We start from the raw sequence: 144,179 nt of genomic DNA, 5'->3' as shown, positions 1-144,179 counted from the left end.
AGTAACATGGAACAACCTAATGTCACACATTCTTCTATGGACTTCAGTTCCCATAATGCTAAAAGTAATGGGACGATGAAGAAGAGCTCAGAGGCAATCAGGACTCAGAATGGTGAATATATACAGGTGCAGTATAGTTGCTGCTTCTCAAAGCACCTGAGCGGTTATATTTAAATCCCTAGCTGAGGCATAGCTGGGGAATGAAGGTGAAGCAGAGGAAGAAGGCCAAGGAGCATTGTGAAATAAAGTATAATCCTGGAGGCAGCAGGCAAGATTAGTAAACTCAGTTATTATAGTTACAGATGCAATCAGGTGGCATCAACTACAAGTACATTAGGATTAGGAACTAGGACATGGAGAAGAGCTGACGGGATCCCACCACCCAGGCTACATACTTCCAATTGCCTTGGGTGGATCATTGAGTCAAGTACAAACATTCCATACAAACATTCCACACACTACAAACATTCCTCGATGACCTCACATCACTCAGACTGGGGAGGACAAGACACAACACACCTCCTTTCCTTGCACATACAACACAGAACCATACACCAAGATGCAACACATCACATGTCCTTGCCCTTGCAGCAAAGAGCATACACACCAGTAACCATCACACACTTCAACACTCAAATTGAGCCCCACACACACAGAACTAACCACCACCACACACCATCAAGTACCGCCATACCTGCAAGATCAAATAATCTGGTTGTCCCACTAAGGCACACCTAATATCCAACCAATAGGCTGTGCCACATCTCACCATCCGAAGCCATTATAACATACGCGCGACCTCCTACCCACTGATGCCACCAGTGAGCCTTAAGCTTGCCACGCTTGAGCACATACCTGCCCTTCCTTGGGCAATAAGCTACTTCCATCAACCATCAACAAAACCATTCACCTTCCGTCCACCACTTTCACCGGCGAACCTCAAGCCTGCCACACTTCAGTGCAAAACAGGCCCCTCCTTTGACTGGAATGTGGACTTGCTGGTCCTTTAAGATACCTACTAACATTCATACCTAATACACCACAAAGGGATCCGCGACCTGAAACAAAACCATGCCTACAAGACGCAAGCTACAATACATAACTCACAAAGTCAGACAGATACAACACTGACACACACATTCCAACACACTGACATGGATGTCAACACAGCCAGCAAGAACACCCTTTCAAGAACGCAACCCTCACAATCATCAAACCCCAAATTGCTATCCAGGAAAAGTAGAAACCAACTAAATACCCAGCACAAACTACTGAATATGATTGCCACTGACTGCGGTAAAGGTAATGTCGCCAACTTGACCAACCTTAGATGGACACTTGAGCTACCGAAGTGAAAAAGTGCATAGGTTGGTGTTTTCTCGCTGTGCTTCCTTGAGTGCTTGTAGCAAGGGCCTAGTGTATGATGCATAGTCCAATATCCATGCATGGCAGTAATTACACATGCCGAGGAACTTCTGCATCTCTTTTACTGTATTGGGTTCTTTCACTGCTCTTATTGCTACTGCTCTGTCTGGTATGATTTTCTACCATCTTTGGAAATCAACTGTCCTAGATACAGTACTTCTGTTAAGCAGTATTGTAGCTTCTGTCTGTCTACCTTGTACCCTTTCTGTACAAGATTTGTTAGCAGGGTGATAGAATCTTCTCTGCACTCGTTTTCACTTTTCCCGCAGACCAGTAAATCGTCTACGTACTGAATTATGGGGCTTGTTGTATGTATATTTCCGAGGTCTTCATGCAATATTCTGTTGAAAATGCTGGGGCTTTCGCAGTACCCTTGGGGCAATCTACAATGTTCATACCTTTCCCCCCTCGTGTGATTGCTGTTAGGTACCAAGAAGCTCGATCGAGTGGGATCGAAAATAACGCATTTTTCCGGTCCACCACCGTGAAGAGAGTGGCTTCCGTTTGGATGCTATATAGTATTGAGGCAGGATTTGGGACAAGAGGGAAGTCCTTCTGTACTACGTCATTAAGTGGGTGTAAGTCCTGGATCATCCTCCATGCCCCTCTCTTTGCTTTCTTGATTGGGTAAATGTACGTTTTGCAGGGGGAATTAGATGTAACTATTATGCCCTGTACCATTAATGCACATATTGTGTCTTTTATTCCTTCCTCAGCTTCCCTCGATATGGGGTATTGCTTCACCAATGGCAGAATGGCTCCTGGTTTGAGCATGATCATTACTGGTGTCACCTCATGTAGTAGGCCTATGTCGTGTGGGCCTGTGGTCCACAGCTGCTGTGGCACTTGGGACATGTCTTCCTCAAAGTATGCTGGTGGAGCTTTGATCATCGCTATGAGAGGTAGCTGCACCTCTCTCCTTTGGATCATAACGTCACAGGGGATTGCAATTTCCATTACTATTTCCCCATCATCCTCTGCATCACAAAAAAGTTCCTCATCTGTCAAGTCTTGTAGGGCCTTATTGGCGTCGATGCACAGCCCTGTTCTCCACTGCAATCCCAGCATATCCGTTGCTATTACTGTTATTCTCTGAGCTGACACCTGTACTGCGTGTATGTCCAGGGGCATGTCCCACACGCATGCTCGCACTTTGTTGAACGAGGCCCCATCATGGCAGTCACAATCTAATGTTATTGCTGGGAACCCCCGCCTTTGGCCAGACCCTGTTAGCCAGGTCCCCCACTGCTGATACAAGCAGACTTTTAACATCCCCCACCGCCAAGGGCACTCCTGCCGTGTGTTTCTCGAATGCATATATCCACTTGCTGGCACAACCTGATAGTGGGGGTAGCTGCTTAGGTAAGTTAGCCTTGTCCATTTGAGCCCATGGTATGTAGTTTGGCCTTCCCGCCCCAATGTATTAATGGCAGCGGAAAATGTGTTCCCCCCTTCTTAGTACTCACCTTCTTCCCTTTCTTCCCGATCACAGCCATTCGCCCTGTTCTGTTTCTTAACCTCCCCCTCCATTCTTACATGGGAGACAACCCTTCTCCAATCAAGGCCCCATCAGTGGCTATTCCCAGCCTTCTCCCCTCCTCCTCCTGCTCTTCTATGTCGCTCCAATATTCTTCCTCTCGATCTGACACTACCCCACCTTCTTCTTTCTCCCGCTCACTATCAGCTGTATTGATTTCTATGATTCGCGTAGGTGTGTCATTTATCTGAAATAGTATCTTTCCCTTCCTCTGCCCTTACTCTAGGCTGGGGTGTCTCATCACGTTCTGCTCGGGGGGTAAGCAACCCCCCTTGCTAACCCATAGCTATTAAACGAGATAACTAAGCTGGAGCCATCGTCAGCCGTGAATCTAGATCCTGTGTAAGTTTTTTCATATCGATTGTGGGGGTACTTACCTGTCTGATACGAGAGCCAGGGGTGGCGTTGTGCTGGATGGCTTAATTGTGGGGGGCACTGTGGGCTGTGCTACATATTCAGGATCACTATGTCCTTCTGCAGGCACTGGCTGTGATAATAGGGGATAAACATGTGTGACCTCTACTGCTTTCTCCTCTTGTGTGGGCAACCCTGTACTGACAGCTGTTGCCACGGGAGATGCATTGTGTTCGCTGTTTTTCCCTGGGAGCACCTCCTCAAATAGGTGCCACAGGTCCACTATCTCTCTCCTATTCTGTAACTGCTTCCCCTTATATTTAAAAGACAAGCAGGTGGCAAAAATGTCTAACACCGCTTTATCAAAGGACCCTCCCTCAGGCCAAACTTGGGGTAATCCTTCTCCCTTCAGCTCCACGACCCACTGGTCGTTGTACTTATTGATCTTCTCCGCATACCCTGGCAAAGTTTTACAGATATGGGCAAGGGGCATTTCTGCACCCATTGTACTTTCACTGTCAATACGCCTTATCTGACGCTTCTATTTTATACCTGTTTACTTTTCATGTAACCAGTTTAACGCACTTTACAATCCTTTTCAACCAAGACGGAATGTTCACTTACGTTTCAATGTCTTAAAACCACATCAACATGCATGCAACCCTTTTCATATGATTTCAAATTCATCCATTAATGTTTATGTACGAAAAAGACTCTTCACAAAAAAAACGGACACACAACAGTTCATATGGAAAACAGAAAACATAGACAACACAGATTATATTTCACCGTCCCTAACACCCCTTTCACTCTTGCCCAGCTCCCCGTTCTTTTCTGAATTTGTTCTCTCCTACTTTACTATAGTTCACCCACTTGAGAGAGAAGCGGACAGGATAGATAAGATAAAGTTGGAAAAAGCGTTTCTAAATACTACTCCGGGTCTCCCCTTTTGATCCCTGCGTTATCTTCTTTTACCTCAATTCCTCATACCCATATATCCTGTACTAGTTGACATAGCACTATGCGGCGCCCCCTTCCACCCTCCCAACGGAGATAGGATCCCTGTGAACCTCTTTTCACCTTGTACTTTGTCACTGTCCTAATGGCCATATGCGATAGAATGAGAATAGTACGGAATATAGAAAAGACCCAGACTCCCGGAACCCCTTTTACCTCCTCTTGCTACAACCCTCCACACCTTTTCGTTTACCAAAATTATGCCGTTTATCCTAAGACCTCCTAATCTGACTCCCACCCGTGTATTTAATATCACCTGCACTTGATACTCATGTGTCCGTCTTGATCCGAGACCCTCTGGAACCGATCGGTCAGTGCGCTGCTCCTCACTCAAATACCACGCCCGGCTCTGGTGAGTGGTATGTTTGGGTTTTGTTAAAAGGGATCCCGTACCCACTTGCCTTACTGCGTGCGCACGTCTAGGTGTACCAGTTGCCGTTGCCGTTAGCTCTTGAGGGAGCGCCCTGTGGGTCAAAGCAGTGGGGCGTCTCGTGCCAGAAGGACGGGAAAGAACGCTATCGCGTCAGGGTCACCAATGAAAGTGAGAGACCCCCAATACTGCTGGCAAATCACCCAACAGAGTCAATAAAAGTACATCCCAGAAGGGAATGAGACCAAGACCAAGTGAGAGTACGATTAAAGGCTTTTATCTAAAATTACGGCAAGAAGAATCACTCTGCTCACGCCGAGAGCGCTCTGCAGAAAACATGTTACACTTTTCTTTTATGTACAAAAAATCATCATCACTGTGGGAAGGGCTAGAGGGCACAAGAGAGGTTGGGATTGGATACTAAGAGTAGGCACCCAAAGGTGCTATAAGGTCAACGATGGCCGATTGGTCCATGGGCACGTGATGAGATGACATGGTGTTCGGGGTCGAACGTTCAGCTGGGCTCATCAGCCTGGTATTTCATGTTGATTCTTTGTGTAGTCTTTTGACATCCTATCTTCACAACATTTGCCCTTGTGGCCACACATTCTCATCCATTCAGAACTCTGACCAGCTCGTCTGGTGGCAAGGCCTGTATCTTAACACTTGTGAAAACAGGGCTCTAAGGAAGGTTTATTTATTGCAAGTCAGGAAGTAACCATTTCACATCAAAGGTACTACTCCCTTTGTTCAACCTTATCAGGAATATATTGGTTAGGGGGTAAAGCTCAAGGGGTCAGTGTATGGTCGGGGGTGTCCATTTGGTACCAACTCAGGGGATCAGAATATATGCCTGAAATGACTAGGTCAAGAAAGGTACATATCACGATAAGCATACACTTTATTGTGGGGGTTCAGTGATCGAATGTCCAAACATCACTAACTCTTGTTGACACCCAAATGGACTGGGGCAGATCGAGGCCCCTGTTGCATTCTGGTTTCATGTTATACAATAGCTCAGGGTCCTTCAGAACACAACTTAACATTCTGCTCTTCGCACGTGGCTGGTTGCTTAATACTAAAATCACATAGGCTTAACACATGCTTTTGTCTTCATTCCACTAGGCATTTGTACTATAAAAGAAAGACAGAGAATTTGTTCATGAATAACTATGTATCAAAACATTTCTTTGACTCGAGATTTACTTGTTCATAAACGTGCAGGTCGCAGATAAGGGTCTATGGGAGTGTCTTTCATTGGGGGCATGTCCAGCTAGGAGCGATTGACTTCTGTAATATACTTATATGACGTTATACATGTATTTACATTCAGCCTGTTCAAAAACGAGGTAGCATGTGCTAGTACATACAGATCCATATTTGGTTAGACATTGTAATGTCTGTCATCTGTCATGAGCATTTTAGAATCATAGGTTGACATACACCGTGCTTTCACTTAACAAGTCAGCATAGGAACTTTCAGTTACACATGTATATGTATTTATAATGTATTTACATTGTTTACTCATAGGCATTCTTATTCTATCATCAGGTTCGTATGTGCTTTCGTTTATCTGGGTTAAGGGAGAAGAAGGCTCACGGGTTTAAGGGTCTTTTCCAACTGTTGACCTTGACCTAGAGGGCACCGTGATTATGTTTTTACGGCCAGGGTCTGGGGGTGCGGGGCACGTTTATAGAGACGGAGAGCTCTTGCTCTGGCCCTTGCTCTGGGTTGCATCTGAGTCAGTGAAGGGAGTCGGAAGGCAGATGATAGAGTGTGGATTTTGTTGCATTCTCGCAGCCAGCCTTCTCATGGGAACCAAGCAGTTGTGGAGCCGGCAGAGGGGAGGAGGTGGGGGGAGGAACTTGTTCGCTGTGCTCACTTAACGGGGAGGACTGCAGTCTGGAGTCAAACCTTAATAGCCATTTAACATTGCAAAATGGAGTCAGTGATTTACAAAATGGAGTCTTATTCACCCCTGGTTTTGTTATAAAGGGGTGTGTACAAGGATATTGCAGCACCTAAGGATATTCCCGTATTAATGGGTTCACGGTTCCTAAAGGTGTTCCCACATGAGTGCTCTGGGGCCGGGGCCCTGGACCCAAAGCAGCCGTGGCTGGGCCTACCCAGGAAGCGCAGGGAAAAGGGAGGGGGGGTCTCAAGTGCCCCCTCCTTCCACTCTAGTCAACACCAAATACCAGCCTAAAGTTTCCCTCCATGTAGACAGGGGAAGGCAGCCGCTACCTGACCTAAACCTGGGGGTAGTATCAGGGGGAAGTATCACATGAGAAGGTTATCAAGTGAAAGTGGTGACTCTGCTAGGAGAGACATGGTATTCATCTTCTTCTGAGGATGAAAGTAAAATCATTCCAAGATACCTAATGGAATACTTTCAATGTACCAGTGCCTCCAATATCAAGGCCCAAAGAACTGTCATAATAAGTCATTTAAAAAGAACCATGTTGGTGTCTCAAAAGGTCAGGAATGAAAGATGAAAACTTTGAATTGTCATAATGTTGCCTTAATAAGAAATTATCACTCTAATGTGAAATTACAAACTCATTCCACAACCTCCCCTTATTCTAATAACTCAGTCTGACCTAATTAAAAGTAACATGGAACAACCTAATGTCACACATTCTTCTATGGACTTCAGTTCCCATAATGCTAAAAGTAATGGGACGATGAAGAAGAGCTCAGAGGCAATCAGGACTCAGAATGGTGAATATATACAGGTGCAGTATAGTTGCTGCTTCTCAAAGCACCTGAGCGGTTATATTTAAATCCCTAGCTGAGGCATAGCTGGGGAATGAAGGTGAAGCAGAGGAAGAAGGCCAAGGAGCATTGTGAAATAAAGTATAATCCTGGAGGCAGCAGGCAAGATTAGTAAACTCAGTTATTATAGTTACAGATGCAATCAGGTGGCATCAACTACAAGTACATTAGGATTAGGAACTAGGACATGGAGAAGAGCTGACGGGATCCCACCACCCAGGCTACATACTTCCAATTGCCTTGGGTGGATCATTGAGTCAAGTACAAACATTCCATACAAACATTCCACACACTACAAACATTCCTCGATGACCTCACATCACTCAGACTGGGGAGGACAAGACACAACACACCTCCTTTCCTTGCACATACAACACAGAACCATACACCAAGATGCAACACATCTCATGTCCTTGCCCTTGCAGCAAAGAGCATACACACCAGTAACCATCACACACTTCAACACTCAAATTGAGCCCCACACACACAGAACTAACCACCACCACACACCATCAAGTACCGCCATACCAGCAAGATCAAATAATCTGGTTGTCCCACTAAGGCACACCTAATATCCAACCAATAGGCTGTGCCACATCTCACCATCCGAAGCCATTATAACCTACGCGCGACCTCCTACCCACTGATGCCACCAGTGAGCCTTAAGCTTGCCACGCTTGAGCACATACCTGCCCTTCCTTGGGCAATAAGATACTTCCATCAACCATCAACAAAACCATACACCTTCCGTCCACCACTTTCACCGGTGAACCTCAAGCCTGCCACACTTCAGTGCAAAACAGGCCCCACCTTTGACTGGAATGTGGACTTGCTGGTCCTTTAAGATACCTACTAACATTCATACCTAATACACCACAAAGGGAACCGCGACCTGAAACAAAACCATGCCTACAAGACGCAAGCTACAATACATAACTCACAAAGTCAGACAAATACAACACTGACACACACATTCCAACACACTGACATGGAAGTCAACACAGCCAGCAAGAACACCCTTTCAAGAACGCAACCCTCACAACCATCAAACCCCAAATTGCTAGCCAGGAAAAGTAGAAACCAACTAAATACCCAGCACAAACTACTGAATATGATTGCCACTGACTGCGATAAAGGTAATGTCGCCAACTTGACCAACCTAAGATGGACACTTGAGCTACCGAAGTGAAAAAGTGGGAAGTTAGTGGGAAGCTTAGAAGGCGATCAAACACAAATCTGAGAAGGTGATCAAACACAAATAATAAGGCTAGGTCACTGACAAGGCTTGATAAACACATCACCTAACCGTGCACCACAAACATACATAATTGACATATGTCTGAGCCCCATCACACCAAACCAGTGACAAAAGTATGGTGAAAAGAGTGTGCCTCCAAAAGGCCTTCGTGCACATCAAAAACTCCTTCCATAGTGATATGCCAAGAAACCTCCATGATATTCGTACTACAGCTGAAATCGGGCATCCCCAACCAGGCCTGTTGCTAGGTCTGGAAAATATCCTTGGCTGCGCTAATTTTGGGACTGTGGGGACTGGGGGCTAGCTAGCCTTTTTGGTGTAACCCCTCAGCTTCTATCCGGGGCTACAACCAAAAGACCCAGGCTATAGCCCCCTCTGCCCCCCCCAGCAATGCCTCTGTCCCCAACCAACAGCTATTCTCCAACTCCAGATCCACCTAAATGTGCTGAATGAAACTTTACAATGACCAGTAATTTTTCCTTTAACATACTATGAACTGAAAAAGATTCTAAGTTTGAATAAGGAACAATGACCGTAAAACCCGCACTCCTTTGACAGCGTTTTACTCATTCACTCTGATCAACACTGACCGAGAAATAACAGCTCCTCTATTAGTGTCTCACATCTTATTCACTTTGTTGCATGCTATTGCTAGAGAAACAAACTTGACTACTTCTCAAATAGAAAACACTTCTAACGTTTATAAAACAAACATGCAAATAAAGCTAAACCTCATTAATGCATACTTGCAGCTATATCCTGAAAAGCCTGCAAAAATGGTTAACTATTTTTTTTATTTTTTTTTTATTACTTGTGTATAATCAAAGGAAATTATTTTTACAAGGATGAGTCAACGCAGAGCTCACCACGTATACTGCTACTATCTTGCAAGTAAGGTAGTTTGTGCAATCATTAACAGAGTGTTCGAAGTTGATTGCGTTTAAGTTGTACTGTTGAGGTCCACAGGGTCTAGGTGTGTGACTTGTCATCTTTAGCCAACCTGGTGCGTTACATCTCGGATATGGTTAACTATAGAAAACCATTAGCACTTACACACACACTTTGAATATTTCAGTGGAAGAAACATGCCAACAGTCTATGCTGCTCAAAAGCAGCATAACCTGCAAGGTCGCAAAATGTTAGTGCTGACATTAAAACGAATGAGCTTCAAAAGAAGCAAAAACAATCAACATTTCATCATGCACCCTCTGCACACATTCCTTTGGCACTTTAAAATATGCAACTCCAAAATCTCCTAAAAGTCCAATTGCTTTGAGGCAATTTAAAGCTGAAAATCCTTAAAAATGGTTAATACTATGAAGTTGGAGAATGGGACAACACCCTCCCCCCAATCCCATCCAGACCATGGCCAAGAGGATCACGACCCAGACACCCCCCACGAGACGAGTTAGTCTATTTACCAGATGACAAAATACCCTGGTTCAGAAACTTACACATAAGATGAGTATGCCCACCCGCACCAGCCCGCCCGGATCAAGCTGTCGCCTGCGACATGGATGAGCTCGACTAAGAACAACAGCCATGAGTATCCACATCGTTGGAGATGCATTAACGACATAGCCAACTGCCAAGAACACACGTGCCACCATGCACACTGGTTACTCACACACCAACCTACACAAAGAACATACACAGTGCTATGACGTAGGTGAATGACACACCCACTGACGTGCATCGTTGTTATTTTTCACATAGGCCTTTTCACAATACCGCAGAAACGCAAGACGCCTGAAGAGCTTGTGTATATGCTTGCTGATGCTTCTCCCGCCACCCACCCATATGATGACACCATCATGTATATCTAATACTGCTTGTGACGCCCTGTCAACCCGAGACCCCCATACCATGGATTATGTACTGCCACCCATGTAATAGGCCCGGGTAGTCCGCAAGCAAGAGTCACCCAGGCAAGAGCCTCGCCATGAAAATCCTCTCAGAACAAGAGTACAAGTGCTGACCATGCAGAACGAGCCCCCAGCAAGAGCTCACAGCCAAGGCCATGATGTTGCAACTGGCATGCCGCGAGCCCAGCGCCAAGGTTATACCTGTAAAATGCCAAACCCTGCCGTTGTTATAATAAACAGCAGAATCACCTTGCTCCTTGTGTGTCTCTCATACTCCTTTTGGGGACACGGGAGGAGTTGGGGCCTCGCAGCCCGGAGGTCCGCGGATGGCTCTGCCGGCCCCGGGAAAATCACCCCAACAAGTTGGAGGCACTGCTGAGATCTTGTTTAGGTCTATCTCCTCGAAACTTCATTCCAAAGCCCTTGCAGCGAGGTGACCCGGCAGCACAGCCCCCTCTGCCGCTGCCCCCTTTTGAGGACTACAGGACCATCGCGGAACTGCGAGAAGACCGGACAGCACAATCCAGATATTGGCCCTCGGGAGCTGGTTGAGAAGTATCCTGCCTGCGGTTGGCGAGTGTCCATACGTGATCCAGACGAGGGGAGGTGGCGAGCCGCTTGGAGGGGTGCACGCAGTCGAGCGGCCCCGCATCAAGGGAACTTGGTGAGTATGGCACACCCAACAAGCAATGTGACATTGTGAGGGAAGGGGGAGGAATTGTAATAAGGGCGGCGGGAGGTTTTATTACAGTGTGTTGCAAAGATTTGATTAATAAGTGTTGACAGACGGGTGAGCGGTAGCGGGACAGGCACGAGGGCCATCGTCTACCACGTCACAGAAGCAGGGTGGGTGGAGCCAGAAGGCACCAAGTGTGGTTCTTCATAGGCACGGATTGGTCTAGATCGTGGGCACCTGTAGAGGGGGTGTGTGGCTTTCCTATGAATTGGCGTTTTTGCTCAATGAATAGATGAAGATTCCTATTGATCGAGTGTTAAAGGTCGATAGATAGATGATGTTTTCCCATAGGAGGTAGCTAGATTGTTGGCGAGTGCGGAAGATAATTGGCTGGTTAAGCTCCCCTGGCGAGGGGCGTAACACACGTGAGGTGACGCAGCGTGCATAGTCTGATTATAAGAGTTTATTGTTAGTTACCTTGTTCCGGACATAACAAGAGGACAGCTGTGGGGTTGACGGGGACAAGGAGTTAAAACATATCGCGCGCTATTTTAATGTTATAAAAGTCTTACCGGTAATAGTTTGAAGAAGTTAGTGACGTCACCCGTAGGGCCTCCATAGGACACCTCGACCACATCGCATTATTCGAGGGGTGGTAGGGGAGTAGGGTAAGGGCGGCATAACAGAGGTGGGGAGGCCGCGCACGGAGAACACCGGCTTCCCCAAAATACGGGGAGGGCAAAAAGGGGGAAGTGACTGCACATGGAGAACGCCTGTTACGCTGAGGAAGGTGGGTGGAAAAGAGGGGAGTGGAGAAGCTGGGGCGGCTGTATAAGCACATCACACGGGGCACGCAGCCGCAGGGGGCTTCGTGTGCCACGGTCGCAGGGGGCTATAGTAATGGGAGCAAAGGAGGAAAAATAAACAGAGGAACAGGACTGTATGTTTGTAACTACATTACCTTTCAGCGGACGGTCGGAAGTCCCCAATCTACGGGGCCAGATAAAGAAGGTTGTTGCTGAGGAGAGTTAACAGTATAGTATAGCAATGTCATACGGGTCGGGGTCTGGAGGATGGGGGAACACTCTAACTACCCCCTTCCAACATATTTGCAAGACGCTATCACCTCACGCGGAGAAACTCATCAAATATAGTATAGAATGGACACAAGGGACAGACAGCAAAATGGCGACACCATGGCCGCCTAACGGCAGTTTTGAACCATACGTCCAACACTCGCTGCTGGCACACATACACAACACGTACAAGGGAAGAAATTAGCTCATCACGTGGAGGTATTTAACTTGTGGAGGATGTTCCAGGGATCCCAGCCAGGAGCAACAGGAATGTTTACCATGGAAGGGACGACAGAAGAGAAGGGGAACAAGGAAACAAAGGAGGGCAAGGAGATTAAGGAAGAAGAAGGGAACATGGGTGCGGCAACTAGTAACGCACCATGCACTGAGAAGGACAAAAGGGAGGACGAAAGGTCTGGTAACGCGCATGAAGTAGAAGTAAAGAAAGAAGGGACAGAAGATATGCCCTTAGCGAAAGTAGTGAAGAAGGAGGAAGGTGGGTTGTATCCAGTGACGGAGTTACGAAAAGCAGTGAGGCAACAATTGACGGCAGCTGAGGGGTACTCAAACCCCACATACAGCCCTCCACCATATACCACTACAGGTAGCTACCAGAGGGGGGATGAGGTGATGAGCATGGTGGGTTCAAGTTGCATGCAGGCGCGCGCAAGGGAAGAGAAGAGAGGTGAGGAGCACATCGCGACAACAGGACAAGATGAGTGGATAGCAGCGCAGGTGCTCTTAAAGCTGCGAGGGACCTTAACAGGAGAAGAAGAGGATGTGGTGAGGAGAGTACCTAAGGACGATAAAGGTAGCACTCAGACAGGGGGTGAGGTGAGTAACACAAGAGAAGGGGAACTGTAACAGGAAGAGGAGGAGATGTTGGAGGAAAGATTGGCTGAATTGAGGGATGCGCGGAGTGCACTGATTAGACAGTTCGAGCAAGAGACACGAGGAAGGAGGAAGGAAAGGAAGGAGAGTAGGGATGAGCAGGAAAGGATGAAGGAGCGTACAGAAGAGAGGAAGAGGGAAGCAGAGAGGATGAAAGCAACAGCGGATAGGGTGTCCCGAGCAGAGCAACGTGACATGAAGAAGAGGGAGGAAGAGAAGGAAAAGGAAATGGAACAATGGAAGAAGAAAATACTCTCTGAAAGCACCAGGAAATATAAAGAGGGTAAAGTAATAGAAAGTATATTAAAAAGGGAAAAAGAGAAATGGGAGCGGAAGAAAGGATAATAGCAAGGGTAAGTAGTGAGGTGATGGAGGAACTGAAAAAGAAGTGAGAGGAAATAGGCGGCGAGATAATGGCGAGGAAGGAAGAGGAGAGTGGAGGTAGGAGAGTGGAGCACGGAGTAAGAACATACGCACGCCAGGACGGGGAAGTGGCCACAACATCAACGCAGGGGGCAGCAAATAGTGGAGGTGAACAGAGAGGAACGGATTTGATAGACTTAAAAACCGTAACAGTGGGGGGAAAAAGAACAGAATGGGGGTTGTCGCTCCTGGACAGATTCTGCAGTGAAAAAGAAGAGGGTCTGGGGAAAAGAGGAAGGAGTGGCAGTAGGGAGAGTTTAGATAAATTGTACCTCACAAGCTCTAACAGTGAATCACCATGGACATGCAGGAAGAAGGAAGAAGAGAGAACAGGTAAAGTACAGGTAAGCGAGGTGGCCGGAGGAACAACGCACACAGTAACATCCACGCTATCACACCCACCACGCCCACTCACACCTACACCTGAACACACACCCAATACGTTGGTAGGCTCAGAGATCTCCCAGGACACAGGCAGGAGGAACGGCCACACACGCTTGCGGTGAAACAAGAGGGTAATAGGAGAGGGAGGAGGAACGAAGGAGAAGATATGACAAACAACGGTAATATAAATATGACAACAGAGTTACCCGACACCGAGGAAGAAGATGAGTACACTGACATTACCCCACGGTCACGGGGAACCGAGGGGTTACAATTTAATGCCACTTCTGGAAAGGGGAGGGGCCAGAACGCAATACGTCCCCTGGAAGCATGCTGATAAGGAGAATATAAAATGTAGGCTCCCATCCCTAAGCGGAGGAGCAGGGAAGTGGATATACGAGATGGAGAAACACACTGCGGGACAGAAACTAGCAGTAGGGGATGTGAAGGAACTATTAATATCAATATTGGGGGATGCGGCAGATGACATTTGGAAAAGGGCAGGCTTCCCCGAGATTACAATAACAGACACGTCACATGACGGGGCGCCATTTGCCAACTGCAGGCATGCACTATGGCAGGCCCTGAGGGTCCATTACCCAGACACATCAGACATAGTAGCTATTATGTCACGTAAGATGCGTGAGAATGAAGATCCTGTTGATTACATCCAGGAGATTCAGGAGTTGTGGTGCTTGGAAACTAGGGATCAATGGGATACAACACCAGCCATTTTTTACCACATACAGGTACAAGGGCTCCCATAGACAATATAAAGACAGCTAAATAAAATAGTGGGAATGGAAGCGAAAGCCTGGCTGGAAATACAACTAACAATAATACATCACTGTGGAATGTGGCAAGAAAAGATGAAACAAAAGGAAGAAGATAGGAAGAAAGAAGAGGCAAAATTAGTGCAGAAAAAACTAACTAAATATACCATGGAAGGAGCACTGATAACTACACCAGTTGTAATGGCACCCACCCCCACACAAGTGGTGGCTGCACGAGACACCACACAGCAACAAGTAACACCATTACCACAGCCAGCACAACTTATAATAACACAGCAAATGCCACCACCTCCACCATACACGGCTCCCGCAGGGGGAGGGTACATGTCATCAGGAAATTGACATTATAACAACTTCCGTGGGAGGGGCGGCATGATGAGAGGGAGAGGGTATGGCCAACACGCACAGCAGCAAGGGGGAGGGTTCCGAAGTTAATACCCTAATGGGCAGCAAGGGTACCAAGACAATACAGGGAATTTCCCATGGCAGGCCAGGGAACCACCAGTATGTTGGATTTGTGGATTGGTGGGACACATGTCGCGCACATGTAGAATGAGGCCCACCCCACCGGCCTGGGGGCAACAGGGGCCACAAGGACATATGGGAGAGCAACAGGTTTACCAGCAACAGCAAGGAATGCAACAGAACAACCCACAGCAACACACGTCACCACAACAACCACAGCAACAGGTACAATACTATGCTGCACCACAACAACAGGTACAGACATACACATCACCACAGCAACAGGTGACAGTAACACAACAACACCAAGTACAACCAGCACAGCAGCTCACCCAAATACAGGACAATAAAGTGTCAACCACTGATACACCACTACCACAAACACAGTTAGGGAGGGTGACCACATTGGGGCACAACCCTTACACTGGAGGCCGTCAGTCACTGTACCCACAATAGGATAGCCCATAGACGTCTTTGATGTGTCCCATCCTGTCGATAACACCTAACAGTGTGGAGGAACCACGCATACAGGCAACGATAGGCGACAAAAAAATGCCCTTCCTTGTTGACACCGGGGCCACTAGGTCTTGCATTAGGGAGGGTACATTTAAAATGTAGGTGAGGCCATGCACACTGAAGAATTCTCTGGGGCTCGAGGGTTGGTTTCCTTTACTGATAACATCTCCTTATCTATAGGAGATAATGATATGTCTGTCCCGCTCGCCAGTAAACATACTTGGGAGGGACATAATGAGCAGATTGAATATGGCAATCTCCTTCATGGAGAACGGCATAATTTGCTCCACATCAGGAATAAATATGCTCACCACACGACAAATACTGCAAGCCTACTGTGGTCAAACAGTAGCATGGGCGGAGCCAGTAGATGGAGAAATGTTCCAATATGGAACAGATATGGCATTTGCATGGATGCCAGGAATAGAGGGCAAGATTTGGAGGAGGCCAGCAGCATATTTGTTCAGGCCAGAGACACCAGCAAATGAACCAGAGGGGAAGATGATTTCAGTGAGCATCAAGAGCATCATGTCAACTGCAGATTACATCGCAGTACATGCCCAAGACAGGGAGGGGAGGGCCTGGAGAGCAGTAATAGCACTGGCTGAGGGGTGCAGGCTCAGACAGGTGTCTGACGAGGAGCTCCTCTCAGAAAACAAAGGAGAAGGAGAGATGGTGTTTATGATGAGTGTTGACATCTGGTTGAGAGTGACATACAAGCAAGTGGCACTAAAAATGGCAGTGGCACTAGAGGCACCTGCATCTACCCCAGTACCATTTTATGAGGAAGATATGGCTAAAGTTCCAGCATCACTGTGGACCACCAGTCCCTATGACGTGGGCTGCGTAAAGAGCATTGGAGGAGTAAAAATAAAGTTGAAAAAGAGAGCAATATTACCTAGGGTGAAGCAGTACCCACTATCAAAAGAGGCAGATGAGGGCATATACGAAACTATAACCCAGATTCACAAGATTTGACAAGCTTCACAAACAGGAATACAAAATGGAAACATACCAGGTTACCACAAGGGTACTGCGAGTCACCCTCAATTTTAAACAGGGTAATACAGATGGATTTGGGAAACATTGACATGGAGAGCATGGTGCTGCAATATGTTGATGACATAATAATATGCAGCACCACTGAAGAGAGGTGCAGGGAAGACTCAGTAAAAATGCTGACACTGTTGGCTGAGAAGGGGTACAAGGTGGACAAGGAAAAGTTACAGTACTGTCAGTTACAGTAACTTATTTCCCAGGATGGAAGAAACATTGCACCACAAAGAGCACAAGCCATAACCAACACACCACAACCACAAACTGTGCGGGAACTGCAGCAGTTCCTGGGCCTATGCAACTACTGCAGGGCATGGGTTTTTGATTACAGTTCATACATAGGACCCATGCTCGAAGCACTGAGAGAAGCACAAAAAGGGGACAAAAGTTTGGGGTGGACAAGGGAAATGAAAGAGGCATTTGATGAGTTAAAACACGCCATATTTACAGTACCCGTACTCGCCACTGCAAATTATGAGCATCAATTTTTCATTTTTTCACATTGCGACTCAGTAGTAATGAAGGCAGTACTAACTCAGAAAACAAGCATGGGACACAAGCCAATAGCTTTCTACAGCGGTCACTTGGACCCTGTAATGTTAGGTAATTTCCCTTGCCAACAGGGCCTCGCCGCCGCAGCATTTGCGGTGGAAAAATCATCATCAATCACAATGGGGTGCCCCACCACATTATTCCACATTATTTGTGGAACATGCACTGTTTGCAATTTTAAACAAGCCCAAGTCCACACTGACCACACAGAGGGCATCAGGTTATGAGATCATCTTATCCAGACCTGAATTGACTATTGTCAGATGCAGTAATGTAAACCCAGCCAGGTTCATAGCAGAAGTTGTTGAGGAAGGTGATTATGCCCACGATTGCACACAGACTATTGAAATGTACTCCAGTACAAGGAAGGTCGAGGAGGATGCCCTTAAGGGGGGTGAAATAATGTACATTGATGGGTCATCAACTATTGATCAGAGCAATGGGGTAAGGAGGACAGGGGCAACAGTAGTTAGAATGACGGAAGATTTGATGTATATCCCAGTGAAATGTGTCCAAGTACCACAGCATTATTTGGGTCAAGCAGCAGAATTGGTTGCACTGATTTTGGCACTAAAAGAAAGTTTTGACAAAAGAGTGACCATATACTCTGACAGTGCATATGTAACATCAACGGTGCACTCAGGGTTAATAAAGTGGTAGAGAAGGGGATTTAGAAGAGCTGATGGCACCCCGTTGCAACATGCCCTCTTACTAGCCAAATTGATTGAAGTAATTAGCGATCCCCAAGAAATAGCTTTGGTTAAATGTCAGGCCCACACTAATGGAGATGATCCTATCTCGAAAGGTAATGAAACAGCAGATGCACATGCAAACATGCTGCATATTTTTGCGAAATGTGGACTCCCCCAGAATCAGAGAGAGTCAGAGGGAGGTCGATGGCAAGACAGATGTTGATGAAGGATGGGTAAACCCATCTCCCTACAACCCAGATAATGGAATTGCAGGCAACTGCACCAATGGCAGAAAAGGAGCTATGGGTGAGAAGAGGGTGTACAATGTCCCTCACAGACACACTGTGGTGCCAGAATAATACTGGAAAGGTGGTTATGCCGCTGGCACTGTTGAACACAGCCGTGGCTCAGCTTCACCATCCGGCACATACAGGAAAGGAAGTGATTGCAGCACAAATTAAGGAAGCGTGGTTCTGTCCCGAGTTAAATTCTCATGTTGAAAATTTCATCAGCAAATGCCTCACATGCCAACAGTTTATGGCCGGTCACACGCTGCAAGTGATAAAGGTTACTATACCCCGACCAGAAGGACCCTTCCTACACCTTCATATTGACTACGTTGATATGATCAATGTATGTCAAGGACATAGGTACATGATTGTGGTTGTATGTCCATTTTCCAGATGGATTGAGGCTAGACCTTGCTCACACGCGGATGCATTCAGGGCAGCTAAATGTTTAGTGAGAGAGGTCTTCCCCAGGTGGGGTGTTTGCGAAGTGCTGCGGTCGGACAATGGCCCACACTTTGCAAACAAAATGTGTGAGCACATCACAGGGCTCTGGGCATCAAACACAAGTTTGCATATGCATATCATCCACAGGCTAATGGCGTCTGCGAACGCCTGAATGGCCTGTTAAAGGAGGAGATAACCAAAATCCAGCAGACAACTAAGAAGAGTTGGTTGTACTGCCTTCCCCTGGCTCTATTTGAGCTGAGGAACAGGCCAGGTTCTGATCACCACCTCACTCCCCACGAGGTGGTGACTGGATGTCAGATGCGCCTTCCATTAACGCCAACATCAAGAGCCTTCACTGACTACGAAAATACTGCAAATGTTTTTGGTGATGAAATGTATCAATATGTCTCTTCCTTGATTACTAGTGTCACCTTTATCTCTCAACTGCTCGAACGCACTCGGGGCGGGTCGAAGAGCACCCAACAAGAAGACTCAAACGAAGAACAAGCACAGCATAAACCGTGCACTGTCACGGAAGGAGATCACGTACTACTCTGCAATTTCAATAGAAAGTGGAACGGCCCACGTTTCACTGGGCCCCACTTGATAGAAGCAGTGGCTCCTAGAGCAGTTAAACTACACGATAAACGTGCCTGGAATCACCCCCACCACATAAAGCCCTACAACCATCAGACCCGCCCTTGCGTTCACGACAGGGCCATTGCAAAACCAGCAACATCAGCAACATCAATGACAGATAAAGACACAGCAACTCCTACAAAGGACAATTGTGACACTGCCCCTGACCCCTCCCCAGCCACAAACACCGCCATAGACTTTGGACAATCACCCATAGCTCACCCCATGGTCACGAGATCACAAAGCAAACAAACCTCTGCCCAGCCCAACCCCTCCCAGGCCACCACCGAATAAAGGACGTTATATAACAAACTTGAATGTTACGCGCACACATATAAAACACTTGTATGTTGTTCTTTTCCTTTTGTCTCGCACATGCAGGTACCGCATATTATTGTATTGTTTAGAAAGTAAAGTAACTAACCTTGTGCTCTGCCCTGGAGTAAATGCTGCCACAGATGATAACACCCCCGAGGTCCTGTCACACCAATTTGTGTACCTGTAAATTTGTTCTTTGTTCTGTTCTGTAAATAAATCTGTAAAATGCCAAACCACAGAAGCAAAATACAAATCTAATGCTCATAATTCTGCTCCAGCCATGGTCTCTCCACACGTGACCAAGCCGAACAGACAAGGTGCCAGATTCACGAGGCAGGAAGCTGCCTGAGTCCCACGTCTGGGACACAGGCTGCAACAACGAAGCGGCAAGATGGACACCTACAATGATGGGAACGACCCGCTCACAAGCCTATGAGCAGACATGTCCATTGCCTGCACAAACACATAGTTGCACATTGTTGCTAATGACAGGTACACTGCAATCTGGGAAAGACGATGGTCCCAGACTTCGGGGCTCATGGGAGAACCAATCAGAACACAGGGGGGCTCATCACTGACGCCATTAGTGTTAGCCAATCACCAGGGGTCCCCTTGTAACGGTTCTAAAATAACAACTATTAGGGACAACCCAAGTGTACCACCTGACTCATCCTTACCCACTAATATCCTTCTCCATATGCTACCTATACTAACCCTACCACTCGGGGGAACCAATCCAGAGTGGCAATAGGTTTTTTGCTAACTTTCCCAGGTGACGCGGATAGCATGCCATACTGCTGTAAAAAGGGCCTGCGAGCCCCACTAAGAGTGAGCGTCTGATCGGACGCTTACGATCCGAGACCCATCCCTGCCGTTGTTTTAATAAACAGCAGAACCACCTTGCTCCTTGTGTGTGTCTCATACTCCTTTTGGGGACACGGGAGGAGTTGGTGCCTCTCAGCCCGGAGGCCCGCGGACGGCTCTGCCGGCCCCAGGAAAATCACCCCGACAACTACCATATACATCTGCACTCCACTAAAGTCCATGTCATGCGTTTACCACTCACACAACACTAAACCTACTAAGCTAAATAAATTAAACAGTTAATTAACCTGACATGTCAGCAACAATTATAATGCCACCTGGTGATGACTACATCAACAATACTAATAATGTAACACATATGAGACAATACAAGATAGGGACAGCCTATCAGTAACAAACAATCTTGTACTCGGGGAAGGAATGCCTTGCTCCCTCCAAGATAGGAAACTGGCAGCCCAGTATGCCACCCTGCAAGGAGGTAAATGGCTCATGTTCCAAATTAGAAATAAACAGAGAGAATTTCATTTCATTCTCAGCTATCGGTGAAACTCGGTGAAGGGAGTCAGAGGGTGTTACAACACACATCCAGGGCAGACATGATGGGCCTCATTCCAACCCTGGTGGTCCGGGAACCACGGCACCGGTAAGCATGCCGGTACCGTAGTACCCAGACCTCCATACTACGAGCTATGTTCGGGGGACTTGTCAGCTTGTCAGTCTGAATGGTGCCGGTGCATTCGATGTCCCATTCCCATTCAGCCCTATGGGGCCGAATGGGGATGGGGAGTACCTTATGCCGGCACCCGCAAATGGGCAATTACCGGGTCCGCCGGACACGGCATGACCCGAATCTTGCCCATTTGCGGGTGCTGGTAAAAATGCCTGCACGGCTACCGCTGGAGTTGTAATGAGGCTCGATGTATCTCATTCAGCCAAAAACCTGTGTCGCAGTCATAGTCCACTCTACGGGCTGTGGGAAGTCATTAATCAAAAGAGAAGGATATAATTAAGGTTTTATTGATATAAAGAGGAACTGAGGGGGAGAGAGACTGAGGCTAAGGCAGACAGGGCATCCAGTTAGCAACTGTCATTTAAACAATGTTCCATGACTCACACAGGCCATGAGGGAAAAAAAGGGAGACCTGGGTAACTAAGGATACAACACATCTTCCTATTTTTCATTAACAGCAACATTGGTACAGAACTTACTAGTACTTTACATAATCTTTAAATTTCACAGGCGGACCCCTCAATAGGGATCTTGATCTTCCTCTGGTTTGTGTTCCATGTTCATCACTCCCTTCATCATGCAAACCCTCACGGCTGTTCCCTTGTATTCGATCTTCCTCCACAACAGGAGTATCCTCCTGCTCTTTCTCTCGATGATCTTGAACCAACTCCTACCATGAACCACTCATTCGTTCTTCCCATGCACTTCTTCAATCCTGCCTAGATATTATCCTACTCATGTTCCATCTTTCACCATTTTCCAGAAGAACACATGATCCACTACACTCAATCCTCTTTTAGGACTAAAAAATCTCGACAATCCCTTAACCGTTTTGGAGTAGTATGGTAAGACACAAGGAATTAAGTCAACTCTTTCTTGAAGTTCCAGTTATTCTACACACACATCTGGACCAACTCATTTAATCTCCTGTTAAATCATTCAATCATACCATTAGATTGGGGGTTATCAAGAATGTACACACATGTTCCATATTATGTTCATGCAAGAATTCCACCATCTCTCACAATTTAAACTATACTCTGTTGTCAGACACAAATTTTCTCTGGTGCACCTTCATTCAAAATAGTTTCTCTAAAAGGGTCATGATATTTACAGTATTCACCTCTCTCATGGGTTGAACAACAGGCCACTTTGAGTAGTAATCCATCATGCACACCAAATATTTGCAATCTTCCTACAATACTTGGAAAGGAAATTATATATCTATAGCTATTTATTTCCATGGTACTGCAGGCAAATCCACAGGAATCATCGGAGTCACTCTTGTAGTAAGGCCCTTGTCACTATTTTGACATGGAATACATAATCTCACAACTTTTTCTGTCTCTGAGTCCATACTCGGCCACCAAAATTCTGCCCTTATTCTTGTCTTGGTAGCCGAAAAACCCAAATGGCCTTCATTCGTACCCCTGATTATCCTCGCTCTCAAAGGGGAATCAACAACTCATCCCTCAAAACACAATCAACTTGAACACCAATTTCATCAGAAATGTTCCTCATTGAGCTTAAGTAACCTCTCAAAGCTCTCTCTGATGGCCAATCCTTGACACAATACTCCTTGGCTTGCCTTAATACCTTTTCTTTTCTTCCTTCTTTATGCCACTCATCTCTTGAAATCGCCTTTTCACCAAGCCATCCCACTTCTGTGTTTATCTGCTCTTCATCCACTATCCATGCCACTTCACAATTATTTTCACTAATACCTTCAGATACATCCATTGGTAATCTCGACAGACAAACGACATGCACATTATCCCTACCATGAATGTATTCTATTTTAAATGTATAACCTTGAAGTTTGAATACTAATCTCTGCAGTGTAGCTGGTGCCAAAACATCTAACAACAGTTTATGATTAGTTTTGATCGCAAATTGAGACCCCCACAAAAACATCCCAAAATGTTCCACGGCCCAGGCACAGGCTAGGGTCTTCTTTTCAATAACTGAAAACTTCTGTTCACTCTCAGTTAATGTTCTAGATGCGTGTGCGACCACCCGTAACCTTGCATTATCCTTCTGTGATGGAGTAGCATCCAAGCCGTAACTGCTCGCATTCACACCTGACACACATCTTTTCCCACTCTCAAAGTTTTTGAGTGGTAAAGCCATTTTAATTTCTTCTTTAATTTCTTGGAAACATTTTTCCTCCACTTCAGTCCACTCAAATACTGTAGCTTTCCTAAGTCATTTCTTCAAAGGTTCTGTTTTGTCTGCAAACAGTTCCACAAATCTTGAGTAAAATTATCCCAGAAATGACATCAACTGTTCTACATTCACCAGAGCTGATGATCCTTGTATTGCATCAATGTGATTTGGTGTGATTTGATGCCGTCCCCTGAAATGCAGTGTCCAAAATACTGTACTTCCTTCACATCAAACATTCATTTTTCACCTTTGAGGTTCATGCTGCTGCCTTCCAATATTGTTAAAACCTCCTTCAGAATACTGTTGTGCCCCTCCTCATTCTTATCATAGGACAAAACATCCTCCTGAAATGCCACCACACCACGTAACCCCTTGTGCATAATTCTCTGGAATGCAGAAGAGGTTCTCACCAAACCAAACTGCATCCTCTTAAATTAATAGAGGCCATTAGGTGTTATGAAAGCTGTCAATAGTTTTGAGTTTTTATGGAACTTCACCTGATGTTTTATTATGTTATGTTTATTCATTTGATTAACACCAAAGCCCTAGGGCATCCAGGTGCTGAAGGGAGAAAAAGGTTAAGAGAGAAAAGAGCAGCTCAACTCTCAGAGAATGTATACAAACAGTCTGGGTTTCAGGACAGGGAAAGAGCGACCATTACCCTGGGTTCTTTTCATACGGTCCACTTTAAGGAGACAAGCCTTAGCTGATCTGAGAGCCCTATTAGGGTGGTAAATGGTTAGTCTCTCTTTCAGATACCGCGGAGCAGTTCCAAAGATGCATTTATGACCTAGTGTCAGCATCTTAAACAGAATCCTGGCTGCTACTGGCAGCCAATGCAGCTCCTTCTGGGCTGTGGATGTAGGTTCATTAGGTGTCATGCAATAGACAATTTGTACCACTGTATTTTGGACTTTCTGAAGTCTGTGTATGTCCTTTTTGCTAACCCCACCCCAAAAGGAATTACAATAGTCCAGGCAGGGGAGTACAGCAGCCCTAACTAGCTTTGACCAGTTGTCTTAAGAGATCATAGGGGCAACCAGTCTTAAGACTCTTAGATAGTAGTTAGTATTTTTATGATGGCATCCACATGGGCGCCTGCATTCAAGGTGGCTTCCATGTAGGTGCCAAGGGTCTTCACTTTGGTTACCACTGCTATCTGGCTGCCCTCGATCAGAAATCTGGCGAATACCGGATCAAGACTTTCCCTGGCTTGTTTAGACACAAAGACCATTAGCTCGGTTTTCCCAGCTTTCAAACATAGCCAGTTAGCCGACATCCAGTTGTATATGATCCAATAGACATCATTTAACTTTGCCTGGTCCTCTGCATAATTCCCACTGATCTCCATGGACAATTGGAAATTATCTGCACAGTTCAGGAAAAAGTGTCCTAGTTTTTCTAGCTCCATGCACAGGGGTATGATGTATATATAATAAAGAGTAGAGGGGGCAAACATGCCCTCTGAGGCACTCCACTGACCATGATTTCTGCCTCAGGATCTTGTGATCTAGTAAATCGAAGACTGCCAATAGATCCAATAACACCAGCAGCCCCAATCTACTTTTTTCCAACATGGACGCCATCTGTGTCTGTAGATTAATTAAGGTACTTTCTGTGCCATGAAAGCACAGGAAATCTGACTGTTTTTAATGCAGAGTGCCAATAGCTTCCATATAGACTTGGAGCTGTGTGGTGGCCACTTTGTCAACCAGTTTCAGAAATAAACGTGTATTGGTAATGATTTGCAGATTGATCACATCATTGGGGTCCAGGCCTACTTTTTTCAGGTGGGGGATTGCCGCCACATCTTTGATCGATTGTGGGATAGTGCAGTGTTTGAAGAAAGAGAAAATGTCCTGATGTTTCAGGATTATCTTGAATGGCAGGAGATCCGCACGGCAGCTTGTCGGGTGCATGGCTTTAAGGATATTTTTAATTGCTATAATGGATAGCGAAGAGAAGCTAAAACCACTATGGATTGTTCCCTGATTTTGATCCCCAAGATTAGGCGTCAGACTGTACAGGATTGATAATGGCTGTGATAGGTTGTAGACCGTCTAACTCTTCCCTGATCTTATATTGAGCGTGATGGAGTTTGTCAGAGAAGTCCCTTTGGACTCTCATACAAATGTACTTGGTAGGGTTAATGGTCTGATTAAGAACTCTGGGCTTTTCCCATAATCTAAAAAGTTTTAAAAGTTCCTTGGTTTGATTCCCAGCCTTATTTATCTGTTCATTGTAATAACCGTGTTTTGTTAAAATGATGTTATCTTTATACTCTTGTTCTTTGTGTTTCCATGTTGCATTATTTATTGCACTTTTGTCTTCAGGCCATGCATGCTCTGCATGTCTTTTGCTGGCTTTTAACTGTGCTAGTTTGGGGGAGAACCATTTTTGGTGATTTGGCATATCTCTTGTATTTCTTGATTTTATAGGGGCAAGTCTATCTTGCATTATAGTCATGTGTTTATTGTAGTTTTCAAACAGAGTGTCCGGATAATCCAAATCATTTGATTTAAACATCAAGGCCTCTATACATTCTGACAGGTTGGTAGCGGTAATTGCCTGATAATTCCTACTTAAGACCTCACAAGGGGGTTCATGGTGTGGCCTAGGTGAAGAAGTGAGTTGTATCCGGCATGAGATAGAAGTGTGATCCGACCGCACACAAGGTGTGGTTATAACCCCTGTCAGTTTGATATTGCCAATAGCCACCCACTCAAGGGTTTTCCCTTTGATATGTGTGGGCTTGAAATTATACGAACAATAATGTTGTCATTTTTGAGAAGTTTCTCTAACTCTGATGATATGCACTCGTCCTATCCAAGGTGCTGAAAACTTTTGCTTGCCCAATAATGTCAGCATCTCTTGCAGATTAAGTAGAGGATGACAATCAACAACCACAAACTCACTCACATTCCTCAAATCCATGCATAACCTTATCACTTCCCTCAGATTTCCTTGTCATAACCACTGGAGAAACCCATTCTGCACACTCAATGGGTTCTATTATATCATCTTTTTCCATTTCCTCCAATAGTACATCCAAATCTCTCCTCACTGTAATTGGTACCTTGCTCACCTTGCTTCTCACAGGCACAGCCTCCTCCTTCAACCTTATCTCATGCACAAATGTGCTCAAAAAGCCCAACTCTTCCTTAAATAATGTTGGATAAGCATTAAGTATAACTTTTGTCTTTCCCACACCTATACACAAAACGTGTTTGTCTTCCCCAGGATTCTACTTCATCTGTAACTCTGCTTACTGAATTCATCCTAGAATAGCTGCTCCAGATTCTGCCATATATACTTTAGCTCTCGTTTTCCTGCCATGGTATTCAATGTCACAAAGCACATACCCTAAAATGTCAATGTTACTATCACCATATCCTCCTGGATTTATATCAGGTTTGAACTTTTTACATTCCCCAAAAACATCCTTAAAGCCTTCCAACCCCAAAATAGTGTACCTTGAATATAGGTACTCCATTACTCTCTTTTTGTATTCATCAAAAGAGACCCAGCACCAAATGCTTTCGCAATTTCCATGATCAAGACCTCCATTTAACATTAAGACATAATCAATTGTGCCGTCCTCACTACTGATGACATTCCCTTCAATGTAATGCACCTTGTTCTTAGGCCTCACATAACACATCATTGATAAATGACCTTTGCAACCCCAATTCGAACAGTGTTTCTCCAAGACTGGACAGTTCTTGTTATTAGCGTGATGATACTCCATCCCTCACCTCAAGCAATGTCTTCGGTCGCCTCTCAGTTGGTGCACATATGAACTTTGCACATCCCATCTTCCTCTTTGTAAAACCTTCTTGACTGACCAATTGGCGTTTAAATCATCTTTTTTCTCTCCTTAGCTATCTAGATTGTGGAATGTAAATCAGGATTGGCTCCTGTCCAAAGTCTCTCTCTCTAATTTTCTTGTTCAAGGCATTCATCAATACCTGATCCCGTAACACTTGAAATGGAGTTATTTTCTCAAATTCACACTTTGCCGCCAAACCTCTTATTGCTCCCACAGAGTCGTCAATATCTTCTCCGGGCATCGGTTTTCTTGAATTAAAAATGGAACCGTTAAAGAACTATATTGGTTTTCTCTGCAAACCGTTCTTCTAGCCTCAACATCCATATGCTAAATAGATCTTTATCTTCCTCCTCCCGACCCGGAGGTACGTGTTTTATGAGACTCACTGCTTCCACTCTGATCACAGTTTCTAAAAATTACAGTTTTTTTGAAGCTCTTAACTTCAGTGTTCTGGGCATCTAAGTAAGCCTCAAACTGTTCTCTCCACAATTCCCATTTCATGCTAGGATTCCCTGGAGACGGTAACGCTATAGGCCATTTTACAGACATATTAATATTCCTCCTCACTTACGCTCTGTCCTCCTCCATATTATTTGAGGTACAGTCTTATTCTCTTTATACTATTTCCTTTATTTCTCCTATAAATGTCGCTAACTTCTCCTACACCTCCTTCAATTACGCAGTGCCACCTAATAAATGGCAGTAGGTGCTATTCTTTATTTCCAATTATCTTCCTTTTTTCCCTTTAATATACCTCTCCTTCATTTCCTTCTTCTTATTATGACATACTTTAAAATGTCCACCACTGATGTGCATTCACTTCCCTGATCCTCGTCGCCACTCATGGGAAGTCATTAATCATAAGAGGAGGTTCTAATTATGGTTTTATTGACATAAAAAGGAGCGGAGGGAGAGGGAGACGGAGTCACCAACTGTCATCTCAACAACTTTCCATGGCTCGCGCAGGTCACATGGGAAAAAAAGGAGACCTGTGCGAGCCAGGGATATAACACAGGCACGTATTAAAAAAACCTCCTGCACAGAACGCTCACCTTGACACCACATGCCCACTGCAGACGCAGCACCAGCATAACAAAACCTTTACTCCATGAAGCACCTGCTTCTTCTTCTAGAATTAGAATCTGATGATGCCAGATTGTGTCAATGAGTGCTTGTCAGTGCGAACACTGAACCCCTAGGAACATTCAGGATTCGCCATCACTGATACCTGCAGCAGTGATGTCATCATTGGCACTCAGAGTGGAGAGCCAATACAGCTCCCAGACAGCATGACAGCTAGATCACACACCACCCAGATGGAAGACAATCAAATACAGCAAGCGCAGTGCCTGCCATTCTCCACCTCTTGAAATCCAAAACAGCACCGGCAGACTTCATACCAGGTGAAAGTTTTTCCGAAACAGGTATCCTAAACTGTTGGTATGCAGCCTCAAACAGGGCTTGTTATGGCTGGAAGACATGGCTGCTAGCCTCTCCCTTCAGGCACGCCGCTGCACACAGCACATGGTAAAGATGACCCTTCTTTGAGTCCACGCTGCAAATAGCTCCATAGGATAGCTGTCAGTTTCAAAGGCCGTTCTCCTTCAAGCGCCGTTCCAAGAGCCATTTCTCTGCTTCGGGGATTTACCACTCAGGGCACCCTTCAAGACACTCTGTAATGCCTAGATGCTTGAGAGAAGCTTCAGACAGGCAACACCCTGGTCTGGCTTGACAGGATGCTCTCCTTCCTTCAGCCTGTGTTTGACCTCACCTTGAGTGCTTTCCTTCTCCACTACTCTGCCTTGAGTAACCTATGATCTCCTTCTGTCTCCCATCTCGAGAGCTTCAAGGAGCTTCAGGGAGCTTGCCCGCAGCGTTCCTCCTCTCCTCCTCTCCTCTCCTCCTCTCCTTCTTCTAACTATCTTATTTTTTTTACCCTGGGTGTTGGGTTATCCCCTTGGGAGTTGTAGGTCTCCCTCTACTTATTCTTTTATGTTGCTCCTGTAGTCTGCACCCCCTGCAACAGTTGTGTCTCTCCTTGCCTCTTGCCTCTTGACAGATACCTGCTCATCCTCTTCTTCTCTGGGTCCAGAGCGAGCTCATCATCAGTGAAATATAATAGAATCCTGGAGGCAGCAGGTAAGATTATTAAACTACTTTATTATAGTTATAGATGCAATCTGGTGGCATCAAGTACATGTCAATTAGGATTAGGAGCCAGGACAGGAAGAAGAGCCCACTGGATCCCACCAGCCAACTGAGTGGGTGGAACATTGAGTCAAGTACAAACATTCCATACAAATGTTCCGCACAATACAAACATTCTACTAAGACCTCACATCAATAAGACTGGGGAAGACCAAATACAGCACAATGGAAGGCCGTGTTGGAGGCGTAGCAGAGGAAGATGAGGCAGGCAGAGGTGTGAGAGCAGCCACGGAGAGAAGCCCACCAGCAGAAGTCACCATGAAGGGTCAAATTGAGCAGAAGCAAAATTGCAGAGTACATACAGCGGGAAGTGGCGTATTAAGTAGAAGCCCAGCTGCAGAGGAGACATGTTCCCAGAGCAGCACATGTTAGGCCTGTGAAGTCGCATAAGATCAATGGAGCTGTCATCACCCACGGAATGGCTTCCACAGATTTAATACAGTGTGGGGACAGGGGCGGAGCGTTTGCCGGGGAAGCCACAAGATAAATGGTGTAGTAGGAGTTACAACTGGAGATGGTACCCCAGTGGCAAGTTTTAGTATGCAGGCAAGGCAGGCTATAAGGGACAAGGCAGGCAGAGGCAGGCAAGGCAGACAGAGGCAGGCAATGCAGGCCAGGGGAGCAGGAGCAAGACAAGAAGCAAGAGCCAAGGGGAAATCTGAGGACCAAGCATGCTGGAGGTCAAGGAAGGCAAGGCGTAAAAGAGCTGGCAAGGGAAAAATACAGGCAGAGAACAGAGTAGCTAAAATGCTATTCACAACGAACTGCAGAGTGAATTCAGATGCATGCATATGCAGTGTAACTAGCGTTTAAATACACTGTGCTGTAAGCGGCATTGCCATGGTGCCGCAAGATGCTGCATTCACTGTGCATCGGGTCCTCGTGCATGCCCGCTAGAGGCAACATGGCCACACCCTGCTTCAAGATGGCAAGGGAATGCCGAGCACCATTCCAGACCAAAGACTCTGTGCCCGGCCAACGGCATATCTCCCTGTCCCTCCATGACCCAAGCGCCACCGGGGATAACAGCGCCAGGTGAGAGACAGCGGGCTGCAGTGGTGACAGACTCAAGGCCTGACACCTTGTCCCCCAGGAGACCCAGGTTTCCAAGGACAAAGACAAAAAAAAATACAATTTGGTGAATACGATGGAGGAACGTAGAGATTGCTTAAAATATACTTTAACCCTCTTCATCAATTCCCGACGTTCTGCGAGCTGGTGGTGTACACGGAGGACATGGTGAATTAATCCCTGTAATTATTCAGGTTCCGGAGCATGGATCAATTCATCCTTATAGTCCTTGCATAAACCTCTTCAGAAAAGGGTACGTCGTGTGACTTCTGGCCATTGAGAAGCCGCTGGAAGTTGGTGGAAATGACTCAAATAGGAGATTAAGTCCATATGTCCTTGTTTGAGGTCCAGGAGTTGGTTCTGGGTGGTTGAGGCCTGGTTGGGCGACTGAAAGATGGCCAAGAAAGCTTTCTCGAATTCACTTAAGTCTTCTAGGATAGGACTGTTGGTTTATATGTATGTGGCTGCCCATGCCAAAGCACTACCGGTGAGGTTCGCTCAATATAAAACCGATCTTAGCCTTGTCCTGTTGAAAATGCTGTGGCCAGAAGCGGAATTGTATCTTTTCTTTGTAAATAAAACATTTTATTAAATAGTTATAACATGAACAAAACAACCAAAAACAAAAGAAAAAAGGCAGCTAGAGCAATTGAGGCCGACTCGACCAGTCATACAGTAGTATTAGATCTTGTATCACCATTCACGTAGATCCCGACTGTGACCCATTTTGCATGTGTACAGAGTTACATCACCAGTGTCCGTATACATCAGGGTCATCCCTCCTCCCCCACCCCATATTTTAGAAGCTTTGGTGGGACAGCCTCTTGCGTTGCATATCCGTCGTTCGATCATAGCACATGTGTCCATGTCCAGTGCCCATTGCTCCAGCATAGGAGGCTCCGGGACGCCCCATTTTCTGTGCGATATTGCGCTTCATCAGGGTGGCTGCCGTGTGCGGTAACAGTTCTTCCCATTTGTTGAAATCTCTATCTCCTGGTGCACCCAGGATTAGGACCTTCGGGTCCAGTTCTATTGTGCTAGAGAGTACCCTGGCCAGTTCCCGGCAGCAGGCATCCCAGAAGATTCGAATGCAGTATGTGAAAGAAGGTTCCCTCCTCCTCCCAACATCTAAGACAGTTCGGGTTTGTTGCCCTTTTCCAACCAAAGAGTGCAGTTCTAGGGTAGTACACTCTATGCAATATTTTGAGTTGCACCAGTCTGAGTCTAGAGGAGATGGCCACCTCCCGTGGGTGCATTAATACCTGGATCCAGTCCTCTGGGTCGATATCCCCTACATCCCTTTCCCATTTGGCCTTTAAACTGGTCAGTTCAGGAGTAGCAAAGGATGTGATGGCGTTATAGAGGATAGATGTGCATTTGGTGGGGATATATTCAGGCAATATGTTGCGTTCTATAGGTGTGTAATCCGGGATATTGTCATCTGTCACTATGTGGATTCTCAGGGCATGGGACATTTGCATGTGGTGGTACCTCTCGGTGTCTGGTAGTTGAAATTTGCGCTGCAGGTCCTTAAACGGGGCCAGATTCCCGTCGTTTAAGACATCCCCCACTTTCAGAATCTCGGCCCTCACCCAGCATGGCCATGGCTCAAATTTCACAATTTCCCTCAGGTTGGCGTTTTGCCATAGGGGTTGCGCTGCCGTTATTTTGTTCCTCCACCCCACAAACGTGTGTACGTTTCTCCAAATGGTGGTGACATGCGCCTTTGATGTTGGCGGGGAGGGTCTCGGGGGGGGATTGATACAATAAGTGTAGTGGATCAGTGTCATGCAAGGCCCCCATGTCGGCTCTAAAATGGGGTAGTTCCCTGTCCCCATGCAGTAGGTCATTGACCACCACAAGTTGTGAGGCCCAGTAATAGGTCTGAAGGCGGGGCACTCCTATCCCACCCTCCCAGACCGACCTCTGAAGTGTAGTGAGGGCAATACGTGGTTGACCTCCACCCCATAGAAGCTCCCTGAGAAGGGTCTCACCCGGTATAATTCATATTTCGGGATCTGCAATGGGGCGTTCTGAAGGACGTAGAGGAATCGCGGAAGGGCCATCATTTTAAAAAGTGCGGCTCTGCCCATGAGGGTCAGGGGGAGAAGCTTCCAGTGGTGGATGTCATTGGAGAACCGGTCAATGATTGGTTGGAGATTGTGCGTGGTATAGCTGGTAAGATTTGTTGTTATCCAGATCCCAAGGTATCGGAAGCCAAGCTGCTCCATACGGTATGGGCATTCCTGTGGGTTAATCTGTCCTCCTCCCTTCACCGGGAAGAAAACAGATTTCTTCCAGTTGATCCTTAGGCCACTAAATTCCCCGTACTGGACGAGCATCTGAGTCACTATGGGGCAAGTCCGGGTGGGTTCTCCCAGATATACCAGGAGGTCATCCGCATGTAGGGAAATTCGATCTTCGTGTCCCTCTGGCCATCTAAATCCCATCCAGGATGTACTCTGGCAGAGTCATATGGCCAGCGGCTCAATTACGAGAGCGAAGAGAAGGGGGGAGAGGGGGCACCCATGTCGCGTGCCCCTGCCCAAGTGGAAGGATCGAGAGGTCCACCCGTTCACCTTGACCTCCACCTGAATGTTTGTATACAGCAGCTTCACCCATCCCAGGAACCCTTCACCAAACCCCATACGTTCCATAATCTCCCAAAGGCTATCCCATCGGACCGAGTCGAAGGCCTTCTCAAAGTCGATTGTCAGAAGGGCAAGCGGGCTGTCAATGATAGGAGCCCGTTCTAGTGCCAAGTGGAGCCGATGCAGATTCATTTGGGTTGACTTGTGTGGCATAAAGCCACACTGGTCCGGGTGTATCAGAGTGTCAGCAACCGGTTGTAGCCTGTTGGCTAGGAGCTTAGCGAGGACCTTGGCTTTACCATTGATTAATGAGATTGGTGTGTACGAGGCACATTTTTCCTGGGGCTTGTCAGGTTTAGGGATAACCACGATGGTAGCCTTACACAGGTCCAGCGGGAGGGTGCCTTGTTCCCGGGCGCTCAGTAACATTTTATGGAGGGAGGGCGTTATGGTGTCCCCGCCCAGCTTCTGCCAGGTTTCGACTGGGAATCCGTTGGGGCCGGGCGTTTTCCCGGTCTTCAATTGTGCTAATGCTTCGGCTACCTCGGCCTCCGGAAGATCAAAGTCCAGACTTGCCCTCTGCTGTTTTGACAGAGTTGGGAGTAGTATGTCATTTAGGAGGGTTGGGTCCAGCGTCGAGGTTGGGGCCTGGTATAGTGCCTCATAGAATTGGGCAAAGGCCTCTGCTATCTCTGCGTATGACTGGCACCTATCGCCCTGTGGGGTGATAATCTCCCGGACACAGCGTTGTCCCTCATCTCTTCTTTCCAACCAAGCTAGCATTCTGCTGGCCTTATCCCCATGCTCATAAATTATAGCTCTGGAGTCCCAGTGGGCTTGTTTAGCATTGTCTAGTAATAGGTTTCGGAGGCGCTCGGTGGATCGTTTGAGGGACAGTTGAGTCTGAGAGGATGGGGCAAGGATGTGTTCGTTCTCCCTTTAGGTCAGTTCTCCCTCCGTCTTCGCTATGTCTAGGAGTCTCTCCTTCTGTTTGTTCGCCACCCAGGAGATTAGTGCGCCTCGCAAACCACTACAGGGTCCTGTTCTCCATTGTCATTAAGCTCGAAGTACTCGGTGGAGACTTCAGCAAGGTGGTCCACAAGCTCGGGGAAACCCAGGTAGTAATTGTTTAGTCTCCATGTTCTAGGGGGAGGCGCGCCCTGTATGCGGATTTCTACAAGTAGGGGTGAGTGGTCCGAGACGCCCTGGGGGAGTAGGTCAGCTGACAGTGCTCTGTAAAGATCTGTGTGTGGGAGAAAGAGATAGTCGATCCTAGACAGGGAGCCGTGGGCTCCGGAATTGAAGGAGTACCCCTAGTATCCGGGTGGAACTCTGGCCACACGTCACAAAGACCCAAGGCGGACGCAAAGTTAAACAGCCTCATGTGAGTATCCGGGTTGCGCTGTCTGAGATGGGTACGGTCAGTGGCGTTGCACATGACATCATTAAAATCACCCCCCAGAAACCACTTATCCGGTTGGTGTTTGCCTATGAGGGCAGTCAGTTCATCCAACAGCTCCTGCCCCAGTCTGGACAGGGAGTATATAGAGACAAAAGCGACTCTCTCGTTCCACAGCATTCCCAGGATTAGCACGTAGCGACCCCTGGGGTCCTGTTCCAAGCCTTGGAGGGCAAAAGCGATGCATTTATGTATGAGAATGAGAGTACACCTAGATCCCATTGTGTATACCGCATGGAAGGCAGCCCTATAATTGGTGTGTTGGAAGAGGGAGCAGTTTGATGGTGGGTTTCAGATAGCAGGGCCACGTCGGGGGAGTGTCTACTGAGTACTTGCTTGATCAGGCGCCTTTTAATCGCAGAGCCCATCCCGTTTACGTTCCATGTGAGCACCTTGAGGGATTTGAGGCGTTCAGTCGGAGTCGACTGGGATTGTATGGGTGCCATCTAGTAATTTAGTTAGAAAGTTGGGCGGGTGTCTTGCGGGGAAGCGGTCCCCGTTTATGGTGGTGTATTGTAGTGCATGCCTTAAGTGATTGTTTTGCTGTCTGGACAAACTGCGGCCTCGTCTTGCCATGAACAATAACAAACCCTGGAGCTTGCAAGGGAGCGCGGCTCCCGGGGTAACAAAAAACTCTTTACAACTTTTCCTTCCCCCCCCCATACTCCACCCAACACGAAGTACCTGTAGCCCCAACATCGCTGACACTCAAAAGAGTTAGGGTGTCAACTTAACAGACCCTTGATCAAATTAAACTAAAGAAATTGGGGGGGGGGCCGTAACTTTTCTCCAAGTGCGATGGTGGTACGCCTCCGCTAGCCGCATTATAAAAGGTGTAAACGCCTTACGAAAGTCTCTGTGGCATAGCTCGGTACATTCCACAGTTTCAGTTCTGCACCTGCCCGTGGGATCTGGTTCTTCGTTGGGGAACCAACCGAGGTCAGTCCCGTCCGGCCGGTTCGGTGAGGGTGGCTGATCCAGCATCGGATGCTGGTCCGCTGGTGATCTGGGGTTTCTGCTCCTGTTGGTTCGAGGTGTTGGCCAGTCCCCCTCAATGTGCTGCACCGCCCATCGCCCAGCTTCCTTAGGATAGTTAAAATGGACCGTTGTGCCTTCATGCTAAATTTTCAATTGAGCAGGAAAGAGCAAGCCATATTTGACTCCTAGCGCTTGAAGTTGTCTTTTAAGCTTTTCAAAGGATTGCCTCGCCTTCTGCACCTCCCTCGTGTAGTCTGGAAAGAAGGCTATCTTACAGTTATTGAAGGTGATTGTGCCTTTGGTTCGTGCAAGGTGCAACAGCGCGTCGCGGTCCCGATAGTTTAGCAGCTTTTCTATCACTGTTCGTGGGGGAGCGCCAGGCACGGATTTCTGCCTATGGGCATTCTGTGTGCCCTTTCTATAGAAAAGAATTTAGAAAAGGATTTCTGGTCGAACAGGTCCATCAGCCACTGTTCCAGGAAGAGCTCCATACAAGGGCCTTCGGCTTTCTCGGGAATGCCAAGGATTTGAATGTTATTGCGCCTGGATCTACCCTCTCCCTCTTCGACTCTAGCCTCCAGGATCTTGAGTTTGGCTGAGACTCCTTGGAGTTGTTGTTGCACAGCGTGTAGCCCGTCTCCGTGTTGGAGATTTGCTGTTCCGCCTCTCCAGTTTGTGCTGATAGCTTCTGCAAGTCATGTCGCAGGAGGGATACATCCAAGCTTATTTCGTCCATCTTGTGCTCCATGCTATCGCTGCCATGACGTCTCTCAGGGAGAGCACGGGCGCCGGGTCCACCTCTTCAGAAGGTGATGGTTGAGGTTCGAGGGATTGTGATGGGGGATCGTAAACTGGTCAATCCTGTTTTGCACAGTGGGTCTCTTAGTTTTGTCCTTCCCCATGCTTGCCGCTAGGCCCTGCGGGCGTGCTTTTGTATCCAGAGCCTTGTCCGGTTGCTCGAGAGGTTGTCTGCCCAGGCTTATTGCCCAGTTCGGTATGCAGTTGGTGGCACTACGGCAGGGTTAGGAAGCCGCCTCGTTCCGTGGCGGAGGGGGGGAAGAGATCTAACAAAGTACTGCTTCCTTTATTGCAGGGCAGCGAGCGATGGTCGGCCCTAGGCCCTGGTGCCAGATTCGTGTTTGCGGCTGTGGTGGTCTGTCCGCTCTGCAGGCCCTGATGGGTCGAACAGGGAGGTTTCACGCACCCAACCGGGTTGTGTGCCTTGAATTCCCACTCTGCTTCCCTTTTGGAAGCCCAGTGTCCACTTGAGTGAGGCAGGGGGTTTGTAGAGAGTTCTGCCCCCAGTGATTCACCCCGCAGAGCAGTGGGTCACCCCACCATCTGCTGCTTGGTTCAGTGGCGGTAGTTCCAACTGGAGGGAGACGGCCCTTCCGTGGGTTGTTTGCACCGTTGTGTCCTTGCTCGCCCATAGTTTTCAGTGGCCTCCCAGTAATGTTGAGGTTGCCTTAGGTTGGGGTCAGGGGGGCCCTGATATTACTGTAACCTCCAGTACCAGCGATGCACACAGGCGGCTGGGAGCTCCTGATGGCTCCTGTTGGTTCCCCTGGGGGTCGATGTGCCTATGGGTGGGCCGTGCCTCCAGCGCACGTGGGCCCGGTAGCTGGGGGCTGGGATCAGGTTGGGCGTTCAAGTCCTCCTTTCGTTGTTGTGTGCCCTGGAGCAGGGAAGCCCAGCCCCACATGCAATGTCCGCGCGGGGAACTCTGGTGCTGGCACTCACAGGTGGGGGCAGACTCCGCCGCTCATGGGACGCCGCTGTGGTGCTTGGCCAGGTCTCTCCTGTCTCCGTGCGCCCGGATGGACGGCCCGGGACTCCGACTCCGCCGGTCCGGGTTACTGCTGGTCTCCGCCTCCGCTCCCCTCCTCTGCAACTCCTTCGGCGTGGCAATCCCCTTTCCTGGGTCCTCGCCCGCCTCTGGTGCCTTGGCTCCGCTCGATGGAGTCAGGCTGCTGGTGTTGGAGCCAGTCCGATGTCCTTTCAAATCGGGCCCATGACTCCGGCGGCCATCTTGGGTGCCTGGTGCGTTGTTTCTGCGCCACCGTCACTCAATCCTGGTTTTTCAGCTCGGGTGCATTACGGGCTGATTTTGGACACAAGTGTGCCCCAGGACGTACTGCACCGGTGGGTGTATTATGGGGTCGCCAGGTGCTGGTAAGCAGGTGTTCGGGTCAGGATATTAGCCACGGCAGCGGGAGCTCTTCAGGTGCAGGTCAACCACGTCTCGCAGTTGGCCACGCCCCCCCGGAATTGTATCTTGCAGTGGTTGCAGAATTCAAATGGTTTTCTGGGATCCCTATCATATTTGAGAGCAGAGGTATGTGCTACTGCACTCTCAGCCAACACTGGTACAGGGTCTAGGCTCAAGGCCCCATGTAGCACCATGTTTTCTTGTTTTAGTATAGCCGCTTCTAGTCTCAGAGCTTGCAGTTCCTCTTGGAGCTCCCGAATGACTTCCATATCGTCAGAGGATTGCTGGCATCTGAATCTATCAAATACCTGGTATCATTGTTGGTGGGATTGTGTTGTCTCCTCTTCAGTCCTGGTCCTTGTTGATTTGTCCAGGCTGTGCGATGATATGATGGTGCTGTGTGGAAAAGTCTCCCAACTCACCACTCGCAAAAAAGCAAGGGGAAAAGCTTAGAAAAAAACTCCCCACACCCCAGCATGGCTTCCCCACGATTAACGAGGTGAGAGGAAAGCGCCAGTGCCACTGGATAACTGGTGTAGCAGCAGGTGGTTATCAGAAACATGATTCCTGGTAGGAGTTACATCTGCAGATGGTACCACAGTGGCAAGGTGTAGTATGGAGGTAAGGCAGGCTAGAAGGGACAATGCAGGCAGAGTAAGGCAAGGCAGGCAGAGGCAGGCAAGGCAGGCCAGGGGAGCAGGAGCAGGACAAGAAGCAATAGCCAGGGGGAGCCTGAGGAACAAACAGGCTGGAGGCCAATTAAGGCAAGGCATCAGAGAGCTGGCAAGGCAAAAGCATAGGCAGAGAACAGAGTAGGTAGTCACAACAGACTATGGAGCGCATTCAGACGCATCCGTATGCAGTGTAACCAGCGTTTAAATACACCACGCTGTAAGCGTTGATGCCATGGTGCCGCCTGATTCTGCCTTCACTGCACATGCGTGAGTGACCAGCATCAGGTCCTTGCGCATGCCTGCTAGAGGCTTAGTGCCAGGCCAACTGCATATCTCCCCGTCCCTACATGACCCAAGCACCACCAGGAATAACGGCACCAGCTAAGAGACTGCTAGCCACGGCAGTGACATGTTCGCAGCCTGACAACAACCAAGAGGCCACAAGAAAAATGTATTAAGAAAATCACTGGGAAAAAAACATAACCAGCATTACCATCAGCCAAGACATTATGAGAAAAACCTAATAAAGCAACCAAGACATAAATCCCCTTAAAAGAGATATACTTTTAGGAAAACTTATATCTCACATTGCCAACAGCCAAGAAACTGTGAAACTATTCTAATGTGACAAGGACACAGCTCTTCCTTTTTTGTAACCCAAACTGCTATCATCAAGAGGTTGTCTAGATGTTATTGAGAGGCACTTTTAGAATAATTCTTCTATATTTCATTCTCAGTTTAGGAAAAACTGGAACACAAGATGTCAAAAGTCAAGACACTATAAGAAAAGGCAGTTATTTTTCAACCCTTCTTCCAGGAGAAATTGGTGTGGAGAATCTTGGAATCAATATTGCCTTCCTGTTTGAAAGTAGTTGTAGGAGGTTTTCTTCCTGGCAGGCAAATATACCAGGCAAGGGCTTTTAGTGGTTAGTCCCAGGAGGTGAGTGGACCAGGAAAGTAGATGGCGATTTGAACACATATCTTTGTGGTAAAAGATGTGTTGAAAGAACCTTTGTTGAATTAAGAAACACCATTTAATTTATCATATGTTTGAAAAGCTGTGGTATCACTAAAGACAATTTGATTTTTGCTATCCTGACAAAAGTGTTTTTCAAGAAGTATTGAGAAAGAGTGAAGTGCTATCTTGACAAGAAGTAGTACCTTTGAGGAAGGTGTTACATGGCAACAGAATAATTACATTGATTTGAACTTGTGTTGAAGGAAAGTTCATCATCCTTTCAAGAGGGATATTGTGAAAAATATTGAATTGTTTTGAAGTATCAACCAAACTTTGTGGAAAATACATTTGTTGTGTTCCGGAGAAAGATACAGTGATTGACAAAGACTTTACTATTACTTTGAACAAAAATGTGTTGATTTAGAACTGTAATCTAAGTGATCCTGAATTGATCCAGGGGAAGGGTGTCCAACCCTGGTCGCAAGGATTGCTTTCAAGAACAATTAAGTTTGAATTACAAAATCGTTTTGTTGAACTAAATTTAGCCATATTTTCTTTGGATAATTTTGTAGTATTTATTAGGCGGAGTCAAGCAGAGTCTGTGGAGTGAGGAGTGAGCTGCAGTATTTTTTTTGCTTTTCACCATTTTGGGCGGCGACTCATTTAAAAACTGACTCGTGCCGCAGAGCGGCCGCTGAGTCAGTAGAGTCTGTGGAGTGAGCTGCAGTATTTTTTTGCTTTACACCATTTTGGGGGCCGACTCATTTAAAAACTGACTCGCACCGCGGAGCGGCCGCAGAGTCAAGCAGAGTATGCGGAGTGAGGAGTGAGCTGCCGTATTTTTTTGCTTTTAACCACTTTGGGTGCCCACTCATTTAAAAACTGACATGCGCTGCGGAGCGGCCGCAGAGTCAAACAGGGTCAGTGGAGTCCGTGGAGGGAGAGGAGGAGAGGAGCCTAAATTTTCACCCGCATGCCTGCTTTAACTGCAGTCCAATTTCGAGCGAAATCGCCCATGGGTTGTTGACGATCGTGAGGACACGAGCGCAGCGGAAGCATGAGACGCCTTCAGTCACTGGCGCTGAAACAGAGGATGTTCGGTCCAGACAACAACGACCGCAAGTAAGTCTATACATGTCATGTTCCAGTAGAGGGCAAAGTGAACCTGATAGATTACAGGGTGTAAGTGACATTGCACGAACAATAAACCCCTGTAAATTACCAACCTGTAATCTCGCAAATGCAGCAACTATGGCCGATTTTAACTGCGTACAGCTTATTTGGCCAAGCACGCTTGGCCTTCCTGCACCTGAACAGAAAAATTGAGCATTTAGCCGAACACACGGTACTGCCCACAAAACCTCCACAACTGTGAGTGCTAGCGTGGCATGTACACAACTCCCACAATGCACTAAATGCACTAAAAGAGGTCACAAAATCAACAAAAATAAGGAACATGATGAAAGCTGATAGTCTTGAACGTGAGAGAAAAATCAGAGAAGTGGGCCAGAAAGAGTCTCCCCAAGCGCTGCAATTACTCAGTGTAGATGTGATAACTGTGGAAGCAGAAACAGAAGACTGGCAAAAGGCTGCCTTTACTCCAGCATGCACTACAGAGCCAGTTGAGAATTCTAATATTGTACCGGGTGAAGGTGTTTGCCAAGGTAATCTGAATAAATCACATGTTGCAGAGGAGGAATACGAGGAAGTGTTCTGCTCCCCTAAGGTGTGCATACCTGATCCCTCAGGCAGGTTCGCTGCTCACATCGGGAACTGTAGCGAATTAGAAGAACTCACAGAATCTTCTGAATCCACCCACCCATTTAAATTGTTACTAACACAAAGTAATGAGAACGACGAAGAAAATAGACGCAAGTCCTTGGAAGTTGTAAATAAACTATTACACGATTTAACACAGTTAAATCGAACCCGAATGTCGCAAACTCATCCGAAAGTGCAACTGGAAAACCATAGACATGATATCACACAATCAGGATGTGAAAAGACGACCCATCAAATAAATTAATTTAAAGGACAATGGACAAGAGGGGCACGGAAGCGAAGAAGAATTGACATTAGTTTATCACAAAAACTTAACTGTTCCCAGTCAACAAATAATACTAATAATACAGGGATATTGCCCCAGACTCTGAATGTGACACACTGACGTGGAAACATAAGGAGGACTCATCTAGAGAGGAAAGTGAGGACTCACTCAACCTCAAGGTGAAAAGGCGAAAGGCTCTTCAACAGGAAGTCCCTCAATACAGGAACTGCACACTCTAATTATGGCCTCCATGTCGATTTCCATCGCACCATTTATCAAAATGTACGAGACAATAAATGACAAAACTAAGGATTTGACCACGCTGGTAGCACTTATGAATTCAACATTACTAAAAATTGGAGATGAGAGCCATGCAGGTAAAGGTGCTCAAAACGAATTCAACAAAAAAATTGAAGTCTCATTAAATACTCTGATCGAACAAAAGAAGAATGATAATATGGAAGAGATATTGTTTGCAGAAGTGGCTCGTGAAGGTTTGGCCCTGTTTAACAATGAGTCCAGGACAGAACGCAGAAGAAAGACCAGCAGAATGATGGGCCAAACTAAAAATACGGAGCAGTATACACCCGTAATTTCAGACAATTCTCTGGAACAAACCAAAAATAATAACACTGGCAAAACCTTAACAGAAAATATTGGCTGCCTCGAAGAGTCAGGAAAAGGAGTGATCCCTGACCGAGCCAAGACAAACGATCACAAAGAGGTGAATGTGCAAAAGGAACACAGAGTGTCAGTAGAAGCACTCAATCACAGTGTGACAACGACCTTGGGTAATTTTGATGACAGAAGCACCCAAGTTAACACCGTAACTACTCCAAGTAAGAAAGATGAAAAAACTAGTCAACAGCCAATTACAGCAAATTTTCTGAAGGGTCAAGAAAGTGATGGATCCTTTAGTACGGCACTTAAACAAAGCTTAGGAAAAGATAATCTTGTGCTCCAAGACATTCAAATATCATCTACTTCAAACGTTAACAAGTTATCTGGAGGTCAATCAAACAAAGAGTTAGAGGAGGTGATTGATATTATGAAGAATGAAGTTGATATTTTCCAAATTTTTAAGGGGAAAAAAGTAACCTCTGAAAATAACAACGAAGCAAAATCAAACTCCCAATGTACAACCAGGAAGCCGAAAAACCTACCTGCAAAAAACATGAGGCGAGAAAATGGAGCAAGGAAATTCCTCTGAAACATAAAATCACTACATGTAAAAGTCAACGTTGAAGTTAATAACACCCAAAGGACTAACACAAAAAGTCAGAAAGTTGGCAGCAAAACAAAAGTATCCAAAGAGGATCTCTTTGGAGAAAACTGCTGCACAAGAGACTGGGGCGAAACTAGTAAGTCCAGCCGAAATATCAGAAAAAACTCCTGAATATGAAGACAATGATAATGTGGAAACACCTCCTGTAAATCAAATACCATCACCGGAGAGAATCATAAACATACACTCGAAGAAGTACCCCAAAATGAAGAAAGCAATGACAGTACCTGTCCTGAGCAAAGACAGAAATTGATAAAACATTCAAGAACATGTACCATTGTCTGTCCTTCTGTGACACCTACCCCGGATCTGGAAAAAGCAAGCAGCCAGATTTTCATTACTTTAAATGATAAATGGAAGCAGCTGGCACAAATGAAACCAAAGGACAATAACACCACTCATGAAAGCAAAGACAAACATGTCTCTATTCAGAAAGAGGTTTGCGGCGAAAAGAGCATGAAAGACAAAAAGCACATGTTGGATAGAAACCCGCAATTGCGACAACCTAGTATGTTAGCTACTGGCACTAAAAATATGAAAAGTCTGAGAAACACTGGAAGAAAGAAGGAGACCAATGAGGACGTCCAAATGAATCTGCACAAAACAATCATCAAACATGTAGACAACAATGACAACATAATTCTAAATCGAAACAATGTCATGAAGTTATTTCATTTAGTGCCAAGTCTCAAATTAATAACATAGAATGATCTGAAAATTGTGGAATTCTTACATGAAAAAAGAAATGACAAAGTGGTACTACACCTGCAGTCCAAAATAATCAGTGATACGATCATGGAAGCGGAGTTCGTACTCATGTCACTGGGGTTTGAAATTTACAGATACACTGAGAATTCAACACTGCTCACTAAGGAAACATGCAACCGACCTACTGATCCAAAGTCCGTAAGTAACATCCGGAAGGCAGAGTACGTTGAGAGCTTAGAGAATGGCAAAGAAGGAACGGAAAACACTCGTATTCTCATACCTAAGACAAAAGAAGATACGACATTGCACAAAGTTCTGCATCCTAAATCAGAGATTGCGCAAGTCCCTTTGAAAGAAACTAGAGAGGAACGTAACTCACCTACCATTGAAAGAAACCAGATTAAAATTACCATTGCCGGAGCCACACGTGTAGACGGGTGTACCTGTGATGCTGAAAGAATAGCAGAAATCTCAAACACCATGGATAAATGGAATTGGATAGCTGCTACTTTAAACTTAAAACAGAAAAATTAATGCCAAGAAATGGAGGACCAAATTGATTACTCGATTGGATCCTGGAACACAGGAGGACATCTGCGCCTATTTCAATCAAATTGGTTGTTTGGGTTAGATCTGGCCTGTTTACAGGAAGTATGGATGTGCGAACGCCCTAACATTGAGGGATATGAAGTCGCACTAAATCCTGCTATAAAAAAGCAGAAGGGACGACCAATGGCGGGCTTGCTAACCATTATAAAAAAGGACACAGGATTCTGACTTGTCGATACCAAGAACTCTACCCCATTTATTCAAATCACCACCCTCAATAAGCCAAGAAAGAAATCAGGAAATTCCATCTCATTGAAGATAATTAATCTGTACTGGAACCACCAAGACGCTGGCACCAGCATGTTCATAGATCACATCATCTCACTAATTGACGAGATCTATGAAATGTCTTTAAATGTAGCAAAGAAAGCTCTCTATGTTGAACGGAAACATCTCCGGAGACATCCCATCAGAGGCAACGTGGAGAAGAGGTGACCAAAACTCCATTATAGACTATATATTTTGTCAGAAAGTCTGCATATGCGAACTAAATCGATGCAGGTGGTCCCAATGACAGATAGTGACCACAAAATGCTCATAATTAGAATGGCACTGTATGATGATCTGTTGTCGATCTAGAAAAATAGACACCCCTCGATCAGAAGGCTATGTATTATGTTGGCCGAAGACCAACCGTCTCATGCATTTAGAATTAGAAATATATAGCCAAAAGCTTGACTAAGGTGCGGCCATTTAAAGCGACTGAAATCGGCATCTTGTTTACTCTAACGTTGCCTTTTTGCCTCATGTAAAACTGCTTCGCTGAAATATTATTCTGCTTCACTGGTGCACAATGCAAGGCCGCGAGTGGCATGTTGAAACATAACGCAGTAACCCAGACAGAAATGCCCGTCCCCTCCCTCGCATATCCTTGGAGAGTGAGCAGCAATGCATTCTAATCAGTACAGAAGGTGCCAGCTAGTCTCGGTAAGCACAGTAGAAATGCTAGAGCGAACATTAAAAGTATTGAATTATGCTGTTCTTTGCGGCCCCCCTTCCATGAGCCCGATAGAATCCTGGAGAGCAAGTTGACCCCCCCGGCACACGAATAGAAACTAGGAGATAGCAAGGCCTGGAATGTGTCTCTCCCTACGCACAGCTTTCTTGCAACAACAGAAACATTGTGTTCTTTAAAACACAGACTTATGCTTGTGGGCTTACAAAATTGCAAACTGTTACAAAATGAATGTTTGAAGGTGTCAAACTCGTCACCATTGTTAATCATCGTGCCTAGCTCAAAGGAAATGCAATAGGGGCGGTATAAGTTGTGACACTACTGATTACTAGATAATTGTTTTGTACGAATTTCTCTCTCTTGCATCCCCCGAGGTCTGGTAGACACACGCCGCAGGGCTTGGGACCAGTTGGCCAACTGAGACTATTTGCTTTACAATAAACCCTAGATTTTGGGAATACAACCTCGTGTCTGGCGTATCAGTTCGTGTGTGGTGATTGTGCCTTGTTTCCATACGCGAGGGTCCCTCAGGGGCCCCTTCAAGATGACGCCCAAATAGGGACCCTCCCCCACTTGTTCCATCATGTATGTTGAAAAATAAGGAAGGCGGAGAGAATGGCGAGCATGGGACGATCGAGCCGGGATCAAGAGGTGTTCGGGGTGCCCCTGCGAAAGCGATGAGAGATTCCTTTGCAGATCTGCACACAACTGATCCCTGATCGATGTGCCTGGCCAGAGAACAAGGGGGCAAGGGTTCTGAAACGACGCAGAGTGAGCCAAGATACGCAGACACGACGTCATTGGTTGCGTCAGTATACGGACGAATTGTGTCTTGAAAAGGCAACTTGATTGATCAGGTGAGTCGTACCCCAATTCAAAAGTGATCCTGATATTGGTTGAGAGTTGATTTCGCAAAATCAAACACCCAGTGTAAGTTTGATTAGCCAAGGGTAAGGTTAAAACATGCCTGGGGAATTGTCCACCCTAGTAGGATTTTTCCGCTGCGGCGGACAATCTTTGGAAACTGGCCAGGTCGCGTCACCCGAGGGGTCGCCGGCATATGAGATGTATGCGAAGTATGGTGTGGGAGCGATAATGTTTTGTGAGATTTGGCATAAGCAAACCAGAAAGCAGGAAGATCTTCAATGGCCGAATCATGGGAGTTTTGAAATGACGAGAATAGATAATTTGGAGAAGGTGTTGATGAAAAAGAAAACACGCCCTGCAGTATTTGATATCCTTAGGGACTGGAGAAGGGAAGCAATGCTTCGTTGGAAAAGTAGGGAGAAACATGCGTGCAGGCATAAGTCGAAAGCAGAGAGAGCAAAGAAAAAGCAAGAGGACGAGTGGAATGATAGTTTGAGAAAGTCAAATACAGGCCAGCAATTGAGCATAGAAAAGATATACCCACAACGGGAGTTGCATTTATCAGATGAATTAATAGATAAAATATTGACAGATACAAAGCAAGGTCCAAGAAGAGAGACTAAAACGATCACGTCAGTAGCAACTGCTCAGCCCCATCCTGTTGCTCAACCCCTCCCAATTGACCTAATCCCAGCCCAGCTACACACTGCACAACCAGAGCCTCCCATTAGCCAGTCAGCGCCGCAACAGTCACCTCCCGGTCCTGCTGTCCCATCCACACCTCCCTCTCAAGAGATCGGTTCTGTCCCATCTGCCCTTTCCGTGGTTGAACTTGAACTTGTTGAAAAAGAAGAAGTGGCCGAACAAAGGGGATGTACGAGAGTAACTCGAAGTGCAATTAGCAAGGAGTGAAAGCGAGAGTTGCAAGAACAGGCCAAATTGTATATAGATGGGAATGATGAAAGGTCAGTGATGGCTTCAATAATCGACTTCAGGAGGAGCAACGATAGACAGGTAGTGTTGGAATGCATGGGGGAATATTTAGTGGAGAGATGGAAACAGTTAAATGGGAAGCTGCCTCCGCAACGACTGTTGGATTTGAATGCATTGGCATGTTGTAGAGGGAGGGATGAAGAGATGAGGGAACATGTAGACTGACTCTTTGAACTTAAGAACGAACTTGACAATGAATATGCTGAAATTTTTGCCACACCTGGGTAGAGATATTAGGAGAGATAAAAATGAAGCGGTAGAGCCCTATATACAGCGGCGATATTTGTCGTAGTCAAGACAGACAGGTGACCGACTAAGAGTGTGTATACGAGAGGCGTTGAAATGGATTTCAGATCCTAGTATTCCCACAATGGAGATACATGAGATAGGGAATGAATACCCCTTGCCAATGAGGATTGAAGCGTTACGAACAATAGTTGAGGTGCTACTCCAGCAGGTAGCGGGACACAATAGAGGTAGAGGAAACGCCCAGGGCAGAGGTAATTTGAACATGCATGGAGGGCCCCTGGGACTGAATCAATGCGCGTATTATAGAGAGGAAGGTCACTAGTGAGCACAATGTCCACACTTGCAAAATAGAAATGGGTATGGCCAGAGAAGACAGCATAGGGGGCATCCAGGAGCAAACGGGCATAATAGAAATCACATGCAGCAGCACCAAAATAGTCAAGGGAATAGTACCCAAAATCAAAACCAAGCTCAGAATCAAACTTCTAAACAGAATCAGAGCCAGCAGAATATGCAAAATGGTGATAGAGGAAGGGGCGGGAACATTTTCGATACTCATGCGAATGCATACTATAATAACAGCAGCGATTACACATCAGATGATGTGTTGTTTCCCCAATAGGATAGCCCAATACAGGGGTTGGAGCCAGTCTCTATTCCCGTGAATCAGAAAGGACCCTACGTAGAAATGAAAGTCGGGAATAGTGAGCACAGATTCCTCGTGGATACAGGGGCACAAAAGTGTTCGATAGACCATCACTTGGTTCCAGAAATACCACTGTCAGGGCAAATAAATATTTCAGTAGGGACCGCAGGCACCCCAGTGATAAATCCAGTGTCCCAATCAGAAGCAGTGACATTAGACCCATTCACGGAATACTGTCCATTCCTTTTAACAGAGAACTGTGGGGAGAATCTTTGGGATTAAATTTATTGAAGAAATTGAGTGCAGTAATCCACTGTACACCAGCTGGAGTATTTTTGACCATTTCACCACAGAATGTACCAATATCTGAATTTGTGTCTAAACATTTGCTAGGCGAATTGAGTGAGGTGCCAACTTGAATTTGGGCTATAAATGATAATGATATTGGATGTTTGAAGATAGAACCAGTGAAAATTGCTTTGAAAGGAGGAGTAACGTTACTGTGTATTCCGCAATATAAAATCTCAGTAGAAGGAGAGAAAGGATTGAAAAGTATTGTTTCTGATTTGGTAAAATTGGGAGTGATTGAAGAGATTACAGGCAGCACGTGTAACAGTCCCATTCTCCCGGTGTATAAGAAAGGAGGTAATGAGGTACCGTACCATTTCATAATTGATCTGCGTAAAGTAAACAAGGTGGTAGATTCTCAATTCCCGTTAGTCCCAGATGTTACCACGATTTTGACCATGATTCCTGCCTCAGCTGAGTATTTAAGTGTTATTGACTTACTTGAAGAATGCGTTCTTTAGCATTCCAGTGCACAAGGAAAGCAGATATCTGTACGCCTTCACGTTAGGAGGACGATTGTTTACATTCACGCGCATTCCACACGGATACACAGAAAGTCTGAGTATTTACAGCAGAGCATTGAAAGAACAACTAGACATGCTAGAGTTACCAGCAGGTTTTGCATTGTTACAATATATAGATGATTTGTTGATCGCTGCAGATACAGAAGTGATTTGTAAAGAGAGTACTGTTTTACTATTAACACACTTGGCAGTACATGGCCACAAAGGGAGTTTAAAGAAGTTTCAATATTCTCGAAAAGAGGTGACTTATTTGGGTTACCCACTTTCGAAAGAAGGGAGAAGACTGACACCAGAGAGAATAGAGAGCATTTCTGGTATGGCTATTCCAAAAACGTAGAAAGGAGTCAGAGCTATAATAGGCTGGCTTCCTATTGTCGGCAGTGGATCGTGAATTTTGCTCTAATTGTGAAGCCAATGGTGGAGTTGACAGAGAAGGATGTTGTGATGCCTTTGCAGTGGAAAGAAGAATGGCAGAGAGCATTTGAGATGCTCAAAACTGCGCTGTGTTCTGCTCCAGTTTTGGGCGCACCAAATTATGAAAAGAAATTGAGATTGTTTGTACACGAGAGTGAAGGCTGTGCATTGGCTGTTTTGACACAGGAACAAGGTGGAAGAAATAGGCCATGCGGCTATTTTTCTTCTGTGCTGGACCCTGTAGCGCGCACACTACCACGATGTTTGCGAGCTGTTGCAGCGGCTGCTGCGTCAGTGAAACAAATGGAAGGGATGGTATTGGGGCACACCTTAATTTTGATGGTGCCACATACGTTCTACTCAATAGAACGCAGGCGCAACACCTCACCTCTGCTAGATTGACTGGATATGAAATTGCCCTCTTTGTGCCACACATCCAAATTATGAGGTCTAGCGCTTTGAATCCTGCTGAATTAATGCCACTACCCATGGAAAAACTTGTTGGAAATGAATCACCTCCCCATGGTTGCTTAATGGTTACTGAGGAAGAAACAAAGGGGAGAATTGATTTAACAGATACCCCACAAAAAGAGCCAGATGGAGAGTTGTTTTGTGACGGCTCTTGTTTTAACTTGCCGGATGGCACATCAACTGCTGCCTATGCTATCACCACATTAAAAAGTATTGTGGAAAGTAAAAGAATCCCCTGCAACTCTGCACAAGCAGCGGATATAATAGCCTTGACCAGAGCTTGTGAGATTTCTGAAAATCTGAGTGTAAACATATATACTGACAGTCAATACGCCTTTGGTGTGGTTCATAACTTTGGCTGACTTTGGGCTGAGAGAGGTTTTTTAACATCACATGGGGCTAGAATACAACATGGCCCTTTGATTGTACGATTGTTGTCTGCACTTACATGTCCAAAGCACCTGGCAATAGTAAAATGCGAGGTCGCATAAAAAAGTAACATACAAAGTGGGAGAGGGAAACGCATTTGCAGACAGGATTGCGAAACAAACTGCCACTGAACTAAATACCAAAATGTTAACAGTACAGTCAGATGAAGTGCCCTGCATGATAGAGAATGGAATTGCCACTGTCAAAGAGATGCAGGCAGAAGCCACTGCAGATGAAATAAAAGGATGGGCTGAGGGCTCTGCTGAATTAGATCTGGAGGGTTGCTGGGTAGACAAGAACAGTAGGAACTGGATGCTGCCCAATTCCTATGTAACTGCAATGGTCACAATGGCCCACAGCCCTACTCATATTTGTGCCAAAAAGATAGTCAAACATTTAGCCACAGTGTGGGAGAATGCACACATAAAGAAAAATGCAGAGAGGTTGGTTTAAAATTGTATCACATGTTTACAACACAATGTGGGGAAGGGAATGGTGACTCCAACAGGCAGTTTTGGCCCTCTCTCTATGCCTTTTGAGGTAATCCATTTTGATTTCATAGAGATGGAGGGATGCCAAAACTTGAAGTATGTTCTGGTGGTCATATGTGTATTTAGCAAATGGGTGGAAGCATATCCATTGAAGGACTGCACTGCCATGAGCATGGTGAAAGTAATGTTAAAGGAATACTTCTCCCGTTTTGGCCTACCCTGTGTCATATGGTCAGACAACGGTCCACATTTTGTGGGCGCAGTAATATTACAGATTTGTACAGGTCTCCAGATCGATAAGCTATTCCATTGTTCTAGACACCCCATGTCAGCCAGTCTTATTGAACACCACAACGGTATCTTGAAATCTAAGATAAGCAAGATTTGCGCAGGAAACAAGTTCAGCTGGGTAGATGCATTACCGCTAGCGTTACGGTGCATGCGCACATCTGTGCAGGCAAGAACTGGGCTCTCCCCGTATGAAATCGTTATGGGGAGGCCAGTGAATGTTTGGTGTACACCTCAGCTGAAAAGGCTAAAGGAACAAGAATACCCTGTGCTCAGTATTTATTGTAATCTTTTAATTCAAAAATTGTGTTTGATTCATCAGCAGGTGCAGGAGGCATTGTCAGTAAAATACACTGGTCCGGGATACGCACTGGAGCCAGGAGACTGGGTGCTAATCAAGAATTTTGAGCAAAAGACATCGTTAGCACCCAGATGGCGTGGACCCTATCTGATCCTCCTGACTACGCAAACGGCAATTTGGGTGGATGGGAGGAAGGCGAGGATACATGCAACACACGCCAAGAAGGTCCCACAACCGTATGAAAAACTGACTGATCGAGACGACAAGAAAGAGACAACGGTCCAATAAACGAAAGACAAGGTTGCCAGTTCTTTGCCACAAAATCTGCCTGATCCTGAAAGAAAGCCTGAAAAGATTGCTGTGAAAGAGGAAGGGCAAGGGGTGCCCCAACGTTGCGCAGCAGAATCTGCATCACTGCTGGCAAACTAAGAACGTGTACCTCTGTGGCGCCCACCCTCTTTCGTTGTGCCGCAGCCTGAAACGAAAGCTGCATCATCACTAAGGCGCCCACCATCATCTGCTATTGCGCCACAGGCTGACTCCAAGCTGGAGTCTGGAAGTGCATCCGCACTATTCATTGATCACACGATACCAGGAGCAAGGCGATACAATTTGCGGGCTAGAAAGAAGGAGTGATCAAACCTGCATTTCTGTTGATCTTTTTGTTGCCTCTGTTTCCTATTCTGTTTCCTATTCTCGGATGAAGTAGGAACCGGAGGCCTAGAGGAGAGCGGCGTGAGGGTTGTGCAAATCGGACAGCCCGATAAACGAGCCTCCTCGGTGCTAACAATAAAATCCATGTGTACTGAACCCGTACGAACAAACGGGGTGCACATGGTACGAAAGCAATTGATAACTGCTCTGGAGTTCTTTTGAGCAATGTGCGGACGCACAGAGATCTTGCCCAACGTGTAGCAATCCAGGCTACTAAGAACTGGCAGAACAGACTGTTGACATTTATCAAACTTATTGACATTCCAACGAGTGCAACGACGAGAGACATTCACGACAAACACTGCAGAAAAAGAAGGACCGTTAGAGAAAAATGGCGGATCCAGCTTTTGCCTCCGCCTGCACCACTGCTGATAATGAATTAAACATAGCGTATAGAAGGTCACAGAAAGGAAATGGTCGGAAAAATCGTATGCTGAGCTTAACGATAATAATGTGTATAATGAGTATATTGGCCCCAATAATGACAGTATTGGTATTATGGTATTTAGAAGAAATGCACCCATTAGAAATGTTCTTGCCCATGAGAAACATCTCCACCGCTGAAAGCCCTGTTCATGTAATTACTTACACTCTGTCCCCAATGAAAGAAAAACATTGGGAAGGTTATGGAAACAACACGTTACTGCAAATAATGAATATGACACATTCAATTTTGAAAAAGAAAATAACTGTTGGGTATGTTCTCATTTGCCACAGCATGGTGGCAAAGGAATAGGTTGGTACGTACGGCCACTGACATTGAGTTCTGCATGCAGTGCATCCCTGAGTACATTATATTATGGGAAAAGGAATAAAAGTGAAACGGGTCAATTAGATAGCACAAACATGAATTAATTTGAGGAGATAATTATGAGACCCATAGGTTGCTCCATATTTCATAGAGCACGAATGATAATGCCAAAAGCTACGCCCAAACCAATGCCACAGAATAGATTGCTCGTGCTGGAAAAGTCATCTGTAATCATATTTCATATGAGATCAGAAGGAAGTAAAGATGCAGTGCCTCCCTCCTATACGGTAAACTACAGCCCACGTTCTGTTCCTTTTTGCTTAAAGAAGAAGGGCTTGGATTCAGTACGGACATTTACTAGATATATGAATACAGCGATTCTTAATAAGGAAGTAGAACCAGTGTATGTAGGTGACCCTGTATATTTTATATGTGGAGAAAAAGGGTATCCCTGGTTGCCTAGAAACTGGGGAGGTACTTGTTATTTGGGACGTTTGTTTCCAGGAGTATTTCTTTTATAAACAACAGACATAGCCATACTATCTAGATCTAGGCCACGGAGGAGTAAGGAAGACGGATTAATAGTAGAGAACGTAGCAAAATCATTTATACCATTTTTGGCCCAAGCAAGAAACTCCTATAATATACGACAACTATCCAGAATCTTTGAAAAAACAATAAATGGAACAACAGATATATTATACAACATGACATTAGAGGAGAAAGGGATTAGGTTAATGACACTACAAAATAGAATGGCGCTTGATGTAATCCGGGTTGATCATGGCAGTGTTTGCAAAATTGTGGGATCAGCGTGCTGTGTATTTGTAAACGACTCCTCTCCTACGATTTTTTGAAGCGATAAGAAAGCTACATGTCTTGAGCTCTGAACTCCATACACAAGAAGGGGGGTGGGATATAGGCTCCTTGTTCCTCCGAGTTATTATATTCGTGGGGATGGAAACTATTTGCGATCCTAGTAGCAGTACAAGGAATATTCATGACATGTTGTTGTTGCATACACTGCCTACCTGTAATTTGCACCGAAATTAGTGAAGGGTGTGTACAGATGATAGAGAAAAAAAGCACTATTAAATCAAATACTCAATTAATTTCCATCAATATAGATGATGATGAAGAGGAAACTAAAAATGCACAAGATTCAGAATCAGAATCCGAATCAGATACTTGGTCGGAAGACGATGCAATGTACGGATGAGACGTTTGGCATACGGCCAAAAGGAGTGTTTGTCGATCTAGAAAAATAGACACCCCTCGATCAGAAGGCTATGTATTATGTTAGCCGAAGACCAACCGTCTCATGCATTTAGTATTAGAAATATATAGCCAAAAGCTTGACTAAGGTGCGGCCATTTTAAAGCGACTAAAATCGCCATCTTGTTTTCTCTAACCTTGCCTTTTTACCAACTGCTTCGCTGAAATATTATTCTGCTTCACTGGTGCACAATGCAAGGCCGCGAGTGGCATGTTGAAACATAACGCAGTAACCCAGACCGAAATGCCCGGTCCCCTCCCTCGCATATCCTTGGAGAGTGAGTAGCAAGGCATTCTAATCAGTACAGCAGGTGCCAGCTAGTCTCGGTAAGCACAGTAGAAATGCTAGAGCGAACATTAAAAGTATTGAATTATTCTCTTCTTTGCAGCCCCCCTTCCCTGAGCCCGGTAGAATCCTGGAGAGAAAGTTGACCCCCTGGCACACAAATAGAAACTAGGAGATGGCAAGGCCTGGAATGTGTCTCTCCCTACGCACAGCTTGCTTGCAACAACAGAAGCATTGTGTTCTTTAAAACACAGACTTATGTCTGTGGGCTTACAAAATTGCAAACTGTTACAAAATGAATGTTTGAAGGTGTCAAACTCGTCACCATTGTCAATCATCGTGCCTAGTTCAAAGGAAATGCAGGGGCGGTATAAGTTGTGACACTACTGATTACTAGATGCTTGTTTTGTATATATGTAACTGTTGTATGAATTTCTCTCTCTTGCATCCCCGAGGTCTGGTAGACACACGTCGTGGGGCGTGGGACCAGTTGGCCAACTGAGACGATTTGCTTTGCAATAAACCCTAGATTTTGGGAATACAACCTCGAGTCTGGCGTGTGGTGATTGTGTCTTGTTTCCATACGTGAGGGTCCCTCAGGGGCCCCTTCACTGTGTGTCTCCAAATGGAAACAAACGGTGTAAGTTGAACCTTCTAGAGGTAGATTACGATTAAACACACAGGCTGTCACTTCAATTGCAACGTACTATTGCAAAAAAGGCATGCCATTGGAATATCGACATCTACTGTCTAAGTTCGAGGTGAAAAATCCCCGTCTAAAACATAAGGGCTTTACCCCTAGACAAGCTTTTGATTTAGAAGTTCTGAAGAAAAAAAGACTGATGCGTGCAGAGATTCGATCCTGCCAACATTCTAACAACATTGAATCTAAAGAAATAAAAAGAGTAGCCAAACAAAAGTACACAAATTGGCTTAAGGCGCATAAGCACCTGATGGTGCAAAAAGATGCAGAATTAATGTTCAGTAAATTGAAAAATAAAAATCCGGCAGAATTCTGGCGCATTATCAAAAGTGAACAATCCTCTCAATCAGCCATTCAAACCAACTCAGTAATCGAGGCAGCTTGGATTTCACATTTCTCAGAAGTATACAGCTTGAAAGGCGAAATAGATAATGCGAACTTGCAAGCGTTATCACGATGGGAACTTGACTTCCCTGAAGACGACATCTTAAACTTGATTAACTTTACAAGCTCCTGGGCCGGATGGCTTCTCAAACCACATAATTAAGCAAAACCCGTAATTATGGTCTATCATCTGCTATACGCTTTATAAAAGAATTGCTGAACAAAGCCAGACCCCAAAGTCTTGGAAAAGTGCGATAATCGTACCTGTTTTCAACAAAGGAAACCAAGCAAACCCAAAAGATTATCGCCCAATCGCTCTTTTAGACACTGTAGGGAAGATCTATGCAACTCTTTTACAAAGAAAGCTGCGTCACTGGATAAGGCAATCCAATCACAAAGACATGAGGCAAGCTGGGTTTGTGAAAGGTGCTGGTTGCTCACTTAACCTACTGATACAGTTTATATTCTAAAAATGGAGGCATTAAGAACAAAGACGAAGGTACATCTGGCTCTTATCGACTTTTCCTATGCCTTTGATAGTATTAACCGCCAGAAATTGTGGAATAAACTGAGTAAATGGAATTGTCCCCCAAGTTTACCAGCTGCAATCCAAGATCTGCACACGAATACGAACATCAAGATTCGATCAGACCAAAGTGGAACTCTTTCTGCCGGAATAGACACATTTAGGGGTGTTAAGCAGGGATGTCCCCTAGCAGCTATCATCTTTGCATTATTTCTGTCCGACATTGGAGAGTCAATCAACGGCACACATTCCTTTCCCCCGAAACTTAATAACACGCACGTTAGTTGGTTATTGTACACCGATGATTTGATTTTGATAGACACAGCACCAATTGGCCTCCAGAGGAAAATAGCTGCAGTTGAAGACTATGTAAAAAGAAATGACCTACAAATAAATAACAAAAAATGTGAAATTCTGATCCTAGAAGATGTAAGATCCACAGGTAAAATCAAGGGTAAATAATTCAAGTGGCTCTTGGGCAGGGAAGCCCTAAATATAGCAATAAGTGCAAAATACTTGGGACTACAACTCAGTGCAAGCCTAAACGATAGTCCTTGGGTCGAAAATTTAAAATTTTCCTTAAGGCCTGTACTTAATTTCTATCAGCAAAAGGTAGTTCCAGCCTTCATCTACAGTGCAGAGAACGCATTTGGATGCTCTAATGATTTGTGGGCAACCTTGGAAAACTCATTTTGGTCATAAGTACTGCAACTATCAAGGGGCATGTCAGCAGCATGCCTATGATATGAATTATTGCTAATATCCATCAATTCCTGTATAAACTGCAACTTGGTATCGTTGTTTCTCAAGACCAAACGAAAGGCAAATATTCCGCAATTTGAAATTTTTAATGACCACAAAGTCATTAATTCCAATTCTGTTTTAGCAAGCTGGAACATTCGCTGCGAAGAGATTTTAAAGGAATATAACATCGATGTAGACACGCTACATGAAAACCCAAATTCGGCAAAAAAGAAAATGTGGCAACAGGACTAGTACTCTATTGAAGAGCAGCAGCGTCAAATTAGTAGTATGAAAGACGTTCCATGCGAAGCAAACAATTATGGAAGAGTACAATCGTATGTTACACTTTTTCCAGACCCAAGATTAAGAGCCTTGTACCTATGCTTTAGATTGAATGCCTTTCAGACAAAAGATAGACTAAAGAGATGGGTGAAATATGCTAATCTCAATCTAATGTGCATATTTTGCTCGCAGGATGAAGAGACCTTGAAATATCTTGTCCTATTTTGTGGAGAACTGCGTTCAATAAGAACAAGACACTTAGGAGATTTCTTCTCAAAACAATCAACATTATGTGCAAACGATTGGTGGCAAAAGATGTTTGATGGAGTTGATAAGAAGCTAATTTATGCCCTCACAAATTTGATAAGTGACATTAAAACAAAGCTGGCTTCAGAACATCTAGACAATGGAAAGGAGTAACGAAAGGGGCATATGATCTTGGAAAGTGGAAACACACTAAATATGATTGTTTGATTTTGGTTTCTGTCTCCTCTCTTATTCTTTCATTTCTTTTGTGATGGGATTTGTTGAAATTTTGATTCTGACTCCTGAACTCTCATTTTTTGCCTGTTATGGTTAGATGGATTTTTTTCTTTCTCAATCTTTTGTCTGATGTTAAGGATGAATAAGTCTTTTTGGAAGTAGGTCTTATATTCATTTCTCTTTTTTTCTCTTTTTGTTGTTATTGTTTTACTTTTTCTTTTAAAGGTTTGCATAAACCAATAAAAATGTTTTTTAAAGTATGTATTAGTGTGAGGCACAGAGATATTTTGGACAGACATTGGGTTAGTTTTCTTTAGTTTTTGTTTTGCAGGCATGGACCTTGCTGTTAGGTTAGGGAAATGTAGGCATTTAGCAAAAACCCTTTTATTTTGAATAAATGGCAAACCTTGAGAACACTTTACTTTTGTGTCCGTCTTGCATTTCTGACGCTGCAAAGAATACAGTATAGAAATCAATCTTTGTTGAAAGAACACATATGGTCTCATTACAGGTCGGGCGGTCTGGAAATAACAGTGGTGGTAAACCCGCTGCCACTGTTAATTCCGGACTGATCCCGAGTCCTGCAGGCAGGAGGTGGCATTCCTGCCAGGTCTGACCTGGCGGGTTTACCGCGCCTGCCTGCAGGCGGACGAGGAAACACCGGCACCATCACGAGATGGTGCCGGTGTTTCCATGATCCCCATTCCCATTGAGTCCGATAGGACTCAATGGGAATGGGGTTTTACACCATTCCGCCTCGGTTACCGCCGGACTCGTAATGAGGCCCATACTATTTAAAGGTAGAAAGATGCAGCACTTTAGGTAATTAAACACGGATGAAAGGTAATCACTAACCACAATGTCTGCAAAAGGATATGTTCTGGTGTGAGAAAGTGATTTATGGTGACCTAACCATTTTCTATGGCCCAAAGATGGACATGGGAGGCATGTAGGAGTTAATTGTACCTTTTTGGCATTTGGCAGTTTGGAGACATTGAAATAGGCTTCCTGGTACTGTGCAAGCAGTTCTAAGCAGGCTTGAATGCAGCAGTTTCAGCTTTCAGGTGGAGAGCAGTGTCCAGTCGGTGTAGAACTAAAATACGCTGTGGTCTGAAGTGGTCTGAAGTGAGGCTGACAATGTTTTAACAGTGGAGATGCTGATGACTGGATGCACGGTTTGTGATGGTCTAGATCGATACAGCATTTGAAGATCGTGGTTTGATTGGGCCACCAATATTGGTTTGACCTTATATGTAGATTGGTGATGAAGACGCAGGCAGTTAAAAAGGTGGTTTGAATGAGGTGGTTGCAGTGATGAGCTTCTTATTTGAGGCAATGCAACAATGTACTCAGCTGGTACATTGCGTGGGTGAATTGGTTTGAGAGTGCAGCACGATGGCTCGAAGATCAGGAAAGTGCTAGAATTAGCCCTTGAAGGTCCTGGTAGTTTGAATATAGAGAACAGTGTTTGAGACATGTCTCAAAGTGGTTCAACAGTGAAATCACTGTGCTCCTGTATATATCGGCTCTCAGAGTGCTGTATATTTAATGCTGGGGACTTTTGGACAGTTAAAGACCTTGTTCTAGTTCTCATAAACATTGGGGAACTGCAGGAGTACTGCAGCTCCAGTGAGGTCCTGGGTAGCAGTGTAGCTGGCATACAGGCAAGTCTTCCTCTAGCAGAAGTTCATCCCTAATGAACCCTGGGCCTTGGCTCGCCTGTCTTCACCTCACTGGTGGGGGACATTGGAAAGGACTACTCTCCCAACAGAGTTAAAATTATTTTTCTTGAATGGGTGAAGTCCAGAGATGAATCAAATAAGCAATGGGAAGCTCCCTCTTCTTTAGTTAGAAGTCCACCAGTTATTGGACAAAGGCAAGACTGTTTAAGGGGTCCAATCTTTGTCCTTTTCCTGAGTGGTCATGCATCATACTCAAAGTGATTTATGCTAAGAACCAAAGTGAAGGCAAAGAAGAGGTACAGAAAGAAACAAGATATGGGACACTTCCACACTTGTGCTTAGCTTTCCTTGACTTCACTAACTTTGTCCCTTTCTCAGACCCATAGCATGAAATGCCTGCCCTGCCAGTCTCCTTCTCCGTCATTTGACTGATGAAGTGAGTGTCATGACCACTGTGAGGGGCACAAGTTGTGCCACAAGCAGGCCCCACCAGAACCCTGAGGGCCATAAAACCACTGCAAAAGGGCTCCTGGAGCCAGTACTGGTGCCTTTGGCAAAAGGCTCATATGTAGGAAGGAAGGGCTGTTCAAACTAGGTCCCATTTATGTACATGGGCCTTTAAATCCAACATGGAAGCACCCACACAGTCTAGTTCTAAGATCCAAGCCATGCGGTCTAGTGTTTTGGGTGTGGCAGGCCTGGAACTACTTTTCCTGGTACTACTTTACCTGGCTATATAAACCACACCCTGACTGCAGAACACGCTTTGTGTTATTCTGCAACCAGCAGTGTGATGCTCACTGTGTCCATCTCCTGGTCTTCAGCATTTTCCTGTAATCCTGCAAGAACAAGAACAAGATTATTCTGTTTGACCTGAGAAAACACCATCCAGCACTCAGGATCTCAACTGGGCTGCAATCTGTGGAAACTGAGAGAAGAAGAAACATCACTAACCTGTGAGTACTAGCTTAAAGGATAGTTCCGGGACTTTTTTTTTATTGTTACTATGGTTCGGCCATGTGTTTTTAAGCATAAATCGGTAGATCGTAGAAAACTTTCCTATGGACCTTACCCGACTTTTCGTCCATTAACGCACTCGAAAACATCCGCCATTTTATGATAATCCTATCATTTCCCCCCATCGCCCTGGCTCACCTGCTTTTGCGGCACTAAATCAAATCCCCCGCCCCTGAGCCTGACATCAGCAGACGCGTACCGCCCATTTCCCGTTTCGTGTCAACAATCGCTGCGCCTCAGCTAATGAAGTGTCGCCATGGAAATGGCAGGACGCCTCTTTCCTCAATAAGTATAAACAGACCGTTTCACAACACACAGCAGCAGATTTTCGAATCCATTCCTCTCTCTGTGTTACTTTGAGTATTCTGTGACTCGTTTCTGTGCTCTGGTCAGCTACCTTCGTTGATTGTAGCCCGTGTGAACAGATACCAGTACCACCGCTATAAATTATTTTACTTTCTTTACCACATAAGGGCTACAATAATGCCGTATATGTACGAGCCCGAGTACACCGAGGAAGAACTACTGGAAAGGCAAGCACGCGAAAACGATGGGGATTCGGACGGCAGTTGGGAGGACCAGTCAACGGATGAAGAGCCTGGACCATGTCGCATGGACGGCGTCTCCACCTGGTGCACGTGCAATCGGTGCGAGCTAATGCCAACTGAGGAGGAGAACTGCTGCTGCCGAGAAAACTCGGGATGCCTGGCCTACATTTCGGAAGGCGAGCAAAGTCTGCAGGAAGGCGAGCAAAGTCCGCAATGCATCACCGAGCTGCCAGAGTTCAGGGAAGCCTGCCTCTCACGGACCGTGTTGAGGATGATGATGGTGCTTATGCACGAACTTCGCGGCACTGTTCGTCCGCGTAATCCGAGTAACGAGTAAGTATACTCTGGTTGTGATGTCAGTGATGCCACTACTATGTCATGGTCGTCTCCCACATATAAAATTACATCTACATATCATTCGAATGCATGTAAATTGGTTCCATATTGTGCATTTTCTAGATAGAATTTTTTTCAAAGCAGAATGACATTTTTTACCTGAATCGACAGTGATAAGAAAGTTTTGTCATTTTAATACAGTTTGCATCTTTCATTTTCACAGGTGGTACAGGCTGGTGGCCTATCGTTGCTTCACTTGGTGGCTTCACGGGAGGCTCGGACACCGCGTTCGGAGAGTAATACCTGCCTGTGCGGTACTTGCCATTAGACAACATTTCCCCAGCGACAGTGGACAATACCGCGGATTTTCCCTGGATGTGCTGCAACCGCAAATTTACAATGTGTAATGTTTATTATTTATGTTCAATTGAAATTAAGATCCAAAATAAAACCCATTATATATTTTAACAATGGTTGTTTTGATTTGTTCAAGCGTTGGCAATAAAAGGAAGGCCGTTGTATTTTATTGATACAAAACATGGTTATAGGTAAATATGGTTGATCATAATAAATCATCCTTTTGGTCACCGGGTACAGAGATGACCACCTCTGGCCCGTGCCGCCTTGCCACCACAGGCCAGCCTGCTGCTGACTAACTGCCTAGGCATCCAGGGTCTCCAGGGTGAACTGCACCCATATATTCTCCTGGGAGGGTGAGGTATTTATAAACTCACCCCCCTGCCTTCCATGTACTAGATCCTGCAGCCAGCCTCTTACATGCAGTTAGATGGCCTCTCCTTGGTGAGGCCCTGCGGCAAACGAGTCTTGTCTGCATGACCACCGCCCCAATCCACCCCCCGCCCTATCAAAGGCAGTTCGCACCGGGGTACTTGTGCTGGCAACTGGAGCAGTCAGGGAGCGATAAAGGCCAAGAGGTGCCAAAGACCATGTACACTTCAAAGTGGTCTACAGAGCATGGGTTGTTGTTCCCATGTCTACCTCCAGACCCCGTGTCTCCTGCCAAGCATCCCCCCTCACGCTGGACGGCCCCCTGCAATCCACATAAGTGTGTCTCCATTCACAAGTCTTCCTGTGTCTTGTCTGCACGACCTCTGCCCCAATCCACCCCCCGCCCTATCAAAGGCAGTTCGCACCGGGGTACTTGTGCTGGCAACTGGAGCAGTCAGGGAGCGATAAAGGCCAAGAGGTGCCAAAGACCATGTACACTTCAAAGTGGTCTACAGAGCATGGGTTGTTGTTCCCATGTCTACCTCCAGACCCCGTGTCTCCTGCCAAGCATCCCCCCTCACGCTGGACGGCCCCCTGCAATCCACATAATGCCACGACATATACACGTCATTCATTCACAAACACACCCCTGTTTCGAATTCTTTATAACCCACTTCATATTTCTAATGAGCACTTCTTTGCGCTTTGCTAGTCAACCCGTGAAGGTGCTGGTTATCTGCTCTTCGTCTCTGTGAACTTCCGTGACCACTTTGAGGAAACTCGTCAGTTTGCAACCTGTGAACTGCTCCCTGTTCTACGACAAGAAACTACTCTGATCCCTGCATCTAACTGTTTGTTCGTCAAGGTAAGGCCATGTACCATAATCATTTTGCGTCCGATTTCTTTTCGTTCAAGACAGTACATGCAAGGAACTAGTCACATGTTCTGAGTTTACATTGGTATTCATAGAGAATTGTTGATCTTTACTTTTCAGAACTTTCCACAATGCCTGCCTGTTCCATTGGCGGTTGCCCTTCGAAGACCCATAATAAATCTGAAGGTACTATAATGCATGTTTTCCCTAAGACAATAGATCAGATAAGAGAATGGGTCCGATATTGCGGATATCCACCGTCTGAGCTTGAAAGTAGAGTCCTAGAGGTCTTTGCGGACAAGAGGGGTGATCGATACCGCATCTGCAGCAGGCACTTTACCTCTGACATGTACTCCACATCATTGCTAATAAAGAAGAACACACCGCGAGCGAGGCGAAAATTGCTCTCAACCGCTATTCCCACTCTATTCGTCCACATCCCTCCACTGGTGAGTCAAGTTTACGTATTTATCTCTTGGCCTTGCGGTAGTGTGTAGCATTAGCTAACAATAATTTCCCCATTTATGTATCCACTCAATATGAAGGCGGAAGATTCTCCATCCGTGTCGTTATTGCAGTCATCAGCCACTTCAAGCGCCTATCGGGTAATCTTACTTGGCTATTCTGCCACTGACTTGTTTTAGGCATGTAAATCAATAGTTTTAATTTATCGTGTAATTATGTTACCTAATGGTACACCCTTGTACTTGTCCTCTAGTCTTTGTTTTCAGTTATAATTATTGTTATCCAAAATAACGCAAGTACTGTCTTTCAGGGAGATGCTGAGGAGTCCAACGTATTGACGAATACCGTTGATGTCACTCAGATGCTCGAGGTACGTTTCAGGACAGTTCCGTCACCCTCCTATGTGTCTTCTTTTTTCAATTTTGTGTTCATTACTAATGAAAGTCCTATGTTTCAGGGAGTCGATGGAGCATTAGTCCAAGAAGAAGGGGGAGCATGCAGTTACGGGTCGGCGCAACAGCTTGCAGAAGTGTGCACCGCAGTTACATCGTCCCTTGATGTTCTTATGCATTTCGAGGTATGGATACTGACAGTTCGATCAAGCGAAATCATATGACGTGATTACATCCGCTATACTTCCTTCTTTATTAACGCAAGTACTATGTTTCAGGGAGATGACGGAGCTTCTTCTACAAGAACATCACCCCTAGTAGTTGATGCAGATCTCTGGGTGGTGACACTTCCAACGATCAAGCAAATCGAATCATATTTACATATCCATTATTTATTTTAGACAACTGATCATTTGTGCAGGTCTATTTAGATGAGCCGTTCACGCCTGCACAAAGTTTCTGTTCTTTTTATCAAAATAGAAAACCATACTAATGCAATTACTGTGTTTCAGGGAGTCACTGAAGCATCATCTTCAATAATATCATCAATGGAAGTCTATGAGGAGCCCGAGGTATGGATCTTGACAGTTCCATCTAACTAGATCAACAATGCGTGAATAATTGTCGTTTGAATGTTCTACACAAAGCGTTCATTCGTGTTTTGCTATTGAGATGTACGTGGGTATTGGTCCCCAAGTACATTTTGTGTTTTCGATATTATTATACATACTAATGAAAGTTCTATGTTTCAGGGAGTCGATGGAGCGTCAGTGCGTGATGGATGTGCTTATCATGAAAATGTAGTCGTTGCAGCGCAAGAGGAAGTGGAGACATGCACACACGAGTCGGAGCAACAGCGTCCTGATGTTGAAGTTCGAGGCAAGAAAGTTTCAAAGAAAAGAAAGCAAAAGAAGGTTAGTGTCCTGTTCACTATATTATGTTGTTTTTCACTGTTAATAGTTCAATACTGTAAGTTGTGTTTAAACTGAACATCCCTTTTCCAATCTGTCCTCTAGTTGCGAGTTGGTGTACGAACTCGATCTACACAGACAGTGAAGCGAACGAGAGATGTTGCTTGTCAAACCTTTTGGCAGGGACTTGAGACTGGAGATGCATCGTGCCAATGGGAAGAATATGAAGTGATTGACAACGGAGCTATACCACCACCAGCCATTGATAGTGAATGTCCTCCTGGTAGTTCGGATGCAGTTGGAGATAAATTCACAGAATCCACACCCGCAAAAACTAAGACCGCGAGAAAGTTGAAGAAATTGTCCTATTCACCCATTGCCGGAGAAGGAACAGATGTTGCAATGGAAGAGAATGAAGTGGACTACAATGAAACACCTTCAATATCACTGAACATAGCGGAAGACGATATCAGAGATTCTACCTTTCATGTGAGTGACATGTCCTCAACGTTACAGGCCGAACCAGCTGGGATGCAGAGTGACACTATAAGGAAAGAGGCCAAATTCATTGTATTCGATAGTTGTTTGATTGATATTATTATTCGGTTGAAATGTGGGCATTCGGTAGGTGGGGAAGTATGTGGGGAGCCATTGATTAATGTGACTCGTGCAATTCGAGGCACTAACCTTAAAATACATGCCACCTGTACAAAATATCATCCTTTATCATGGTCTGCACAACCCATGCTGGGACAACTGCCAGCAGGCAATCTACTTTGTGCAGCGGCTGCACTTTTTAGTGGTTCAAGTTTTAAAAAATTAGAGTCTTTCTTTCAGTTTGTGGGAATCCGTTTCATTGCGAAAACTCAGTTCTACAAATACCAAACCGATTATCTATTTCCAGCCATTAGCGAAGCTTGGAGAATGGAAAAAATGTCTATTGATAGTACATTCGCGGGCAAACGGTTCAGGCTAGCCGGTGATGGACAGTGCGACAGCCCAGGATTTTCAGCCAAGTACTGCACCTACCACTTTCAGGACATGGAAAGTAAGAAAGTTGTGAGTTCGGTGGTTGTGCAGGTGTCACAAAGTACATCCTCAGTGGCCATGGAGAAAGTTGGCTTTGTAGCATCATTGCAAGAACTACAATCGCGGGGAATGGTGATCGACCTGATAGCCACGGACAGACACGTTTCAATTGCCAAGACAATGAGAGAAGAGTACAAAAATATAAATCACCAATTTGACGTTTGGCATCTTGCAAAAACAATCAATAAAAAATTGTCGGCTGCAGGTAAAAAAAAAGATATGCAAGGTATTTCACAGTGGTCCAAGTCAATCAGCAACCATCTTTGGTGGAGCTCAAAAACATGTGGAGGGTCGTTGGAAATTCTACTGGAAAAATGGCGGTCAGTACTGCTACACTGTACAAACGTGCACAGCTGGAACACGAACCAACATTTCCAGAATTGTGAACATGGCCATTTGTCCACAGAGGAGGCACGGAAGAAGAAGTGGTTGATTCCTTCATCACCCACTCACAAAGCCATTGAAAAGATTGTATTTGATAAAACTATAACAAGAGATTTGAGGGGACTCACGGAATTCTGCCACACAGGAGATTTGGAGGTGTTCCACAATATGTGCCTAAAGTACAGGCCAAAACGATTGCATTTTGGCATGGAGGGCATGATAAATCGGACTCTTTTAGCAGTCTTGGCACATAACCATAATGTCGGCCGTCAACAAAGTAGGACGACCGGAACTTTAGGGACGCTTCGCTACAATAAGGCCTTCACTAAAAGAAGTAAACAATGGGTGATCAAACCAGTGTTTGAGGATATGCAATATGAGTTTATTGAGAGACTTATTGTTGACGTCCTAGATAGGCACATAAATGGAGTTGTGAACGAACCTGTGCAGGTGACAACTGCATTGCCACCCAACATTGCCTCTGTTTCATGTCCACCTAAAGAAGAGCTCATTGAGAAATACACATCACGGTTTAAATGATTGTAATTTGATTGTCTGTTCTCTCGAGTCTCCTCATGTCGCAGGCCCATTGAATATGTTTATATATCCAACCTTGTTCATTTGCGCATTAAATTAAACCAAACAGTAATATAAATGATTTTTCCAAAAATATAGAATGTCTCCGTATTTATGGTTCTGTGGGGCAGCAAAGCACGCAGACAAAATGCAAAGATGGAGTGTAAATTTCAAGTCCTGTAAGACGGCCTTACACTGAATGTAGCTAACTAGGAATGTGTGTTCGTTCAAAGTGAAGGTCAGCTGCTTTCATTTTTTCTCGGGTGCCAGAATGGCCCACGACTCAGTATAAGGTTCTATTGTTATTTGACCTTGACAGGCCGGGACCACGTAAGAAACGATAATGAATATAATTTCAGAAACGAAAGCCATTTCATGTTCGTTCATTAGAAGAAATAAAACGTCGGCATAGAAGGAGTGGTATTTCGGGGCTGCCCTACGCACAGACACAATGGAAAATGCAAATATAATGTAAGTAACTCTTTAGATGAGTTTATACCGCAATTTAATTACTATACAGTAGCTTTAAAGACGGGTTAAGTTGTACTTGTTTTGTACCGCGCACTATCTTGGGGAGAACCGTCTCCTTTTACGGAAGCACCTCCAAACCTTCCTCTTTGCTTCTGCTTTCTCTCTCCCTCTCCCCTGCTACAACTTGTCCACTGTCTGCGACCTCGGTCCTGGGCCCTTCCACTCTCCACCTGCACTCCCTGTCAACCCCTGCACTGGGGGACTGTCTCAGTATCCTACAGCCCCCCTTGACGTATAAAACCCAGTTGCACTGTCCTAGCTATGAAATAATTTCCAGACCTAATATATAAAATGAATAATTTTAATAAAGATCTGATGGTGAGACTAATTTCCTTTTTTTATGTTTTTCAAATAGATATATCGTCCATTATTGTCTGTGTCACGAGTACCAGACACCGGCGGATGGCTTCTATAATCGCCAATTGCTTCTCCGCGTGAACAACGTTAGCACCCTGACCATTTTGTGGGACGATCGCCAAGTACAAGTATGCCCTTACGCGGTACTAACGGCTAGATGCAACATACATACCGTTGTGGTACCCTAGTGCCTCGTTGTTGGAATAGCCATGCGATTATCAGTGCGACCGAAGAGCTTATTTTATCGTAAACCAACACCATGTCTACTGCACACGAACATCGCTTGCCTCAAGACGAAATATTTTGGATCGAGAGCAAATAAAAATTCATTTATCTAAGACCCTGTGTACAGCAAAGGAACATCGTGTGCCTCGAAACAAACTTTTCGGAACGTGAGCAAATAAAAATGCAAATCGCTGAATATTCTCAAAACATTTGATGTCAAATAAATGTACTTTGCCAAATGTACAATCTTGCCGTTTGCTTTTAAACCACTGTTTCATATTCCGAATTGTGGCGCTGTATTGTGAGATGATCTAAGACCCTGTGTACAGCAAAGGAACATTGTGTGCCTCGAAACGAACTTTTCGGAACGTGAGCAAATAAAAATGCAAATCGCTGAATATTCTCAAAACATTTTATGTCAAATAAATGTACTTTACCAAATTTACATTCTTGCGGTTTAATTTAAAAGTACAGTTTCATATTCCCAATTGTGGCGCGCTGTGTTGTTTGAGCTCATCTGTGTTGATTTCCTGGTTCTGTGTGGAGTCGCGTAGAAGACGCCTGGGCGCGTTTGCCTACGCAGCTCAGCCACGTCACGGATAGAGGCGGGGAATATGAATGTTTTGATCAAGTCTGTTTCAGGGGCGGGGGATTTGATTTAGTGCCGCAAAAGCAGGTGAGCCAGGGCGATGCGGCAAGTGAGAGGATTATCATAAAATGGCGGATGTTTTCGAGTGCGTTAATGGACGAAAAGTCGGGTAAGGTCCATAGGAAAGTTTTCTACGATCTACCGATTTATGCTTAAAAACACATGGCCGAACCATAGGAACAATAAAAAAAAAGTCCCGGAACTATCCTTTAAGGACATCCGGCGAACCGCTACCACAGCTGTTGTTCGAACATTGCGACCTGCAATAACGAGAAACAATATTAGAATGCGCGCTTCCAAAACATCGAATTCCATCAGTCTAACCTGAATTCCATCGCGCTACGCCACGCTTCCATCTGGAGCACCACAGCAACATCTGCAAAGGAAAAGAGACATATTCAGGTTTGCTTTCAATATTAAACAACTGCACAGCGCTATACTTACAATAACCGATTCCAGGCCTGTTTTTCATCGCGCTCTCATCCACTCGCAGCACCACAGCAGCCTGTGAGGAGAAGAAGTAAACACAGGTTAGATTTAAAAGACAATGGGCCTCATTACGACCCGGGCGGTAAGGGATTACCGGTACTGGTAAGTGCACTGGTGCCGGTAATCCCTTACCGCCCAATTCCGAGGTCCCTTTGCGGGTCCTCCCTCAACAGCTGGTTTTACCAGCCATTAAGGACGGGACCCGCAAAGGGACCTTGGAGATAATCACAGTACCGCAATTTGCGGTACCGTAATTACCGCCTTCCCCATTTCCATTGAGCCCTATGGGGGCAAAAAAAGGAATGGGGAAGGGCCAATGGTGAATGGGGAATTACCGCCCCATCAACCTTAGAATGGGGCGGTAATTCCGCCATTCACCATGGTGGAATCGGTAAGGTACCGGCGTCAACCATGGCGCTAATAGCGTCATGGTAAACGCCTGGGTTGTAATGAGGCCCAATAAAGTTGCTGCGCTTCGTGCTTTCTCTTACCTAGAAACGTGCCTCCCCATCCGGCACGCCAGCATCAAGACCTTTGCACCCGAAAAGAAGGAGATAAAGACATTAACGAACTCCCACCATAAACAGAACAAAGACTTACAATTAACAAACCTACCTGCCTACCAGCAGATTCGGGATCACAACAGGCCTGGGCCCAAGGAAGGCATACTGTACCAGTGAAGCAACTCGGGCAGCTCGCCAACAAACGTCAAGATCCCCTGCACAACAAACTCAGGACGGATTGCTCACCGAACAAATAACTAAGGTGAGGAAATAACCTAGTGGGAAGGGAATCGGTCAGAGGGAGGTGGGAGATTCACCCATTAGAGACAGTTATCACAAATCCTCCCTTCTGTAATTGCAGATTCATTATTCAGCACTGGGCAACTACGCATCCAGGGTTCCAGATCTGAGAGCCTTCCAGATGCCCCCGGGATAGTAGGTGAGCGTAACAGTGAGTGCCAGTTGCTGCTTTCCTTTCATTTTAATTCCCCCTCCCACTCCTGCCACAGACTCACTGACACTGACTCTGCCCTTGCTACTTTTCACCTCTCTATCACCAACATCCTGGACATTGTTGACCCTCTCATGTGGATCTGCAGGAAGCCTGCCTCCAAGTGCAACACTTGGTATGACTCTGACCTAGCCTCTCTGAAATGCAAGTGCAGAGTTGCTGAGTCGAAGTGGCAGGCATTAGGTGCATCCTCTGACGCCTGCTCCAAAGGCAATACAGACTCTATCTGCTCGAAGAAGAGGGCCCATATCCAAGCCCCCATCTCTGGTGGCCACTAACAACATGAGAAAACTGTTTAAAATCTGCAAGGAACCCGCTAATCCTACTGCAGTCTCCACTTCTCCCCTGCCCTTCCTGGCTCTCAGAACTTCACTGACCTCACACTTCTTACTAAAACTCAGGACATACTGTCCTCACTCTCCTCTACTCCCCTCCCTTCTGCTTCCCACCTCTCATACCTCCCTCAGCCGCCATCCCCACCCTTCTCTCCTGCTCAACTATTTCTCACCCATAGCACAGGATGAGGTCTCTAGACATGTCCCCTCTATGAAAGTGTCCTCCAAACAGGTGCTCCCCTGTCCTCCAGAACTATCAAGGACAATGTTGCCTCCATTGCGCCAGCCTTGGCCGATTTCTGCAATCACTCATTTGCCACTGGCTACTTCCCCCTACCCCTCAAGCACTTCCTTGGGCATCCATTCGTCACAAAAGCCCTCTGCCGACCCCTCCTGCCCGGCTAACTACTGCCCTATATCCACTACCCCCTTCCTGGGCAAACTCCTGGAGAAGCTGGTCATCTCCCAACTGATCCAACACACTGAACCTGTTGGTTGTCTTCACAACCACCAGTCTGGCTTCAGAGCAGCCAGAGATACAGAAACTACTCTACTGAACACCCATAAAGACTTGCTCTCAAATCTTGATTCAAACTCTCCATACATTCTTATCCTTCTGCGGCATCCCTCAAGGTTCTGTCCAGTCACTGTAGCTCTTCAACATCTACCTTGTCCCTCTGTCCCACCTTATCTCCTTGTTCTCTCCTCACTTCCAGTGTTATGCAGATGACACACAGCTTTCTTTCTAGCTTCCCGCTACTGCCTCTTCTTCCTCCTCTCTCATCCTTGACTTTCTGACTGCCATTCAGGCATGTTGTGATGACAATGATCTGCACCTTACTGGCAGTAAGACTGAGATCCTTCTCATTGGGACCCCAGCTCCCACCTTCCATCCTACTTGCTGGCCATCCTCTATGGGCCCCCACCCCTTATCCCCCTGTGAGGCAAAAAAACTTGGTGTCATTTTTAACTCTCTCTCTCCTTCTCTCCTCACATTGCGGACCTTACTAAGAAGGTCCATTATCAGGTGGACCTCCTCAGTGGCATTCTCCCTTTCCTCACCTTAGCCCTGAAACTCAATGGCCCTCATTAGGAGTATGGCGGTAAGGCAACAACGGTGCTGGTATTGTTACCGGCACCATTGCTACCGTACCGCCATAGTAGGACTTCTGCTCGCGGGTGCCCTTGCAGCCACCTGGTCTGTGAGTAGAACATTATGGTAGCAATGGTACCGTTATGAACTTTACCGCTGCTACCATCCTCCCCATTCCCATTGAGCCCTATTAGGGCTCAAATGGGAATGGGGACATACTGGCTCCGGCACCCACGCAAGGGGAATTACTGGGTCTGCCGAGGTCGGAATAGCCCGGTGATTCCCCTTTCGCGTTAGCTGGAGCCAGATGCAAGTTTGGGGGTAGCCATGCCGGTAAAACTGGCAAGGCTACCTCCATCCTTGTAATGAAGCCCATGTCTCCATAGCTCTGGTCCTCTCTAGGTTGGATTACTGCAACAACCCTTCCTCAATCTTCCTTTATCCTCCCTTCACTCTCTTCAACTAATCCTGAATAGAACTGCAAGACTTATCCTTGGCCTCAAGCCCAGGGACCGTATCTCTTCAGCCTTAAAATCCATCCACTGGCCCCCAGTTGCTGCTAGGATCAAGATCAAGATCCTATGCATCATCCACAAGGCTTTCTGGGGCCTGGGACCCCGCTACATCTAGCTCCCTCTCCCTAAATACCTCCCTGCTAAAGCCCTTCAGTTTTCTAGCTCCAACTCTCTGCAGATCAGATACGTCTAAGCAGACAGTGGGGATAAATCTCTCTCCACCGTAGGAGCCTCCCTCTGGAATGGTCTCCCTGCCTCTCTCAGGCTTGAGCAGGATCTCCTTAATTTCCAGAAGCTCCTCAAGACCCTAATGTTCTCTTCTTCCTTCCCTCTCCCCCTCCACTGCTAACACCCCAGTCTGCTGCAGTGACTGCCTGGTTCCCTCTGAGTTGTACTGGGCACCAGGCCCGCTATCCAGTCCACCCGACTCCTTGCAATTAGCATGTACTCCCTCACCCCCTGCAGCCCATGCATTCCCGGACACTTGCCTTGGCCTCCCCTTAGCACTCGCCTAGCCCATATGGCCCTCTCCCACCCCCCTCCTTCACTGCCTTTCACTTACACTCTCTACTCTTTACTCTGCATTTCCATTCCCACCCTAGCACTTCGCATTTCATGCAGACCGGCACTCGCCCCACTCCCTCACACTTCTTGCTACTGCACTTGCATGATCCGAATGTCACAAGGCCTAGTAGGACCATTATTATTATGTTTCTCCCTTGTCCCCCCATTTGTTTATCTTGTTCTCTCTTTTTTTTCCAATTTGTTGTATAGGCGCCTTACAAATATCCAATAAATAAAATGAATAGAAATGTGGAGGTTCTGAGTGGTTCCATGTAAAGACTGAAGATTACAGGCAACATGATAGATCCTTGAGGAACTCCACAGGTGATCGGTAGAGTTGGTGATCTGGAAGAATCCATTTGTATGAACTTTTGGTGATTTGCAAATAGGATATGAACCAGCTGAGGATGATCTCGCTGATCCCCAGGTGGTGATGTAGGTCGTGAGTGCCTGGTGGTCTACTGTGTTAAATATTGCTGAGAGGTCAAGGAGAACCAGGTGGCAAGAATGGCCACATCAAGGATTTTAAGGGCGATTTCGATGACCTTGATTATAGCCATTTCAGTGCTGCATCTTGGTCTGAAGCCAGATTGGTAGGACTGAAGGAGGTTATTGGCTTTATTGTGTTGGAGGAGTGGTGTGTCTACTGATATCTCAAAGATCTTACCTAGAAGGGAACATGTGTAATGGGGTTGTAGTTTCTGAAATTGTCATGGTCCAGTGTTCGTTTCTTAAGAAGCAGGTGGATTTGTCCAGTCTTGAAGTTCGAGGGGAAGGTGCCTTGTGATAGAGAGCTGTTGATGATTCTCAGGTAAATGAGGAGTGCTTCTGTCGGAAGGGTCTTGAGTACAGAGGCATGGAGGATGTCATTGTAAAGACTGGTAGGGGGTGTCTGTACTTCCGCTCTCTATATGGTAGAGGAGAGGCACAGAGGACCCCAGTCAAGATTCTCTATTGTGGTAGCAATGGACGAGCAATCAAGGCCTAGCTTCTCAGGAGGTGATACGGGCTGGTTCTTAAGTACAGTGTAGTCCCCGAACCCCCACAAAGGAATTTCCACACACTGTATTACTGAAAACACAGTCTTTATATAATTATTATTCAAAGGTATGTACACGATCACAATAACGCACTTTGTACTCGGAAGTCAATAATGATAAATATATACAATTCTAAAGTGGTACCACTAGTGTTATCGAATCTCATTAAAATGCATCAACTGTACGGTTAAAATGTCACACAGATTAATAACGAGGAAACCAGCAATAGAGATAGGCAGGAATGTAAGATGGTTGAAACGATAGGCAGAATGATGGCCCCGTTATCTAGACATAGTTCTGTGTGGAGATCCTCCCACCTGGGCAACCTGTAAAATAAGGATATATCACACAAGCCCAGTCCATATATTCAATAGTCTCACTTCTTCCTATTAAGGTTTTACCCCTCCAATGTACCTGGTGGAGTAGAGTTCTCCGACGATGTGTCGACCGATCCTTCTTGAGTGCCTCCCTTTCAGGCGGGAGCCACGGATTGTCGAGAGGTGTCAGGGAACTTGGCGTTCGGTGTCGGGGAATTGACGGCCCTTCTTGAGTGCCCTACCTTTAAGGCAGGAGTCACAGGTCGTCGATTGTCCGACGGTGAACAGGGTGAACTACGGCAGGGAAGTGGCAGCTTCGTTCCTAGCGGTGCTTGTCGACGACAGAGCATTGGCATCCTGCAAGGAAGAGGCGTGCGGGGCACCTCGGTGACGATAGTTCTGGACCGCAAAGAGATGATGAAGAACTGTGGCCCAGCAAGTGTCGCCGGCGTCTCTGTGGTCCTTAGGGGGCGGGAAACCCACCGGTGGATGCTCCTCAGCGCGTCGACGGTCAGGCCTTCTCCAGCGGGAGACAAGCGGGTGACGATGCAGACGAGAGCGTCCGATGATCAATTGAAGTTCTTAGGCAAAACGGGAGCACGGCGGCTCCAGTCGGCGACGGCAGTCGTCGACAGTGGCGGACAACAGTCCAAGTGCTTCTCCTTGGAGTTCTGCAGCAGTCCCCGTATTGGGTCGGCAGCCTGTCGAAGGTCTGTCTACCAGGGAGAGTTGGAAAAGATCAGCTGTGCACGATGGTCCCTCGTAGGTCAAGTGTCAGTTACTCTAGTTACTCGTTGTAGTGGACTTCAGCTTCTGAACACGATTCCTAGCAGTGAGAGGACCCCAGATATACTGTTGATCTCCCATTCATTCCGCTGGGTCATACTCAAGCATCCAATCACGACTATGGGCATTCGTGCAGGCAGGCAGCCAATCAGGCACACGAGGTATTCAGGCCATTCACTTCTCTCCAGACACTCACAACAAGTTATATGTATTGGGACAAGTACCGAGCCATTGAACACTCCAAGCTGCATTCATACCGATTTCGGGCAGGGTTGTCTCAGTCATTGTGTCAACCACCAGATACTAGACACCCACAACACAGAATGCATATTCGTCACACACTCTATTCACCCAGGTCCCACCCACAGGAGGTACCCACAACATACATCACCGGGAAGGCTCCAGCCAGTCTGCCCGGGCCTTCACAACAACACCATCTATGGCACTTCCACCCAACAGCCAGTCAGGGGGAAGGGACAGAGTCAGGGCTTCCCAGGACTTTGGGAAAACAAGGTAATGGGGAATAGAAAGCAAGAGGCCACAGGGGCCATCTTGTTTTCCATCAGGAATCAACGGATCCCAATGGCAGGGCTGGGGTATCCCAAAATGGAGGATACTCTGCGCACCTGTCAATTTCAGCATGGAGCTGCCACCAGCCCATACCCTGCTCTGCGGGCCACCCACAGGTGCCCAAACACATACACTAGGGGCACAGGGTTGTACCCCCGCCCATGGGTGCCATAAGGGTATCCCACGGGTCCGTTCACCAAACCAAAAGAGAGAGAGCTGCACCGCCAGGAGTCCCACATGAACTCCTGTGCGGAAAACACGACAGAACACATGATAAAAAGCAGTAAAGGACAAGGATACGGAGGCCCTGTCCCTCCAATGCATTTCCAGCATCACAGTCATCCACATATAATGTTACCTTGAGGGACTCTAAAGTGGCAGTGAGGTCTTCCGTTGTTGGTGTCTTGAAAGTTGTCCAGGTAGTTGTGGTTTTGTGGGATGGTATTTGTAGTGTGCTGCCAGTTGTGTCTCTGGTGTCTATGGGCCTCATTACGACCCAGGCGGACTTCGCGGTGCTAAATGCACCGCGAAGCATGGCGGAAAGCCGCCGATAGCGCCATGGGGGTTGGCGGATTTACCGCCCCATTCCGACCTCGGCGGAGCGGTAAATCCCCAATCCCCATTCTGCCCTTCCCCATTCCCATTTTCGCCCCATAGGGTATAATGGGAGTGGGGAAGGAGTTAATTACGCCACCGTAAAATACGGTGGCGTAATTAACAACGAGGTCCCGTAGCGCCATGGTTTTCTCCGGCTGGTAAAACCAGGCGGAGAAAACCTCCATGGCGCTACGGGAACTCGTAGTATGGCGGAGAGGTACGCCATGCACTACGCTGGCGTAACACCCTCTCCGCCAGGGTCCTAATGAGGCCCTATGTGTTGGTGGATCATGTTGATCTTGTTGACGAAGAAAGAGTGGGTGGTAGTAGATTTTTTGATGGAGTGTGCTATGTGTACGTTGGGCAGAGGGTTGATTCAGTGCTTGATACCTTTACACAGTGCTCTGCTTTCATTGTTTGCATTGGCTATGGTGTTTTGGCAGTAGTGTGCCTTGGCAGTATTGATCAATTGCCTGCATGTAGCATGGAATTCCTTGTGCATGGTGAGGCTGGGTGGGCTGCAGGGATTTTGCCAGTTATTTCATTGTTTTCTGATGGTTCATTTGTTGAGGTTAAATTCTTGAGTGTAACAGGGTGCTGAAGGTATAGGCATGAGGGTGCGCCATTTCACTGAGGCATGGTGGTTGATATTGTTTGTGAGGGTGGTAGTGGGTTCTTGGAGAAGAGAGTTGCAGTCCTGGTTCATCAGAGGTACATCAGCCCATGTAAGGTGGTGTTGGGTGAGGTCTTCTGTGAGAGCCTTCACTGGGACGATCCTGAAGGATCTGAAGACTTGATTACTTGGTTTGTAGTGTGTTTGCTTGAGAGGTATGGTGTTACTAATATTAAAGGGATTGCCAGATGGTCTGACCAGTTGAGCAGAAAAGGAGAGCTCTGATGGAGGGTGTGCAGTGTGGTGATGATGAGGTTGAGGATATTGCCTTTCCTATGAGTTGGTTCTTTTGTGTGCTGTGTGAGGTTCAGTGTGTCAAGTAGGCAGTGGAGATCTTCCATCATTGACTGGCTGCTGGGTTCCCAGGGATGTTGAAGTCTCCAAGGAAGATGCTGTTGGCATGCATGAGAGACATGTATTTGACCAAGTCTGTGAAGTGTTCGATGAAGTAGGTGTTGGCCTTAGATAGTCTATAGATGAGATGAAAAGTGACTGTATCCATTGGGGAGAGCGGGAAGTGGAAGGTTAGGTTTTTGAGAGAGCCAATGGTGGAGACGTCCAACTTGGTGCATGGCCATGACACCTTGTGAATGATAGCGAGTCCTCCGCCGGTGTTATTTGAATGGTCTTGATGTCAAATTCTTGGTGATGTCACCTGCATGGTTGATTGCTGAGCGGATATTGGCGAGCATCATTTTTCATGTAATAGTGGATGATGGAGTAGTGATGGGTTGTATGGTGATATGGGTGAGGTTGCTGCATTGCAGTGTACATGATGTTGCTGGTGAGCGGTGTGGTTGGCGATGAGTGGTGATGGTATGAATGGGCTGGGGGGAGAGAGGGGTGAAACACATATTGACGGGAGCTTACCTGATGTTAAGAGGGGCAGGGGTTATGGGTCCTCCTGGTCTGGACAGGTCCAAACAGGAGTTTCCCTTTTCTTCATCTGCCCTTTACTTCAGATACCTGAGAGAGAGATGTCCTTGATCTAAGAGTTAAGAACAGAAAGGAAGAGGTAGGGCTAAAAAGGTGGGTGGAGGTTAGGTCAGGTGACTTAGATCCATTTGCACCTGCTCACCAACAGCAAAGAGCAAAGGAAAAGAGACTGGAGGGATGCTGAAGTATGGAAAACGGGCCAAGAAAAAGAAGGCACCAAAACAATTAGCAGTGATTGCCAGGTGGGTAGGGCTTAGGCCACGTGACCTAGATCCACATGCACCTGCTCACCAGCTGCACACAGGGTCTCTGTGTTTGATTCACAGGGATCCAGAATTAATAATAAATCACTAATATGCTATAATCCTTCAGACAATCCAGTATGTGGGGGATGTAGAACCATATGGCTCTAACAAGTGCACTTTGTAATTCTGCACATTACAATGAAAAACATGGGGCCTCATTCCGACCCTGGCGTTAACCAAGGCGCTATTAGCGCCTTGGTTGACGCCATTATCACTCCGACTCCGCCATGGTGAATGGCGGAATTACCGCCCCATTCCAAGGTTGGCGGGGGCGGTAATTCCCCATTCACCATGGGCCCTTCCCCATTCACATTTTTGCCCCATAGGGCTCAATGGGAATGGGGAAGGTGCTAATTACGGCACCGTAAATTACGGTGCCGTAATTAGCTCCAAGGTCCCTTTGCGGGTTGGTTTTTTAACGCCTGCAAAAAGCAGGTGTTAAGTTCCAACCCGCAAAGGGAACTCGGAATAGGGCGGTAAGGGTTTAACGGCACCGGTCTCGTTACCGGTGACCGTTAACCCTTACCGCCCGACTCGGAATGAGGCCCAAGATCTTAAAACAAGATTAGAGAATTATACTGATTTCGGTGCAAACTTGCACGTTACATTCAAATGGAAAACATAAACAGAAGTCATTGCCGGCCAGTAGCAGAGTAGAAAAGTGCAGAACCGGGACTACATATTACCATGGCTCTAGACCAACAGTTGCCAATTTTGGGTTCTGTATTTATGCCGTGGCCATACTCACTCATGGTGCCTCCTTTTTCCACTATGATCAATAATATATTGTAAAAATGTGTATATCAATTTCTCTATGAGAAATGTGCTGCAGGGTTGGCTCCAGTGTAAATTCTGATCCTACCAATCGTTGAAGCGTGAGGGCTATTCCTGGTGGTATGCAAGGAAGATAAAGAAGCACCCACAGACAAATTCTGCATTTGATGGCTGAGGTGATTTCACAAACTTGAATATTACTGTGCTACTGTCTTTGGATAGGCAACTCCTCCCTACTTGCATAATCTGCACTTAGGAAGTAAGGTGCGGCCTCAGGAGTGGCTGCTATATTCCAAAGGGCATTGCTGATTTACAAAGAATTGGTTTCTGTAACTTTGCAGTCACTTCCTCTGTTTTCTCTATGCTTTGTCATCCCTGCCACAGTCCAGAAGTAAGTGGAAGCACAACCCAGACCTGCATCTCTACAGATAGGAACTGCACATCAGAGCTGCTTTTACAAAAGCTTGTGTAAAGCTTTAACTTTTCTATTAATTATTTAAAATTTCCAGCCCTCAAACAGGATAAAAAGTAAAAGTGATGTTTGCATAGGTGGGTCATATACCACCTACAATTCAAATGTGTGCCCTACACTCACATGGATGGGGACTGACTCTAGCCATACATCCAGGTGAGTATTGGAGCCATTGCATATGCAAGTGTCTGGAATGAGCTTGACATGCACAGGTGCATCGAAGGCCTGACTGCAGGTCTTTTCTGTCTGCAGCCAATTCCTCCTCGCACATGCAAGTCTTTGAAGAGTGGTGGCTGGTGAATTTTTAAATTTGATTGCTGTAATTATTTGCCACAAATATGTGTGAGCAACTGAGTGTAGCAAGGAAGTCAAAACCAAGTTGAGGTTGGGGGGTTCTCCCCCCCCCCCGAGAATTTCTTTTTTTAATTATGGGTTAAAATGGTGCATTATACACCAGATGTTTTGTTAAAAACTGGGTAAAAAGCCAGACAGTTGGCAATAACTGAAAATCAACAGTGCACTGTGGCATTTCCCAATGCATTTTCATGATGCCTTACTCCACGATACATGCAGGTATAAAAAAAAAAAAACACATTTTCACTCTGGCTGTGCCCATACATTTCCATGCTGGTTGCATCTATACATACCAGTATTCCCCATATAAAACCATAATCATACTTGTCCTGCGCATGATGCCAGGAATGATACAATAAGACAACATGTCCAAGATGGATCTGCCAATATAGGCCTGTACTATCATGTAATAACACATTCCTGTAGTCTTTGCCTTTCAAATTGGCATGCCACTATGAGAAAACATGTCCAGCACGGAAAAAAGAGTTATCATAGACGCCCATTAAAAAGGCCATGACAAAGTAAGAAATGGCTAGACTGGCTGCACCAAAATGCCTGTCTAGCCATGTAATATCACTTAGCATGCTTGCTATATCATACATGCCCAGTCAAACATTTCATTCCACAATAAGCAATGGCTATATTGGAAGCACCAAAATGTCAGTATTGCCACCTAATAGCACTTATCTTGCGTGCTACATGATAGATGGGCAGTAAAAGAAGTCATACCATAGTAAGAAATGGCTAGACTGGCTACACTAAAATGCCAGTATAGCCACACAATAACATTATCATTCTTGCTTTATCACAGATCATCTGTGATATCGCAAGCATCATTAAACATGTTATTACGTGGCTAATCTGGCAATACGGTGTAGCCACTCTAGCCATTTCTTACTATGGTTTGACATTTTTCAGTTAACAGATGCCTAGTAAGAAAATGTCATGCCACAGTAACAAAAAGGGTAGACTGGTGGAAACAAAATGCTAGTCTACCCACGTAATAACACGCTTCAAGAATGCATTATCATTAATCCGTGTATAAATGCCAGATAATATTATATGAGACAAAAGGTGCACAGTGAATCATTTCCACAGTGTTGCTTCGTGGTTCTGAATGATGCTGTCACAGAGGGATGTTTTCCATATGCCCCACCCCGATACAGGCAATTTTTATTTGCAATTTCTATTTGCAATATGTAAATGGCTGATAATATAGTAGTATCTATTATGTCACATTACCATGACTTAATATAGAACACCAGATTATGTGCAGGCTTTTTAGATCTGACGGCCATTACAATTCAGACATATTTGCCTCTTGATTTGTTACAGGCATCCCATATTTAACTAGAACTACATCGCTCCAGGAGAAACTGCCAGAGTGAAGTTATGGAACAAGGATTCATTGAATATATTAAACATTTTTGTCCCCAGGATCTGAGCTATTGCCAGGTCAGTCATTTTCTCTCTCATTTTTTTCTCTCATTTTCTCTCTTTGAGTTATCTTTAAAAATATGGATATACAAGCCAACCGTACCAACTGACACTTAAATATGTTATTAAATGTTTTATGACGTATTTTCTATATAGATTAAACATACAAGAAAGGGTTAGAATACTGATTTAGATTGTGCAATCAACTTTTCTTCCGTCTTGATGAAGGCCCACTAGAACATCTCATGATATGGCCGCTTGGATGTGCGAACCAGTATTAAAAGAGCTGAAACACTATGTTTTGTTTCAACTGTTAAAACAACATCTGATTAACAAATCGAGGAGTGGTTACTGTGTATACTTGTGTGCAGCCACTGGATATTCTGAGCGTTGCTGAACAACTATTACCAAAAAACATATATGGTGATCTAGTCATGGGAAATTGTTGTGACATGTAATCCGACTAGACCAACATATAATGGTTATCAGCGCACACCCGGAAAAACATTGTATACATTCTATGAAGATATTTTGACTGCATTGAGAGCATTTCGAATACTAACCCCACAATAGAGGCAGATTACAGAATAAGCTGATCCTTTTATTGCATTAGAAAAATGTTGTTAAATGTTTTATGTTGGTCATGATAGGTATGCGTTTTTTAATATTATGATAAATATGGATTGTGCACAACAAGTAGAAATAAATGATCATGTATGCATGAAGAAAATACATAGGTGCTGTGCATTTCTAATGATACATTTGCACTGTCACTTTGCTTCTGTAATACATGCATTTCCCCCACGTATAAGTGAAAGCCCCTGTGAACAAAAAACCCAAGGGCCAACCCTTTCTTTGTTTAGAAACACACACACAGACACCCACCCACACACACACAGTACTGTGACATGAGCTTTTAGGAAGACAATGAAAAGGAAAAGGCCAGTTGATGTGCTTTTACTAATTCCAGCTTTGGTATAGTTTCTGTATCTTTCTACAGACTGAACATTGAATTTTATGGTGGTAGGACTTCTATTAAAACAGCCGAGGATAATTGTGAAAACCACATTTATTTTTAACCTGTCATTAGTATTGTATTTGACAAAGGCAGACAAGAGATCATGTCATTAAAAGTTCACAGTGTAGTTATCAGTTGCAGTAGTTTCATGCTGTCCTTCAAGTATTGATAACACTACTGTGAGTAGAAGTTAACTGTTTTGTCTAGACACACAGAGTTGCTTGTTGTACCAACAACCTCCTTTTGTTTCTTCATTTTTGTCTGTCTTGTTTCCCATGGCCTTTTCCTCAGCCAAATTGCGCATTTGCAAGGCAGGCTTGATATTTCCCTTGTTGGTGTCTTGTCAATGGGGAGTACCCCCTACATGTCAAGCACTCATCCCATGTAACTGACTCTGCACCTCGCTCTCCCTCTCCATTCAACCCTTTGGTCCTACCCACTCAGCTGGACACACTCTTGATGCTTTATCTTCACAGATTTTCAATTCTCTGCCGCACTCACCACCCCACTATCCTGGTCAGACCGTTCCCTCCTGTCCTCCCACTTGGGCCCTCTGACCGCTCCTACCCCAGCTCTGCCAATCTCATTCATGGACATCCCATAGATGAATTGAGTGTCAATTTCTGCCTTAGCATTCACCTTCACCCCACCCTCTCCTCCCACTGCAGACTTTACCTCTGACTCTGCTCTCAACAACCTCCATCTCGCCATCTCTAACACTCTCAACATTCTTGCCCCAGTCATGAGGATCTGCCTGAAACATGCCACAAAGGATAATACTTGGTACGACTCTGATCTAGCAGACGTGGCGTGTAAATGCAGAGCTGCAGGATGGAAGTCGCAGACCACAGGCTCATCCTCTGACAAACTAGCCTGTCCCCTTCTCCAAAGAAAATATCGTCTCACCATTCATTATAAGAAGAAGGCCCACATCCAGACCTGTGTCTCTGGATATCCAACAATATGGGTGAACTCTTTAAAATGTGCAAGGAACTAACAAATCCTTCTGCAGTCTCCAAATCACCTCATCCCTCTCAGGCCCTCTGCACTGCACTGGCCACCCATTCCACTGCAGAAACTCAGGATATCCTGAACACTCTTTCTACCTCGCATTCTCCCCCCCTCCTACCATCCCCTGGCCTGCGAACCTCCCTCAGCCTTGTTCTCCTCCTTATTTCCTTTCACTTCAGACAACGTCACTAGGGTTGTCCGCTCTATGAAGGTCTCCTCCAAACAGGTCTCCCGCTGTTCTTCCAGAACTATTAAGGACACAATTGGCTCCCTTCCCTCTGCACTTGCTGATTTCTGCAATAACTCTCTTGCTACTGGCTCTTTCCCCTCTTCCCTCAAGCACTCTCTTGTGTGCCCCCTCCTGAAAAAGCCTTCCAGCATCCCCTTGTGTCCAGCTAACTACTGTCCCATCTCTATCACTCCCTTCCATGGGAAACTCCTGGAAATGCTGGTCCTTCCCCAACTTGCCAGGCATACTGAGCTCGTTGTTTGCCTACTCAAACATTAATCTGGATTCTGAGCATCCAGAGGCATGGAAACTGTACTTCTGAACACCCATGAAGAATTGCTTGCATCTCTTGAAACTAACTCTCCTGCTCTCCCCATTCTACTTGATCTTTCCTCTACATTTGATACGGTCAACCACTCCCTCCTCATAAAACGGGTCCATGATACCCTTGTTATCTTGGAGCGGGCACTGGACTGGCTGAACTCCTTCCTCACTGACGGTCCCTCCCAGGTAACCCTGGGCTCTTTCTCTTCTCCTACCTCAATATCCACATGGTGTTCCCAAGGTCTCTAACCTCTCACCATGACTCTTTAACATCTACCACACTCTGCTTGCTCACCTTATCTCCACTTTCACCCCTCACTTCCAATGTTATGCAAATAACACCCAACTGTTCTTCAAACTTCCCTCTGATGCACTTCTACCATTCCTGACTGTCTATCTGCTATCCACTCCTGGTGTGCCTCCAAATATCTCTGCCTCAATGCCAGTAACACTAAGATCCTTCTTATTGGGACTCCCACTCCATCTTTCCTCCCTTCACTCTGGCCACCCTCTATGGGCTCTCCCCCTTCTCCTGCATCTGAAGCCAGAAACCTTGGAGTGATCTTCGACTCCTCTCTCTCCTTCCTCACTCACATCTTGGGCCTTGCCAAGAAGATTTTCAACTCCACCTCCTCAGAGTTATCCGTCCTTTCCTCACCTTTCCCCAGAAGCTCAATGTCTCTAGAGCTCTGGTATTCTCTAGGCTGGACTACTACAACAGCCTCTTCCTTAATCTACCTTCTTCCTCTCTCTGCCCCTCCAGCTTCTCCAGAATAGGGCTGCAAGACTTATCCTGGGCCTCAAGCCCAGGGACAGTATCTCTCCAGCCCAACAATCGCTTCACTGGCTCCTAGTTGCTGCAAGGATACAATTAAAATCCCTCTGCATCATCCACAGGGGTGGCTGGGGCCATGGGACAATCTATCTACAACTTGCTTTCACCAAATACTCTCCTTCCAGATCTTTACGCTCCTGCAGCTCTAATTCTCTGCGCTGTCAGGTGTTTTCCTAAGCAGCAAGCTGATGTCAGATCTCTCTCCTCGGCCGGCTCCTTCCTCTGGAACAGCCTCCCCCTGCCTCTTCATCTTGAGCCAGATCTCCTTAAATTCCAAAAGCTCCTCAAGACTCTCCTCTTCACCTCTTCCTTCCCCCTCTCTCTCCCGTGCTAAGACCCCACAGACAGTGAGATTGGTGGTCTGGGACCTTATGTGTCTTTCCGGGTCTCTGCCTTCCGCCAAATCATCCTCAACCTTCCGCCACATCCCAGCACTTGCCTTCGGGCACCACTTGCTTTGTTCTCACAGGCCTGCATTTATTATTGGCAGGTGATCGCTCTATATACCATGCAATCTCTGCCAGACACTTACTGTTACACACAACTTACTCCTTGGCACTTCCCTCTGTGTAACTTCCAGCACTTACCACTTCCCTGTCCCTTCCCTCTCTGCCTGCACTTGCACGTTCAGAATGCTCACAAGACCTAGTAGGAACTCCCCCTTCCTGTTAATTTGTTTGTTCTATTTGCCTTTGTTCCCATGTCCCCTCTCCTTTGCCCTGTGGGCGCTTTGAAACATGATTTCTTGATGTATAAGCGCCTTACAAATGCAAAATAAATAAATAAACCCCAACTTCTTCCTTGAATATCTTGTACCCCTCTTCCATTCTCTCAACCCCTGCTTTGACTCTTACAGCTCCCTCTGCCTTCCATAAACCCCACTGGCTGCTTAATTTAAACTATCTGCCTGCACTCACCATTTATCCACTTACAACGGTATCCAGTGATGTTACCGAAAATGAAACAACGAATAACATTCTTACATAAATTAAAATACCGAAAAAATACTGAATTTATATGAAATATATATTCACTAAAAAGAATGTTGTTAAGGGGACGTTATGGTTAAGTTGCGCTACTAAAAACCTGTGAAATTCACACAAAAAAAAACGTTATAAACGTGACATTATGGTTGAAAGTAAAACCGAAAAACCCCTGAAATTCGCCGGTTATGGTAGGCTAGGCAACCATAACTGCCGCTCCACTGTGCACTGCTAACACTAACACCGAGGATATCAAAGATGACATCACAAATGTCATTGATGACATGATGACATCACATGTCTGGCTCACTCTTTTTTTCCTTCACTGATATATCTGGGGCAGTAACAGGCAGGAACTAAAAAGTCACTATACTATATTACAAAGTACTATGGTGACAGCACAGATGACATTACATGTCTAGCTCCTTTTTTTGTTCACTGACATATGCAACCCAGGTGGCTTTCTTCACTGTCAGTCAGGAGTTTAAGAAGGTAGTCCTTATCCTTCTCATTTGTTCTAACAATACTTTCTTTAGGGTAAGGTTACATCATATCATACATAGGCATAGAAGAAGAAGGAATTCACAAACACAAGAATCTTTTCTGTGCATGAAGTTAAGTAGTTCAGGTATGACCATTTTCTATTCAAACTGCACTTTTTGGTGCATGATTTACATTCCCTGTATATACTTATATTTGTATGCATAGTGCTCTCTATATGTTATTGTGAGCAATAGTGCAATTATGCAGTAAAGGAAGCATACATAGATACTTATGTTTTACAGTATGTAAACATTTGTAAAGGTAGCATTTATCAATGTGGTATGCAACATGGGAAGATTGCAAATATTGCACCTCTGTAGTGCATGCTGCATAAAATGCCTACATGTCTTCATGAGTTTGTTCATGTACTGCAAGAACTGAGTAATGGAATTGTTTTTTTTCAGCAATGCGTTCCTTAATGATCTATGTGGCATATCTTAGTTCTTCAATCATCTCTGATATTTTTCTGCCAATGATATAATTACAATTCCATGTGGAGCCTCTGCATGAAAACTAAATGTACATGTGATGTCATCAGTGATGTCATCAATGACATTTGAGATGTCATCTTTGATGTCCTGGGTGTTAGTGTTAGCAGTGCACAGTGGTGCGGCCAGTTATGGTTGCTTAGCCTACCATAACTGGCGAATTTCAGGGGTTTTTCAGTTTTACTTTCAACCATAATGTCACGTTTCTAAAGGATTTTTGTGTGAATTTCACAGGTTTTTAGTAGGGCAACTTAACCATAACATCCCTTTAACAAAGTTTTTTTTCTCAATTTCACAGGTTTTCAGTACAGCAACTTAACCATATCGTCCCTTTTGCAAAGATTTTTGCTAAAGATGATCGGTTTATAGTAGTGGCACATAACCATAATGTAAAGTAACTTCTGACTTATTTACACACCTTGCGGAGAATACCACATGACAATATGCTGGTGTACAGCACAGTAACATGTCCCAGAATCCATAAACACTTAACAGTAAGATGTTTGCCTCTTGGACAGTGTGGAAACAGATTTTATATTAATGTAGGAACGTCCACCTGCAACATTTGCCTTGCACAGCGCTAACACGTTTTGGTAGTTAGCCATCAACAAGTTAGTACACATTACATACTTTTAGCAAATGTTCTAGTTATCTGAAAAGGCCATCCCTCCTCCCCAAAAAACAGAAGCACTGATTTAATGAAGGAGCATGACAAACACTGCCCCACCTTAGAAATAACAAATGAAGAATATTTTTGCACCATCCGCCCACCCCCCCCGTATCACTGTTTGATGCCTCTTTCCTCATTTCCGTTCGCAAATGGCCTTATTAGCTGTCCTACCAAAAAAGAAAGCCATCCGTTAGCAAAGTAAATGTTGCATTAAGAACCACTTTTCACGGTGTAAATATATATTTTTTTAAAAATTGCATACACTCCATGTATTTTATATTTCTCAGTAAAGGACATGACGCAATAAGATTTTTCAGTAATAGTATAGATGTGCAAAGCATTAACGTGTGCTATTGAAAAATAGGATTTCTGGCGGGCCGGATTACAAAACAAAATCCTTTGTCAAGATGGCCACCATCGAAAGGAAAGGTGGTTGTTCCATACATGGCCCCTCTTCGCTTTCCATGGCAGCCAGCAAAAAGCAAAAGTACGTGCCGAGATGCAGAACCTGTACATAAAGATACAGCGATTACAAAACAAAATCCTTTTTCAAGATGGCCGCCATAGAAAGGGAAGGTGGTTGTTCATACATTGCCCCTCTTCTCTTTCCATGACAGCCTCCAAAAAACAAAAGTACTTGCCGTGACGCAGAGCCTGTAAATAAACATACAGCGACGTACAACGTGGTACCTTACATTTTGAAATGATACACTGGATTTTAAAAGAAAACGTTGGCATTTTAGAATTTGTAAAGTAGTTTTATTTAACAAACAACTGTCAGAGACCATCGGACTAATCCCATATTCAATTAAATTGTAACAATGGTTCTAAGCGCGACATCGGAAATGTTCATGTGAGACACGCAGTTATTTTCGCACACATAAAGTATGCATTTCTGTTAAAGCACCCGCTTTGTTTGCGCAGGCATTTCCAATACGGCGCCATGATCGTTGCCTTATACCACCATAAATGATGTCATGTTACTCCTAATGGCTAGTTCAGCGTAGGGACAGAGGGGCCTGGTCGGTCATCCCATAACATTATAATGGACAGGCAGCCGGTCACGAGCAGTTGCATCTGGCGTTGAAAGAAGTCGTCACTCAGCATCTGGAAACCATGGCACGCACAGTACGGCAAGAAGTAGCTAGGCGGAAAACGTAAGGGAAAATCTGTGTCAATACCCAACCTTTAGGAAAACATTCCAAAAAAGACACAAAGATTGTGGAAAGTAGTACACAAATGGAAGTGGACAAACATGACATGTTAAGGAAATATTAGCGTTGACCATGGGTAAATATAGTGACAGCCTACAAACGCAGAGAATCAGCACTCGCCGTAAGGGTTAAAAAAAGGGCAACTACACAGTGAGATGGTTATTCATTTATGAAGCCAACATGAATGGACATGCAAGAAAAAATTACATGTCTTAATGTTACACAAGACCAAAAGAACATGCAAACTGATACACAAAGCTATATGGGCAAGCATAACATTTCAAAGAAGAAGAAATAACGGTCAACAAGGGTGACTCTAGTCATAGCCTGCAAACACGGACAATGTTCACTCACTGTTATTGGAGGATAATTACAACTGCGCAAAAAGATAATACTTCAGTTACATTGTCACAATTAGTGTTTCGTAATATAAAATTAAAACACGGGTCGGTGTAGAGTCCTCAAAATTAAACTTACATGATCTTGACAGCCTCCATTGTTTTTGGCAAAGTCAGACAGCAATGTGTTTGCATCAAAGAATCTTTGTGAACTGATATTTCATGTTCCTTACAAACGTTTTTAAAACATAACCTTATCCATTGGTATTTTTTTCCAAGCTTTCATTCCTTGCATAGCTTTTGAAGATTCCCTTTCGCTCAAGGTCAAAAAACAATAGCCCCTTATGGATTGACTTGGATGCATGGGCCTACTGAGCTCGCAACCAAAAAAGCAAATCAACTGACCTTCACTCAGAAGGCAAATACATTCTCATTTTGCAACAACATATGAGAATCCAATCATGAGAACCGCTACTCCCATATGCCTCCAGAAACACTGTTTCCATCAAACACTCCAGAAGGCGGCCTCAGATTTCAAAATGTAGGACGCCAGTCCGACTTCAATATTAATCTGAAAACATTGTAACACAGATGCAGGCATTGGTCGCAGTACATTGAGCACCAACTTCCACTTTACCGTATGAATTTGGTGGCAAGAAAACACCACTTTTTCAGTTTGCACTGCAACATTCCATCCCGACCTAATTAAAGCTCACCTTCGGAAACAGTATTTCATGAGTATAACAAGTGCATTGGTGTGTTGTTTTGTATGTGTAACCGGCGATGTCCGTGTACACCAAAACAAGAACAAAAGATGGCGGAGGCAGCGCAGAAATCTGACACACTTCACGCTGTTCCTCAACCAATCAGTGAAAGCGCCACATGTCCTCGGACATGACGCTACGGATTAGACAATCGATTACTTGTCCGCGGAGCGAACAGGGAAGTGTGACCGCGGAGCGGACATAGATATCACTAATTTTTTCAGACCTACGTTTTGGTAGTTTTAAAGGAAACTACTGGACGGATTGTCACCAAATTTACAAAAGCACGCTTTCGGACCAAGCCACTGCCCCTGCCGCAAATTTGGTGAAAATCCGTCCAGCGGTTTGGCCTGTAGGCGTGCGCAAAGTTTTTCCCCCATTCAGTCTATGCAAGATAATTCAGAGTAGCCCATATACTTTTTTTGCAAAGTTTGGTGAGGAATTGTCCAGGGGAAGCGAAGTTATAAGCCGCCCAAAAAGTGCTCTTCCTATGGAAACAGCAACTTAACTATATCTACACGGCCACTACTGTGGCCGTGTAATATGGGGGTGGAGTAAGGGATTCAAAAAGGGTGGGTAGCGGGTTGGGGAGGGGTTATAATCATTGTAAATCCAGGAGCTTGGGGTGGACCCCTCAAATTAAAAAAACATTTTAAATGTTTATTTTTTCAGTAATAGTGTCAGTAAAAATGTGTTTGTTAAAACAATTTGCGTTAAGAACACATGGAACCCTTAGAACCCGCCTGTCTGGTGCATGCAATCTGGCCACGACAAAATGGTGGTTGAAGAATGCATGCAACACCTCAACAGGGTCACTGAAGTTCCGAGCCAAACATAACACTAACAGAAGTACCCAATTGTTTAAATGATCCTGTAGGTTACAGTTCGTTGTAGTGCATTTCCTCAAGTTTTGCTTCTCGTGTCGGGACGGTTTGAGAAACAACATGCTTTGTTACCCTTCCCGGTGAACATGGTTTACAGCTTTGTTGGCAGGCGCCATCTCGCAAAAAATCTTCGGGAAAAGCAATTTCATCCGGTGCGGCAAACATTTGAAAACATCTGGAATGCTACCTGCCTTCACCTTCTCCTCTCAGGTCCATTCGCCTCTCATACCTTTTTTGTTTCCTTTCCCGGTGAGCATGGTTTACGGCTTCATCGGCAGGCCACAAACCCACAAACAAATTTGAACTTTTGCTCAAATCCAGGGAAAGTGGTGGGGTGTCGATGTGTCATGTAGCCAGTATTGTCCGGAGGGTCCTAACAGGTAACTAAGCAAAATTTGGTGCATATTAGTGAAATGGTGTGGAATTGTATAAGGAACAACGCTTCGCTAAGTAACAGACCCACAAATCCTGCCACAAATCCAAAGACAAATTGTGACTTTTAAATATATAGATATGCAGCTGAACATACTTCCATTCATTTCCCAGATAAAATGGGCCTCATTACGAGGTGGGGGGTAAGGGATTACCGGCACCGGCTAGGGCACCGGGGCCGGTAATCCCTTACCACCCTACTACGAGTTCCCTTTGCAGGTCCTTCCTTAAAGCCTGGTCTTACCAGGCGTTAAGGACGGGACCTGCAAAGGATACCGGGTCAATAACAGTACCGCAATTTGCGGTACTGTTATTGCCGCCTTCCCCCTTCCCATTGAGCCCTATGGGGGCTCAAATGGGAATGGGGAATGGCTCTGGTGAATGGGGAATTACCGGTCCCGCCGACCTCGGAATGGACCGGTAATTGCTCCATCCACCAGACCGGAGTCGGAATGATTTTGGAGGCAGCCATGGCGCTAATAGCGCCATGGCTGCCTCCAACCTTGTAATGAGCGGACACTCTTCAGAGCAGGAAAATGGGGGCCACTTCATAAAGAAGTTAAAAGTTAATGTACATCCCTTTAATTTACCCCTGCAGAGTGCTATGCAATTCACAAAAGAAGTTGTACTGAGTAACTCTGATTTAGATCTGAAATGCAAGTAAGTCAGGAGTAGGTCAGAGTTACTCAGTATATCATTAATAAATAGCACAGCCCTCTCTATGGGTAAGTCAAGGGTGAGCCAAGTAACTGAGTGTAACTTTTTTGTGAATGGCACATCCCTCTGCAGGGGGAAGTCAAAGGTATGTCAGAGTTACACAGTTTATAATTTTGTGTGAATTGCACAACTCTCTCCAAGGAGAAGTCATGTGCAAGTCAGTTACTCACTGTGACTTCTTTTTTTAATTGCATAATTCTCTCCAGGGGGAGGTCAAAGATAGGTCAGAGTTACTCAGTGTAACTTATTTTGTGAATAGCATAGCCCTCTCCCTGGATGATTCAAGAGTAAGTCACAGTTGCTCAGTGTTCCTTCTTTTGTGAGTTGGCCCCATAGATTCCAAATGCAAAGAACTACTGATCACAGGCCCCATAGGTTTAAAAGTGAACGTTCTCCTCCTGGAATAAATATCTTCTTATCTACAAGTCCTTCTCTGATGGCAGTAGACCTCCAGTGTGCCAGTGCAGTGCCAGCATGTACACCCAATGGATGCCTACTATTATTCAGGCGAAGGACTTAGCGAAACTGGGCATGGGTTGCAAACTGCAGGTGAGTGCATGCAAAGAGACAGAACAGAACCAGGGAGGCATTGCACCAATCCCTCCTCTTCCCTCTTAAAAGGCACTGGCACATTATTACCAAATGAATTGGAAATAGATGTACTGCATTTTAGTAGAGTCTCCAACCTATGTTGTCTCTTTTGAACCAAATACCAAAACACTTTCCAAGAAGGTCTGTATCTGACACAGCGCTCAGAGATCCACCCATGCAGATGCTATTAGGATGTATTCAAAAGTCTAGGTTTTAAGTATAGTGGCATCTTGTCCTGAGAACATTTCATTTTCAGATGACTAGGCTCCTACGACTGGCAACCACATGCCCAAATACTAAACTGTACGTATGCGGCCTCTTCCCCCACTTAATGGAAGTTGGGAGCAGCAATCGCTGTATTATGCATCCCGATCTGGAATGTGCTAATAGCGTGCATTCATATCTAAAAGCTTTTCGAATAAGAGCGCTCCATGCATTGGTCCTGTTCATGCATGTTAAATGTTTCATGGTAGCGCTTATTTACTGTCAAGACAATATTTCCAGTGGAGGCAATGCGCCTAATGGAAGGTAAGAGGCACGCAGCGGAACTCGGCCTTTGTTGCTGGACAGGGCCCCCCCTCCCCTCTCCACATCCCCCCCCGGATTCTTCCACACACAGGACACATTGTTGCTGGAGCCATTAGAGGGCCCTTCTGCCTGGCCAAGCTCCACGTGACTCAAGGGAAATAGCTATAGATTGCAGCAAAAAAGTCCATCAGACAAATCACACACGACCCCACAGTTCCCAGGGAAAGAATGCGCCCGAAGACCTGCGCTGAATGGAGAGATTTCCCAAATCTGTTCAATCATTTTTTTGAAAGAAAAGACAATATAAAAAAAATCGATTAATTCTACCGGCATCAAGCAACGCGATGGCTAGTTTTCTGACAGGCGGCCCTTTTCCTATTGATAGGGGGCTTCAAGCGAAGAGAAACGAAATAACAATTAAGCATCATGTGAAGAAAAACGCGCGTATAAAAAAAAAGATGGACATGTTTTACTACAATCGCTTGGAGGCATTTCACTTTTGGATACAAAGAGGATGCGGCGAATCGTCTTTTCTTTTTTTTTTTTTTTAAAAACCCTCTTCAAATGGTAACTGCATCCTGGCCTTGTGGACATATTACTTATGACATCCCAGTTTTCATCCGTTCAGGGTTTTGCATTAGAGTTAAATCTCTGCAGCTCGAGTCTCACGGCTGGTTTGGCGCGAGCCCATCAAATATTGAAACCTCCCGAGCCGCGCGGCCGCCAGGTTGCGCGAAGTTCAGGCCCAACGCTGAGCCGCCGAATCAGAGACATCCCGACTCGAGTGTAGTACACGAGGAGGCGCTGATGAAATTTTCATCAACATGAGGGAGGGATAGGGCTCGCGTGCTTCCCAGCATCTGTGTGAAATCTTAATCTGAGCTAATGGAAAGGATACCCGGCCCTTTTTTCAATTCAAACACATTTAGTGCATAATTCATACATGATTTTCAGGCACGGGTTATTTTTTGTTGGTATTTGTTACTTTTTGGATGGCGGCAAGTATAGGAAATCGTCAGCGGTTTTTGACATTTGCTGCTTTATATTTTACAGTGCAGCGGGCAATCAGCCCATGAAAGCTGGCCATTCCTCCGAAGGCTAAGGAAAGTGCCAGAATGTTCTGACTCACCGCAAGTGAATATTAATGCGCTCCTTGCGCACCAACCACTCAGAGGAAGGTGCTCAGAAACATAAAACTGCACATCATTACAGCGACACGAATGAAACATCCATGTTTTCTGTGACAGCCACAAAAAGGTTTGTTATGTAAGTAAGAGAAAATGGGCAACACTATACTAAGCTTCATTTCCGGCCTACTACCTGCGGCCAACAGTTGCTTTTCGAATTGTACAATTAAGCGCCTGCAATATCCGTGTAGCAAATCCAGTGTGACAGATTATCTGTTCCGTATATCTGGATTACTTATAAAAGGTAGAGTGTACAATAGCAAATCATTTAGCATAAAATGGCGGTTAAATATTTTAACATTAGGAGCGGCTGCTCTTCGGCAATGATACAATATTCAGCTGTTAGAGGCAATCCTGACTAAATATTTCTTAAATATCTGAATGTTCTCGCTCATTTTCTGTACATGGATATTCTCACAAGTCAATCATTTGTGCGGTGGAATCTATTGGATTTTGATCGTAAAGCTTCGAGGAGGCTAAACCGAGGCTGTATGGTCGAAGTGAGCGGGAGCGGCTGGAAGCGGTGCTCCTCTACTTTTTTAAATTGCGTTTTACAGCTCCTATATTTTTATTTTAAAAAGAAACCGTTCCGGAGCGGTTTCGTTTTAAAATAACAGTTTAGGAAGAAGTTGAGACTTGCACTTTCAGTGCACTGCACAGAACATTCCCTTAAACAACAGGTGCATGTGTTAGGGGGTTTGTATTCTGTGAGGGAGGCAGTGTGATGATGGGGTTTGTGGGGAGTGGGCGCAGGCTGGCAGGGAACATAGCTCCACTACTTCTTTTCGTGCACTTCGACCACTGTAGATTAAAATAATGTGTGCCCAAGAGGGTACAGTCCTTGCCCTAATTAAAAGAGAATTGACCTGCAGAAAGTCTACAAGTCTGGCTAAATTTCAAGGTAGTAATACATGTGTTTTTTAATCAATTGCTTGGGTACCTAACTGGTTAGAGAATGTAGGTGTTTTGCTGCGCAGTCATGAAATACCTTCTCTACAATGTGTTTTCCTTTTATAAAGCTGCCGCGTTACATATTTCAGTTTCCCTCCTTGGCCTTAAGAACAACGTGTATGTTAATTAGATTAAATACACTGAAAGCCGTAGATAATACTGGCACTTGGAGGGTTTACCCAGAGAAAAACGGGTTTGTAGGGTGTGTAACATAGGTGGCCACCGCTCGCCATGTCTTAACATCATGCAGTGTTATGTGGCCTACTTATCTGATGTGCTGTAAAATCCATGTCATTGATTTGCACGACATCTTAGATGAGGTGTTTTGTCTGAGGTGCGTTTCTGGGCAGAGTTTGTCACTGACACTGGCAGTAAAACAACTTTGGAAAGTTGGAGAGGCCAAACGAATGGCCAATTAAAGGTGGACTATGGACACGTGTTTAATTTTTAACTTTAGTATTTTAGTTTTTAATTTGGGATTTCTAGTGCGGAAATATTAGATATGTATTATTGTTGATTTGTGATAAATGAATGTTAATGTGTGTAAAGTTGCATTTGTAACAATAACAAACTGGATTAAAATTGTTGCAACCTGACCCTGAGCTCTGCTCACACTCATTTCATTGGTGTTTGTAGCTGATACAAGTTTAAACGTGTTTATAGATTATGCAGGATTAACTTCACAGTTTTACACATCCCTCCTTGACAGTCGTGGTGCAATTTACTGGTTAGTATTTATGTGGTGCTCCAGATGCTATGGACTTTAACTCTATCCAGCAGAGTCAGGGGTGAAGGATCATGGCTGTTGTAGTACAAACCATCTAGAGGAGCCAAATGAGTAACCATCTGACATTCTGTTATATCAGGAAATAGGACAATGTGCTGTAGAATGTGTCAATGATCTTTAAGCCCGTGGCTGGGATAGGAATGTTGCTTTACATGAGTGTATTGGCAGTCCATGGTTCAAAAAAATGGCTGCAATGAAAACATTGCTCACAAGATTCTCTCTTCTCTCTCCTCTCTTTCTACACTGCTTCACGCTCCCTTTGTTCAACTGATCACTACCTTCTCACCGTCACTCTTCCCCCATGTCCCTCCTCCCGCTCCTTTGATATGATATGATATGGCATTTGTAACGCGCCTATACACAAGTGTTTCATGGCGCGACGAGGCAGGGGAGGGGGACAAGGGGAGACAGACAATGACCCTACTAGGCCAGGTGTCATTCAGATCGCGCAAGGGCAAGGTAGAGGGGACTGGGAAAAGTGCAAGGGGAAGGGGAGAGGGGGGAAACGTGCTGTACATGGTTAGTAGAATACAAGATAAATAATAGGGCCAGCTGGTGGCAAGTGCAAGGAAAGTGTAGTACATGGTTAGTAGAATACAAGATAAATAATAGGACCAGCTGGTGGCAAGTGCAAGGTAAGTGCCGGGAGAAGGGGCTGTAGGATACAGAGACAGTCCCGTAGTGCAGGTAGGCAGTGCAGGGAAGAGTGGCTGGGCCAAGGACTGAGATCGGTGAGTGGCCCAGTAGCAGATTCAGTGCAGGTTCAGTGATTTTAGCAGGGGAGAGAGGGAGAGAAAGCGGAGGCAAAGAGGAAGGTTTTGAGGTGCTTCCAGAACCGGATATGGTTCTCCTCAAGTTTCAGGGAGGCAGGAAGGCTGTTCCAGACGGAGGCCCCTGCTGCGGAGAGAGATCTACCCCCAGCTCGTTGCTTGGAGAAGCGGCTGACCCTGAGGTAGTTGGAGGTGGATGAGTGAAGAGCATGAGAAGGAAGATATTTCGGAAGAGAGAGTTGAAGGTATTTTGGCCCAAGGCCCAAGAAGGCCTTGTGGACAATGCAGAGGGTTTTGAACTTAATCCTCGCAGTCACTGGGAGCCAGTGTAGTGATTTCAGTCCTGGAGAGATACGGTCCCTGGACTTGAGGCCAAGGACAAGTCTCGCAGTCCTGTTCTGGATGAGTTGCAAAGGGCGGAGAGTAGAGGCAGGAAGATTTAGATAGAGGCTGTTGCAGTAGTCCAGCTTCGAGATAACCAGGGCTCTGGAGACAGTGAGCTTCTGGGGGAAGGAGAGGAAAGGAAGGATACCTCTGAAGAGGTGTAGCTGGTAGTGTGACTTCTTAGAGACATCAGATATGTGATGAGAGAAAGAGAGTGTGTAGTCGAAGATGACCCCAAGGTTTTTTGCCTTGCAGGTAGGCGCAGGAAGAGGGCCAAGGGAGGCCGGCCAGAGAGCTGCAGGGAAGGAGGGAGTGGGTGTGCCGATAAGTAGAATCTCAGTCTTACTGGCATTAAGGCAGAGGTTGTTGGCGGCACACCATTCCTGGATAGCAGAGAGACAGTCAGAGATGAGGGAAGGGGAAGAGGAGGCTGAGGGTAGCCTGAAAATGAGCTGGGTATCATCCGCGTAGCACTGAAAGTTGGGACAGAGAGTGGCGATGTGGTGAGCAAGAAGAGCCAGATACTGGTTGAACAGCCAGGGGGAGAGGTTAGATCCCTGGGGGACACCACAGGTAGAGAAAAAGATGTCAGAGAGGAAGGAACTCAGTTGGACCTGAGAGGGTCGATTGGAAAGGAAGGAGGTCAGCCACGCCAGAGCCTGACCAGTGATACCCAGGTTATCACGGATACGGTTGAGCATGATGGTGTGGTTGAAAGTGTCAAAGGCAGAAGAGAGGTCGAGCAAAATGAGAACACAAGGGGTGTTAGAGTCAAGGTTAGAGAGCAGGTCCTCGCGGATGCTCAGGAGAGCAGTTTCTGTGCTTCTGGCAGCTCTGAAGCCAGACTGATGGTCATAAAGACTACCAACAGATTCAGCATGGAGATTAAGCTGGGAGATGGCCAGTTTCTCCAGGAGCTTGCCCAGGAAGGGAGTGATAGAGATTGGGCGATAGTTAGCTGGGCAGGAGGGGTCGGAAGAGGGTTTCTTAAGAAGTGGGTGCACAAGGGAGTGCTTGAGGGGGGATGGGAAGACTCCAGAGGCGAAGGAGTGATTGCACAAGTCAGCCAGCGCAGGGGCCAGGGAGTCAAGGTGGTCCTTGATAGTTTTGGAGGAACAGGGGTGGACCTGTTTTGACAAGACTTTCATAGATCGGACTTGTCTCGAAACCTCGTCAGCAGAAAAAAGGGGAAAGGCAGAGAAGGAGGGAGGAGGGGTGGCTGCAGAAGGGCCAGAGGGAGAGCAGGGAATAGAGGGGGGGAGGTGATAGGTGGAGAGTGAGGACAGGATGTCCTGAGTTTTTGAAATGAAGTGAGAGGCCAGTGCCGTGCAGAGGGCCTGGGAGGGGGCAGGAGAGGTGGAGACTGCAGCAGGGTTGGCCAGCTCCTTGCAGATTTTAAAGAGTTCGGCCGAATTGTTAGATGCCGCAGAGATGCGGGCTTGGATAAGGGCTCTCTTCTTAGCGAGAACGGAGAGCCGGTATTGCCTTTGGAGCAGGAGGCCAGCCAGTTTGTCAGAAGATGAACAAGAAGCACGCCATTTCCTCTCTGCCACCCTGCACTTGCGTTTCAGGGTGACGAGATCTGAGTCATACCAGGAGTTACATTTGGCTTTGGGCTTCAGGCGGATCCTCATGGCAGGGGCAAGGATATCAAGGGTATCAGATATAGCAGAGTGGAGAGTGGAGAGGGCTGTGTCAAGGTGGGAGTCAGCCGAAGGGGGAGGAGGGGGCGAGAAGGTTGTAGCGAAATCCTCAACTGACACGCGCTTCATGGGTCGGATGACCGCGAAGGTGGGTGGCAGTGATGAGGGTGCCACCTCATCACTGGCTCCTTGCCCCCCTGCACCGGAACTCCTTAACTTTCTCAATCCACCCTATTATTTTATTTATTTTATTTTTTTACATTTGTAGAGCGCACTGCAGCCCATAGACATCGAGGCGCTATTACATGAAGGTGTACGCAGGCAATATTATGTATACATAGAAAACAAAAGTACTTAGTTACAGAGAGAGAAAACGGAGCGTGGTTACATAGGACGTTCGTCTGCCTGCAGAGATCATGGTAGGAAGGTTAGACAAACAGCCTGGTTTTAAGGCTTTGTGGAAGGCTAAGTGAGAGTCAATACCCCTGAGGTGCGTGGGTAGGGCGTTCCAGTGTGAGGCTGCTAGAGCTGGGAAGCTCGAACCGTCCGCACGTACTCTGCAGGTCTTGGGTGTAGAGATCAGGTTGGTGTAGGCAGATCTAGAGGGCCTGGCAGAAGTGGGTCGTGAAGGTGGGTCTATACCTACCTTTACCTCCTTCCGCACTTCCCTGAAATCTCTCCTTCTCCATTCCCCTCCATGAATCCTTCCTCACCTCACATTCTCTCTCCTTCCCTCAAATCTTCCCTATGATCCTCTCTACCCTCCCTCTTCCTCTTTTCCTCCCTCTTATACTCCTTCCGCTTCCCTCCTCCTTCCCTTCCTCACCCCTTCCTTATTCTCCCACAGATTAATTGCTCTACCTACTGTTTTATTGGTTCGATTCATGATTGTTTATTGCTTTTACTGTTATAATGTTCTATGTATTCTGTTGTTATAATGTTAAGCGCTTTGGATGAAAGCGCTATATAAACAAATAAATACATATACAAATACAAATACAAATAACATGATCATATTGGGTTAGGTGGTGAAACAGGATTCCATTTCCTCTGGACATTTCAGGTTGCTGGGAGTACCGAACCAGGGGCACCAGGACAAGGTAACTACTCATGATGCTCCCACTCTGAGAGCTTGTTTGGCACCTAAATGGGTTCCTCCACCTTAAACAACAGGGTTCTGATCTCAGTGCAACCCTGCTGAGTCATTGGTCTAACAGCAATCATTGACACTGTTTCCAAGGGATGGTTAGGGGACAAAGCTTTCCTCTACTTTGAATGCCTTCTGTTTTCCCTTCCCTGGCAGAGGGCATTGGAATGAACTGCTCCACCAACAGAGATCCAATCATTAATTCTTCTTGTTCTTCTTAGAGTACATACAGAAATCAAAATTGAGGGTGTAGTCCACTCCCAAAATGCTGCAGGGGCTTGTTCCAAATCAATCCTGCTGAAAGGGATCTAAACCCTGTTGGTCTAGCAAGTGCCCTTTGCCTCATTATGTCACACCCAGAGTTCCTTGCTTGCAGGAAATATAGGGGACAGAAAGGGATGAGAGCCCTACAATAAAGCAAGATGGTGGAGTCCCTCTCCATGCCTAACTTCCCTCTCTGGATACTCTAACTCTTCCCTCTTTCCATGCCTTCTAGCTTGAAAGGCAGTCCAGTGATCAGCACCCTGGTGTGAGGCTGGCTCTGTTGTTCAATGCTGCCTTTGGAGCGCCACTCTCAAGATCCTTTCTGTGGGAGGTTCCTATGACCTGCAGCAAAGTGTGGCCCTTCCTGATGGAGAATCAAAAGAGGCAGCATCCTGGCTATTGCTCCATCGAGCATCTGTGGAGACAGTCAGCGTAGATACCAATCTACATCCATCCTGTCAAGGTTAAGCCCTGCTCAAAGAGCTATCACTGGTGTGATATATAATTTTGCACCCATAGCAAACAAAATATCACAACCCCAGCATTGCCTAATTTTAAAGCTTCACCTGCCACAAGATTGAACTCAGAGTTGTTCAACTCTAAGCCTAGAGGGCTGGGATCCTGACCGGTTCTCAGGATATCCCTCATTAATATTCATGAGGAAAAATGTGCTTACAATTACAACAATTATATGCAAATGTATCTCATGAATATTAAGGTGGAGCATCCAAAAAACTTGACATGGATCCGGCCATTGAGGTATGGAGTTGGACAACCCTGATTCAATGATGGGAATTAAGTGCAAAAGTGCAGACAATTTAAATGCTACCTCTGCCTGAATGAGTTTGGTTCCCAGCAGCTGTCATTGATTCATAGGTGACAAACGTGCTTTGCACCACTGCAGAGCTGACCCTGTAGATGACTGTAGACTGGTTACAGCAGGGCATGTGTGTATAACTTTTGCATGTAGCATTTTGGAAGAGGAGTCTGATTAGCAGACCACCCATTCAGAAACAGAATTACCCACATCATTTCATGTTAATAAAAATGAAAAAAACTCAGGCTATTCTACCTTCATCAAATGGCATTCTGTCACATGGACTTATGTGACTGGATGCATTAAAAAGGGATGAACCTCCAATTACCTCAACGCTATATGTGCAGCATCAGTGTTCCTGGTGGAGTGGCATTGGTGAGAAAATACAAAAGGGAGACACACATAAGCATCCACAAAAAGTAGGTAACATATTCATGCCTTACCCCTATTCCAAACCGACACAATGCACATTCAGATCATGGTCAAATCCACCTAGACGATATCCATTTTCAGTTTGGTCTATTAGGTGTCTCTTGTGACACCTATAAGCCCAAACTATTGCATTAAAGTTCAACTAGGGAGAAACAGCATATGAGGAGGGACAAACAGCCTGTATGTGTTGTTTGGGTATGTGCCCACCGATTGACTGCGCATGCCATTCTAATCCGTATGACCATTATCACTCAGTTCTTGCCCTTCCCGCCCAAAACACCTACTCATGGGAACTCTTTAAGTTTGCTTTAATCAAGCCTTACCATACACTTTGCACTTGAAGTGCCTGCTCCTTGTTTTTCAAAGCAGTCTTCTGAGAGTTCATGACTTGGAGTTGTACACCCGCTACTGGTGTAATGAAAATGTCTTACCAGGTCTGCCTTCAGCCACTTGATTTATATGTACTCTGCATGCCCTCCACTGAATCCCCATGGAAAACAAGCATTTGCAAAGCCAACAGTTTGGCTTGTGTCTTAGTATAAGGCATTTGCCTGGTGCTGCTATTAGATGCCCAGGTACCTGCACCAATTTGCACCTGCTTGCATCAATCATCAGTCAATACCACTATGGTTGTGTCTGGAAAGTGCCCTTACTATGCCAACATAAAAGCCTGACCTGTTGGTGTTGCCAAAGCTTGTTTATAATACTATTTCCCTTGTATCCCTTTCCCCACAGCTTGTCATCTCTTTTACCATGGGACTTGCAATTGTATTTTCTCATTTCACTTTACTATTAGAAAGTTCCCCACCATAGACTTGCACTTTTGAAAGGTGCTCCTTCTTTGTATATAACAATGCTCTCATAAGTGCAATTTGTTCAGTGAGTGCATGGTATGTTTTCAATCACCATGCATGCAGAGTTGGCAGGCATGTGCACTTTGTGGCAGCAGCGCTTTATTCCTGAAACATGTCTTAATGAATCAGGTCCATATTGTAATTCGTTCTCTGGTGTTGACAGCATAGGACAACCCCAATCTTGAATAAGGTGTCCTAGCACTAGCATATATGGGATAAAGTAGGCCTAAAATATCATATAATTAAATGGTAAGTCAGTATTTTGTGACAAAATAGAGCAACAAGGCTGAATGTTGAATTCTTTTGTAAGGTTACAGAACTCCACATTGACTTCAAACATCTGTTTTACGAATTTCTGGAGTATTTTTAACCTTAGGATACATGGCTGCACTGTCCTCCCTTTCACTAGCTCTTCTCTTGCTTACTCCAATGCAATAAATGTGCCAACCTTTGGCACACATAATAAATGTAGAATTGGTTCTTGTGAACAAAACACAAGCATGATGCTCGTAAAATGTTGCAAAGAATGTATGTAAACATTACATTTGCATGCATTTTAAAACCATGTTGTGGTTTAAGATAAATGTGAAAATGTTCGTTTTTTGCTCACCTTTATTAAAATCCATCAGTTCACAAAAGAAGCATGGTACAATAAACAGCTTCTTATCAATTGTGTTCAGTGAAGTGTTACAGAAAGCTATTTTGTAAGAAAGGAAAAGTCAGTCACAGCTTTAATTAAATGCACGAGCGAGAGCTGAAATTCTGCAGTGTGCAGGCTCAAGCAGCAGGCATTTTGATGTTGTAAATTATAGTTACAATAGTGAGGGAATTTCCTTACAAGAAGTGAGCAGTGATGTCAATACTATACTGTAATGAGTAATCCATTTTCAGGTTTTATAAGGGTATTGTGAACTGCCATGTATTATATATGGGATAATGTAGTCGCAACTTAACATTGCAGGGATATTGCAGATCACAGTGACTTCTGTGACCATTTAAATACACACAGCTGCAAGCTGAGTGCCTTAATGAGGTCACGGAAATCCTAGGTAAAAAGCAATATCTATTCTATGCACATCGCAGAATATTTAATTTCTTGTAATATATGGTAACCCGAACTCCGTTTCTTTCAGTGGTCGAAGTGTATGAAAAGAAGTAGTGGAACTATGTTCCCTGCTGGCCTGCCCCCTCTCCCCACAAACCCCATTGCGACACCCCCTCCCACGCTCCATACAAACCCTCAAACACATGCACCTGCTGTTTAAGGGAACGTTCAGTGCAGTGCACTGAAAGTGCAAGTTTCAACTGCTTCCTATACTTTTAATTTAAAACGAAACCATTCCGGTTTCTTTTTTAAAATAGAAGTATAGGAACTATAAAGCTTAATTAAAAAAAGTAGAGGAGCACCACTCCCAACCGTTCCCGCCCCTTTCTACCACTGTTTTATTTTAATACTTGGTCACTTGTAATCACTGTTTCAAGACTATGGCCCCGATTAATGTAATATTTGCCCGGTTTAAAGTGAATTTGCACTGCTGAAAAGTGACTTTGCACTGCCAACACAATTGGAATTGTGCAAAGTGTATTTTAGCAGTGCAAAGTCCGGGCAAAGTCAGCGCATAGTCATTTTTGCAGTACAAAATGACTTTTCATGGAATTTTCACAGCAAAAATACACTTGCACAGTTCCATGAATATGGGGTTGTGTTGGCAGCGCAAAGTCACTTTTCAGCAGGGCAAATTCACTTTGAACCGTGGAAATTTTCCACGAATCGGGCCCTATAAGGCATCTCCAAAATAAGAGTATGTAGAATACATGTAGAATCTGTACTGTAGGACTAAGCACAACGATTGGTAGCTTGACATTCTCAGTTCTTTTTAACAGTTAAACTAAACTCATTGAAAAGAAGGCTTTGCCATTAGAATTCCCTCTTCTGTAGTTAAGTGACTTTGCACTGCCACCAAGCATCCTGATTCACAGAGTGGTGCAAAGTGTATTTTTGCAGTGCAAAGAGACTTTTCATCAGTGCAAAGTCAGTGCAAAGTCACTTTGCGCTGCAAAAATACACATTTCACCGCTCTGTGAATCAGCGTGTTTGTTGGCAGTGCAAAGTGACTTTGCACTGCACTAACAATGCCGTGAATCAGGCCCATATACCTCCCTTTCACACTCTGCATGGCCCTGGCATCAGCCATGGTGATGCATTTCGGCTTGCACAGTAAAAATACACTTTCCCAGGTTTCTATATAATATTGCCTATTTCTAGTAATTACATTTGGGAAAGAGTTACCCCATTGGTAGATTGCAAGTCAACAAGGTATTCTGGCACTTGCCATGTCCCTACTATGAACAGTTGCGGATTCTTTATTCCCTTTAAACCATGGGTGGCACTGTCCACTTTTAAAACACGGTGACTTAATTCATTCTCTTCAGCTTTTCTCTCCTTTTATACTTTCTTCTGTAATCTTCTTTTTTTGTTGTGTGTCTTAACCGCCTTATCTTTCTTTTTCTTTTGATCTCTTCTCACAGTGTTTTAACCCACTTTTGTCTATCCTTAAGCTTGTTTTCCAGATGTATTTCTTCTCCTTTCTACCACTCGCTATATTTCCCTTTTAATGTTTTCTTTTGGGTTTTCTTGTGTGGGTACTTCTGTTTATTTCTTTCCCATCCATTTTCTGTCTCACCTTTCTATTCCTGTTCTTGTTCCAGCATAATTTTCTTTCACCCCACCCCCCCTCATTTCGTTTTGTTTCTGTGTTGCTTTTTTTCTGTAAGCCTGCATTGCTTCAGAAATATACTCCTCCTGTTCAAACAAACATCCAAGCACCAATAACAATAAAAGGTAGATGTGAGTTGCTGGAGTTGTTAAGGGGGCATTTTAATGTCACCTGTTTACTGTAATACGTTTTGAAAGCTGCCTATTTAACAGCTTGTGTTATTACAAAATGCATGTGACATCACAACTTGTCTGTAATAATAAAATAAAGAGCAGCCTTAGGTGATCAAAGGGGAATTACAGACTCCCATGGAATTTGAGATAATTAAAGCTGGCTGATAAGTATGTGGATGTATGATCTATAACTAAGCATGGTGAAGGCTCCTCTTTGGGATGAGCAATATTTGTATTTCTCCTAGTAAACATCAATCGCAGCATAATCTATGACTGGTACAATTATATACATTAACTTCAGTTTAAATGTGACTCTATGTAGAACAAGCTGGCTAGTGGGAGCATAGGAAAGGTGCCCAGTCATAATTTCGAAAAAATCATTTCGAAAGTCAAAAAAGTTGAATCAAAAATGTCGAAAAAAAAAATGTCGAATTGTTTTTTTTTTCGATATTTTTTTTGGGCTCTAGTTTCTGTGAAAAAAATAGGTAAAAATAAAAAAAAGGGGGGTTGGGGGGAACTCCCCCATTTCGAAAAAAAAACGTCATTAAAAAAAAATTTGAAATTTTTTTTTTCGAGGTTTTTTTTCCGACTTTTTGACTTTCGAATATTTTGTATTCGAAATTATGTCTATGAACCCATAGGAAATAGTGTTTCCTCGATGATGGTCTTTCCAGGCGATATCATGATTGAATAATGAGGATGGATACTCACATGTACCTTCTAATGCCCTACTGTATATTTGATTGGAGTGCATTATTCCATCTAAAACCAAAGGGAACAATGGCATTCTACTCCTGAAGTAATTAATAGTTGCCTTTAATGTATGGAAGATGTCATGAAGGACTGATGTTCTGAGTATAGTTGTATGCAAGATATGCACTCAGTTGTTCTTTCTCAGTTTAACAAACGGGATTTTGTGGGCAGGGGCTCCCCTTACTGTGGCTTTGTGTCCACTGGGATGTTCAGGGGCATCCATACATAGGTTTGCATCACTACTCCCTCTTAGATTCCGAGTTGTAGGATCACTCATGCAACGTGACCTCAATGAAGGAAATGCAGCTTCTAATCTTGCACGCAGTTCTGCCTGGAAAGTTAACCTCCATTCTTTTAGCAATCCGGACCCCACCCCTTATCTGCTGACAAGAACATCCCACACACTGAAGCAACGCACGTTTGCATACCCACTTCCCTACATATAGACACTGTAACAAACGCCCAGCCCCCTAACAGTTCCTGCAGCCAAAAATAGTAGGCTAGGCTACAACACTGGTAAGCAGCCCACCATGCCTACCCCCCACCAATGATATCCGTAATGCCCACCTATGCATCAGATCGCATCCATCATACAAGGTCACCACAGCTAATATTTTAGACCTTGCGCAGTAGTGCTCAACTGCTCCTTAAGACCCTTGGCAAAGCCCCTCAAAGTATTCACTCCCCCTGGGAGGTGAACAGCATTCCCAATCTTGATTCACATCAACCTATTGACTCCACCCTTAACCCTCCCATACAGGGCCAAGCTCATGGGTTGCAATCCAATAAAAATGCTAACCTGCTACAATTAGCCCTTGTGAACCACCCTGTGCCACCCATCAGATAGCAGATCCCCCTTCACTCTTAAAGCAGCCCTAATCAATGCTAGATCCATCCCTACCCATGCCCTTGATATCAATGAGTTGATCACTGTACAACATTTGGATCTACTTGCTATAACGGAAACATGACTACATCAAGCCCCTGGCCCAGCCCTGGCACTAGCAATCCCTGAAGGTTTCACTATCCTGACAGGTGAGAGGTCTGACACCAGAGGAGGAGGCAGTGCCCTTATCTTCAGAGATACTATTCCTATAAGAACCATCACAACGCCCAAGATAGATAACTATGAGCTGCTGCCAGTGAAAGTCACCTTCTCTCCAACCGACTCCATGAATGTCCATATTATCTACCACCCACCTGGCCCCCTTGGTACCTTTGAAGAAGACCGCCTACTCTCTATAGGAAGTAGCATTAAACCCACCTCCAGATCAATCATATTAGGGGACTTCAACCTCGGACTGAATGACCCCACCAACCACCATGCCTCGTCCATCGCCAACACATTTACTGACCTAGGCTTCAGACATTGTGTTAGGGCCCCTATTCACAACAAAGCAGAAATCTGCAATGGATAGCTGATCTTAATATGAAAGTGCACATCTCCGCCAACAGTCCATGCTCTTGGTCTGACCACCACATCCTCTCATTCATCTTCCCACCATCCAAGACTTTCCAACCCCTACCCAGCCCCTCCCACCTATGTGGACATGCAGTTCCTGAAGGATTACTAGTGATAAAATCTCCCCCCACCTCAGCTCCCTCTGCTGGGTACCCACACCCTGCGCAGACCCCAATGTATTAGCAGACCTCTATTCCATCACCCTGACAAAAACAATAAATGCCATAGACCCACTGACCTTTCATAAAGCTAAACCTATCACACATATCAATGCATGGTTCTCCCTAAACCACCAGACCCTACACTCTAACAAACAACAAGCAGAAGTAGTTTGGACAAAAGCACCAGATCAAATCAATAAACTGGCCTTCTACAAGACTGCTAAATAATACAAACTTGCCATTATTGCAGCTAAATTATCAGTTTACAACACCAGAATAGGGAACGCCACTTCCAATGCACAAGACATATTCCATATTTTCAGAGAACTGGAAACCCCATTTGCCCCACCATCCACTATCATGAAAGATGAGCTGTGGTGCACTAGCATCCAATCGGCGATGAAAGCTAAAGTACATCTACTACAGGACAAAATCACATTGAAACAAAATCTAATCAAGGCCAAGACACCTACCACTGGCATCCCCTTACCTCTGATCATTAGTTTCCCCGCCACATCATTCCATTTCAGAGGGATCTCGATCGAAGAGACTGCTAACATTACCTGCAAGCTGAAACCACCAAAATGCAAAGGGGACATTTGCCCAGCACCTAATATCAAAGACTGCGTATATATCTTAGCCCCATTCATCACCAGTGTTATCAATGCCTCCTTTTTGGCGAATTGTGTTCCTTCTAGCCTGAAAGAATCTTGGGTCCTCCCACTTCTCAAAAAACCCAACTGAGACTCTGCAGCCCTGAACAACTATCGGCCAATCATAACGGTATATTGGCTGCTAAAGATCTTGGACAAGGCAGCGTACAACCAAATAAAACCTTTCCCCAAATCAAACCAAATCCTAGGAAAATGTCAATCTGGATTCTGACCTGGACATGAAACCGAATCAACAATACTAGACTTGAAAAATCAATTAGATCATTTCAGAGATGAAGGCAAGACAGCCCTTCCCCATCTCCTTTACTATTCGCAGCATTTGACCTGGTTGATCACAAATTTTTGTGTCACCACCTCACAACAGCAGCTAATTTCTCAGAGGAAGCCATGACCTGTGTTGCATCATTTCTTGAAGGTAGTTCCACCAGAGTCTTCTTGGACCTGGCAAATGCCCCACCTGAACCCATACACTGTGGTGTTCCACATGGTTCTTGTGTCTCCCCCACCCTTTACAACATTTTCACCAAACTCCTCTTCAACCTACTGGATAACTTCGGCATAGTCTACATCAACTATGCCGATGACACACAAATCCTTCTTCCCCTGTTAGGGTGACATGAGAAAGACTCTACAATGATCAATGAAATATACCTCACCATCCAGAGTTGGATGGCCATGAACAATCTTTGCCTAAACGATTACAAGATGGAAATACTGGTAGTAGGATCCCCCTTCGAATTCATCATTCCTGATTGACGGCATCAAAATCCCTGTCTCACCCTCTGTGAAAACCCTGGGCTGTGAGTGTACCTCAATGCCACCCTCTCACTAACTAAACAAGTTAATGCTATTGCCTCATCGGCAGCATATACCGCCAAACTACTAAATGCAGCGAGGCAATCCCTCACACCTGCTAGTTGTCTGACGATTACAAGATCGATAAATGAAGCCAGACTTCACTATTGCAATGCCGTTTTCACGGTTACCTCTAAGAAAAGTATATGCAAAATGCAGGTAATCCAGAACAATGCATTATGCTCTGCACTCAACATATCCAAAGGAGACCATATCACTGCAGCAAGCAAAAGTGCACACTGACTCCAGGAAAGGATTAACTTCAAAATACTCACCATCACTCACAAATGCCTTCTAAACACAGCACCAGAATACCTTGCTCAGAAAATCATTAAAGCTAACCTGACCAGACCGGTTAGAAGCCCCCCAACCACCAAATCTTCCCACCTCTATATAAGCATGTTAGAGGAGGAGGGGTGAACTTCCCCTCCATAATGGCATCCCAATGGAACTCCCTTCTGCCTTTGATACAAACTGAAATTCTCACTGGGCTTTCCGGAAAACTTGGCTCTTTGCCTAACTTTGTCATGACAGACTTCTGAATTCGGAAGTGACAAGCCCCTCCTCTTGTCTCACTCTGACCAACATTTAAATGTGCAATGTTTTAAAATTATGTAAATACTCAATGTGCTAAGTATATGTACCATGTAACGGGTTGGCAACAGCCCCTTGATGCCCCCGGGCTTAGGCACTTTACAAATGCAAATAAATAAAAAATAACGGTTTGGTGAAAAGCGTATAACCTTGGCTCCACTCAATGAAACAGTTTGAAATTATGTGATATTATTTTTGACATGGCCTTGAATGGTTTCACAGAGTATGTTGCTGTTTCGCCAAGAGGGGACAAAATTAGAGGGGGGATCCCAAAATATTTCAAAGGTTTATTAATTTGTGCCGTTTCACAAATCTGTACAAATGTTTGCAAAAAGATTTAAGACCCTGATTCAAATGTTTTTGCAAAGTGGGATTTTGAGAAGAGGGGGCAAAATAAGAGGAGGGTTTTAATATTTTAGATGGGTTACAACTTTGTTGCTGTTTGACGAATGTGCACAAAGGATTTTAGAAAGATTATAGAGCCAACCTTGAATTTATCTGCAACGGGCTAAATGGATTTTGTCAATTGGGAGCTAAGTTATATGACTATTTTATATACGTACATTTTTCCACTTTTCAAAAAATAAAACATTGATGGATTTGCAGGAAAGTTGTGCTAGGAGCATTAGCAAGGACTTGAAAGTATGGTTTTGCCAATGTGTTTGTGTCTTATTTTTTAAAAGTGTGATAATTGTGGTACAAAAAATAGTGATATACCATTGGTGACTGAGGTATAGCCGGTGGCTATGGGCAGTGCCCAGATTGTCTGAGTCATGGCCTGCGGCCATGGGCAGTGTCCAGATTGGCCATGACTCAGATAATCTGACTACTGGCTATGACCACGATAGACTGGCAATGGGGTTAAAGTGGACATAGCCACCAGGGACTGGCTATGTGGTGAAGTTATAAAAACCGGGATAGGTTTGAATGGGAAAATAAATTCTTCCTGTGGCTAAAATACTGTCTGTGGCTACAGATCGAAGTGCTGCACAGGATTGGATCAACAGATTGCCGTTACTATCGCTGCATAGACTGAGACAATGCTAATAAGCAGATAATTACCAAGCACTTCGAACCAGGTGCCCACGTGGTCACTAGGCCACGCCTTGAAATGAATACCCACCCTTATTTGCAACTATAGTGGGACAAGATATTGGTATTGGATGCTGGACTCATTTCCACAACTTCACAGCAATGACTGGCCCACAGTCCATATGCCTTAAGAAAGCCTGTAGAGAGTCGAATTATCTGTCGGCTGAGTTCTAACAATAAATATAGCATCAAGAATGGTTTTAAAGATTTATTCATTATGACGAGTTACTTATTGAATAACTAACTCAGTGCTGAGTCGAACAAGGCTCACTCTATTCGAAAGCTAACACATGAAGAAGGAAGGACACCTTCACAAAAGAACCCCATCACCAGCAGTAGGTTAATCTGTTTAAAGTACTAGATAAAGCGCAGTGATCTACTCATTCTACCGCCCTTCAATTACTTGATAATTGTGTACTCTGATTTGATTATTGGGGGATGCCACGTGGCAGGACCCTAGATTTGAATGGGAAGAAATATGTTGGTTGCGTCTACAGACTGAAGTGCTGTACTGAATGACAACAAACATGCGCGAGGAGCACCAGCAAGGACCGGAAAGCAGGTTGTGCAAATCTGTTTTGTGTTTTATTTTTCTAGAATGTCCAAATGTAAGCACAAACAATAGTGGGCAATGGGCCTGGCACTTGGCAAAGACGAATGCCTACTCTGAGTTACATATTGCGGCATGCTGCATGGCTGAAGCTCTAGGTTGAAATGGGAAATCACATTCCGATAGCAGCTGCAGTATGGAGTGCTGAACGGGATTGTAACAAATTTGCACGAGGAGCATCAACAAGGACCTAAAAGGATGCTTTTGAAAATGTGTCCCATGTTATTTTTTTTAATGTGTGGAAACGCAAGTACACACATGGTATGCAAGTAGCACAGAAAATAGTGATATAAATTTGGTGCATGGACAATGGGCCTGGCCCTCGACGAGGACGAATGCCTACATTGATTTACTTATTGGGACATGTGGTATGGCCAGACCTGTAGGCTTAAATGAGAGAAAGAAAATCGGCTTGCGACTGCAGTCCAGAGTGCTGGATGAGATTGCAGTAAAGTTGTGAGCATGCGGCATGGCCGAAGCTGTAGGTTTAAATTAGGAAAAAGAAATCTGCTTGCGGCTGCTGCCTGGAGTGCTGGACGGGATTGCATTAAAGTTGTGTAAGGAGCATCAACAAGGACCTGAAAGGATGCTTTTGGAAATCTGTGTTTTACTTTTTTGAAATTGTCAAAACATAAGTACAAAACATAGTGATATAAATGTTCTGCCATGGGCAGAGGGCCTAGCCTTTGGCAAGGACAAATGTCTATTCTGATTTGCCTATTGGGGTATCCTCTGCTGATGACTCACATAAGTATGTGCTGGAAAAATATTAATTGTTAAAGGAGGTTTATGGTTCTTTCATATATGTTAAAAGAGGAATTATTAATGACTTATATAGATTGATGTAACATTATGAAACATTTTCACTTAAAAAAACCGATTCAATTGACAGAAAATACTTGGTTAAATGGACGTTATGGTTAAGATGTATCCCACCCGTGAGATTCCTCTGTCCCAGCAGTTAGCTAGCAGCCTCATATTTTGGGATCCTTTGGAACTTCCCTCCTGGGCTCCCATGAGCACTTGTCTATCTGTACTGCCTCTTTTAGTTATGCACATCCATCACTGAACAATTGACATATGCATTTATAGGAGCACTATGTACAATTTTGTTGGTATATGTATGGGAAATGTAGAGGCAAAAGACTTATAGAACATTGTTCAGTGGCAGTTGGTGGGTGGAAGTTTAATATGTTGATGGGCTATATGTAGAGTTTATTTAATTGATTGGTGGATATACATGTACATTGTTTCAAGCAGGTAATGAGGGAGTGTTACAAACATAACAGTAAAAAGAGTAGAAGGGTTGTTTTGGGTAATGGTGTGCATGTGTTAATCCGGGTTTTCTAATAAGGCATGGGCTAGACAGGGGAATGCAGAGACTATGGATAGTTATCAACGGCAGTGGATTGTGGTGTTTATTATATAATAGAGAGAAACATTTCGGACAGAAATGTGTTTCTGTGCTTTTTTCTTTTTCTCTAGAATACAATTGTCCATTATTTCCATTACCATAGTACACAATGCTAATGGGAATGTTGCAGAATCTTATAGAGTCTAACTACTTTACTGAAAAATGTAAAGCAGATGCTTACTTTTTTAGTTCTATTTTTTTTAACTGAGCAGAGAAGTGAGTCCACGGACTAAACCCAGATATTACTATTTTCTTTTTACCTTTTTTGTGGCTGTTTAAAAAAAACTGACTGGACGGATTTACACCAAATTTCCAAAAGCACTCTTTCGGGACCAATCTGCTGCTCCTTGCGCAAATTTGACAAAAATCCATCCAGCTGTTTGGGCTGTGGGTATGAGCAAATTATTCTGTCACATCTCCGGGAAAATCCACACATTTTGGGATCCCCCCTATAACTTTGCCCCCCTGTACAAAACCTCACCAAACTTCGCAGAATCATTCTGACAGGGCCATATACTTTTTTGGAAAATATTTGTGAGGATTTGTTCAGGAGGTGCAAAGTTATAATCCACCAAAGAATTGCTCTTCCTATTGGTTGAGCAACTTAACCATAACTATACGACCGCTACCGCAGGCTGTGTAATATATATATATAGATACCACAAATCCTTTAAGAAAACATGAGGATAATCACATTTGCAAAAAAAAAAAAAAAAACATTCACAGCACACCACTGGTCAGTGTACAGTTTCTTTAATCAAATTTTCTTCATGTTAAAAAAACTCACAGAAACATGGTGGATGACAATAATTTGCCAAGTGTTCTACCCCAACTGGGGCTTCGTCAGGCTAGTATTACACATCCATGTCTAGCCGTCCAATTTAAAACAACGTGAAAGTCACCTGCATGCTGATGATCAACCACTTAGCAAACGGTGTTAACATGTCATTATTGATTACATTTCCTTGCTCGAACCGAGCGCCATATTGAAGTGATACTGCACATGAGAATACAACTCACATATATGCAAAAGAACGACTTTTATTCATACAGGCATTTGATTTAACACATGCAGATGGAACACATTCATAATATCACATATAATAACGCTATAATGTGCAAACATAATGCATAACATATATATATATATATATATATATATATATATATATATATATATATATATATATATATATATATATATGTATATATATACACTCAAACTGCCTCGTAAAATACAAATGTGTTTAGAATCTGTCCAGGCAACAGCTGCAAAGAATACAGTCTTGATGGTCATAAAATGACTAGTAATCACAAAATATAAATAAATAAATAAATATGCACATCAAGGAGACTTATAAAGAATGTTCCTAAGAATAGCATTATACGACACACAAGGTTCGTATGTCAGATAAACAACCGGTATCTCACAGCTGTTAAACTCAAGCACTAGTTCTCAGCCTGTCAACCAACGTACTAAGGAAGGAGACATGTGTTTCGGGTGTCCCCATATTTCAAGCCGCACTACATCTGAATCAAAGCTTTTTACATATAGGTTATGTTAGTGAGTGGATTCTGCAGACTGCCCCTTCCATCATGTAGCAAATCCCACATCCCTGTTGCACATGGAATAAAATGTATCTATTTGAAAGATAAAGCGAGAAAGAGAATGAGAGAGAGAGAGCAAGAATGAGCAAAAGTGAACGGGAGAGAATGTGAGGAAGAGTCGGAGAGAGAGAGTGCTATAGGACAGAGGGAAAGATAGAGAGAGATATGAGGTTTTCATCGTGGCACTGTGAAAAAGGCCAGTGGTCGAAGTGGGGGAGGACAACAGTTTGTTTTGCCGTGTTCATGTGTTCCTATGACTTGTAATATTTTGCAGTGACTTTCATGACTTGTTATGCCATGCTATTCCATGTTATGGTATGCTAAATCATTTTCTGGGAGGTTACATATTATCTTTCTACTGTGTAGATAAACACTTCTTCCCACCACCATGTTTACCCCATGTATGCCTACTTCCCTCATTTCTCTAAATTACTAATTCACTGATAAAATCTCCCACTAGCTTGCACACAACACACACACACACCACAAGCCTTGTTGTTACCACATGAACATTAGTCAAGCAATCAATACGAGTTTCTCTAGCCCTATCACACTCTTACACATCAGCAGCTTACTTGACCCAAAGTGCTGTAATCTAACAAATCCTGAGCTCTCTCTTTGAGATATTATGTGCCAAGGTTTCCCCACCAATTCCATGGACTCAGAATGGCTCTCAGATACGTCTGACCTGCACTCCTCACACCATGTTACAAAGATGTCATTCTCCTCTAAGCCAGAGGTTTCACATCTATCTCTTTCACTATACCACTCAAAACCCCCTTTCTCTCCTTTCCTACAGAGCCATGCGCAGCAAGGCCAGCAACCACGATAGATCACCATTTTACATTGCTTTATATAGAGGCAACTTCAATGTTAGGGTAACAAAAGAATCCAGCCGTGACTGTGGAACTGAAGTAAGGTTTTCAGAAAATAAGGGCACCAACCAATGGTTCCTTCGGGCATGGAATTCATTTTCACTGTGCCCTAAATGCATTGTAGGTTGGCTGTAGGCAATGCATTGTGGACACTGCAGCTAGTGCCAATGTGGCTGAGGAGTACCTGAATGTAATGCCGAGTGGAGTGAGCATTTCAATTAGGGCCACTGTGCCTGGGCCATGGTAGAAGGTGGATTGTAGTGATTTGTATGTGCCTTCATAATAACCATAGAATCCCTTCCATTGAATCTATGAGTTGGTCCATGCTCATTTCAGCCTCAGGCTATTTGCTCATTGCGATGCCCATCATTAATGAAACTCCATTTGCTGTTAATCAAAGCAATATAGTTTTATTTTGCTTATGAGATGTTTTTACAGTAACGTGTAATTAAGAAACACAAGTTGATTATTAATAGGTGCACTGCTATCCTGCATAATGGATGGCACTGTTATGATGCATTCAAAATGTTGAATTTGGTGGAAACTGGGCACAACATATGCTCTTTCCTGGGCATGCAACCCTGGCTTATTGACAATCAACTCTTCACGAATCCTTCAGACACCAAAATAATTTCCCTTGGGTCAGACATCCCTGACATACTTCTATGAGCCCCCTACCCAACCTATATCGGAGGCCAAGAACTTGGCTGTTGTTTTTGATGATGAAATTACTCTCACAAATCATGTCTAAGAAGTGACAAGAGCATTTCATTTTTACCGGCACATGGTAAAATGGATCCTGCAATTCCTTAGAATCCAACACAAGCTTTGTTCCTTTCTCTCCACCACCCGTCTCTCCACATGGGGTTTTCCCCAGTGCTCTATCCTCTCACCCTCGCTCTACAATGTCTATATGGCCCTTCCGATCTCTACCTTTTCCTCTAACTTTCAGTGTTATGCCGATAAGACAGAGCTCTCTTTCAGGCTACCCTCAGCCACCTCCTCCTCGCTCATCCCTGACTATCTATCTCTATTCAGGCATGGTGCACCTCTAAGGATCTCTGCCTTAGTGCCAGTAAAAGTAAGATCCTGCTCATTGGGACCCCTGTTCCCGCTTTTCCACCCTCACTCTGGCCACCCTCCTTGGGCCCTCTCCTCTAACCCCTCGTGAGGCAAAAAGCCTAGGAGTCATCTTCGACTCCACTCTCTCCTCTTCTCCCCACATCACAGATCTTGCCCATTTCCAGCTGCACCTCCTCAGAGGTATTCTCCCTTTTCTTACATTCCCCAAGAAGCTCACTGTCTCCAGAGCTCTGGTTCTCTCTAGGCTGTACAACTGCAACAGCCTCTTTCTCAATCTGCCAAATTCTACTCTTTGCCCTCTTCAACTCATCCAGAACAGGACCACAAGACTTATCCTTGGTCTCAAGCCCAGGGACTGCATCTCTTCAGCCCTGAAATCCCTCCACTGGCTACTGGTGGCTGCAAATATAACGTTCAAAACCCTCTGCATCATTCACAAGGCCTTCTGGGCCTGTGGTCCTCACTATCTTCAACTATCCCTTCCAAAATACCTTCCTTCTAGAGCCCGCCGCTCATCTACCTCTAATTCTCTGTGGGTCAATTGTTTCTCCAAGCATAGAAGGGGAGTATATTTCTCACCTGTGCAGGTGCCTCCCTGCCTCTCTCTGCCTTGAGCCGGATCCCCTTAAGTTCTGGAAGTTCCTGAAGAAGTTCCTGAAGACCTTCCTTTATTCCTCCTCTTTTTCGCTCTGTCTCCCCTGATAACCTACCCTTGCTCCTCATCCGTCTGCTCAATAGCTGCATGGTGTCCACTGAGACTTACAGGGTACCAGGCACCCCCTGGCCAGTCCCCATGTCCTTTCCTGTCCCAACTTGCACTGCCAACTGGCTTCCTTGCACTACCTGGCTGGGTTGCTCCCTGTAGCCCGTGCCTTCCTTGCACTTAACTCAGAACCCTGCTCCTCTGGGTGCACGTCCCCCTTACCCTCTGCCATGCTCTGCTTGTTGCGCACTTGCACGATCTAAATGACACTATGCCTAGTACGATTGTTTGTCTTGTCTTCTGCTTGTTCCCCCTCCCTTGCCTTGTTGCGCCCTGAAACACTTCTGTATATTCGCATAATAAATAACAAATCAATTGATCAGTCAAGGTCAAAGTGAGCAGAGTAACGGTTCTGTCAAGACTGCAGTAATGCACTAGCATTTACCTAGGATTGCCCACACACCAAATCCACCTTTTGCAGATCCTCCAGAATAAAGCTGCCTCACTAATCAACATATTACAGGGCATCAATGGATGTGCAATCTGGAAATGAACATTAATAACTCAAAATAGACTAACACAATTAAGTCAATTTTTTTAAATGAGGTTTTGTTGGCAAAAGGTAAAACCTTCCTTGCCTAGCACCTTTATTTGTTCTAGCTGGATATAACTTTGGCTATCTGCCAGAGCTATGGCAGCAGTCTGTAAAATGACCTTGCTCTCAATCGGCTGCTCTGCGAGTCAGAAATAGTGAATCACTGTAAAAGCTCTGTTAGACGCTAGGGCTGTGGTTTAAGTTTTGGAAAGAGTTGTTGAATGAGACTTTTGTTTTTTGCTCCTTGGTACCATAAAGTTTTCTTTCCACATTTGTACTGTATAACATGTTTTTTGCTATTTCTGTTGTTATTTATGCTGCTTGATAGATAGATTATTTTCTTATTGTCTATTACAATTTCCGCCTTTGGCTCTCTCCATCCCTAGGCCACAATATACTCCCACTCTCCCAATATTCCCATTTGAACAATGTTTCACTGCCGGTAATACTATGCGTAATTTATTCTATTTTTTGGCGATTCAGTACACTATATTGTAACCTGTATAAATGTGTAACTTTGTAGGCCTTGCATTTTCTTATTGCTGCGCCCTGTTACCTATGGGTTTGGTGCGCATTAGAAGTGAATAAACAAACAAACAAACAATTGGAATCTTATGCCGGCCACTGTCAGTGGCACAATAATGTAATAACAAGGCTCCCAATCCATAACAATCAGCTGCTGTTTGAAAGAGACTAAAAATGTTCCATGGTGTTTTCCAAAGCTTCTGAGGGTGGATAGGTGGCGGGGTGTTCACTGCTTTGTTCGAAAAGTAGAGGATGCACATTTTCTGTGCCCAAAGCACTTTACAACTCGAGTCCTCTGCATTTGCAAGGGGAGACCTATTTGATTTGTCGATACTTATAAATGAAATAATGGGCATATGAACCATCACCTTTAAACAACACTCACACATGGCACAGTGCATTGGCGCTATTTTCAGCTGCTTTTTCTGACTCCTCCAATTTAAGTATATAATGAAAGCATGTGTTGCAAAATGTGTTACTGGTGATGCACATTTGGTTGAAATTTATGATTTTAATAATTCAGCTATTCCCCACAAAGAAATGTGTTTGGTTTGCCAAAAGCTGTGCCCGTTTCCATTACTGTTTCTGGGTGGGGAAACAAAGGCATCCTTCCAAAATAAACTATGCTTTTTAGTTTTGGCTGGAAGTTGGCAAAGTCTTCTGGACCAAACTATTGCCAATGTGTATTGTGGGTTTTTAGATTCATGTAAGGATGACAGCACTGTGGTTTGTTGTATACTTCCTGTAGGGCCTTCATCATATCATGCTTTGCCTGACCCACGCACAAGAGCATCGAGTAGACCTTGATTGGATGAATACTCCTGTCACACCATCCATAACACTATCTCTGGTCCAGCCTCCATTCCCAGCCCCATACTTGGAAAAAGTGTACATTTATACTTAGTAATCTGGGTTGCCATATTTGACTAGTGTACTCACATTTGACGTGGAAAGAAATCTCGTTCTTCAGGGCAAATCAGAGACATGCGAGTGTGCAGTGTTTCTGGCTACTTTCACCTTGCACCAATTTGCAGAGTAAATATGGCTTTATAGACCTGCAGCCAGGGCCTCACAGGGCGTTATGGGCCATGAAGACCGAGTTAACGTCGTATGAGGGACCATAACGCCCAGTACGGCCCAAGGTGCAGGTCTATGAAGCTATTAGAACACCCTCAGTGTTTAATTAAAGTAGAATAAATGAGACATGTTTAAAGTAGAGAAAATTGAGAAATGGCACATAAATGTTGCAGACATGAAGTATTTATTTGGAAAAAGGGTTACAGGTTGGAAAGTGCAGTATTCAAAAGAAAAAAATTCGATTTGAGGTTTAAGTGTGTGGTGCCATATAAATTAAGGGTGCAATTGATAAATTGGCCATGTGGAACAAGACCGGGACTCCACTTTTGCTTATATTAGGGGTTGAGGTTGTAGACAGAGAATTATGCAGATATGATGTGCTTGGTAGTACATCTGGACAAGTTTGTTCAGTTCCTTTGTTTTCGGGGAGAGTTTAGGATATTTATTATTTTTGATGGCTGCAGGAGTGCATATGGTAGGACTTGCAGTATTGGGGTTTGATGATGTGCTTGGACGTTCATCTGGTGAAGTTTTGCAGTCGGTTTTCCAGTGTTTTCTGCTACTGCAGGATATTGTCCTTTTTTGTTTGTTGTAGTTGTATCTGTGTCTGGTTTTGTGGTAGAAAGAGAAGTTGAAGATTTGCTGTTTGGTTTTCTTACATTGTGTAGATGTCCAGACCATTCCCTTTTCTCAGAGTACTGTGGTGTCCAGTAGCTTTTGATTGATGATTCATTTTTGTGGCTAGTAACAGACATTATTTGACGTGTTTCCAAACCTGCATTTAATTAGAAATAATTTGATACTGGGGGGGGGCGCTGTTGCGCACGCACCTAATGGCCACCTAACTGAAGAGCTCCGATCCGGACTTCAACCTTTTAAATAAAATATCTGCATCGGAGCCACCCACCGACGAGATCTGCAACACTGACTGTTCAGTAACTACTAAAGAAAATATGCTGTAAATATTAGGGAAATCCGACTTAGACTTGCTGAGATATCGCTCCGGCGAGCTAGAGCGGAGAAAACACTGAAGGCTGGCCGCCCGGGAAAACCATGCGGGTGTGGGGTGCATTTAAAGGCCCAAGACAGAAGACACTCCCACTTGAACAGCAGAATTTAAACACATCCACCAAAAATGGACTTCCTGTGCTTTTATTTCATCTGAATGACAAGAAGTTCTACACTGCAACCAAAAACTGCGTTGCTTTACTTTCATTTCACCTGAATGACAAGAAGTTATACACTGCAACCACCAAAAATGGCCTTGATTTACTTTTATGTCACATGAGGGGCAAGAATTTCAACACTACGACCAAAAACGTCTTTTTCTCTCCCTTGCACAAGAACAGCAGCCCTTTAAACACTGCAAACGAAAAAGCATGACTTTTTCTTTGCGTTAATGTCAAATTAAAGAACCATTTGGAAGGGGGCCTACACCTCATTATCAATGGACCAACAGCAAATGCAAACTTATTAAAAAATAATCCTGTGACCTGCAAGACAGGTTTTTAAACATCAGAAATAAAAAGCCTGCACACGTGTGAAAAGAAACACGACTTTAAAAAGCCACAGTGGAAAGACGGCACTGCTCACGCAGAAAATGTCTGGGAAATATTATTGGGGGGTGAGGGGGAGTTGGCCCAAGCAAATGTACATTATGTCCCAACCCACAAGACTCCAGTCACCTTTGAAGAGACACTTACTACAGGAAAAACAAGTTCTGGCATGAAGGCAGGAACTCATGACAAAACCCCACTTCCCGCTGAATATCACACATATCCTATAACTATCCCGCAAAATAAAATGTGTTGCTGTTGAGGGCATGTTAGGCAGAATCATATGCAGTACCCTTTGGGAACACCACATATAATTAAGACTACAAGTGTATGTACAAATTCACCTTTGGTACAAGCCTGTACTACACAGTAAAGTGATAGCGATGGCTGAGTAGCCAGACTTATCTCAAGAGTAATGTGAGCTGTATCACAAGTTACACAATGGACAGCAATTACTATGGTTAATACACTACACACCACTCAATGAATTCTGGACAAGTTAAGCTCAAAATGAAGTGAGAACAAATTGGCACTCCAGCAATTAAAAAGGGAGGGAAAGACAAGGATATTCCAAATCAAGCAGCACCAACAAGTAAGTAGGCAGGGCAATCTAGAAAAGGCTTACTACAACTAGGATTCAAATCAATAGGCCTGGGACAATGTTAATGGTTCAGAGTCTTTGCAGAGGATCACACGGTTCAGAGTAGCTTGCGTTTAAGTCTTTGCCAATAGTTTGAAACAAAGTTGGTTGGAAGAAAAGTTATTTAAAAGAGTAGAGAAGGAAAATCCATCAGGTTAGCAAAAGATTTCAAACACTTTCACCACGGTCGTACGGAAAGAACGACTGGATTTGAACAGTATCTTGGTAGAAGAAGAATGATGTAGCTGAGGCAGAAGTTCCTGGCAGGTCCTGCAGGCTCGCAGTTCCTGAAGCGACTGTTGGACTGACAAGAAGGAAGAAGACTGGAGGGTCCTGCACTGCCCAGGGAAGAAACCAACAGCAGAGCAAAGCAACGAATAAAAGATGAGCTCCTTAAATCCCAAACAGGGTCCCGTCCTCCTGACTATCTGGTTCACTGCAGCGGTGCACAGCAAATTCGACCAGGGGAGGGAGGCCTTGCTTGGTGTTTGGCGAACTGGTTGGTCCCACCAGCTCAAGGGATGAAGATTCCTTGCAGATCTTCTCTGTCGTCGAAGTGTAGGAGATTCGGACCTGCAGCAGGGCTTCACCGGGAGGTTCAGTAGTTGCAGTAGTCCTCATCCTTCAGCTTCTCTTCGGTTCTCTCGATCCAGTGGCGACTCTGCCTTCCAAGTCCTAGAGACCTGCTTTTTATGCAGTTTTCCCCCATTCAAACAGCCTGGCTGTCAATCACACAGCAGGGTGGCTGTCCTGGCAGGACAGTCACCTAGACAATCAAACAAGAGTGCGACTTGGGTCTCCAAGGAGACGCTGTGCAGGGGGCCTAAAACCCCTCCCTCACATCCTGTCCACCCAGACACTCAGGCGCCGACGGCGAACAAAGGAACCAAACCTGGTTTGGCGCGCAGAGTAAAACACGAGAAAGACCTTTACAAAAAGAAATGGTGACTAAACCCAGCCGGAACCACATAAAATTAAAGGGGGTCCAGCGGATTAAAGTTCAAGGCTACTAACATAGCCTAAAACAGCACCAAGGCTATTTTTATAGTCTGTGGTAGTGAAAAAATGGTAGATACCACTGCCACCAGCCAAATCTTAAAGAAAGGGGAACAAAATAATGTTCCATGAGAAACAGACAAAAAGGCACAACTATTAAGCCTTTCCAGTACTCTATGGAGGATAGTTTGTACTGGGTCTGTGAATTTAAAAAGACTAATAAAGTGAAAGGCAACTTTACATGTTCTGGGAGACAGTAGTCAGTCCCAGAAAATGGAGATTAAAGTGGGAAGTCGTAAAAAGTCAACCCTGTGTCACTGCACTAAAGGTGCTGTGTGACACACAGTAAAAAGATGATGCCAATGGAGTAGGTGAGATTCCACAGTCTATGAACACAACAATGTAAAACACACAGCAAAACTCATGTAAGAATGGGAAAAAAGGCTCACTCTCTTACCAGGTGAACAAAATAAATCCTAGAAATCCAGCACATCTGCGGAGGGACTCAGTAATTAAGAGATGTTAGCCATTCTGGAGAACTCTCCCTAACAGGGCGTCATAATTCACTGCTCTGCCAGACATGAAGGCAGGAGCGCAGAGGGTTCAAAGGAGGCAAAGTGTGGCTAAAGCTTGACCAGAAAGTGTGAGCCCTTCCTGCACCCACCTCAAAGAGCAAACTGCAAATTGCAAAGGGACTAATAAAATTGCTGGCCATCGGCTGAGCCCAGAGGAAGACAGATGACTGTGGGGGATGAAGCGGCCCTCCCACAGGGGGGACCGACACTCTCTATTGACATTAAAAGACTGATTTCATTTTAGGCATTTTTCGCAGCACTCAGAATGAGAATTAATTTTGTTTTATGCTATTTTTTCATGTAATTTCCAGGTGGTTTTAAAGGTATTCATTGCTTTTTGTTAGGGCTTTGGGGACTGAAATGGCCAGTTAAGACTAGTTTCTGTCCGATCTAAAAATTAGACAAACAGGACAGTTGATGGAAAGATGGAAAATTAAATTAGGAACATTTGCAAAGTCATAACTATTGTACATTTTATAAAAATGGCAAAAATGTGCCAAAGGGCCATGTCACCTCATACAGAGTTGGCGATCGGCTCACATAATTCCACATGACCAGCTAAAACCGCATATCTGTTTCATATGGCGGTGGCTAGTAGAATTATGAAGTTATGAAACATAACTAGTTTTTGCCAAAACACAGTAATGAAAACAAAGAATTGTAATGAATGCAAACAGACTATGGTGCTCTCTTCCCTTGAACCAATCACGCCAGGGGGCGGAGAGAGGAATGGTAAACTGTCCTATCGAAGCGGCAGGGATAATTACAGGGTATTCCCCCTAGATTGTAAAGCGATGTCATTCATGCTATATAAAGGGGACTGTGCTAGGTAAAAGGGAGACACATCAAAACCCGGGGAGACAGGAGAAGGAGGACGGAGAGAAGGCTGCTGAACCTTACCATTCTTCAGAGTGCAGTGACCAGACTCCTTGCCCTAGCTGTCCAGAGTGTCCTGAGATCCAGCTGGCTTTCCTGAATCCCAAACCAAGGCTTGCTCTGTAAGTAGCATATACCCCAGCCCTAAATTGCATAAGCCGTTCATTTTTGTAGCATTGCATCCAATATTTCTCCCATTGAAAACCCCATTGAACACCCCATTGAAAACCCAAAACAAAATTGCCAGTGTAATTCACCCACCTTCCCATGGAAGAATCTATTACTAGCCTGTGTATGTTAGCAGATCTCCTTTGAAAAATCTCTCAGTGTGTAAATCCTTAGTATATTTATAACTAAATCAATTAATTCCCCCATTGAAATTCACGGTACAAGATTGCTGAAATTTGGAATTAACCATCTTGTACCTGGTGTTTGTATTTAATTGTTACAGTCATTAAAGTGTTGAATCAAAATAATCAGTCTCCTTGTGCTGGAAACCGAATTTGTCCATGTATTGGGTGCATTACCAAATGAATTCCCATTTTCATCTGTCCTATTAAAACCCACCCCGTTGTTCCATTCTGAGCAATAACTTTTGCCTCGAAGTCTACCTGTTATGTGCCTCTGTCCTTGTCATTGAAAACCGATTTCCCTATTGTAAGATGAACTCCCATGCTAAGCTGCCTGTCATAGTAAACCCAGTGTAATGAATTATTTCCATTTGCCACTGTATGTTTACTTTTTGCATTTGCTTTTTCCCAAACCGATTTTCCCACTTCATGTCTATTGTTGCTCTGGTGTGCTGATTAGTATTCTTTAAATGTTCTCTATCTTCTAAAGTGTAAGCAATTCAAATTTCCTTTCATTCTGTCCCCTAGCAGTTGTGAGTAATAATCAAAATTCCATTCTGTCATTTTGCTCCAAAAATGGGTTTTCACTGTCTTTGCTAGTTTCCCATTTGTGGTGGTGGCCTTTACACCAAATCCAATGTTCTCCTTCTATTCCTACTCCTTGCCACTGCCTTCCATTCAAAGGAATCAAGTTTAGCTGATTTTTGGGGGTGAGTGTTGCAGGAGGGAGTGCTAAACCCTTGGTGCTATCCATTGGTAAAAAGTGTTCTTTTTTCTGTTTTGCCATTTAAGAACTGTGTGAATTGTAATAGGACATCTTAACCTAATTGTTCTGTACCAATCATTGCAGTACTGTTGCCACAACATTGGTGGCTGTGAAATTGTTTGATTTTCCTTTTTCATTAAATAATAAATTGATAAATATCTTATTGATACACACCGGCCTGGTTCCTAGTCAACTGTGAGACACAGGGTGTTTGTGGAGGTTAGGTGCGAGACAGGTTGGAGGCCTACTCAAATAGAATCCGTAGTATATTAAAAATAAAAACGTGTTTTATTGTATACCACATTCATTGTCGGGGAAGGAGTCCCTGGCTGGAGTGTGCCATGTAATAAACCCGCAACATGGATTCTAACTGGGGATAATGAGGGAGCTGATCACTGAAGGCCTTGGAGGGGGAGGAGCTGGCCCTGAACATTGACCAGGCAGAGCCCTCCTGAAGCAGCCTGACACGGTGGCCGGTGTGCGTTTCACCACCGCCTTGAACCAGAAAACAAACCGGATCGCCTCCCCTCTCTACCAACCCCTCCGATGCACTACGCCACTGTCGCCAGTGTCTCCCCCGAGTTGGTGCCCAGCGGCCGCGCAGCTCGGGTCCTTCGGGTGAGGAGGCAGGTCATGCCCCTGTGGGGGTCCGAAGAAACTGAAAACTGCCGGATTGTCCACAAGTGGTCCTAACTGCGGGGTGGCTCTGATTTAAGGGACGGCCAACACACAGGGGGCAAAACCCGTGAGGAAATCAAGAGTGTCTCAATCCGAACTACTCGCTGAACAACATCTGACCTGTATACGCAGAGCCATCTTGCACAAAGAACTTGAACGGCACACGGCAGACTGGCCCGTCGTGAGAAGAGGACATCAGGGAGCAACGTCAGATGCCCCATGTTGGACCATTACGTGTAGGGAACGATAAACCCTCCCTTACCCGTAATTTGAAAAAAGCAAACGGCCATATCATAGACATTGCATGCGCTTCACTGTGAAGACACATACCATCCCCCCAAATGAATTTCTTACACCGTGCTCATGGGGGGCTGAAACGTATCATGGCAATAACAAGTATCCTCGAAGAAACTGCATGGCACTGAAGGTAGGAAAAAGGGGAAGGTGAGCACTACCAATCATGGCGGCTGTGTCTGCGCAAACCCAACAGGCACTGCAACACGTGCCATACTCATCGTGGGCCACTGCTCCGTATCTCCATCAGTGTACCCCGGCTACGTGGGAGAGCACAATACATTTTTCATACTCAATATGGAGACAAGGTATAGCACTCACTAAACCCGCACTACAACACCCTCTGTCACTGCAGCCAGCACAATCACCATACTTAATGCCAGTCGGTGACCCAGCCACTAAGACTCGATGCATTGGAGACAGCATCATTCAATTCAGGGCCACACACGAGGCCGAAGCATAGCGCTCCATTACGCTACACCGGGGTCATTGCACATCATTAGTGCCAGCTAGAGCTGGACCGCTCAGGAAATGCAAATTGGTTAAAGCAAAACATCCGCTGCCTAAATTGGATTTATTGAGGCACGAGAGGAAACACTTTGAGGATGACAAACACTGGGCATGATCAGCTGGGGACTGACGCCCTCCCCCTCTCTTCCACACTATACAAAGCCGCTGGCACTACGTAGAGCTAGACAGAGGCACATAGCCTGAATACAGTATTTGGGACCGGCCTTGAGCCTGATATTGATCCTATTAGGACTGTGCAGACAAGGTGGACTAAAGACTGAGTGGGTGCCCCCCCCTCTGCCCCGCTGCGGGTTAACCGCATTGCAGGAAACGCATCCCACTCCTGAGCCATAAGCGAGATGCTGACTATTGAATGGGGCACATGCCCACAACACACGGAATAAGTGAAATAGAGTCAGCACTGTGAGTGTACAAAACACAATATAAATTCACATAAACTGGACCATTGGCCTGTGGCAAGTAACACAGCAGCACATAGGTTTGCCGATCCATCTCATAAACCCAGGAAATAGCCAATACACGACAACCTACCAATAATGACGAAGGGCTCAGGGGCTAAGAAGAAGGGCCCAAAGGACTCTTTTACAAACTCCCAAGTAATGGCAGAAACGGCAACGACATCATCGTCCAACGATACCTCAACACCGGCTGTAGCCAACTTCAGTGATGACCAGCTACTGGCCACTATGCAAAATGGATTCCTATCTGTAAACGTGTAGTTGGATGATATCGTAGCCACCATCGGATCGCTCAAGGCGAGACTGAACAAAGAAAGCTGCTGTATAACGGAAGCTGAGTGCAGGATAAGCACAAATGAAGACACGATTGGTCTTCAGAGCCATGACATTGCACAACTGAAAGGTGAACTCTCCAACATGCGTGGCAAAAGTGACGATTTGGAGTCCAGATCCAGGAGAAACAACAACTGTATAGTCGGAGTTGCAGTACCCTGTGTAAAGGCACGATCAATATGCACCTTGAGGCCCTCCTAAAATCCCTCTTCGGTGCAGAGTCATTCTCAGACCATTTTCTGGTGGAGAGGGCACACTGCACCCTGGCTCCTATGCCTAAACCAGGAGCCCCTCCTCGCACCATCATCGCACCATTGCTTAACTACAAAGACAGAGACACGATCCATAGATTATCCAGAAAGATGGGTACGCTACACTACAAGCAGAACAACATACATATCTATCCCGACTTTTCTGCAGGAATACAGGCCCAAAGGAGATCCTATGAACCAGTGAAGCAGCATCTTCGACTACACCGCATTCCATATGCCCTGACCTTCTCAGGCAAAATGTGATTACAACATGGTGGCAGAGTGCACTACTTCGAGAATCCTGTGGCAGCAATGGACTATATTGAAACTTCCATCCCTTTACCACCACGCGAATATGGAGCAGACCACAACATAAATCCATGACCCAATGATAAAAGGAGAGACCCAGCAGACTGAATGTTGTAGACTGTGATATCCTTTTAGATTTGTTGAATTACAGTGTCAATGGGTGGCACTGATCTGAAAAATGTTTGTTAAGACAGGATCGAGGATGCCCGGTTGTGGCGGCCGTGCAGCTGCAGCATACGCACCTCGGGAAGGTTCCACAAGTTAAGGGGGAAACATCATCGTGTTGGGGTTGATGGTGCGGGTTGGGGGGGCAAGGGTGTGAAATGGTCAGCTTCCGTTGAAAGGAGCTGCAGGGCAGAGCATCAGACCAAGTTAGGGGAGTTAAACGTTTTAAGATTCATGGTCATGACGATACAAACACTGTCAACATTATTGGTGCTGTTACAGACAGCAATACTACAAACGGAATATACCACACACATGGGCAAAGGGTTGAGAATTAAACTGTTAACTTGGAATGTAATGGGCCTTAACAACCCTGGGAAAGCTAAAATAGTGAGTGCGTATGTCGCACAACACAATCCACAGATACGAATGCTGCAGGAGACACATGCGCTACAAAAAGTAAATACTAACCTTCTCACTGGCTTGGGTCCTCTCAGATACTACACTGAATACTCCACACAGGCCAGGGGGGTCCTTACGCTTATCCACCCATCGTTAGGTTTTCAATACATGAGGAGTAAAACAGAGCCTGAGAAATGATACGTGTTGGAGTGGGGGGGAGGTGGCTGAGCACTCAGTGGTTCTGGTAAACCCTTACAACCCCAATGTAGACAACCCTGAATTCTATCAGATGGTGCAGCACATGCTCGTCCCAACAGATGGGACAAGTGTAATCTGGGGAGGGGATTTTAACACAATCCTTGATGCAACACTAGATCGATATGCGGATGCCCTATAGATGCTCACGAAGGTCCGCACAGACCATACAACAGATACAATTACAAACACTGCTGATTGATGTCTGGAGAACCCTACATCCACAAGACAAACAATACACATACTACTCCGCAGTGCACAACTCGGAATCCGGGATCGATTATTGGCTCCTCACCACCTGGCTTTCACATATAATGTTTGGTGCAAAATTCATCCACGTACACTTTTTGACCATTGCCCAGTCTCTCTGCTGCTCGAAATTGGGGATGCCCTGCCACACGCCCGATGATGGAGGATGCCCTTGCATATCCTCTGAGATCCCAATGTATCAGAATCCCTACAAATGAAAATCACGGAATTCCTTGACATTAACAAAGGCTCACTTGGCACATATGCATTATTCTGGGAGACCCTCAAGGTCTGGATTTGCAGTAGCCTAATTTCCAAATCTACAGGCCTACTTAAAAATGTCAGGAAGGAATTGGGCCAGGTAGAATCCCAAATTCAAGATCATGAGAAGAGTTATAGTGCTACTCATGACAGGGACACCCTGGCAGACTTTAACAGGCTGTTAGGCAACTTTCATAAATTGTCGGACAGGGAGGTGCAATACATGGGCGTCCTAGTTAGGGAACGTAGATATGGGGAGGGAGAAAAGGCGGGGAGAACCCTGGCAAACATGTTAAAAGCAGAACGTTATTGCAACCCCATAGCCGCAATCCGTGCAGCAGATGGAAGGGTGGTGACTCAAGGGGAAGAAATAAATAACAAATTTACAAGGTTCTATGCAGATTTGTATTCGAATCATGATGAAATGACAGCAAGTGAGACATCTGACTACCTGAGTGGGCTGGGGCTCCCTATACTTACTCCCGAGGCAAAAATCCATAGATTCCAAGATCACTAAGGAAGAAATAGTAGACACCATTAAAGCCTTGATGACCGGAAAGGCCCGGGGTCGGATGGCTTGGGCATCGAACTTTGCAAAGAATATCATGAAGAATTGGCGTCTATATTGTTGAACATTTGGGAAAAGGCTATGGACCAAGGCACAGCACCGGACTCAATGCGAGAAACCATTATTAACTCTGCTGTTGAAACCTCGGCACCTTGCCCACAACATGTCCTCTTATAGGCTCCTCTCCCTAATCAATTCTGATGTGAAGATATTCGCTAAAATCCTTGCAACTAGACTGCTTCCCAATATGCCCATATTAGCGCACCCTGACCAATTCGGCTTCATTCCATTGAGGTTGTGGGGTGAATTTACAGTCCCTAACAGAAATCCCTGTCACCTGAAAAACTATATTAAACATTGCCACCAAAATGGCTGTGCTTTTTCCCTGGCACATGCGTGGCAAGCATTTGAAGCCTGCATTGAAGAATGGCCCTGCATTTGCTTCTCTTTCATCTGCATAACCAGAAGTTATGCACTGCAGTGAAGAAAGGCCCTCCATTCGCGTTATTTCATCTGCATCACAAAATGTTATGCAATACATCAAAAGAACCGCCTTGTCTTACTGTTAATTCACAAGAGGGTAGTTCAACATTGCAACCCAACACAGCTTTTGTTTTCCCTTTCATGTGAACCGCAGTGCTCAAAACACTGTAAATGGAAAAAAAAAACTGCTTGGGTTTTCCTTTTGTTTCATGTGACATCAAGAACCCTGTGCCATACCCCTCCATGTCCATGAACTAACAATAATTGCAAACCGACTCAAAAGGACAAATTACAAGAAAATCCCATGACCTACAGAACTGCATTTCAAACATTAATTGATATACGGCTTGCACGTGTGAAAGAAAATAAGGAAAAATTACGTTTAAAAAAGCCCATGTGAGACGGTAGCTTTTGCTTGCAAAGAAATGTCACTGTATGGGCGGGGGGTTGGCGACACAATGGGCCTCATTACGAGGTGGGCGGTAAGGGGTTAACAGTACTGGTAAAGGTGCCGGTGCCGTTAACCCCATACCGCCCTATTACTAGGGCCGCTCGCGGGACCCACTCTGGACATCTGGTTTTACCAGACGTCCTTAGCCGGACCCGCGAGTGGCCCAGCATGCTAACAACGGGCCTGTCATTAACGGGCCCATTGTTAGCATGCTGCCCATTCCCATTGAGACCTATGGGGGCTCAAATGGGAATGGGGATGGTCCGGGTCCGTGGTCCCTGAATGGGGAAATACTGGGCCCTCCAAGGTCGGAATGGCCCAGTATTTCCCCATTCAGGGACGATGGACATGAGTTTGGAGCATTGCAAACTCCAAACGCGTAATGAGGCCCAATGTACGTTATGTTTGTCCCCACAAGATTACAGTCATCTTGGAAAAAGACTCAGAATACCAGTAAAACCTGTTTTTGGGCCCATGCACAAAACTCAATTGAAAGCCTGGCCTCCCACTGGAAGTTGCATTAATAAGTGAACCATTCCGCAATTAATTGTAATGTGGCGGAGGGCGTGATGATCCTTTGCTCTGCCAGACTAGAAGGCAGTAATGGCAGGAAAGACAAAGAAAGCAAGTGTGGCTAGTACTTGACCAAGAAGTGCAAGTTCCTTTTGCACCCACTCCCAGGGACAAACTGACAAACTTCAAAGGGTACAATACAAATATTGTGTTGAAAGCTGAGCCATGGGGAGACATTTGGCTCTGGGGGATGAAGCACCAGCATATGTGACAGATCCTCCAAATTGACATTAAAGCATTCATGCATTTTAGGCATTATGTTTCCCCAGCGCTCAGAATAAGAAATACATTCATTTAATGATATTTTTCCATGTGAATTGCAGGCGGATTTGTAGAGACTAAGTACATGTTCCTATGACTTTATGAACTGAAATGGCCAGTCAAGACTCGTTTCTGGCTGATTTTAAAATGGGACAAATATGACAGTTGGTGGAACGATGGAGATATACATTTTGAATATTCTTAATCATTTGCAGAGTGATAACTATTATGCATTTCATGAAAAGGGCCAAAAGGTGCCAAGGGGCCATGCTACCTCAAACAGAGTCAGCGATAGGCTTGCATAATTCCCAATGACCCCCTGAAACCACCTATCTATTTCTTATGGTGGTGTCTAGTATAAGTTTGAAGTTATAATACATAACTCAGTTTTGCTAAAAAGTTGACCAGAGAAAAAATAATTCTAATAAATGACAAACAGACAGATGATGCTCCCTCCCCTTGAACCAATGATGCCAGGGGGCCGAGGGAAGGGTGGTAGGTTGTCCTGTCCCAGGGTAGGAGTAATTCTAGAGCACTTACCCCAGATTGTAAAATAAATGATGTAATTTGCTCTACATAAGAGGGGACTGTACTAGACAGATGGACACACACAGAAGAATCCAGGGAGACAGGAGAAAGAGGATGGAGGCAGTTGATCCCATCCAAGAGAGTGCAGAGACCAGACCCTTGCCTAGCTGATCCCATCCAAGACAGTGCAGAGACCAGACCCCTTGCCTAGTTGTGCAGAGCATGCTGAGATCCAGCTGATTGTCCAAAAACAAAGGAAAAGTAGTATGGCCACATCCGATAACAATGCAATCAGTGTTATCAGTGGAACACCAGTTATTTAATTGTATCCGGAAGGACTTTCATATCCTGTGGATACAGTTGAAACCCACTATCTGATTGAGCTATGAAAGAATGTTATTCTTCAATGATTCTCTGGATTCAAATTCCCTAGGCTTATCAACATTTGTAATGATAAGATGTCTGGGGTCCAAGACAAAGCTCCTTATATTAGGATCCTCAATTTTGGCCATTGTAGATTTTCTTTGGCCAATATCCTTAGGTAATAGAAGGACTGGAGATAGAGCTGGTTTAGCTGGGCTCAGGATATTCCCCACCAACGTAGTACCCCCTGTGTCCAGATTAGGGTGCACTACCCTAGCCTGCAATGAACGGTCTTTGAGAGGAGCCTCACTACGGTCCGTTTGACAGCCTTGATGGAGCCCACTCCGAAAGAGGGGGGTTTGAGAGGACTTATCCGATCTATGATGTTCTTTCTGTCCCGACTTTCGATCATTTACCGGATGGGAGATGAGCACAATGGAATTAATGGAGGTCACTCAGGCTTGACAATCCTCAAAGTTAGCGGAGGCAGAAAAATCTCGCTGCATACCTTCTTTAAACAGTGGCCAATTATCTAATGACTTGGAAGCCCCCATTTCGCTGACGTTACTATCCCTATGCCCTTGACATACCGTGCCCAACATGTTGTTTAGTGTAACAGACCTAGCAGCGGAACCTAAAGGCAAATGGCTCTTTAGTTTGTGAGGCTCCTTGGCTGCTAGCGACCCAGAATTACCCCCATAGACTTCAAGTTGGTCCAACACCATTACCGAGGACAGATAACATTAGAAGATGAAAGATTGTAATCATTCTTGCAGACTTTATTGCTGAGCATGATATTGGTAAGCATGAGATGTTCTTTTTGGAGATTTTGCCTTCTTAAAGCACTCAGTGCTAATACGTCCAATATACAGCTGCCACTTCTATGGGGAGTCAGAGGCAGTTGTGGAGAAGGATTCACCTTGTCTATAGCTTCAGGCTAAGTAGGCCGGGGCATATAGACACGAATGGTAGTGCTGATACAGCTTGCCAAATATTGCAAAATGAGGGGTGCAAGCGGCGCGAGCACAGCACCGAACCCTCCGCACCAATCAGTGCCACAGGGGATCCCCCTGGAGTGGACACTGGAGTTGCCCCAAAAGCAGCCTAGACCCTAGCACAGACACTGAACTGACACCAGCCATACACCAGGCTGTACCGACGCCGTCGTGAGACATCTTGGTCGGCAGGCGGATGCCCAAGAGGCCGAGAAGTTCCACGCCCCGTGCTCAGTCTCAGCGCTGCGCCGTTGCAGGTTACAGGTTTGGCGGTTAGAGGAAAGGACACTAGAATTCAGAATACATGTCAGGCCGCACCGTCTAGAACGGCCGCCTTCGATGTGATGCAAAGGCCTTGCCTCAGCCCACATTATCAGAAAAGACATAGGAGATATATCTCTTGATTGTTCCTGTTTTACCTTTATGATTGGGATGACTGGTAGTTTGTAGAAGTGTGAGGGCTGAGTAGGTGGTGTATTCACTACTCACCCCTATACTCACTACTCACCCCTATACTCCTGCAGAGCAGAAGTCACATTTTCACATTCACACACTAATTCACTCATTTACCCGTCCTCACATTCCCATTGATTCTACAAGCCGCAATCTATATAGTTATTCAATAACCCATTCATCCATATCACAAATGTATGTATCTATCCATACATACTCACTCTAGGTTATATGACCTTAAACTTTCATTCTTTCATCCATCTTTAAAACGATCAATCGATGCATCCAGTGTCATTCATACCAATCAATCAAACCTCATAATCATTAATGTACAGATCTACCCTTGCTTTCTTTCATCAATCCAATCTTAACATTTGTATTAATTTACCTACCCCCTCTCTCCACTCTCTGTCTGCTTTCCTATCAACATCCCACATCTGCCTAAGTGTGTCTGTGTGCATAAACTGAGAATATGTTTTCACCATACAGCAGCAAAAACTATATTTCTTATCGTTGGGCTTCTACTGCTGATGCATTTTCCCATCCTCAGAGATTAAGGGCCCGATTCATGGAAATGTGCACAGAAATCACGCAAGGACCGCGCACATTGATGGACACTGCGCGAGCCTGCGCCCGGAATAAGAAATGCATGCCCCGCATATTCATGGAATTGTTCGTGCAAAGTAACCGTATTCGCAAGTCGTGGCCGGAACACCCCCGACACAGCCACATGCAAACCATAAAATGCCATATCAGCCACCTTTGCGTGATCCCCCAAGGGGGAAATCTGCTTCCTGCACCCCACTACACTGCTTACGCACACCATTAAGTTACATCTGAACCCCATTTGTGTACACGCACCCCGAAATCTGATATGCAACCCCACCTCCACAATGCAAATCTTATGCACGAGTGCACTTATGCCTGCCTTCGGTTGGCAGATTGTCTGAAGGACTTGCATGGCCATTTCCCAGGTGCAAGGTTGCGCGATCGATTCCATGAATACGTCTTGTGCCAAGCAATAGTGGGCATGCGAGGGACTGCATGCAGCCTGTGCCTCGGAACACCCACTTTTTCGCAATTTCCTCCCATATTTGATGTTCCGCCTCATTCCCAGCACTCTGCGGAAGCCACGCCCATGCTCTGCATGGAGTCTTGCGCAAAGCCCATGACGGCTCGCACAGACGTGATAAGCCAGCGCGAACTCCAGGAAAAGTGCCACGCATTCCATTTCATGAATCGACTAAGGCAGATTTGCGCGCAGTTGTGTGCGCAAGTAACCTATTTTCCACAAAAATAATTCCATGAATTGGACCCTAAAGATTTTTAAACCTCTCTTCAATCAAACTGGATTTAATTTGCTAAGGATATCCAAGGCATTGTCAGGGCTTTCTTGCAAAGCTTATTTGACTTTATAAAAATAATGTAACGTTCAACTAACAGTATTTGCATCAAGTATTACATATGTGCATTTGTTTTTAGAAATGACATTTCTTTCCTGTAAGATATGCTTTATTGTGTCAACTTTATTTTCTTTGGCATACCTTAAACCTAAAGACAGATACAGAGACACACACGCGTTTATGTGTGTGTTTGTTGTGTGTGTGTGTGGAGAGAGGAAACGAGATTTCTATGCAGAAGACTAGCGCTCAAGCAAGTGCCGTGCGTTTTATGTGGCAGCTTTAGCAGCTAAAAAAACGTGCCAGATATATGTACTTATACATACATATAATCTCGATCTGTCTTTTTGTGTCGGTGTATCATATTATGTGTGTGTGTATGCAGCCGTAGCTTTTTATCTGTATCAAGGGAAAGTTGCACCAAGTCATGTGATTTAAAGCAAAATCAGCACCGCGTGCAAAGGGAGCAATTTTCTGCCCCTAAACAGCACTTCAGGTGATGTTCTTCATCTTCCTGTGGCCTGCCATGTCAGAGCCCACGCAGCACAGAGGTGTTCAGGGACTCAACATGCCGTAAGTGTCCGGCTGAAAAACCTGGGCGATATCCCAGGGCTCAAGGAGTTCACTCGTTCAGTTGCTCTTGGTTTACTTCAGAAACCTCCTTCAGGGAATTTACGTTTTCCTTTGCTTTATTTTCCCCTTCCCCTTCATGCCATCTTTAAAAATCCATTAGAGATCAGCCAGACAGTTTGTACAAGCTTTCAGCTTCCAGTGTTTGGGCACCTAAAGAAAACACACTACACTTGAGGTGATGTGTGCTATTTTACTATCCATTTGTGAGTTTCAGGGATTTCAAATATACCTGATGATTCAGTTTATGGTCACCTGACGGTAGAAAAATGTTTTGATTTTGTAGATTTTCTAACCATTAAATATTTAAAGTCACTATCTATATAAATGTGTAACCTATGAATGTAGGGATTGCCAACTTTAAGGTTTAACGATTAAATGTAAAACCAACAATAGCGCTAAACCCTATTTATCATGTATCTTATCCATTGGTATTGTAGGTATATTATATATAGCTAGAGGTAACTGTCTTATTTTTTCATGCTAATGTATCACACCCAATGAATTGTTGCTGTGTTTGTATTGTTTATGGTTTTACTGAAATAAACAATTGAACAAGAAAGGATAAAATAAAAATAGCATTGAAAACAACCTTGCTGAGAGCTTAACTATTTATCTTGATTGCTGTAATTGTGTGGATGTGTTGATGTGTGTATAGTGATTTGTTTTTATATTGCTGTTATATTTGTGTTTGTTTGTCTTTGGTATGAGGATGGTACTATTGCTGTTCTATTTGTGTTTGTTTGTCTTTGGTATGAGGATGGTACTAAGAGTATATGTTCCTGTGAGCTGGTGATTCGAGTAACTTTGGCAATATGTGTTGAGGTCATTTAATGTAAGATGTGATTCTAAATGTATGTTTGCAGGTGTGTTTGTGAGAGTAAGTTTTGAGGTCATTGATACAGTGTTATTTGACTGAGAGTACTATTCCCCCACACAAAAGCTCTTTCTCTCACTGTCAGCAGGCTACCCTTCACTGTCTTGCAGCCTTAGTGACCCGTTTGCACCACAAGATAATGAGCCCGATTTGGTGGGCTACTTTGAGGAATCCACAGTCAGCCTTTTTCTTTTTCTGCCCCTCATTTCCTCACGAAGAACCCTCTGAAGAGTGTCAGCATCATTCAGAAGCCGAAATTAAGGAGCTGCGTCAGCACCCGGTGAGGGGGACAACACTCCACAGCTGGGTACTGGGCACAGCCTGAGCCAGTCAGAATGAGGTTTGTGGTGGTTTTCAGCCTGCCAACACACATATTAAGGATTGTGAAATGAGTGCCTCATACTTTGAGCAGCCCTTTCCCAAATTCAAAAGATGTTTCCTCCCATAGCCCTTAGTATGGTAGTAAGTGACGTTTTGAGAATGCCCCGTTACCTCATTTCCCAAATCCCTGATCATTGTTGCACATAAGTACAATGTATGCTTGAGAGCGATGGAGCAGGAGAGAGAAGCAGAGAGATGGAGAGAGAAAGGCGAGAGAGAGATTCCTAGACAGTGGCAGTATGAGTAAGTGGAGTGGACCTGTCTGCAAGGAGCAAGTGGTAGAAGTGCATGGAGGAAACCGGATTGTATTGCTGTTTACAGAGACTAACCTACTCATTACTAAGATCTTCTTCCAACTTACATTATTCAGTCAATTCCCCCACCAACAGCCACCACAGGCCTAGCCATTGCTACGTCAACGCTAATTGAACTATGAATTCTAGTCTTCATACCTATCACAATCACCCACCAAGCTGTAGTCTATCATACCTTGGGCCATCGCCTTCAAATAATGCACTGCCAAGTATTTTGTCAAAGCCATAAAAAGCATATTGTCGCTCAATAACACCACAGGTTTCCAATCTTCCTCTTCCACTATCCTACTAATGAACCCTACAACCTTTTTTTTACCCAGACACAGTGACCAAGTCGAACCTATAATTTCAAAAGGGTGCTAAATAAGGCCTTTATGGTACATTAGAGAAGAGCGCATTACATTAATCAGCGCTTTGGTTTAAATCGCTTAATAAATACAAATACAAATGTAAGGGTGTGTGTGCGTGTATGTGTGGGTACATTATTTGAGGTAATTTAATATAAGGTGCATATTTTAATATTCGGTAACTTGGTTATGTAGTGTGTTTTTATGATGTATCGAATGTTTGCTTTTTACTTTGTGTTGCTGTTAGGGCACATTCTAAAGATATCCCGGTGTGCATATGTCATTTGTTTTAACATATCATTTGTGAGGGCGAGTTCACTTTCTAGCAAAGTTGGTTTTAATCTTGGTTTTATTTTATGCTATGTTTACTGTTAAAGTGAGTTTCATCTAACTATATTTGCAAAAGTGAAAGTGTGTGGATGTGTGGCACGCCAAAGCGTTTTTTTTTCTTATACAATTCCAGACAATTTCACCAATATGCACCAGATTTTGCATAGTGACCTGGTGGCACCCTACGGATAAAAGTGGCTTCATGACATTTGGACACCCCACCCCGTTCCCTGGATTTCAGCAAAAGTCACAATTTGGCGAACAATTGTTCCTCATAGAATTCCACAACGTTTCACCAATCTCCACCAAATCTTCCATAGTTACCTTTTAGGACCCTCTAGACATTACTGGCTACATGACATTTGGACACCCCACCCCTTTCTCCGGATTCCAGCACCTTCACACATGAGACGGTTGCCTGAAATCTGCAAAACATTAATGTGGTCGTAGACGGACTGGTCCTCAACGCTAGAATGCATGTCTCTGGGACATTTGGACCGCAATGCACTACAACAAACTGCACCATGCCAGGGTAAGGCAACAGGTGGGGAGGGAGCACCGTAGGTCCCAGTTTACAGCAGCACACAAACTCTCGCCTACCCCAACACCCAACGTATGCCAGTCAGCCCCATTCTCAGTGCAGTTTACTTGAGTGCAAAGCACATCAAGCGATAAGCGGATCGGACCAGCGACCTACAGGATCATTGATTTTCAACAATTTATGATAGTGTTGACATGTCTGTCCATAGACCCCGTTCAGAGAACGGCTACTTTTTGCTAGTGCCTAATAATCTGTTAAACATTAATGATGACATTCCCAAACTTTATATACTTTAACTGTTTATAGAAAATTACTGTAACTTTTTATAAAAAATTGATTACCTCATTTTTTAAAGAGACTATTACTTAATTTGTGTGTAAATTATGTTAGCACATTAGCATGGAGTCCCAAAACTTTAATTACATACACGCTATTTTCTCACTAGTTTCAAAATTGTTTTCTTGATGTGTGAATGATCCAAGCAAAACATTGCATCATATTGCTTTTTTGAAGGTTTAATGGATTATTTTGTCAATGATCCGAATAAACAGAATTTGAACAGCATACCGTGGAGGGGTTTGGACATTTGGTGATGCACTTTTATTCTGTTGAACAGATGAATGGATGGATTGCCCTGGAAGTATATATGTTCTAATGTGAAAGTAAATAATTTTGTGTGACCAATCCGATTTAACATTAATGCTCTCTAATTGCAAGTGTCTTTTTGATTGGGAGATTTTTAAGTTTAGTAGCTCACAAAAGCACATGTCATTTGCTAAATGGACGTTAGATTACATTTTATTTATTTATTTATTTTACTGTGCATTTGTAAGGCGCTTATACATCAAGTACATTGTGAAATTGGGGTTCAAACCACCCACAGGGCAAACAGGGGGGAACATGGGATATGAAGATCAAATATAACAATGAGAGAGGCAGATCTACTAGTCCTTGTGAGCATTCAGAACGTGCAAGTGCAGAGAATATGATTCCACTCTACCTGAAACAATGTGCCACACTGCAACAGTTTAGAAAACGTCTTACGACGTTTCTCTTTGATGCTTAAAGTCACGCACAAGCATACGAAAATCTGGCCATTTTATTTTAAGGACTTTGTTAGTCACCATTCCAAGCGGCGTTTCTCTTATTCCTTGAGCTGATCTGTCTCTTGTTGTCTGTTATTGTGAGCACCTTGAGACCTTTTGGGTGAGTGTTGCACTATATAAACATTTATTTAGTTAGTTAGTTAGAGAGAGAGTAGGAGGAGTGGGTGAGGGGGTGGGGGTTAAGTGCTGGGTGTACCAGGAGGGAAGTGCTAAGGAGTGGACAGCTGTAAGTGAATACATTAGTAAGTTCAGGCCTGTTGTGTCATACACCAGTGGGTGCCAAGGCAAGTGCTGGGAGCAGGGGAGGCTGAGGGTGATTGGGTGTGGGTGGCCAGGGCCCAAGAGGACACATAAGGGCCATGGTCACCAATTTCAGCAACTGTGGTGTTTTAGCATAGAAAGGAGGAGGTGAAAAGGAAAGTCTTGAGGAGCTTCAGAATTTGAGGAGATCCGGCTCAAGAGGGATAGGCAGGGGGAGGCTGTTCCATAGGAGGGAGCCTGCTGAGGAAAGTGATCGGCCGCCATGCTCTCTGTTTAGTGAAGCGCTTGACACACAGAGAGTTGGTGCCAGAGGAACGTAGAGAGAGCAAGTTGTAGATAGCCTGGTCCCAGACAGCCTTATGGATGATGCAGAGGGATTTGAATTTTATCCTTGCAGCAACCGGGAGCCAGTGGAGAATTTTAAGGGCTGGAGAGATGTGGTCCCTGGGCTTAATGCTAAGGATATATCTTGCATCCCTATTCTGGATTAGCTGAAGGGGTCAAAGAGAAGAAGAGGGTACATTAAGGTGTGTTAAGACGAAAAGGACCCTTGAAGTGGGAAAAGTGAATTGTTTTCAACTGCTGAAATCATCTGTTCAGCACTGCAAGCCCAGCAGAAGCTCTTGCCGAAGCGCTCGTTGCTTCCTGGAGGAGGCGGAGCCTGCGGGGACCGCATGATTGGACACGTGATCAACCCGCAGTACAAACAGACTGCGAAGCTGCCCGGGCGGCGTGTGTGTTAAGGCGAAAAGGACCCTTGAAGTGGGAGAAGTGAATTGTTTTCAACTGCTGAAATCATCTGTTTGGCACTGAAAGCCCAGCAGAAGCTTTTGCCGAAGCGCTCATTGCTTCCTGGAGGAGGCAGAGCCTGTGGGGACCGCGTGATTGCACACGTGATCAGCCCGAACTACAAACAGACTGCAAAGCCACCCTTGCAGCGTAAACCCTGGTGGAAGAAGGGCTGGTGCTGTTAGGCTGTTTGGCGACATGGAGCAAGGGTAAGGAATATAAAGTTGTTGTACAGCTAACACACCCCTAAGTGAAATAACTTGGTGACATCAATCACCATAAAGTGGAGACTGCGGGCCACAGGCTTTTGATCCACCCAGTACTCTTTGCAACCGGGCACGGATATGAACGAAATTTTCTAGCTGAGATAATATTGCCCTCTTGCACTTAATACCCAGAGAGGAGCTGCACGACGATGGGCCGCCTTAAAAGCGACACCTCGGACTTGGGGGCGGAAGAAAGAGTGAAAACCAGACCAGCCAGGGGAGGCCTCAACAAAGGCTTAGTGCCTTTGAAAGAAAGCCACCTTGCCTTCCTATCCAAAGCCCAGGAGAAGGGCTTGTCCTCAATTTTTATGCCAGATACGGAAGAAAGCTCATCCACAGACTCACTAGGCAGGGGGATGAGCCTGAAATAACAATCATACAGGTCTCATCTGGACCTGCACAACTTATATCAGTGACAGCCCTGACCTGGGGGGATACAAGCCAGCATACTCCACAGAATGTTACAGGGGACAGGTTACACCACTCAAAGTTGACGGAGGGGTGCCCGAACCCGGTTGACCCTACTAGTTTGCAGATGCATGGCTGGGAAGATCTGGTAGGTGAGGGAAGCGAGAACTGTCCCATGCTGGAGCTACTCTTGGAGAACCCGACTATCGAGTATCCAAGTAAGGAGGCCCCGTCAGGCAAGGACATGGAGGAAAGCCACCAGGGTTGGAATTACAAGAGCAAGTTCCACTCATGGACGTTGAAGTGCTGAGTGATTCAGTAAGGCTAGAAGAACCCCCTATACAAGCAAAGGGAATGATGGTCAATCTTGATGTAAACACTAACCAGAAGGGGTTGGTAAAAGAAGCATTAACCGCAGTGAAAGATCTTCCCCAGTTGCAATCTGCTTCTCAAGATAAACCCATCAGCACGGCAGGACACGTGCATCCCCAAGAGGAGCGAAAGAAACCGGAGGAAAACCATGCTGGGAGTTTTACACCAGTGCTGGAGGCACGACAGAGTTACTCAGGCACTCCTGATGTCTTCAATAATACGGAGCTAAGGAGGGAATACAGCAGGGAGCTGGGGAGCGGGTCCCAGCTGGACATCGCCTCTCAAATTGGCCTCAGTGGCAAGGCTTATGAAACCCCTAGCAACTCTTGCCTTGCTTCCAAACTAATTCAGGACATCTCAAACCTTACAGGTAAAATAGTAAGGGAAAAAAGGAGAAGCCTCTCTTTTATTAACGACAAATTGGCTGCGCTTGATGATGTTGAAGACACAATGGATGAATCGGACTCAATCCCCTCACGATCATGGGCAAAGTACATCAAAATGTAAGCCTCAGACAGGTGGATCATGGAGGCCAACCCACCCAGGAGGACCCGAACAAGGCCAAGATAGTGGCGATCGATGACATCTTCCTGGTGAAAATAAGTGATCTGTGCTGCAAGGGGAGGATGGACGATCTTGCCCACATTCAAAATGTGGTGATGGCAGCATTGAATATCCTGCTTGCCCTATTTCTGAAACTCTATGAATCTATTAATGAAACTTTGCAGTCACGACATACCTTAACTCTGAAAACTGATGAGGAGCTAGGCAATATAGTTTCTTTTACGAAGCATTTGGAAGCAAGACTGCAGAATGAGACAGACTTGTCACACCAATGGCAAAATCGCCTGTGTGATCTGGCGCGTCAGGAATCAAATGACAAGCAACTCTTGATGGAAACAATCCTAGAAGATCATAAGGCGATAAGAAAGCTCAATCAGCAATCCTCACTGATCATAGATCCAAAACAGAATCCTACAAGAAAGCAGGATCAGATAGCTACGGGAACGAAACATCCTGAAACAGACAAATCAAAGCAAAAGGTCGGCGGACCCCTAGTTCTAGGGAAGGGCCTAAAAGTACCTAAGCCGATTAATTCAGACTGTCTGTTGATTTTGGATGATGAGGAGATTAAATCGAGCTATGTGATTTTCAAGGAACCCACACACACGCGAACATGAGAAAAAGTACACAGGCTTAGAAGACCCAGCACAAAAAGAGCCTAAAGGATTAAACCAAAAGAAAACCAGAAATACAGGCTACCAAACGTAAAGCCAACGGCTCAAGAGCCTTCCTAAGAAACATCAAATTGCCTACAGAGGAGGTTGTAGAGCCTATACCCAAAAAGCCTAGGAGAGAAATAAACCTGTTGAGTGGACCGAAGGAGAAAGCTGTAAACAAACACAATAGCCCCCAAGCTGGGGAATTGAACACACAGAATGAAAACGATTTGGACACATGTGACTGTTTGAGTGACCTCATAGAAACAATCGAGGAAATCAAAGAGGACGAACAGTGGGATAATATTAGCCTATCTTTCTGGCAAGCAATAGACAAACAGCTAGATCGTGTCCCGATAGGAAAAAAACAAAAAACAAAAACAAAGGAAGAACTACATAAAAAAAATCTAAGGAAAAAACAACAAAAATTGAAGGGGCCAAACAGGGTCAGGGTCGGCCCCAGCACCCGAAAGAGGAACGTTGGAATGCCAAAAGGAGTCCAAGGGACAGGCACCAAGATAAAAGACTCCATTGGAGAGCAAAATCTCGGGACCACCGGCCAAAAGATCTTAAAGAAAAAAAGAAAGACATCAAGAATCAAGACACAAGAACAACCTCTTCGGATCGCAGAAGAAGCACCCACAGTGCAACAAAGAGTCTAGATCTATTAAAACAGCTGGAAGCCAGACAGAGATTACGACTCCAGATGAGTGTAGACAGTCAGTCGAGCTCGCATTGGAGTAAGCACTCAAGACACAGGAACTCGGATAAGCTTACGACAAAACATCAGCAAGGGGAGAGCGGGGGTATAATGGGCCACCCGGAGGCCTCCATACACTAAAAATGGAACAAATCTGGAGAGACAAAAAAAGAATACTGCTGAACAGGACTGGACTGATGGCGATACTCAACGATCTGCCAAGAACCTTAAGAATCTACAGTGACGATGTGGTAATTGTGGAGTTCATCGACGAACAAAAGCCGGATGTGATTTTGTTACATCTGAGGACAAGTGAACTTAAAGAAAGATTGTGGTGCGCAAGGAGCAGGCTGGAGGCCTGGGGCTATAGACTTGCGGATCCCGAGCGCAAAAGAGATCGGCGTGAGGCCAAGGCTCCCAGACCCGTAGAAGAGAGGGTTGAAAAAATCATGAAAACATTTGAAAGGAAATCTACTAAGGCCCGACAGGACAAGAGGCCAAACAAAAATTCAAGATCTATACAATACCAGGACAACACAGTAGACCCCAGCGCAGGTAAATCAAACATAGCAAATGGATATCGAAAATCGACGGATAACCTGCTAACAAAGCTGAGATTTATGATTGATAATTCTAGCCAGAAGGCCAAAGGGGCGGGAGACATCGATGTGACACAGAAGAAAGATGAAATGAGCCCACGTACCCCAAGTATTAGAATGGAGAAAAAGAGACAATAGGCCATTTACAGTGGAGAGGGAAATAAATCTCTCTTGGCCTCATGGAATACACAGGATTTTGGCCACCTATACTCGGGAGAAAGCAACTTTCTAGGAAAATATGAACTAATCTGCCTACAAGAGAGCTGGATTAGAAGAAATCCTGTGTGCAACGGCTATCAGGTTTACATAAATCTGGCGCAGAAAGGAACCTTAGGGAGACCCCGTGCGGGGCTCATAACCCTAGTGAAAGATGATTGCCAACTCCAAGTCTTAGAACACCGGACTCCAAACCCTCTTTTACAGGTTATTAGAATCGTGAAAATTAGAGGACGGCATGAAAAGAGACTACTCCTATTAAATACATACTGGAGTACCCCAGAATCAGAAACAAGTAAATATCTAGCGGATATTTTGGCGGCTATTGATACATCAATGCTAGAGGATGATGACCAACTAATCATCATATGTGGTGATTTGAACATCAAACAGCTGGATAAAAAGGGCCTGCTGAAAAGAAGAAATACTGTAGCATCTAATGAAAAACGTTGGCTAGCTGAAATGAACATTAGAGAGCTGTCAATGTTAAATGGCCAAACAACAGGTGATATCCCAGGGTCCGACACTTGGTCTGCAAACTCAACAAGTGCTTGCCTGGATTACTGTTTTGTTGCTAGAAACACCCTGCCATGGATCAATTCCTTCAAAGTAATTCCTCAGAAAGCAAGCGATCATGCTTTACTAGAAATAGAACTCCTCTGGAAGACAGAAGAGGTGAAATATCTTTTTGCCCCCGA

This window comes from Ambystoma mexicanum, chromosome 1q (assembly GCF_040938575.1).
Source record: "Ambystoma mexicanum isolate Mex_15411 chromosome 1q, UKY_AmexF1_1, whole genome shotgun sequence".
Classification (NCBI taxonomy): Eukaryota; Metazoa; Chordata; class Amphibia; order Caudata; family Ambystomatidae; genus Ambystoma; species Ambystoma mexicanum.
This window is presented reverse-complemented; position numbering follows the sequence as displayed.